At 32.5% G+C, this 144,179-nt stretch overlaps 1 protein-coding gene across 2 annotated transcripts; it reads left to right on the plus strand.

Moving 5' to 3' along the window:
- The first annotated feature begins 264 nt into the window (after nt 1–264).
- On the plus strand, nt 265–62,610 carry STK38L_1 (Serine/threonine-protein kinase 38-like). Of its 2 annotated transcripts, XM_051214999.1 has the most exons (11): nt 265–635; nt 4,551–4,602; nt 9,513–9,635; nt 19,380–19,463; nt 23,103–23,226; nt 29,549–29,703; nt 32,700–32,802; nt 40,309–40,370; nt 52,713–52,830; nt 56,330–56,632; nt 59,809–62,610. In XM_051214999.1, the coding sequence occupies exons 1-11, from the start codon at nt 346–348 to the stop codon at nt 60,018–60,020; spliced, it is 1,626 nt and encodes a 541-aa protein (XP_051068186.1). In that variant the 5' UTR covers nt 265–345; the 3' UTR covers nt 60,021–62,610. The 2 variants fall into 2 exon arrangements, with proteins under 2 accessions (XP_051068186.1, XP_051068187.1); XM_051214998.1 differs by lacking the exons at nt 265–635; nt 4,551–4,602; nt 9,513–9,635 and having other exon boundaries at nt 11,427–23,226.
- Nucleotides 62,611–144,179: the final 81,569 nt, after the last annotated feature.

A 144,179-nucleotide genomic window follows, 5' to 3' on the forward strand; every position in this document is an offset into this window, starting at 1 on the left:
AAGTAACTTATGTTAAAACCAAGTAATTTAAAACAACAAACCACTGATAGTACCCTCCTTTGCCCGGACTTGGGACCTGTAGTAACTCGGGGGTTGTGAGTAGCTGATAAAATTCGAAAGCAGCTATTAATTGCATCAGTGTAAGTTTATGGGATAAATAAATTGTGCACGTAATTTTAAAGTAATGATTTACTATTGTGTTGCATTCAATTATATGTCAGTGGAAATGTTCTGAATAGTAATCGTGATTCTTTTGTTTTTCCTCAGTCAAGTAACTGTCGTCTATCCATGAGGTTCAATGTAATTTTGTTAAAAGTGAAACGGTGAAAATAATTTTAAAAAACCATGTCAACCGCAAGTTCACATCCGTATAGTAATCTCAGTTTAACGACCAATCCCCTTGCTACATTAGTGAAGCCTGATATTATTTCAATGTCAAAAAATAGTCAAGTTATAAACGGTGGCGGTGGTGATTTGACATCATCATCTTCTACCACATCATTAAATCGTACAAATCCCTCCATAAATTCATTGAATGTTAGTAGTCATACATTGGATAAAGTGAAAGTTGCAAAAGTTACATTGGAATATTACTACGACAATTTAATTGTTCAATATCGAGAACGTCAAAATAGGTGAGTTCGTTTTAGGGTAGTATTTGAAAGTAAATTCATACATTGTAACAATCAGTTAAGTAGATTTACTACTCAATGGTCCATTTTTTCATTTTTCATTCACTTGATCAATAGTTTAAACGCCATTCCACATTGTGTTGAAGTGATTATGAAGAATTACAAGCCACCATAGAATAAGTGTAACGTTTAGCCTAAAATATCAACTTACATGTAATTAATAAATTTGATTATGCATCTGCTATGAATCCGGATGTTATGTGTAGATAAATGAGATAATAGAAATGACTATTCCATTACAATAGTTATATGAGTACATGTAATTTTGTTTCTAAGGTATTAATTTTATACATAGGGGTGTTAATATAGTGCCTGTTTAATTCCCTAAATTAGTGAACTTCGAAAAAGTATACTGAATGTTACCATCATTATGCTGTCATAATTAAGCTGGTCTTAGGCTTATCTAGATGAAATGTATGTTCACTTTACAGTTAAGGCTTATGGACTTTAGTTACTGAGTCTAAAACCCTGTAAGATTGATATATTCACACTGATTGATCATAAACTAGTTACTGATATCATGTTCCTAACGATCTGGCCGCAATGCGGCCACCAGTCTTAGTGGCTGGTTGTTGTAATGATATAATGGGATTAAAAAGCGAAACTACATTCTTTTACTCACTGTGATTTTTGTTCAAGATGCGATATTGTTGTATTAAATTAACATGGACTATGCTCAGCATGACACTCAGCATTTGATTTGTTATAACTAAGTATTTTTTTGTGTATGTGATTTCATCCTAATTATTAATGAAAATAAGTGTACAAATCGATATATGAATGAGTATATTTTTGACTACGGTCGTCGTCGTGTTTTAGGGTTAATAAATTTTCACTTGTACCAGTCTTTGTGTTCTTACTTTCTCGTCGTGGGAATTGTACTGGTTCCATGTTTTACAGGCATAAATGACAAGCGATTCCGACGTAATTCGCAACGACTAGATATAACACTTAGTGTACTTTGATGTTATATTGTTATTCATCATTGTACTGACAAACCGTTATCCTAAAGATGTTCACATAAAGCGTTTAAGGTCTAAAAGGAGTAAAATCTTGTTTTGTGTGGAAAATCTACTCTACTGAATCTGTCGGTTGTCTATTGTGTCTGTTGGTCACTAAGATGTAGAAACACTATTGAAGTAATTTCTTGTGGTAAAAAATAAAATGTTGTTACGGTCCAAGATGTTTTATCCTATGAAAATGATCTATGCTTTGTATATCTTTAAAAACCGAATCCCTTTAACCCACCTCTAAAGACTCCAGTCATGTACATATGAATCTTCTGACTGCTATTTAAATTTCAATATGACCAAATTACATAGGCCTGTGTAACTTGTTTACATTTGGATTATATAACGCTCCCTTATGTCTCTAAAATCACTTGGAGAAGGCTGACATTCTTAAACGTTAAATGCTATGGAATATTAAGTGCTTATGTTTAATTAATTAGCTAATATGAAACGAGGAAGAGCATCTGGTTCAGATGGATTGGCTCCAGAGGTCTTTAAGGATGGTGGTCCAGTTTTAGCGATTAGGTTGACTAAAATCTGCGAGTTTGATGTAATCCCATCTTACTGGTTGTCCTTATTTGTAAGAAGGGGTCAAAGTCATCCTCTGATAACCATAGAGGGATTAGTTTGACTAATATAGCATCTAAGGTACTAACTTCAATAATTATTGGACGCCTAACAAAGACTCGTGAACTGCAAACACAAGAAAATCAGGCTGGCCCCACACTTGGTCGTGACTGTATCGACCATATATTCACCATTCGTCAGGTCCTAGAACATAGGCATACTTATCGGCGTCCGACAATGGTGGTCTTTCTTGACTTAAAAGTTGCATTTGAATCTGCAGACCGCGAGATTCTGTGGCAGTGTCTGTCATTGAAAGGCGTACCTCAGAAGTACATAAACCTTGTGAAGGCTCTTTACTCGAACACTACTAGTCGAGTGAGAGCTTATGGCGAACTGTCATCTGCTTTTGCAACCTCAAGTGGTGTCCGTCAAGGCTGTCCACTTTCTCCATTTTTGTTTAACTTCATCATAGACTTATTGATGGAAATAACATTCTCGTCTACTGAATTCTCGGGTATTGATCTACCAGGAGGTCCACTTATCGACTTAGAATACGCAGATGATACAGTCCTGTTTGGTGAAGACGATGATAAAATGCAGAATCTTTTAGTAGCTCTGAGCAACAATGCCAGAATGTTTGGAATGCGCTTCTCTCCCTCTAAATGCAAGTTGTTGCTTCAGGACTGGTCTGCGTCAACACCTGAACTAAGGGTAGGGAGTGAAGTAGTCGAACACGTTGACAACTTCACTTATCTTCAAAGTCTGGTCAACCCTAATGGGTTGGTGTCTGACGAAATCTCAGCACTCATTCGAAATGCTCGCTTGGCTTTTGCCAACTTACGTCACCTATGGCAAAGGCGAGATATTCGTCTATCAATTAAGGGACGAGTATACTGCACGGCAGTTCGTTCTGTCTTAATTTACGGCTGCGAAACATGGCCATTAAGAGTAGAAGGTACTCGTAAGCTACAAGTATTTGACCACAGATGCCTTAGAAATATTGCTGGCGTCTGCTGGGATCACCGGGTAAGTAATAGTGAGGTTAGACACAGGGTATTAGGGAATGATGGTAAATCAGTTGATGAGGTTGTGAATCTTCATCGACTGAGATGGTTGGGTTACGTGTCACGTATGCCTGAACACCGATTACCACGACGTGCAATGCTAACCGGTATTGGAAATGGTTGGGAGAAAGTTAGGGGCGGCCAAACCAAAACGTGGCATCAGTGCTTGAAGTCACTAACTTGTAGTCTGAGCCATGTTGGTAGATGCAGGCTACTTGGTTGGGGTCCGTGTGACTATCGTAACCAATTGTTGGAGACTGGGTGATATGGCTCAGAATCGATCACAGTGGCGGTGTATACACTCTTTGTTTTCTCTTAAGCCGTGAGGTTACAATTAATATATACCTTTCTTTCTACGAACTAATTACTTCTTGTATCATATGTATTCAGTCTGTTTTTATATATTATTACTATTGGAGTAACCACTTCTATGAATTTGGTGTTCGTTTTATTGTGCTAATGAGGTGTGGCAACTTGGACTGATGCATATATGTGCCTGGTCTTACGTTGTAGCTGACTGACTTAATTAACCGACATATCCTCATCAGTACTAAATGTTCCTCTAGTAATTTTGTTACATGTCAGCCAGTGGTCTCTAAATTTGGTTTTGTTTTCTGCTTAAAATCTGGTCATTAAGTGTTTTTATCAACATATCCTTTTGTAAATTTAGAACAACATATATAAGCGAACAATATTGTTTTCGATTATATCCTCATCAGGCTTTACTCTACTATACAGTAATATTTATATGCATATACGAAATTATTAAACCAATCAAGGTAGTTTATAAGTCAATGATCCTTTTGTGATTTTCTATCACTTTAATCATGACAACTATGGATTCAGTTTTTACTTCCGCATAGTGTCCTCATTTCATCCAACACATATTTCTGCCCCTACTCATACTGTTCCAAAGGTTCACTGTCTTAGACAGATACAAATCTGTGTAACAAATGCTAATGATCGATATCACCGTCTCATAAATTAAAGATTCAGATACTTGTCAATTAGCCATAATTTCTTTGTGAACACTAATGATACTGTCCTAATGTCTATTTTCTTTCGTAAGTGAAATGAGATTAGAACTACCAACCCGGTAGGCGGTTAATACAACTGGTTTTCATGTTAGTGTAATATTTATCATGGAAAATGTCATTTTCTGCTCTCAATACAATACTGTTAATATTTCTTTTTTATTCATTATTTCTTACTGACAGGTACAAAATTTTAGAGTCAATGATGGAAAGTGAAGGCTTAACAGAAGAACAAGTAGGCATTTTTTGTTTTATAAAATTCTTATTATATACCAGCATTTACCGATAACAAAGCTTTATTTTTTTAACTGATAAAATATGAGGTTTCATCAAAAGAATAAAATATTCTACCTGCTGCGTTCTATATGGCATTCTATAGTTTGTTTTCAAATACGTATCAACCTGTTCTTGATTTCATTTACAATTTTAGCCCAATACTTTAAATGATCATATTTGTTTCAATACATATATGTGTTGATTGTAGTTTGTTATGATTATAACTTAGTACTATATATAGATCTTCATTTAACAGTCTCGAATGATCACCAGCATAACTTGCATCTGGGATCTTTTAAAAATTCATATATTTGAAGATGATACCTTGTGTGTTGTCCTTCAATTGGTTTTCCCTTCGTTTTTATTTTATCAGACTTGACCAGTTCGCTGATTTTCGATTGTATATGAAATAGCTACTGGTTTAGCAGTCAAACATTTTATCTCTCCAAACAAGATTTCATTTAACTCACGTTAATAATTTTAAATTAAGAAAACAAGAGTTATCATGTTCAATCAAACTGGAATCAATGTTACTTATTTATTAACAATGAATTTCACTTTAAAGATGATAAATCTGTGCACACTTGTAGTTTCTGTCTACGATGAACCTACATAACGCTAGCAGCATATAAATTAAATCTATGACCCTTAATTCTGATTACTGATCGTATAAAAGTTTCAATGGAATAATGGTTTACCAATTTAATTCCTTAAATTTCGACGACTGGTTTGTGGATTGAACTCGAACTCCACCTACAATCTTGTTTAGGAAGCTAGACAGTACTGTTATTAGCACTACTATAAAAAGCGTACCTCAAAAATAAGCTCTAGAAGCTGTGATCGGTTATTGAGTTTCATTAATTCAGTCGAATGTATTTATATTTTTCTAAAATTTCATCGAATCACCTATGGTATCCTGTTCCGGATAAATGTTATATTTCAACAATTGTTTTTATTATCAAATATAGTTGCTTGAAAAATTACCTGGAACCATATATATGCAGTTAAACAACCCAGTATATCTTTATCGTTATTCCTACTTTGTTTTCATACAGAAAAAATTCAAGATATCTATCAAAGAAGAAGTTGTGCTCACATGTTTTTGTATTTGTGTTTATTAGTAAACAACCAAGTGGCCTAACATAATCACAAAATGTAGACATTTTGTGTTCGTCTGAATAAAAATTGATATAACAATCTACACAATTTATATTGATTCATAGTTTAATCCACAGAGTATTTATTAACTAAATCAATGAGAATATTCATTACGGTTGGGTAAATTAGAATGTTGAGCATAGCACATTATTGAATTTTAAACGAAATAAGAGGAATAATATATGAGTTCAGAATAATTATAGACTGAAGATTAATGAAATCCGTCATGTATAAACAGTTTCCAACTGTCATAATCTGTATTATGTGTTTTGAAGTATTAGTTGTAATGTAACCTACAAGTCACTTCGTTTTGATGAACCTGTGAAATCTCGGGCAAGCATTAAACCTGATAGTTAAATCTTGATTTTGTTGGCACTGTAGGAACTCACGAAATTCATATGTTTTAATTCTTTATCTTTTAACTAACTTTTAATCATCATTTTTGTATTCGATACTGAGTAAGTGTGCTCGTTAGTCTTTTGTAATCAAGTATCTTTGTTTCCTTCTGATATCTGTCCATTTAGAACCTGATATATTAAGATGATTGTACCTATTAATTCATTTCAACTAGTTGAAAGTAACTATTTGTTAATTTGCTTCTGTCAGCTTTTCTCGAAGTTCTTAGTTGTTTGTACCTGCAAACATTTCTGTTTAGTTATTTTCTGGGTTGCATAAAGAACATGAAATAATGATAACAAATATGTTACATATCGTATTAACATAGCTCCCAAGTTTGACGGCAAGATGAAGATGTAGGGTAGAGAAACGAAAACTGTGAGGTAGGTTGTTCGAGGTGTATAACCTCCATGCGTCGTTACATTTGTCTGACCGTAAAACCTTTCAATAATCACAACTCTTCCCTGATCCTGGGACATGATCTTTCAAGGCTTAGAATGTTCAACAGTTATCTTTGTTCAAATATTACTGCACTGGACTTAAGATTTGTGTTATTCATGCCATATAAGCTACCATGTGACCTAAAAATTCGAGTAGGATTGATCTAGTCTTTAAACATTAGTTTCCGGTTACTTTGTATGGATGTGCTGATACATTACGACGTAATTTCACGGAATGATGTAACGAGTTTATGTCTGTCAATTTTCCTAAGTGGAATTCGGGAAATCTTGATACTCATATCAATTCGGACATAAATCCTAATTGAAGTCAGTGTTAATCATTCCGTAGTTTTTTTTTCATCGTGAATAATTACTATCAACTAAGATTTAATTCATCTTACATGTCTGACTCCTCATTCATATAGTGGTGTAGGAACGTGAACCGATAGAAATATATACAAAGTTCTACGTTGCAAATAACTGCCTGTCTGTCTTATGTTATTATTTGCCTCGCGCCTCACATTTATTTTCCTAGTATCATTCTATCACTTCCTTGCACATATCTTTTAGTGCTATATGATTAACGTAAAATTGAATGACATATATTTGTCTGTATAAATATTTATTCTTCTGTATTAGACAGTTAAGTTTTATCAATTATTTCCAATTCGAAGAAATTTGTATTATGCTCACTTTAGAGTTACATATGTTGTTTTTTTACTTAACTATATTGGTATCGTTTATGTTGATTGGTTGTCCCCGTCAATAAACTCGGCATTTTTTAGGTTGTTTGTGGATTTTTATTATTTTTTTACCTAGTTCAAAAGTACACCATTATATAGGTTTGTTTTTATAAACACCAGTTCACACTACTTGATATACTACTACTAGCGTATAAAAATGTATGCTTACAACTTCTGTTTACTGTAAAGTGGTGGTTGACGGTAGTCGACAGGGAACCCCAGACATAGGTTTCGTGGAATCTGACCCTCATCAGTAATGTGTACCTGTAATGTTGAAGGAACTGATGTCCCCTGATGTATACAGTCCTACGTAACCCAGCTTCACAATTTGAGATGCTACCACTGAGCTATCTGGGATGCGACTGACCTCCTGTAAGATTATGATGTATTTACAATTGATTGATGTCGAGTCACATAGAAGTGGCCATATTGCATCTTGGTTTATGGAATTCAACCTCCACGAAGAAGGACCTGACACACATGGCATTGGTCACTACCCACCGTTCGACCAATTGTAAATGGTTTCGCTATGCTAGGCTTGACTCTTCATAATTGTATTTGTTACAGCAGAGGCCATAATCTATAGAAATATCATGAAGTCCCAGCAATAATAATGAGCCACTAAAACAAAATAAGATGATCAGAATTTTGTAATTTATATTATCAACCTTATGGGTTTCTCATAAACGTAAACATAAATCTCATTTTTTCTCTCGATTTGGTAATGTCTCTATGTAAATTTGTTATTTCCGTACAAACATGTTTCTCTATCAAATGATTTATATAGATTATAGTAAATCCATTTTTTATTTACTTTGAAAAATATGAAACAAAATAAAAACTAGGTAGGAAAAAGTCATCTTATATTGGTTGTTTGAATCGTCACATCGACGTTCAGGACTTTAATTGATCAATTTCTTATTGGCATATGTGCATCCCGTGTAGATCGTCTCGAAATTGTCTTAAGTCACAAGCATTATAAGTACAGGTTGCACAGGATGCGCATATGACAATAAGAGACCGATCAATTTTAGTTATAAACATCAATGAGAATATTCGAATAACCAATACAAGATTAGTTAAACTTCACCCCATCGCACAAGCCTGTGGCTATGTATATTCCGTAACTAAGTAAATAATGTGATGGCAATATCTGAAGAGTAGTATGCTTTTCATTAAATCTGGCGTGCAGTATTAATTTATGAAACATTATAGTTAGGGAGCATGTGAGTGTATGAAGCTAGTAGAAATGACCGATGTATTTTATTTTAAGGTATTGCTAGATTAATGTAGATTGGTTGTGATCGTTATGATACAACTAGCAATATGAACAACACGTATATCATTTAGTTACCCACATCTGTACTGAATCTAATCATATAAATGGTGAATTGTAGTTTTAATACTGCAGCACCAACGTCCCTCAACCATGTATCGAATAATTGGATAGAAATCATGAATTTCCTATAGTTTTAAAGTTCACTTTGAAATAACACAAATTCTCACTTAAAAAGTTTAGATAGCAATCTACGAAAAGAAAATACTTTGTTCATATTGATATTCTGTATACATCAACAAGTTTTCAGTCATTTATCATGTCGTCGAAATTTTTGTTACAACCCATCTATTTCAACTGAATCTTATAATATTTCAAACCTTTTTTTTAAAAAAAATTGGCTCAAGTTACTTAATATAATCAAATAAAGTCTAAATTTACCGAATACACTAGTCGAATCCTAGAAATTAGAAATCGTTTTTTTGCTAGGTAAGAGATATGTATGTTTGATAATTAAACATTTAAATATAGTTTCTTTTTGATAGTTTCTTATCTTGTACCACAATCGAATAAACAATACAGTGAATAAGTAAGGAAATCAGTTAAATGAAGTAAATAAACAAAACTACAATGTTTATAGAGGAACTATATTTTCTTTGAAATTGTCAAGATAATTTCTTAATTTGTTTTAACAAGCATCAATTATCTGACTCCACTGTTCCAACTCTATCATATCAATAATTAGTAAATAAATAAACGAACTGGATGGAATTTTATCTTTTCTCGCTGTTTAAAATAGTTGTTGCTTCTTGTTTTGCATGTCAATAACATTTGTTGTGTTTACAATGTTTTCTAGAAACAAATCAAACGTACACAACATGCTCTCAAAGAAAGTGAATTTCTCCGACTTAAACGAGCACGACTCACAGTTGATGATTTTCTACCTCTTAAAATAATTGGTAAAGGAGCATTTGGTGAAGTAAGTTTTTTTTGCATGTGATTCCTTCTTTATGTGTGTGTATTTATATGAATATACAAATGCCTTTTATCCAATTGACTAATGATGTGGAAAGCGGTTTGAAATCTTAAAATTCTACTACATTCGGAAGCACTTAATATAACGTTTGATGTAAGAAAAATACATGAGTGGCGTTTATGATAACATATGGTTAAGCTGATGCTACTTTTGCTGATATAAGTAGTAGTTGTTGTATGCTTCCCCTTGAATCCAACATCGTCATTGAACATATAGTTCTTTCTTTGTTAGAATTTATCGCCGACCAAAAATGAAAAAGTTCGTTACTTATTCGACTTTCATCAGTACTTTTTATAATTCATTAGAAAATGAAAACAGGAATTATAATCATTCATTTTTGCATTGATTGTTTGTATTTTCCCATTGACGTTCAGGATTGCAATTGGTCAGTCTCTCATTGGTATATATGCATCCTGCGCGTATTGCCTCGATATTGCTTTAGGTCATAAACGTTATATGCAGAGATAGATGGCGGCTGTCAGTGGAATCCACAACGCGCGTTTCGTCCCGCTCGGGGCTCGTCAGCTGGATATACCTGTACCAGCTTGTGAGTCCCAAATAGGACGAAACGCGCGTTCTGGATTCCACTGCTAGCCACCATTCATATTTTCTTATGATTATTAATAATAATACTCATAATTAATGGATGAGAATTTTTATCAATTGTAGTCTAATGATAAATATATTTCTAAATTATAAAATACTAAACTACAATTTAACATTTTCAGTTGTGTTTACGTAAATGTTTACCTTTTCCTCCTCTTTTTATTTTTCTTGTCTTAATTGTGAATTGATTGATTTTACTGAAATGTTGAGTAGTTAAAAAATCGATTTGTTTATTTTATGTAACCTGTTTTATGACAAGATCGTGTATGTTTGTTGTATGAGTTAATTTGTGTGCGTGTATATGTTTATCAGGTTGGGAAACATATACTGAAAAAAGGGTATAGAATACACAATAGGTTTATGAATTCTTTTAAATGATTAGAAAGGTCATTCACTCATCAAATAATAAATTTCTTTACTTATTTTATACACATAAGATGACAATGATATCATATATTGTTTGTTGCTTTCTAAACTATACATTCTACTTTTCTGTGTGTTTTGGTCAACATTTTTTATGAATAATGATTTATTGATATCAGTATTAAAATTCATGATTCATACTTAGTCTTATTATGTAATCACTAATTGTTAGACTTAACCACATTGGTAGGTACAGAGATCTAGATTAGAACCCCTTTGGAATAATCTTAACTTCTATGTTTTGTAATGTTAAATAATGTGACCTAGAATTAATCAAAATAATACAATTATGTTCATTCCTAATGTTTTAAAACTTGGTATTAGGATCATTCTATATATTTGAATGAATATCAAGAATAGATACATCTTTACCCCGCTGAAGTTTATGGAAATATTGATTGTGTATTGACTATACCATCCGCATTTAAACCATTGAATTCTATGTTTAATTTCCACTCAAGATGACTCTTCGGATTCGTAAATAAATTTTTGCAGCTTAGTCAATTTTTCTGTTCAAATTTGTAACCACTGTTTTGATTATGTAAGACAAGCACCTCAGGTTACCGATTTAGTAGACTCATTGATTAATTGTCCTAGATGTGTTCAATTCAAATCACAATCTCAGTCGACAAAAATAATCCAAAACGTCTTTCATCAATAGTTCATTTTGATTTATAAAGGTTATTTGACTAATATAGACTTAAAATGATAACGTATATTTTCTTATACTTTTCTAACATAAAAGAATGAAACTAGGGAAAAGAAAAGAATGTAAATTTCAAAACCGTTCATTATTTTTATAGATCGAAATTTTCAAATAAACAATTCATTTATTCTAGCACTTTAATTCTGCTTCGAGAAGTGGTCGCATGTTTTTAACCTGGATTTTCGATGTAAAGTATTAATTTCGAGCTAATAACCTTTAGGGAAATGTTGCTTTTACATCTTTGAAAAAAGACTAAATAATACTCATTTATATACTCTATTGTTTTTCGTTGTTGCGTTTAACGTTCTTCATGAGAAGAAATAAAATGTGAAGATTCAACAACTCGTTTTCAGATTTTATGAAAAAATATTCCTTCAATTTTGAAATATCGCAAGATTTCCAGTCAATTTGCTCTTTTTTCAAAAAGAACAATTATTCTCTGGTGATTAAGTCAGTTAGGTAACATAGTATTCTGTCTTGGTAATTCATTTCACCATGGTTTTGCTTTGTTATCACCTCGTCTTTGTCAGCTACAATTAGATTACAAGCCTACGCAAAATCTGGAAGGTTTTTATTTTTAAATAAATATTTTCCACATCCGACCATAATATTAGATTGGATATTGGGTCTACAAACATTTATACCTAAGGAGGTTAATCAATAAAAACTAATTCTGAACAATACAATCCGTTACATATTCAAACAGGTAACACTGGAGTGGATTGTAGTTCCCATCCACTTTTAATAAAGCCACATTGTAATGTTTAGCCGAAAGAGCATATCCTTACTCCCAGTTTAACTTACAATAATGTTAATAATGTATGTACCCCCTTCGTATTACCTTTCCCATATCCACGCGTTATATGGTAAACATTCCAGCTATTTGGTTAAAAGTTATACCTTTGATTGAAACTTCGTGTGTAAAATACCGTTGATATTGCCGAAGCAGATTAGTGGACAAAATTTATAAAGTTTTGATTACTATTGATGATAGTTATAATCTACGACACTTGAATCCATCTAAATCAATCTTAAGTGATGACTAATTTTTTTTTGTTTTTTTTTCTATATTTTGAATTCTCTATCTTTTACCAAGAAATCTAGTTTTTTTTGTATCTCGTATATACATTATAGTATGCGAATACATTATTATATGTATGTGTGCATGTGTACATAGGAAAATACCTATGAGCCTAGATACACTCAGATACTTTTACAAATCTTGATAAATAATTTAATTAGATTTTATAATTCAAAAATAGGATGATTCATCAAACACTTGTTTTATGGACCCTTTGTGTATCTATGTGTTTTAATTTAGTTATTTATTTGTCTGTTTGACAATTCTCTTGAAATAATGTACAAAATATTTGTTGAATACATTTAGACTAAATTTTTGGACGACATTCAAACAAGACGAAAATATTATCGTATTTCTTCATGGTTAATTCTTTACTCGAATGATCATTTTATTTAGGTTAGATATAACTAAATTACACTAAACTGTATACACATGAAAAGATAATGAAATATGTGTTATATTGAATAATCTCAGACTACATAAGCTGTAAATGTCATGTTTACATGTTGATTCATCGGTAGTTTTGTAATTACAATTTTTCGTTTGTTTCTTCATTACAATAAAGTGATTGGGTTGATTTCGATACAAAAATCAATTGCGTATATATTAAAATACTACAATTGAGCTCGGTGATTTAAAAAATGGATAATATTTTTAGCATGTTAAATTCCAGTATCCTTTGGAATACTTAACGTTGTGGAATATAAAAGAGTAAATGAATCGGAAGGATTTTGAGGGAAGTGGTGAACCCTTAAACATATGTTCCGTAAGGAGCTGTTGACATTGGCGAGTAAAAAGTGCGAAATAATATTGTAAATCAAGAGTTACGGACAAGTTTGAATAAAAAATAAATGTGGGATCGGTTCGAAAGTCTTTCACCAACGATCTTTGTGAGAAGTTCCAAAATGTTTCTCGGAAAAGTCCGTAGGGGCTCAGAAGACTTTCATAAACCATTTATCTTTTCAGCGTTAAGTATAAGCTCCTCATTAAACATCCAGAAATTGAAGAGCCACTTGTCACATTTCTAACTTGTTATTTACCTATACTGGTACTCTATTTATTATGATTACAGAAGCTCAAGATTTTGTGTAACTTTATTAACACCCTTGATTTACTGTATATAAACTTTTCACCTTTTTCTCCAGTTTTCAAGATGTGTAGATTTGGTCTAGGTTTATTAGAAGTGGCTAGAAATTTCGATCGAGTGTTCACTTAACAGACATATCAGTGTTTAATCTTCAGCACATCATCACCAGCCTTAACCAAAGTCAGTCAGTAACAACGTAGAACTTCGTACGTACGTACATCAGTTCGAGTTGCCATACCACATTAGCACAGAGATGCAGTTGTCTATTCAAATCCCATAGTTGTAGAGGGGGTAAGCAGAAATCGGCAAGACTAGGGTTTGAAGATGTTATTCAAGGATTATAATACAGTGAAATAAATTTGGAAAGAGGAAAAAAGAAAAATGAAGAATTCAGAAGATTAGAATTTGGGAGAACACAAAGAGTGGATGCACTTGCGCCATTGCAAACGATTTTGAGCCATGTCATTCAGGGTCTTTACCCATCGGTTGCTATCATCTCGCGGTCCCCAACCAGGTAGTCTATAAATCAGAAGGCAATGAGTAGCGGCGACTACAGTCTAGTAGCGGATAGCGCAGGCAAAATTATAAGCACATCTAGCGAATTTGAAGCGGAGTGGCGAACGTGTGTGTTTACGAGCGAATACAGAGACAAATTTATGATCAAACGAAATCAAGGCGCAGTTAGGCAAGGTAAATGCTGATGATGGGATTCTAGCAAATATATGCATTGGGAAGAGAGTGACTCATTGATTCATATTTAAGCGATTAACATTTTAGCTACAGAGAGATATGTACGTAGGCTGTCATCTGATCAACCGTACACATATATACAGATATCATATTGATTATAATAGAACAAAGAATTAGACAAATCCTTACTGCTCGAAAAAGATTGTCTGTTAAGTTAGTTAATAAAAGGGCTTAACAAAAATTAACCGTAATCGAAATTGGTTGTAGGAGTGTTGTCATAAATATAGGTAGTGAAAATAACATGATTTAATAATAAAAAACTTGTTTTGTAGAATTATCATTATTGTCATTTAGATGTAGTTCGTCATTATTAAACATTTAACGTCTTGTCTTTCTTGCTCTACTACCATTAACTGCTAGATGGTTGTGTTAACCAATGTAACTAGCTTCAACCCTATGGAAATCCTATACAACTGATTACATTTGAACCGTGATAAACTGGATTTATGTCATTCTGGTTAAATTCATTGTTCTTGTCCTGTTCGAACTGCTTTATTGTGTTAAACTGATTAGTTTTGTAAAATTCTATGATAAATCTACTTGTTGAGGTTTATTTTTTTTTTTTGGAGCACTTGAGTAGTTCTTTCCAACGGTATGTAGTGTGAAGTCTGTATCTGTTTGTTGAAGAGATGAATCAACCTCTCTGTATTGTCCTTATTAAGTCATATTTGGAGATCTCAGTTGAATACAAGGATGATTATGCCATTTATGTAGTTTACATTTGCGTTGATTATTTCATCTCTATGCTGATCTTATGTGACAGCTTGAAGCGATGCACATAAATATTAGGTTCTGTGTCACTTGTAACTGATTAATTTTACTCTATAAGAGCGGTAAACTGACTGGTAATAGTACTGAGATTATTAAACAAATAATTTTTTTCTAAATTCAGGAATAAGGCAGAATAATCGTAACGTGTTATTCACAATTATGCTAAATGAAATCTGTTATGCAATGAGGTTAATTTTATCTACAGTTGTGTTTTTACTGCTAAGTATATGAGTAGTTTCTTCTACGGAAAGATAATGTACTTTGAAGTATATCTGTGTTTACGAATATATACCAACAAATATCTTTGTTTTTAAGTGATAGGTTTTTAAGAAGAACATCACACTGCACTTATATCCAGGCTTTTAAAGTGGCACAGATATAGAAATACTTATCGTTGTACTTTCCAATTATTCAAAGACCATTGGAAAAACATATTACTTTTCTATAATTTTGATAGACTTTTCTCATCATGAGTAGAATGCTATTTCTAATGACCGGAATGTCAGATATTTCTGTTTTAAACTAAAATATTTGACGGAATCTACTGAAATGTGTAATACAGAGCAGGAATACTCAAATGGTTTACTTTAATTAGATTCCGAATTAACTATTGTGTATGTGTGCATAGATAGAGAATCGCTTTATTTTCATACTTTAAAGTTTATCTATTCGGCGAGTCTATAATTTATGAACGGCCTTTCAGCGACGCCAAAGAGTGACCTTGAGAATGTTCACTTACTAACTAGGACTAAATGAAGTTCATAAACCAGTGTAAGTAATTAAAATTATAATTTACAATTGATGGTTAGGGTTAGGGATTAGATTTAGTGTTTTCATAACAAACTGACGTCAGCTAAAATGCCAACGCGCTATTTAGCCAAATGTATGGATGAATTTCGCGTTAAAATTCAAGACTTGTTATTTTGTCTGATTGGCTGGTCTATAAATTATAGTCTCGCCATTTATTTTTGTTGACTGTGTAGTTCTGTTATTCTTTTCGTCTTTGTATACCTATTTTTAGTAGTTTACTTATTATTTCCTCCACAAATTCTCACCTACTTAACAACGTTAGAAATAAAATTTTGTCTGAATACTGTTCGCATACTCATTGAGGGGAGTCTAAGTGGTTGATTGTTGGTGGTCTTGTCCAGTAAGGTTTTACTTTGCTTCTTTTCTTTGTCTCTGCTGATTTGAGATGTTGCTATTTTTAAAAATATAATGAATAATTCATTTGATTCAATAAGTAAATGGATTTGCATAAATCCATTAATATTTTGTCATTTAACAATAGAACAAGATAGAAAATTGACTTTAATAGATCATTTCTGTAAAGTTTAAGCTGTTCAAACCATTTGTAAAACTCTAGAAATAATGTTTCTTTTTTCTCGTTTTTTTCTGTGAGAGTTAATAAAGGAGATTAACTGAATAACTGTAATCTACGGGAATTCCACTTTTTCAATTTATAATACATCATCTTATATTAATGACTGTTCATAATTTGTTCTTCGTATCAATTATTCAACGTATAACCAATACATTAGTCATCGTGTTTAAACTAATCGAAATATTTGACGGTTCTTCAGACTGTATATAACTTCAAACGACCACATTCCCCTGTAAATTATTCAGGTTACTTTGGTTCTTAATGGTATGCTCCTTAGTTTATTACTGTTATTCAAATCAAATGTGTAATTACGTGTTAAAGGGATACCGAATGTTCTAACAGGGCGAATATTGGAGAATTAAGTTATGGAACTGTTTTACATATCATTAACTTTTGTTGTATGATCATTAAATAAATTGGGTTATCACATTTCCATATTCAGTGTTTTTCCAAGGTTCCTTTGGACAAATTTACTAATGCTACAAGTGTTACCATTCCTTACTTATCACATACTAATTGCTCATTGTTTGCTTCATTTTTTGTCACTTAACGCTTTGTTATATCAAAAGTATGGATTTGATTTAAGGTATGTTGCGGTCTGATTATTCGTTCTCATAAACCTATGAGTGCTTAATTTGTAATGATTAATTTACCTACTTTCTGTATTCTCTTAGTGAATTCAGTACTGGGATAAAAAAAATGCATTCTCTTGATCAAATAGACGTTTATATTACCTTGTGACTGCTCAAAATTATCGTTGTTGTACGAACTGTGTCTGAATTCGAATATAGCATTGATCGTGCTTACGATGGGTCAGACAAGTCAGGTAATGAAGTAGGAGCATTTAAAGGAGGACCCTCAATGTCACTAAGATTATTGGGAGATTACATTATGTGAAAAATAAACTTGCGAGTCGGGTAAAATAAACAATGTTACAAACAGAATAAACTTCGGGTTCACCAGATAATTGTGATGTACCAAAAATTATATTAACTCAAAAGTGATAATAAAGTTATTACGTCCAAAAATTAATGTATTAATATACTAAATATAATTTATAAACACAAGAAAAATTTACTGAACGTTACTTAAATTGTCAGGACTTGGTGTGTTTGAGTTGCTTTTGGTTTAATAATACACAATTATAGGTAATTAATAATTCCAATAAAGATTGTTATAATTCGAGCGGTATATCCAGATGGAGTATATAGTGGAAATATGGCTGTGGTCTATAAATGTAGGTAATAAATATTTTAGAGTTCAGTTATCATAACATCAGACAATTGAGAACGGTAGACATGTGTGTGTAGCAGTGTATTTATGAGCGGTTATCGTGCTATATGTGATTCCAAACGCAAGCGGAAATATTCAATGTCATACAATTTTAAACAACTTTTACAGCTATTTGTAGTAAATGTACAAATTATGAGAACTAACAAAAAACGCAACCAGTATCAAAAAGTAATTACAAAATAAGTTTCTCGTGACCATCTCGGTGTGTAATATATCATAAAGTTCATACAGTGTCATAGAACTTGGGGACAATTATCAACTAACTTGAATACTATAATTCCTTTTGCTAAGCTTTCATTCTCACTTAAACAGCGTAATCAAATGTTATTGAGATCATAAACCAACCTAAATTAGACAACCAATTAAAACCAGGAAACACGCGATAGCTGTTTTATTCAGGTTCAGAACTCCACGGGTATGCCCATCCACATCTTCTCCATGAGTCCAATCCGAACGCCTAACTTTTAAATCTCTGTTTCATCATCCAATAGTTTATATTCCTAACGTCAGTTGGTTCGTAATGTTGTGCAGTCATCTTCCTACATCGTTGCTGATTAACTGCCTCACACTGAATATGGTTGGACTCCACTGGTTCTGGCTTCTCATTAGAACTTCAGGAATTACAATATAGGGATTTTGTGGAGACCATTTAATTTTATGGTCAACAACTGTTGACTTATGCTGAGACAAAACAGCTGTTTAGTTTTTCCTGATTTTCAGTGATCATTTAACTTCGATTGACTTGTGATGCCAATTGCACTCAGTTAATTGTTTGCTTCTTTCGTCTTCGTTTTGGTTGTTTATTAAACAGGCTATGTGGTCAAAATCAAAGGTCACAGAGTTATTTTGAATCCAAATGATAAAAATATAAAACAGTTTAACATGTGACTGCATTTTTTGGAGATTTTTAATGAATCATAATTGTCATAGGACTAAATTGTAAAAATAAGTGAAGTGTATTTACATCAATTGATGATGACGAAGGTTTTCTAAAAGACTTCTTTAATAAACGTCATTAATTTATATAATTTCGCTCTCAATGATCTTAATATCAAACTTTTATTCACTTCATCCTTTTGTTCATTGGTTTTAATGATTTTTTAGGCGTTGAACTACGTTCTTAGCCAGTTATAAACAAAATGAAACCTGATGCATGTGTACATTTGTCCCCTTCTGGAAGAAACTACTTTTGGTTTCTTGAGTTCGACTGTTAGGAATTAAGATGGAAGTACATCAAGTACATCCTATTTATCGTTTATTCATCAATAATTATTAGTAACACAGGATATCAAACAGTTTACAGACGTTTGTAGAAGAAATATCTCTCCGCGTGTGTGCTTTAGCTATTACTAAAAACATTATATCACGTCAGCTATTGAATAATGGTCTCTGTAACTCTTACACTGATAATTCATGTTTTACTGTGACTTATTTAACAAGAAGGAGGAAGTTGTTTTCATTGGCGGTATTGAACTTCATGAGCTTTTTTTCACGATCTATTACCCTTTCACTGTTTTTCTCCTCATGATAAAATTTTTATTATGATTTTTCTATCTCTCACTCTCTTTATACAACATGTTTGATAGGTAAGATTAGTTCAAAAACAAGACAATGGCTATATTTATGCTATGAAGATTTTGCATAAAGCAGATATGCTACAAAAGGATCAAGTAAGCGCTTAATCTTAGTCTTGTCGTAATTAACCATAGTTAATATTATTCGGTATACATTGGAATAATGATTGTTAATTTTGTCTTGTTTAATTTCTAATTTTATTAATGTTGAATTCACTTCTTTAGATTATGACAGTATTTTCTCTTTTTATAAAACATACCCTTATTTGTATTCTTGAAATAAATTACTGTTAAAAATTCTAATGGTCATATAGAACAGATAAATTTTTATAGCTAGTGGCAGAATCTAGGATAGGTGTTCCATTATTTGCACACACCTACATCATCTCAGTATTGATGTTCAAGTTGAGATGTGAACCCTAGTATATATCTCTTCAAACACCAGTTTGTTATTCATTGAGTCAGTGAGTCCAGCTAGCCATTAACCTTTTTGGTCAGAATGATGTTACTGATGTGTGTTCTATTCATCCTGGTATCGATAATCCTGGTTTAAAAATAATCAGTCCTTGTTAGGATATTTTCGTTCTGTGCAAATTGTCTCGATATAATCATAGAACAAAACGCTCGTTCTGTGTGTTACACTGCTGGCTACAATCCATTCATTACATACAATTTCATATAATTCTGTTTTCAAGGTTCCCAAAAATGCTTTTCTTTCAATACGAATATTTTAGGAATAAAGCAAATTACAAACTCAATAAGAAGTGCCAATCTTGATTATATAACTCATAAATAATGACAGTACGTATTTGGAGGTGTCGCGTTCTCTGAACGAAATGAACTGTAAATCTTCCATTGTTGTTCTGAAGATATATACTTTAGATACAGGTGAAAAGGAAATAGCCATGAAACGTTAAACGAATTTGTCAATTAGTCAGTCTTATGCAACCTAGAACCTGGCACACATTTGTATCGACATAGAAGATATGATTCGAGGAGCAACATTTTTGCGTTTACTTAAAGGTTAAAATCCCAAACACCTTTGTATTGTTGCTCATAGTGTTTAGAAGACTGCATTTTGTCATCATATTGATCAAGCAGGATTATGTCATCCATGTATTCTAAGTCAGCAGGTAAATATATACTTAAGGGAGATGAATTGATAAAAATTCAGATGATGAGAGGGCTTTCTCTAATAATATTTTTATGGAAAAGTTAAATAAATTTGGAGGAAGCTGTGACAACCATGACGAATACCACTGTGTTATTGATTCCAGTGACAGTTTGGTACCAGTCATATTGGATTACGTCTAGTCTTGAGACTAGTTAATATCTTGTTATATCCCAGTAACTTTCGAGGACTATTAATGGACAAATATTTTATAAATATTCTTATTGTATAACTATTCAGTCATTAGATTATGTATGTGTATATTCCTCTTATTATAAGCTTTATTTTGACCTATAATTTATTATTGTACGATTTACTGTTCTTAAGTTATGTTCAGTTTATTGACTTACTTACTGCCTCCCACATTCACAGCCACTTTTTGGCTTTATTGTGTACAAATGTTATTTCCTATTTTATGGTGCGTCGCGGTCTGTCTCGTTGATATATAAACCCAGTATGTCTGAAATAAATGATTCGATTCGATTCGCATCGTGGAAGCTGGCATTGGTGTTCTGGACTCAAGTGGACGAGCCAGGCGGACATCGGACCAATAAGGACGCTAGGCTGCTCATACCGGTCGAACGTCATTGGTTTGGCACAGTGCTGATATAGTATAAGTCGTATTTTGATTGGTGGATAGATCACGTGATAAAAAGCCGGACGTAAAGTCATAACAATCTCAGTCAATCTAGCTGTTAAAACTAGACCATCATTCCTAAAGATCTCCGATGTCAGTCCATTAGAACTTGTTTGCCTCCCTCGGTTTGGATAAATGATAGCTTTTCCAACTCGATAAGAATAGAGGGGCCTTATTTTAACACCCTATTCTCGTTGTTTGCTAGCAGTAGGTAGCTTGAACGCCAAAACGTATCGCATTCGGTTGATAAGTTTGGCTGTGGGGGGATAACTAATCAGTAATTAACAATAAATGCTCTGCTTTGTTATAATATTAATTGACCGACCGTTTTTCCGTGCTTATTGTATAAATTTTAAATGTATTAAACTTTATTAACTCTGATTTTCCGACTGAACAGTTTACGAAATAGTTACAAACTGCAATTTCTTCATAAATCTTTGTCAGAAGATATATATGTACTACTGACCACTGTCATGTAGTCCATCGAAGCGTAATGTGTTTGTATAGATTTATTAGCTTCTATATCATTCGTTCTGAAATGTTATTCTACATTTGTAGTCGTAATACATTTTTGTTTTGCCTATAGAGTTACAAAAAAAACTGATTTTACTTACACAGAAAAAACAACTTATTATTGTTACTATCTTTTTCATTACAATACATGTTTTCTTTTTGTTTTCCCATTGTAACTGTTCATGAATATTTGTGTAATTGTAGTTCTATGCATAAATTACTCACTGAAACGCAAAAGAGCTATACATCACAACTATAAAAATGTAATACACATCAATACAATAGTTAAATTGACCATTAATCTTAGTTACAAGTACACACATATGAAGGACATAGATACACTCACCGTTTGTATTGATTTTGTTTTCAGCTACGTTTAAACTATCACGCTTGTAATACTGAGATTGATGTTAATATAATTATTAGTAGTAATAGTAGTGGTCGTATTGTTATTAATATGGGTTTCTACGCTTATTGATCCCGCGTTTTTCATTTGCGTGTCATCATTATAATTATCAACATGTGTGCAAACGTCATTTGTTGAGTTTTTTTTCGCTTGAATTCCTCTCGTTATTTTAGTAATAATGAGATAACATTGTTGTGTTGTTTACTTGAATTACTGTCATTTTTGAAACAAAAATGTGGTTAAGACTGGTTATCGATATCAAGTTTTACGTTGCTCACCCTCTGTCTATTTGTTTATTGTAGATGTAAACAACAAGGATCTAGTCTAAGAATAATGAATTCGCTACAATATCTGGAAGTCTTCGGTTCTTACCGAATCTGAATTCAAATTACTTATAAATTATGTTTATGGTTCAAACAGCGTTCCACAGCTCTCTACTTTCTAACAGTTTTCCGGATGATTAAAGTCCATAAGCTGGAGCATCTAACAAAACCAATCTGCTAATGAATCACCATATACTTGTGGACTAGTGTTGTTGATAAAATAGTAGTAAATAATTTTCTTTCAGAGTTGATTTCTGTCAATCTGATTATGAATTTCCATCGCTAATTAGGGTAAATTATCGGTATAGGTGGTTTCCGAGAGAAATTATAATTAAATTCATAGTTTTAGATCATGAGCTAACTTTAGTTAAAGATAATCACTCGAATTAAGGAAACATTGTACATCTGTTTTTTCCTAGTATCAGACTCCTCAGCAGTGCTCATCCACAATCCCACCAGCTATGAAATAAATTGTTTAATATTTCTAAAGAAATTTGTCAGTGAATTACTTTTAAAAAATATCAAGTCTGTGTAACGCAAAACAAAGATGACACAATTAAGCTTAGATTTCTATCTTCAATTGTAGTTGTTTTAGTCGAGTGTAACGTAATGAATGTCAACCTTTTTAAAACCTGAAAATATATTTTAATGTTTTCGAATACTTCATTTATTTTCTAATCATTAGGTGGCTCATGTAAGAGCTGAACGTGATATTCTAGTCAAAGCTGATAATCCTTGGGTTGTGAAAATGTTTTATTCATTTCAAGATTCGGTCAATCTGTATTTAGTTATGGAATTCCTTCCAGGTGGTAAGTTCATTTAGTGTTTTCTTGATTTAATTTATATCATTGTTGAATTGGTCTTAAAAAATATCTATTTATTTATTTAAGTTTCTTCTTATTGTTAATTTTAACCTTTGCTATCGCTGAATTTTGAAGGGTAGGTTTAGTAAACACATGTTTAGATTTACTTAAGTCTAATATAAAATTAAGATTAATATCAAATATTTAATCTGTGTAACGCAGATTAACCAGTTCACGTGAATCATAATTTCCATAAGGCATCATCATGTCTTTTAACAACATGGTAGTTAATGTCTTATTGTAACTCATTTAGAAATTGTCGGTTTATGTACTCAACTCTGAATCTCACTGTTTGTGTAAAGGCTAATGATGATAGTTTTCGATGGCCAAAATCAAGGTAGATGAAGCTGGGTCTTTATGACTCGCGAACCAAGTACAGACTGATATATGGATTCGTATAAAGAATGTGACTTTCAAGTTTATAAGCTTTTTTACTTTATAATTTCATTACTAATGCAAATTTGACAACTTTTTCAATAAAACTTACATACAAGATCGTCAGTTCTCACTGAGACCACCACACCTTTCAACCATTTTGTTCGAAATCGTAATAATCTAAATTCCTAACTTCAACTAGTTTGTGACATCATGATTTTCGTCTAACGTCAACAGTATGATGCAGTCTCTGTCCTTCTTTATTCTAGTTTATTGCTTTTCATTTCTTTTTCCTTTTTCTGGGAATTATAGAAAGAATTATTTGTGAATATTACTGAACAGCTAATCTATACTTCATTTCCTACTTCTATAATGCCTATTGATATATTATAATGCAATTCTTTCAATAAAATATAACAAAACAGAGTGGGAAACAATAGAATATTTTATGGAAAATAAATTTAATAATCATTATTATAACGATATTGTTACTATGGTAGTAATATATTTTTTGTTTGTTTGCCTACATTAAGCGAATGAGATATGAAAAAAAGTAGAGAGAGAGAGAGCACGATACGATGACAGTTATCAGATGTATTGGGATTGTTTTCTCTCTCATGATGATGTAGACTGGTGTGGATTTATCATAACAATAAAATTTCTATCTGGTCACTTTTCATTACCTTATGAACAATAAATATAGGTGGGGTTTTATAATTTAACAAAATATAATGTACTTGATACTACTATTCATAACAACTATCAATTGGTTGATATCTAAGTCAAAGATTTCAGAATTTTGATTATCTTAAATCGTAAAATTGAAAATCAATTCATTTTCTGAATTTTACAAAAAACGCTTGTACTTAGTCTTCCTGTGTACTATCATTGATTGAATTAATGAACATTTTGTTTTATAATAGTCAACTTCCTTGAATGATGACTTCTGGATAGTGCACTTCTGTTGATTTCTATTGACTGTCATCAGGTTTTTTTATTCACCATAACGTGATATAAATGCGCTTGTTCGTGGTAGATATTTCGTACAAAATAATTACAAAAATGAGTGACATATTCTTCTTTATTAAATGGTTAAACAATTCACAACAGTGATGTAGTGAGATATCCTATTTATTTATTTAAACATATAAAGATTGGTACAAGGAGGCATCAAATACTTATGTGCCATATTTCGTTATTCTATTTATGTGGGGGCTGAAATACTACGCGGGCTCCCAAACCGAAACAGGTGGTTTTGTAGTGGCTGTGCTTCGTTGACTAATAACCCTCGTAAACGTCACCATATAATCCTCAACGGTGTTTGAAAACATAAGACAAAGAGAAGCAGCGACTACAGTTTTATTAGCAGATAACTCAGACCATAAAGCAGTGAGGCGAATGAGTGAGTCAGCGAACCGAGAGTGTAGGGAGTGTTAAACTTACATGTATATATATAGGGAAATGAATGAATCATCGAATCAATTAAGGAGTTAATAATAAAGCTAGCAGAATGAATATATGCGTAGGCGGTAAGCAATGTTCAAGCATACATATTTTGTACAAGCACAACAATAATAAAGGTACAATAAGTTGTTATAGTACGGGTGCTTTGTTCGCTAAATAAGTTAACAAAAGGGCTTAACTAAGTGAGAACAAACTCAATTGCACGTGAGTTGCTATAGTTTTCTTAGAAGAGCACTCCTCGAGCCTTTGATCTAGAAGTCTATTCCTGCTAGGGTTGAAGCTTTCACGAGTTCACTTAATCTGCAAACGAGAAACAAGACTCGGTGATCAAAGACCAGTAAACTAGCTATTGATGCGTCCCAGCCCCGCTAACTAGAGAAAGAAGTCCAAGTTTGGAATGGGGAAGCATATTCTGCAAACAGCCAGAAACGAGCGACAACAACACACTATTCAGAACGTATATATACAGCATAAAACCGTCGTAGGTGAGAGTTACCAAATAGCATACTAAAAGATGCAACGAACCAATAGCATTTAAGATATTTCCCAGTGGGAAATACGATATGAAGGTGACAAGAGCGCCTTTGGCGCGAACACAAAGAAACTCAAATTTTCTGAATAAAATTGCAAAATTAGGGCTTTCCCAAGTGAGTTCTGGGGATCTAACGTCCCCAACAAATTCACAAGTTAGTGAAGCAACATCAGGCGATGCAGTCTCATGGTAGGCGGTGACCAACAATATGTTCATACGCCTTTTGTCCCCTCGGGTTCCTGGAGCACATATGCACCATTGGTTTAGAATCAGAGTTTTCCAACTCCCCTAGATGGGTCATCCATATCCATCAATCCGGTTAAAGTACTAAACATTGGTTTTCTATAAACGTAAACAACAGTAATGTTGCGAGAAGGCAGTGAGTAGGACTTCCCTGTTAGTGGTTGTATAGTCGTGGCCATGTGAGAGCATTTCGAGGGGGAGAGTGGAATCTCCACATCCTCGATCGTACCAAGGCCATATATTAATATCTGTACACAATATATGTAATATTTATGATATAATCAAGACTGTTAATGTGAATCGTTCAATATATATACTTTTATACTTCGCTACACTACAATAAACAGACTTGACAAACGAGTATAAAACGTAGCATCAAACCGTTTTCCAATATCAGTTGTTAAATATATCATAATCAAAGTAGTTCATATGTTGTAACGAGCACTTAACCTTTTGTTTACTTAGACAAAATCTAACGGTTTACATTGTTTAATTTCAATCAATTCGTGATATTGCACAATTATCTTCCATTTCCAATGATGAGTAACTTCCCTACATCCCCGATATAATTGTACACTAATAGTTACTATTTCTAACCAGACCTAAGAGGATCACCACTCTCAGTGGTTGTTTAACTAATATTAATTCTTGATGTGAATTATGACACTAACAAATCACCACGAATCCATCTGTAATCAATTTTTATTGTTGAATAATTTTGATATTGTGATTATTTTCTATCACTTAATCTCAATAAACACCGTAAACTAAAGTATATCAACATTGTTCTGTTATTATTATTATTATTATTATTATCATCTAATATGTGATTTATGTTTTAATGCATGTTGGGCTTTTTTTTGTTCTCTCTTTGTTGCTGTTTTTGTCTAATCACTACTTCTAATCAAATGTAAAGCCATTGAAATGAGTTCTTTTTGAGATTCTCTTTCGTTTTTTTCCCTTCCTCCTCTATTCAATTATACACATATTAAGTGTTCATTTTCTGTATGTAGATTTTTCTAATCTGATTAGACAATATTTATAATACAGAGTATTTACTAAATTTTTCGAAATTCTCACACAGACTACCATTATTCTTTTTTGACTTGGACCTTCATAATAAATAAATTTTATTAGTGTAGATCATGCTTAAAATCTTAATAAACAATTACATAATTTTAAGCGTTATTTTTTATTTATTAATTTGTTTTTGAATAAAATCTTTGTTTACAATCATTACTTGTCTAGAATTACTATGAAATCAGTGGCATAATAAGATAATTTCTATGACAAAATCAATTATTGATATACAGTTTTGTGATTGAAAACTGTAAATGAATTGAAAGCGTAAACTAGTCAAATAACTTAGTTTATTTGACTTCATTTAACTGATTCATACAGTGATAGATGAGTATCATTACAATAAAATACAGTTCGTAATAATATTTCCTACATATATGTCAATTTTATAACCGATAAAAGATATGAGAAGCATATCAATATTTGATTGATATAAATTTAATCTGATCATTAAGATGGTGTTTACCCATCGTACGTCAGATAATTCAATAAGAGAATAAAGGACACAACATAATATTTTCACCTAAAATTTAGGAAAAAATAAATAGTTTCTATGTTATTGTCTATTGTCTAACTTCGATTATTCCCACGAATCTTAACCATATTGAGATAAACGGTCATTTGATTTCATGGGCTGATATCACTTTATGGTATTGTCTTCTATCTTTATTTTATCAATGTACTCGTATGTTATTTAGCTTGGCTTGTCATTGTAGACCGTGGTTAGGCTATATGTGGATAACAAATTTCCCAACTATATAAGTAGATTGATGCTTTCTATCTCACAAACCGATTTGGTGTATATGCTTAGAAATTTACTTCTAGATGCTTAAAAATGTAAAACAGGAACGCCTGCGGAATATCAGTGATCGTATGATAACAGTCTAAAAATGTCCTTGACCTTGAAAAGTTAAGCTTCACAAGCACCCTTATATATGTACGTCTAAGTGTGAGTGATAAGTACTAATGTTTAATCTTTCTTCTACTCCTCTTGAATCCTACCTTTCGAATCGTTTTGTAATCGACTAACATCTTGTAGGTCATGATCCACTTAATTGATTATACGCATACATACACAAGTGTAGTCATCAGTTTGTATTTCTAAACTAGTATACTTGATTTTAATGGATAAATTTCAGGTTACTTCAATTCAAGCAGAATGATCCATCATCTTTATATTATACTAAGTGTATATGCATATTTGTTTGCCCCTGTGACCTGTGTTGTTAATTTTTTTTTTGTTTCTAATACCGTCTTTTATGATTATCCTACTATATCATCAATACTCTGTTTAAACTAAACGAATCCAAAAGTTTAGAACAAATAGTTCCTGCCTAATAATAGAATCTAGAATGTGCGTTTTGTCTTGTTTGAGACTCGCTACCTGGATATACCAGTATGCCTGTTCACAGTCAGGTGATAAATTCTAAAAAGGACGAAATGAGCGTCCTGAATTTCAGTGCTAACCACGATTTATCTATTCTAAATAGATAAATACTGATTCACGTGATAATCCATTATCGTTGTCGATAACTTAGTTTATCGAAGGTATCGATTTTTTTCTTTCGATTCTCAAAGTAGAACAAATAAAATTACAAAGATTTTTTTAGATTTTCAATTACTTCAACTGCAGTTGATCGTTTTCATATCAGTCAGTCGGTGTTCATTCTATCGTTTTTTTCTTAGTTTTACTGTTTATTTATTTATTTATTTATTTAAATACAGTAGAAAATCAAGCTCATTTCAACCCCTGTCTAAGTAATAATAATAATACAATTGAATATATGTTAACACATGGTTGAAAATGAATTCTCAATCTCGCTTGATCAGTTTTAAAATGACAAAGGAGAATCTGTCAATGTTTAAACGAATAGTTTGACAGAAATCGGTTGCCGAGTATATAGAAGACAATATTTGCGAAAATTATTTTTAAAATAATCTGAATGATTAACGTTTCGTTCAGTAAACGTTGGAATTCTTTAAATTTTAATCTCTGAGATAATTTCAAATATAATTTTTACAAATAATATTGAAGTATGCAGTTTGTCAGCGATCAATTATGAATCGTTAATTGTGACTAAGTCTTGTTATATATTTTCAAATTATTCATGATGAGTGTAGCGTAAGTAGCTGTTATGATCGAGAACGCTAGTCCAGGAATTAAAACACTATAAATTACAGGTTCCTGGCTCAATTCAGTCGTTTTAGTTCACGTAACCAAGACTCATTCAGTACTATTATTTCTTTACTAAGATTAAGTTAAAAATACCCACTGATAGTGTCTAAAATGTATCCAACATCTTTCTATCAATATTTATCTTCAAATCTTTTTCAAAAAGAAATTCGTGTTTATACTGAATAATGCTAAAACACGGATGATTATAAACTCCTCCTAGCTCTGTGGTTTATAAATAAATTAGAATAAACTAGTAGCAACAATATTTAATTTCACTGTAACGTCTTTTTTTCACAATATTATTCATAATTTTGATAACAAAATTTTTTTATTTTATCTGGTTCATTTCTATCTATTTTGATGTTGTGATTTTCCTTTTTCGTGTCCTCGTGCTCTAGGTGATATGATGACACTGTTGATGAAACGAGATACATTGACAGAATCTCAAACACAATTTTATATAGCAGAAACCGTTCTAGCAATAGATTCAATACATAAAATGGGTTTTATTCATCGTGATATTAAACCTGACAATTTATTACTGGATGCAAAGGTAGGTGTGCTTTTGTGTGCATGTATGTATATAGGTAATCTTGATTTTGGAATATTGCGTTATTTTTTCTATAATTTTTATATGATACCGTTCGTCATAATTTAATAAGCGAATAAATTACAGTTCATTATACTATCTCGTTGGCTCTAAGCAGTTGTAATGACGACAGATGTATTCGTGTGTAGAACAATTGTAGGTTAACAACAGCTTGATCGATAGGATTGATTCTGTACTAAGGCATATACGTCATATTGATTTTTAATAAGTGATCAGTCTTATAAGAAGTCAGTCGCAGTCAAAATACATCTGTGCATATAACATGAGTTGGTGTAGATTTTAATGCCTCAGAGAAGATCAATTTTTGAGATGTCAAATATTTCTCAATGACAGGTGCTAACTACCACAAAACTTGGTTCCGAAACTTCTTTACAATAGCCTCCAACCGCCTAGTTTCAGTGTAGAGCACAGTATGAATTGCATAGTTTAGAATCGTCTCAAATGCAGAAAATCGATAAAAATGGAAGGAATAAAAAAGAAATATACTAGTTTAAAAGCGAAACTCTCCTAAAGAAAATACATTGTTCAGACCCTTATGAAAGCTAGTGAGTAAATGAACTTGATATTGGTAGATTTTCTTAACTGGGGGATTTAATTACAAAACTTTAACTGTTATTTTGGATAACACCATCAGGTGTCTCATCAAGCAGAGGAGAATTTTTGCAAAATGCATCCATTCTGATTGCCGTGTTAGAAATTTATTCACATTGGATTGTTGTTCTTAGATGACCTTTGATCACGTGATTTATTGACCTGGGTTTCATCAATAAGTGGTTTGAATCTGTCGCTACATGTTTATATGCGGCACAGTGACTTCATTGTCTGACTTTTTCAAACTCATCAATGATTTTACGGTATCTTCGATATATACAATTTTGACCCTTTATCGTTCAAATCTATATTCGTTATTGTCTAGACTCATTGATGTCGTTTAATTATAGTTCTATGTTCTTTAATACTTAAATGAAGAATACTCTCACTTTCTTCAGTACAATATCTGTCTCAATAGGAGCAGGTTGTCATATAACTGATTGTTATTCACTGTTTATTTTTTTCCAATGTATAAATCAGAAGTTATTTTGTTACTTTATTGAGCATTGCTAATTTCCAAGGATTTCAAAATTTTATTTATTTTTTAAAAGATAAACATCTTTCGGTTCTTAATAACGGTTTTACGGTGGTAGGTTATCTTCAGAGACATCTTTTAGAAAGTTTTTATATATATATATATATATATATATATATATATATATATATATATATAGCTATTCCTTGGAATAATAAAAATATGATGATTGTCTCCAAGTTTTGTGAAGTGAGAATGCTTTAGGGTAGTTTTAGCTCTTATTGTACGTACTCAGTCTCATTTGCTTTTTATTGCTCTATCATTGTTGTCTTCAAACAAAAAAATCGACTTGATAAAAATTTTCTTAATCAAAGCCTACCATGATGAGTCCTTTGTTAACTGACGCTGTGATGATTTAATCCTTATTCTCTAATCCTGTTGAGGTCTTTTGTATCATAATCGGTTGTCGTTTATATACTGTGTCGACTAGAAGGCCTAAAAATTTATTTTCATCAGCCTCTAGAAGTCCTTAAAGAAAATTCCACCTAAATTCACAACATAAATAGACAGTCTTTAACTTCATCATTTAGTGTCATGGTATCAATTCGTCAATCCTTGATATTGTTTTACCATAATCCTACTTCAACCAATATCGTACAATAGAGTAGACTGTAGTTTGGAGATGTGTAACTGTTGACTACACTACTTCAGCTGTTGCTTATAAATCAGTTTTTCGAATTAATCGACTGATCAAGTAATATTATTAAAGTCATTACTAGAATTAATGTTGTATTTCGGTATAAATTATTTGATATTTTTGATTTAAATCCGAATGATATGTTGTGTTAATTTAATTTGTTAGTGTACATACTACTAATAAAATGATTATGTTAATGCATATATCTATTATTCTTTTTCTAAGAAAACAAAAAGCATATCCTAATTTCAGTTCAGCTTTTAGTAGAAAACAAGAAAGAAAGCCTTTTCTCTTTGTTCTTCTATTTCTTTACGTATTTTTCATCTTACTCTCTTTTCGTTAAACAATGCTTTGTTCAAATATGCGCCATACACAAAGCTAGTGTTTATAAACAGATGTTTTTCTCTCACTTCTTATTTATTCTCTTGTTTAAATCGTCTCTGAGTTTTCTAAATAACATTTCCATAACTTAGATCACAAACTGATCTCAGCTATACTACTATCGAAAACTTGGAAGTGCTGGACGGACATTTAGTCTTAATATGAGACTCCACAGAACTGCGCACCCACGAACTTGTGTCCGAGAATGGAACCAAGAACCTTCGGTCTCGTACGCAAACCTCTAACCTCTAGACTACTAAGCCGGGATCTATTAGCGTACATTTCAATGCACAATATTGCGCAATCCTCATCAATTGCTTGAGCTCTACTGGTCACTACTTCTCACTCGAACTCAGAGCTAGTTTCTGATGACCACATGATTATCATTAGTACAAAGAGAATTAAGGAGATTGTAGAATTCTCATTGTTTGACTCACGTATTGATCTTATGCAAATCACCATTGACACCTGATTCCATTCCTGGATGCAATTTCGTGAATCTTCACTGTTTAGTAGTCCCATACTACAATTAAACGGCTGTATAGTTCTTTCATGTCATTAATAGTTGTCTAGTTAATATCAATTCATGACTGAAACTACTTTAAAATTCTACAATCTCTACTAATTGCCTCTAGATTAAAACACCATTTATTTAGCATTCTATTAATGTCATAATGATTTTCCTTTTTTTCCTCTCACAACTCAATCATCTAACTCATCGTTCATGCGTTTGCATTTATCAACATAACGTAATCACAACTACAACTATATCATATTCTCTGGAATGGTCCATAGGGTCATATTAAATTGAGTGATTTTGGCTTATGTACAGGTTTGAAAAAAGCTCATCGAACAGATTTCTACAAAGATTTATCTCAAGCTAAACCAAGTGATTTTTGTAAGTATATGTATGTGTTGTTGTTTCGTTTTTTGTTTCTATCAATAATAATTTCACCATAAATTGTTCTTTTTATTGTTATTGCTTTTATAATTATGGTTACCATAAATATCGGTTTTCCGACGAAATTGAGATGAATCAGATACATTTAAGCGCTTTCTTTTAAAAATACTATGTCAAGCGAGCCTTACATATGTACTCACCAAAATAATTTTCATCTGTATATTGACATGCATTATTTGTTAATAAAAGTAGAATTTACTCCATCACTATTATTGAAAGTATCACTTTGTTAATGATAAGAATCAAAATATGAACAGTTATTTATTACACAAGCTGGTGGCTACTTGGACTCAGAAGTTACGTGGATTAAGCTATGACGTTTTAAGCAGTCGATACTTGGTTTGAGTCCTGGAGTGAACATCACCTCAGGGATATAGATAAATCTAGTTGACGAATCTTAAATAGGTCGAAATACACGCCCTAGATCCCAATGCTAACCACCATCCATATCTGTTTATAGTTTTATTTATTATTAGTGTGCTGTAATCATAAATTATTTTGTCCATTTTATTGCATAATATAATGATACCATAGAATAGTATTGTTTTAATTTATTTCCTAATTTCAACTTGATGAAATGTACAGCACTAAGTTGACCTCCAAATGTAAACATTTTTTTATGAAATTCATTTCAGTCACTGAAATTGTATGCCTTACTAATGGTTAAAAAAGTCCAGTTAATGTTATATGTTTAAAATATTCAGACTAAGATTCGAATCAGGTAATATCATAAATCACTTCAAACTCCTCCAGAGCACGTTATTCACATATAAATAACAAGTAATAGCAAGGCACATATTCAATGAACTAATCAACACTGACCCGACCGTTGTTGCTACCTTGACGTGGTGGTCAGGCTTGCCTATCGTGATGAAGCAACCGAGCTATACTGGCTGTAACAACCGTTCCCCAAGGTCCTACCATGTCAGACAGGTCGGTTTAAGAGCGGTAAGACTAAAAGCAACAAACCCAAGGTTCGAAGGCGAAGTCGTACTGCTGACTGTACAGAGGTGTGACAGCAGTAAGGTGTTTCCTTCAGACAACCAGCATCTGCAGCGATGCTGCCTTCCCACAAGGAGGGGTGGGGTTAGAAAAGGTCGACCTTAAAAATGTGCACCTCGCCTTATCCCACGGATATCCGTCTCCGGCGGTAAGGTCTCAACAAGTACGGAGCCAACACAAAAATTACCCATAAAAAGGTCGTGTGTGACCGACCTCAAGCAGTTGTCTCTTGGGCACCGCGGTCACGCTCCCAGGTCACCAAAACCACCTCTAACCCAATTTCCTTTTCAAGTACCTCCACCTTCAGAACAATCAACACTGAATAATTCAAAGTCGGAAAATACATATACACATATATTTACTCATCAGTTCATATAATTAATAGTTTAATTATTATCATTTTATAATATCTATACTTCAATAATTAATTTTTAATTGTTACCCACATATTTTGAGCATATATACAGAAACGATTATATTGGATAGCATAAAAGCATTTATTTGTGTTTTTTTTCACTATCCTTTCTCATTTTGATATATTTCCATGTACGGGTGCGTGTGTCATTAAGATAAATTATTGGTTTGTATATAGTTTATTCAATGGAATCCTTATCATAATTCAATACTTAAGTATGCTATATATATATATATATATATACTCGATATGCGAGTGACATAATTGAATAGATGAATAAATATTAGTTCTGCGCGCGTGTATGTTAATTTAAACAGCTGTTATTTCTTTGTTGGTTTCTTTTTATTTCATGAATGTTATATATGTGTGTGTCCATAAACGAGCTTCGTTAAATTGGTAGACTTTTTTTTTCTTCAAAATATAATCCAATTAATGAAGTGGCTTTATGGTAATCAATTTAATTTGTAGGCGGTGTTCATTGCAGATTTACCTCAATTCGTGTATCATTAACAGCCTAGGAGAATTATAAAGACTGTTGTGTCTTAGTATTTGAGACTCAACAAAGCTCATGCAAGATCTCATTGATGATTCGGCCTATGAACATCAGATCCCGCTGCTAACTTTATACAATTAGACCATTGAGATGACACTTAACTTCAATGAATCCGTACAGTTGTTGAATATAATGTAACATTGGCCGATTTGTTGATGAATCATGTCATTAATTATAATAATATGAAGTATCAAAGATTAAATAATTCAATGGGTAAAACTATATTGTATCATAATATAGAGAAAAAGTCAGATCTAAATTAAACGGAAGGTTTTTAGCATGTTTTAATCCACGTTGTATTGACGGGGTAAATCGATGAAGACTGACCGCTTTCAAAGTTAATCATGTTATCTAACACATTCTATGGTGAACATATTTCATGAGAAATTTGGATAGTATCATGTAATCATCGACTACTAACTGTATTTTGGTAATTTACTAACTACTATGTATCTGAGTAACCTGAAATTTATATGGAATTGTTTTGAAAAATCTACACTATAATCAGCGGTTGACTGGCGACAAAATTATTGATCACCAGTAATAATGAAATAAATTCCTTAAAAAGTCTAGAAAATTTCTATTTGTATGTTGCATGAAAATCTTGAACATGATACTGTGATAAATTATTTTATCTTCAGTTATCAAATAATCACACTATCGATCCAGTTATTTTTCTTATTGATCAGACTAAACTTAATTATCACTTTTGGGTTGTGGAGATCGTTGAACTTTTTACTGACAAGTATCATTTGCTCACTGGTCACAACTCGTGACCAGTGGAATTAAACCGTGTTAGGTGCGAGGCAGTTATCTACCAAAGACAATAGAAGATAGTCGCACAATATCGTGGATTGATAGAAGTTAAAAATCTTACAACGTTGGATTTCGGCTCGGTGTTTTAGAGGTCGAATGTTTTTACGCGATACCTGAAAGTCCTGGGTTCGATTCCTGCTTGTAGGCTAGTGAATACACAATGCTGAGGAGTCCCATATTTAAATAGAACGGCCGTCTTTCGCTTCCATCTCTCAGTGGCAGTCTTATTTAGATCAGTTTATGATTTCAATAAAATAATTATCTTATATAACCTATTTTTCAATATTTATTTTCAATGAATATTTCACTCAATACTATTTCATTTGGAGTTATTTTTACGACCAGAAGTTGAGTGTTTTGTTCATGTTCATTCCGATCTATTTATGATCAGCATCAACTGATTTGTAATTGACCGGAAAATGTTTTTATGTTCGCACGAACCTAACGCTTTTAGATCTTATAATGCAGCATACACTGTCTAAAACCATGGAGTTTTTAAATCGAATGATTCACTTCAATTCCGATCGATTTTCGCGGTAGACAATAAATATATCGTTTAAAAAATAAATAAATAAACTATGATTGAACTTGATTAAATCTCTTACTTACATCTCTCTTTTTTAATATCTGTCAGTTGTAATTAGTTTTGAACAAACAGAAAAAGCTTTTATATGTAATTGTATTATTCCTCATTTCTACTGGTTACTTTTCTTCATTTAATCTGAAGTCATGCTGGGTTCATTTTATAAATAAATATTTGATAAATACGCATATCAATATTGTTATATGGTTGCACTTGTTAGTATTTACAGCATTTCAATACTTATCATAAGTTTACTTAGTTCACTGGGTTGTAAAAATATGTTCAACCTGAAGGAACTGTTTTTTGCTGTAAGGACTGATATGAAATGATGAAAAGTCAGTGAAAGCTAAGAAGCACCGAGTAGTTGTTTTCTTGATAATCCCTTGAAACTCCATCACAAGTGTACAATGGTACAATGGTTGGAGACCGCGAGATGATAGCAACCGATGGTTAGAGACCCTGAATGACATGGCTCAAAATCGTTTGCAATGGCGCAGGTGCATACACTCTTTGTGTTCTCCCAAACTTTGATCTCCTTATTCCTCCTAATCTCTCTTTTTTTCTCTTCCCAAATTTATTTCACTGTATTATACTCCTTAAATAACATCTCCAAACACTAATTTTCCTGATTACTGCTTATACTCTTATTACCTCTACCACTACGGAATTTGAATCGACCACTGCATCTCTGTGCTAATGTGGTGTGGCAACTAGAACTGATGTACGTACGTACGAAGTTCTACGTTGTTACTGACTGACTAACTTTCAACCTGTCTGGTGTTTTTCCTTTCGGTTATGGTCGATAATGTTACATTTATGTTTCAGGTTACTTTGTAGCGGTTTAGTTTTACTTCATTTTAATATTAATATTATTATTATTATTATTATTATTATTATTATTATTATTATTATTATTATTATTATTATTGATTATTAAAGCATTGTTTCCGCTCAGAGGTCTCGATATTTGGTTTTTAATGTTGAAACATTTGCTGATCGCCTCTATCAGGGGTGATCCAGTTGCATCAGTTTTGTATGTTCATATAAATCGTTAGTTTCATCCTCCTCTTTGGTGTTCATCCTGTTGTGCTAATGAGTTGTGGCAACTTGGACCGATGCACAATTGTGCTTGGTCCTACTTTGTAGCTGACTGACTTACTCCGCCTATTTCGAACTACATTTCATGGTTATGGATGTTGACTACACACTAAGATTATTGTTATTTAAATTATTTCGCTCTAATTTATTCTCTTTTGAGGCAGGTTGTTCTCCATTTATAATTGACTGATTGCCTAGTTTCGGAATGCATTTACTAAACTTAGTTGTTATAAGTGTTTTGTAACAATGAATCTGTTTTGTAAACATCGTTTTTATTATGAGAACATAGAATGAAACTTAAAAATAATATATAATGCATTTATAAAACATATTTTCAATGGTCTGGTCACATTTATGTACATGTCAAGGCATTTCTAATATGAAAATTAATGAAGGTCAACTGTATAAAAGTTCAAATAATTACATAATGATATTTGAAATATATAAAAGAAAGAAATTTCATTTTCATAATCCGTATATTAATAAATTATTAAGAAATACATAAAAATAAAGACGCTACTAATAATTTGATTTCTTTCTGAAGGAAAAGTATGAATGATTTGACAATCTCCGTAGTTGGCTTAAATAAGTCGTAGCATCAGTCTTTAAAATCATTGATTGCTGGTCTCAGTAATATAGAGTTAAGTGCAGAATACGTGATTGATGTTTGCACTATTATCGCATTCAGCGTAGCTAGAGATTTCAGATGACAGGGCTTAGAATCACTACCAATGAAACAGATGACTTCACTCTTCCGTTAGATCCTCAGTATCTAGATTATCTTGAAAAATTTTTTATGCCATGAGTTTATGATTTCTCAAATCATGTTTTACGCTTGATCTTTCCTACCATCATCAACACTATTGTGATAAACGAACACTCAGATAGGGGAAGACCAACGTATTGTTTAATGCACAATTACAAAATGTGAAAATCATCACATATCTTCTTTGAATTGTCTCTTACAACCTTCATTGTTCCTTCTCTCTTTTCATTTTAATCTTCTCAACCTTCTGCTCGTAAACATTTCACTTCCAACTTCTTTTACATACTACTTATATCTTCAGTCATAAGTAACATACACCACACTATGATTTAATATTATGGTTTCGATTGTACTAAAAATAATCTTCATTGTTTCCTTTGTACTATTTAAACTTGCACTAATCTTATTTCTGTAATTTGTTTGCTCTGAAAGAGTGGCTTGCATTAAGTCACCAAACGTCAGAAATACAATTTTCTATTCATTGGGATATAAGAAAAGATATATTTTCATTACTATCATTATTACTGTTACTTTTTATAATACTTCGACATTTCACTGTACTGATGCTGTGTAGTAACTGTAATTCGTGGCACATATGTGCCACTTTTACATTGTGCATAACTGATTGAAGAAGTGAATCAAATGAAGAGCTGTTTTGTATATATACTAAATGTTACGATTAGAATGAGTCTACTATGTATATAAATTAGAATGGTTATGTGACTGTTAGTTTTTTAAGTAATCATCGAATACATCTACACAATAAATACTTGATTGATAAAATATCTGATAATATTTAATGTTTTCTCTAATTTCCACTTCCCAAGATTAATGTCGTAAAAATTTCACCAGCATTCACATGACACAATTAAGATATGCTGAAAAATTCCAGTTTTTTTTTCTAAATATTCAGCAATATGATTTACCCCTGTCGAATTTACACTGTAAAATATAAATAGTATATTTCAGTTCTATTTAAAGGTTTTGTTTAAAATTCATTAATCATTTAGAAAAAACAAGTATGACACTTAATAATAAAATAGTTTATTTAATTAATCAATTGGAATTTTATGCATTCAGTATTGATGCTTTACTTATTAGTAACATAGAAATCGATGACACTATCTTTGAGCGACGCTAGACTGACCATGTGAGTGCCTACCTGATAACTAGGACCAAATGAAGATTATAAAGTTGTGTGAGGAATTCGAATTATGATTTACAGTTGATGGTTAAGGTTAGAAATTAGATTTAGTATTTTCATCACGAACTGACATCAGCTATAATACCAAGGCTCTATTTAACCAAATGAGTGAGTGGATTTCGTGGCGAAATCTTATACCTGATTGGTTCGTCTATAAATTATAGTCTTGCTTAAAAATCTAACGATATTTGTAATATACTCAAAATAAATACGATTCCTTTGAATTCGAATGTTCAATGATGAAGTTGTTGATTAGATAACTTACTTTATATGTCAATTAAAATAATTCCATTAATATCAATTCTTCTTACTCATTCTAATCGTTATTTAGAACTAAAATAATTCCTAATTATTGAACTAAATGTAACACATTTTCCTGACAATGAATAAGTAACAATTTACAATTATTATAAAGATCGTACCGCTTCATTATTTTCACAGTTCAGTTGGCGAGTGGATCTATGCTAAACCTGTAAACATTGAACGGCGGTTTCGTCTCACTATGGGACTCCTCAACAGTGCTCATCTACAGTCCCGCACGTGAGACTCGAACTCAGAACCTTCGGTTTTGTACGCGAACGCTTAACCTGTAGACCACTGTGCAGGCATCCAGCGGTATTAATATATAACTTAAACTGATTCATGATGTTTCTCAACCCTTCATAACTTTCTCACACACGACACGGACTGAAGTCCATTTGTCACGGCTCATCACTAGAATTCCAATGAATTAATCCTGAAGCTAGTCACTAGTGAAAACATGATTATCACTACGCGGATTTGTGGAGATGGAGATTACAAATTACTGTTTTATTTCCATAGATGATTCAACAAATATTAATTGCTAATGACATAATTAAATGTAGAAAGAAATTATTCTAATGAATAATTTATTTATCTTATCACATCTACCATGATGTGCTAAAAATATTCCATGTAAATATCACCACTATGCTTTTATTTTTCATTTCGTTATTTTTTTCAATTCATATTTTCATTGTAATAGCCTCTGGTCGTGCAGACTCCAGGAGAAGAGCTGAAGGTTGGAATAAAAAACGACGAAGATTAGTAAGTGTTCATTAAAGGTTTTTTTTTGTCAATTGCTCTATTTAATCAAACTTTTCATCCAATTCATCTAATGATTCCTTTATTCCATAAATTGAACAAGACTTTAGGTTATACTGTTAGATTTCAATGATTATGCAATAATTATACCATTCATATCCTCCATGTAATTATTTAAAGTATTTCTTTTTATTTAAACTCACTCATTTTCTCTTTTTCTCACCTATTTTCAGAGTTCTATATTGATTCCGTTTTTTTAGAATAATAAATCTTTAGCATTCTATGAGATTAAATGGTTTAAATTGTTCTTTTTTACTATAAGTTGTGCACTTGATAGACTCTTTACTCATTTTATTTAACCATTGATTTCGTATTCTTTTATTTGACTTCTGATATTCTAGTGTACAATAGTTCAGTGCAAATCTAAAGTTTAGATTAGAATGATTTAATTTCTTTTGTTACGTAATGTTTACATTTTAAGAAAAACGTACTCGATTAATTGAATGGAATGAATGAGTCGCAGATAGAGGGACTGCATTATTTGATTACTGCTCTTTCACACACAATTGTGATATAATCTCATAAAGTGTTCATAAGTTGTTTTAACTTAAAATAAAGTAGTATACTAATTTTAGTAATACTTATAGCAATCTGGAATAATAATAATGTAACTGACCCAGTACAAGTGTATTTACTGACCTTTGGATTAGATTTCCTTTTTGTTTGGAGATTAATTATACTATCCAACAGATTAACCTGTCCATGGTACAGCTAGGTCCAAGTCTACAAACTTTGGTTTGTTGAAAACCATGTGATTTTAACACTAACTCATTATCTACAGTGAATAACAATCAATCTAATGTTTTAGGTAATGTTAACGTTTAGGGGCGACCTGCTTGATTATCTGGGCTACCTGTTCCTGCCATCTACATATTCACCAAGTTATCTGTTTTTGTTTGTTTTAGCACATTATTATGTCTATTAGTCGCATAAATTATTCAGGTGGGTTTGTAAAAAGTTTACAACCATTCGCCGTACAAGCTACAAAAATGTACAACCGGAGACATCGTGATGGGTGGCAATGTGCATTGATAAGAATGAATATTATTCAGATGTCGATTCGTGAACTGATGACTACTCAATATCTATCATCAGGGTCGATCAAGAAATAAGAAACAAAAACTTTTTAAAACAAATTGTGCTGAGAATTCCATATTGTACCAAAAATATAATTTTTAATAAACCCATTAATAATAATAACAATAATAAGCACAGATGATGTTGTCGTGTAGACTGACAGTGAATTCTCCATAATTAATTCACACAAGATTGCATAATAAAGTGATTCGAGACTCCAATTCTCAAATGGGGTTACGTAATAACCAGGGGGTTAGGGAAGAATATAAGGATGAAAATAATTTACGTATCGAAACTATGAATGATAATTGTTCACTTGACAAATATGAAGAAAAACGAAAAGCATAAAAGTCATAATAATAACTGAGTAATAATCACAAAGTATTGTTAAAAGATAATAACTGATTCTTGTTCAAAATTACAAAACGCTAATCCAAAAAACCCCGAAGATTAGGGCCAAATCATTAATTCAAACAATTTAGACAACACAATATCGTCAAGAAAAAAAGGCAGTTGAGCTAAAAATTGTCTTCACCATTTCAAATACCAGTGATTTTAAGAATTTTTTCGTCATAAATGAATAATGATTTTTAGTTTGAACTGAGTCAAATATACTTTATGCGGTTATTATTTAGTTGATGCTATCTGTTTTTTTTTAATATTATTATCGATATGAAAAACTAGGTCTACTTCTTTCACCTTATCGTACATTCGCTTATTTGTTCTCATATGATTACTTGCGAATAATTTATTTTCTGTTTGGGTATTTGTACAGATTGTAGTATTTTCACAGTTGAATTCGTGAGTCGATCTAAACTAGACAACTATTAAAAACCTGGAAGCATTGGCAGTTACTGTACGAAGACAATGGGAGAGAGTTGGGCAAGATCATAGATCGATTGAAGTTAGACATTAACATCATTTGATGATTACTCAGTGGTCTGTAGGTTAAGGGTTCGTGCACGAGTCTGTAGGTCCTGGGTTTGAGTTCAGTAAGTGGCATCCTGGACGCGCACTTTTGGTGGGTCTCATCCTAGGACGAAATAATCATCTAGTGCCTCCAGGTTTTCAATGTTTATCTAGATTAGATCGACTTGTGATTTCAACTATGAAGATGGATTATTTGTAGACATATATTTTACATTGTTTTCGTCTCTGGAAGGTTTCTTCATGTGTGATTTAACTGGTGGAATTTTTGCCAACTATATTTTGTTCTAATATTATATAAATTCGTTTGTATATATTCACTCCTAGGGTTTTTAAAAAAACAAAAAAAACACTAACCATAGTACACATTATTTTCCGTCCAAGTACATTTGGATTGAACTACCTCATTACATCATAAACTGTAGTTTAACTGTAGCGAATGTAAACTACCACCAGCATTGGAAGATGGTTGCACTTTATCATGAACTAGTTGAATTTAGACATTGGATAATGCCATTGGTTGCCAGCTCAATGATCTCAAAGTTAACCATCCTTAATGAAAAAAAAAAACTGAAGGCTATAGATTCGATTCCCAGTCTAGTTGTGGATGTTCCATTTTCATCTTTCCCTAATGAAATGAACAGTAGTGATGGGAGAAATCAATACAAAATTGTAAATAAATTTACGATAATGAAATTTGGATTTTCCCACAAATATAAACAGATAAGTAAAAGTATTTGATATACTACCAAGTTAACTTTTAAAAATCATCCATTAAATTAATGATTTCTATAAAAATCTAAGTTTCTTAATGTTAATTTATCAAACTTTTAAAAAGCTTGATTTATACAACATTTAACATTGATGAGTTATTGAAATGAATAACAGTCAATTGTATTGAGAAAAAAATTTATACGAAATTGTATTGCTCAATCATATAACTAATCTGAGACATAGTGATTGAAACTCAATAAAATTAATACTTTACCCATTGGTGTTAGTACCTTTTCAAATGTTTACTCATGACATTTAAATAGAACAAAGCATCAGCTGTTCAGAGTCTATCCATGTATTTAAACATTATTTTATTTCCACTATATTACTGTCAATCTGAGAGAATTTTTCAATCAGGTTTTTTTCAAGTCATTAACAAATGTTATTCACTTATTCACTACTGTTATTTATTCAGTAATATTTTCACTTTGGTATTTAATATCGTGTTGTTGTTTTTTTAGAGATCATTGGCGATTATTTTCTAATTAGTTTTGACATATGATCTATTCTAGGTTATATTCAACGCTTAAAATACGCTTATTCTGATTTTTTTTTGCATGGCTAAATTGTCTTCTTTTTCAGTTGAATTACAAGGTGATACTTGACTAGTCAAATTTATTTCTTCCCATTACTGTTATTTCTCAGTTTTTAATAGACACAATTTTGTGGTTTCGAATAGTTTTGTAGTTGTGAATGTATTGTTTGTTAATTACTTACTTATGCCTGTTACCCCTCATTGAACATCATTTGCAGCTCACCATTGTTTTTCAATAATGGACAGTTAAGTAAAATGGTTTTTATTAAGACTAGTGAAACTATATTATAATAAATCATATACTCTGTATGCGAAATTCTTTATCATCATCGTCTGAGAATCATGTAGTTGAACACTGATTTATTGTTTAGAGCCTTTGTTTTACTAAATGCTTGGTAGTAGGTTCGAACCTATCCATCAATAAACAGGAAAAAGTAGTCTTCATCACAGCTTGACATGAATACTAGATAGCTGTCATTACCTTGGCCAAGAATTCTTTGGGCACTGCTCATATTTCATTCTACAGATGTTTGAATTTTGGATTTTTGTGTGCTTACGTCTGAGCTGTTATTGTCCAGTATTTGGTGTTTCGTAAATTTCTATTTTGAATCATATTGTGTTGTTAAGAATGAATAATATTAAATGTGCTATTGTTTATTGTTTAACTTCGTCTGTTGGTCTAATCTTCTTGCATTGTTATATCACGCTTATTCACTAACTCATCTATATTTCATTCAATAAACCTGAATTTCGTTGAAAATACTGCGTTAGATTCTCACGATACAACAATCAATAAAAAGAAAATTCACTCAAATTTTCCTAAACGGAAACCTATGGAAACAAAGATTTAAATAAATGAATTCACTTGGGTCGTAAATAGCTTGAATGTAGCTTTTTCTGGGTGGTAAACATTTTGGATTCTCAATATATCTTTGTTGTTTAATCTAAGTGTGCACTTTATTGATTGCTTTATAGTAATTTTGATAATTGTCACATGTTTTACGTGTGAAAATATAGAGTGGTCCGACTAATGATCACGCTATTTTAGGTCATATATATATACTTTAAAACGGCTTTTCATTTAATGATATAAATAAATTGCAAAATTCTTAATAATTGTACTTATTTACATGACATAGCTAAAGTTAAACGCAACCGACTGTATATGTAGTTTAACTTTTATTGTACATGTTATCAAAAGCTGAATTATATATCTCACAAATTTGGTCAAAATTGAACATGTTGTATTTCTCTTGAAAGTTTGATCTAAGCATCAAGGGAATCTCTCGATTAGCTCTAAACATCATCATCATGTAGTACTGACAGAGTTTCAACTGTTATCAATAGAGGTTATCAAGAATTCGTGAATATCTGTTTTCGGCAAGAATGCATGGATATATCTGCATGTTAACAAAAAGCTTAAATAATGAATAAAAGATCTTAAATAAAATTAATTTTTTAACAGTATAAATTATGTATGACAAAATAAATACTCACCAACGTTGATATAGAATCAAAATCTTTTTGAGATTTTTGCTTCTGAATTTTGATGATAAACTAAGATGATTTGTAAATGCAAATAAGAACACAACACAAGCGATATTGAAAATATAAGTGAATATATTTTGTTGTGTTTGCTAATGGCTTTTTTTTATATCTAGTATCGACACTGAACGTGTTGGCAATAAGAAGAAAGAAAATATAATCACTGTATTACTTCCTAATTTTCCCAAAAAGTGATCATAGGTCAAAAATATACGTGAATGCATAATCTATGGTACTAACTGACTCGTATAGTAACTAATCTACGACATCGAATCTCAATGCATCCACGCCACGAATAGATTCAATTCATGGACCACTGGGTTTTGTTTCAACGGAGCGGTATATATATATATATTAGTACGTTTTCAGTAGTCAGTGAAAAAAAGATTAAATTACACGAGTTTTTATGACCAGTTATATATGGTCTGTCATAGTAATTGTTTTATATTTTAATCTGAGTTTTGTCGAAGCTTATTACTCAATTGACTAGTACATATTTCCACATTCTACCTAGCTACTCATTATTTCAGTCAAATGCCTAAGTCATACTTGTTAACTTAATTTCGTATTACACACATACGTCAATCAATCATTTACAACGTAAGGTTAGGCAAATATATGCATCGATCCAAGTTGCCACACCTCATTAGCACAACAAAACGAACATCAAATTCATAGAAGTAGTTACTGCGATAGTAATAATATATAAAAACAGATTGAACACATATGATACAAGAAGAAAGAATTGGTTCGTAAAAAAGAAATGTATATAATAATTTCAATCTCACTGTTTAAGGGAAGACAAAAAGTATATACACCTACGCCATTGTGATCGATTCTGAGCCATGTCACCCTGCCTCCAACCATTAGTTACAACAGTCGCGCGGACTCCAACCAAGTAGTCTGCATTTACCAAAATAGCTCAGACCAGAAGTTAATGACTTCAAGCACTGATGCCACGTTTTGGTTTGGCCACCCCTAACTTTCAACCATCTGTCTCCAACACTACTAAAATATTTCGTCTATTCTCAATATCATCTATAACTGTGTATGAACAGATGGTTGGCTGATTAATTTCTTAGTTTGTCAGTTACTTTGCGTGTAAATAAATTCATTTGATTACTGAGCTTTTCCACTATTACAGAATTCCGTTATTAGTTTACGTTTCTGTTGTTAAGTTGTTGCAAAATTAATGTCTACTTCTTTTTTTAATATCAAAAATCAATCATAAGGATTTTCCCAGTCCCTTCTTTACTTTTGTCGAAAAATAAAAAACCACACTTATTGTCTACTGTTGTGATCAGTAGAACACAAATTGAAACGTTTTAAATTTATATCTGTAGAAAAATTACAGTATAAAATGAATCAAATATTGAACCAAATTGTAATAGACAACCTGATAACACTTTTAAAAAGTGTTGCTTGTTTTCCAGGTCCTCTGTTTTTAATAATACCGAAGAACTACTTGAAAAAGTTATGTTGACAACTAATTCATACTTAATGGTTAGATCATTTTCTCTATCTAAATGAGTGTATTAAGAAGTCTAGACACAGAGCAATCTGAATTGTTCTGTGCACAACTGAGTCACGCAGTTATTATCTACGTAAATCGTGGTATGTAAATGCGTTCGTCCAAGTTTATCATACTACGTTCTCACAACGTGAACATAACAAGAAATCGAAATGAAGTAAGAGCTATGATAATGGGGAATACTGAATATTGCGAATATATGATTCGAAAAGACTGAATGCAAATGTGTGTATTTGAAAGAATAATGAAACTCAAGATCTGAAATAAAACAAGAAATAACCCCATTTGTTCCATTGCAACCGATTATTAGCCATGTTGTAAGCCAACGTCTCGAGCCAATGACTGCGATTTCCTCGCATACTCTGACTAGGTAGTTTGCAGCTACAAACGCGGAACAGATTAGCTGTCAGTAACTTTATGGACTGAATCTGTGTTTTAGATTGATTACCTCTCACTATCCTTTCAACTTATTCCTGCACTAAATAACATATCTCATCGAGGTAGATTGTGGTTAAATACCCCCAACACACCCTAACCATTTCAATAAATGAAGGTGATGAACTTTTCCTTAGACCATGAATCAAAAATGCTAAACTTAGTATGCTTGATATTTTTCACGGTAATAGAGATTGATGAGCTCGTTACCAATTGGTTTGTATGAAAGTATATATCCTTTACATGAAAATTATATATATATATATATATATATATATATATATAATTTTCCCAATGAATGCAATAAATACCGTCAGCATTATTACTATTTATCACCCCAGTCATTGGGTAAATAACATAAGTTATCGCTTATCTCCTTACACGTAGACTGTCATAAATGTAACTTTGATTGGTCACGGTGGAAGTAGAAAAATGGTTGTGAAAAACGTACAAAAAACCTTCCAGACAAGTCGTAGGAATGTTACACAAATGAAGTGATTTTCAACAGACTGGTGAATATAGGACAAATATACAAATCGTAGGTATCATTACCAAGTTTTGACTTGATAATTTTGAATAAATTGAGCATTGGGTAGACTGTTATAAATAAAGTAATATATTTGTAATATCCTAATGAGTAGAAAAATTAGATTTTCTGATATTTCATAACTCGGTGGAAGCCACTTCTTCAGAGAATAAATACCCAAATTACAATTAATCCAAGTTTAAATAGTACAAAGGTACAACACAAGAATATTATGTGCGATCAACCAAAAAACAGGTCTGAATAAGTCAATATCATGTCATTTCGGTCAAGGTGATTTATAAGCAACATGTATGTAAATTTGTGTGTGCATGTGTGCAAGGTCAGGGATGAAAAATGTGACCTTTTGGTGAAAACGGATGGATTTTAATTTGCATTTACGATAATAGTGTGAAATATGAATAATATCAGACGTAGTAGATTGGATAAATAGTCCAAGTCGGATGTATAGTGAGGCCTTCTTTTCTATTGAGAGCAGTCAGATTAAGCATTATATGGAAAGATTCAGCTACTCTCCTTTGTATGTAGTTTGAAAAACCTTTTTGTAATATTTTGAAATCGATTTAGTGGTTGTTGAAAATGGCATCAACTGCTATTGCCGATTTAATTTTTGAAGTCTATCTAGTTCTGCGGGATTATTAGGTGGTTTCTTTGTGTACCTATTATATTTTTTGGCTCGAGTCAAGATTTCGCGAGATGACTCCAATATAGAAGGCATCATGATCGACACATCCTAATTTGTACTTACAGTTCTGTGTTCACATAAAGGGGAGTTTATTCTTTAAGCGAACTAAAGTATTTCGTAGTTTGTTCGTTGTTTTGTAATATACTTTAATTCTGTTTTGTTTTAAAATTCTTTTGAGTTCTGTTGTACCATGGCGGTATGGTAAAACTGCAGTACCAATCCATGGTATTTCATTCGAGTTATTATTTAGCAGTCAAAAAATCTGATTTTTCTAATCATTGGAATATTACAAATATATTATTTTATTTATAAATATACAAATCATTTAGATACAAAAGAACCGTCACTGAGGATTGGATGATTCATTTAATAAAATACACATACATACAATGGGATAAATTACATATTCGGCTAAAGTTTTATTTGATCACTCATGCAAAACTTGATACTGCTCTACTTCTCTATATGACCAATTAATTGTGAATAAAGTTGTCTGATGTTTCATTAAAACTTTCTGAATCTAACACCAATTAACTTTCATATAACAGTAAATTGTCAGTCTGACAACACCCACGTTTCAATCTTAATTTTGATATAGCTCACCATTAAGAACTGTCAATTCTTAAATAGTCCGGAACTGTTTTTTTTTCTACATCATTTAATCAATTTGTTCGAAAAAAATTAGCATTATATATTCATAATCAATATACTATTGACTTGTTTTATCATTACACTGTAGGCAACTATTACAGCATTCCCATATTTTCATTGACTGTTTAAATGATTTCATATGTGATGAATTTCATCTCCTTGTACAAATTGTAAGGTCGTGTGTTTGTTAACCTTGAAATCAAAAATGACAGTTGAACAGAAACTTTTTTTAAAATTTTTTTATATTTTAGATAACGTGATCAGTTATATTTAAACTTTAAGAGAATGTGTCAACTTATGGTAATATAGTTCTAGAATACATAATTACACCATCAGCCTAATGTTATATGTGTATGCATATATTTAAGTAGTTGATATAGTACCAGTGATGTTCATTAATAAAATAATTTATATTGAATAGACATATACTGCCTTACTACTGATAAACTTAAAGTTCACAATTTTAGACAGTCTTAATTCTTGAGTTCTCTGCAAGTGCTGGTTGCGTTTAATTAAAAGTGTCTGATAGTTATTTGTCGAAGTTTAATAGTCCTCTTTTTTTCGGTTTTCTAGTGTTTAATTTTAGGCTATTGACAATAACCACATTCAAATATGACATTATTATTGTTAACTATCAGTTACAGGTTTTTGTACGTGTTATCAATTCCTACTTTATATATGAACGCTAATATTACTGTGGTGTATGCTAGTTATGTTGACAGATGTAAGTAATGTGTAACACTAATCTGAATACATGCCAGCAGAAGATTGTATTGACAAGAAAAAGAAAGGGAATCATAGAGCAGTTGTAATAAAAACAAAATTAAAAGAACCGTGGATCATGTAAAGGACAACTGAAGGAAGGTGTGCAAGTAATATACTTAATGTATGGTTTTTAATATTTTAGGAAAGCACCGTAATTTTGCACTAAATCAAGTCTTCGTTTACTACAATACTACTCGGTTTTCCAAAGTAAAACAGCTTGGTGCGGGATTCAGACCATTGAGTCACCGCTCCACTCAAAATACGCTAGACATGTTTCATTTTTATCAAGATTCATGAAAATATTAATAAAATGATTATATGTCAATCACTCGTATCATAAACAATTGTGGTCAATTGGTGTAAAAGCGTTAGTTTTTCAATTATCTTGTGATATAATTAAATCCTGTACTGTAAACCTTCTGTATATATCCTAATTGTTGTTCATAAATATTTACTTCAAGTGTATGTACATTGTATGATTTATTGTGTACACTGTTCCATACATACAGTAATATTAATTTTAATATGTAACCAGATAAACTATTGACGTATATTCTATTCAACGGTAATTTTGTTATTTATTTACCTTTAGGGTTTATATTTTGAAAGTTATTCGATCTAACACTTTTTCATTATTAAATAATAGTATTATAATTTTGTATATAAATTCAGATTATGATTGTGTATGGTGATGTAATCGACCTGGATAGTTTGTTGGGATTTGAACAAATTCATCTTTCTGTTCTGTAACTATTTAGTTAGTGCAATGAATTTTTCGTTTGATTTTTTCTTATTCATTCAAATAGAAAAAAAAGTTAATGTACCCTTTCTTTGTGCAAAATTTAAATAATTTTTATTTAGTTTTCTGGTCATTTATATTTTTTTTAAAAACTGATTTCTGGATAATAGTTAAAATCTGTCTTATTTATATGCTTAGTCACTATGACATTCAGCTATTTGATAACAAGGTTCCAAAATCACTTCTATTGTAACATGTTAATATTTGATCATGTACACGGAAAACGTTAATGTGTACCACAACTGTACATGTGCATATTCAGGAACAATTTTATTCAGATTTCATTCTATATAAAAAAATTAATACCACTACTATTAATCTCTGTTTACTTTCTTGATGATCGTGGTAAAACTGATTTCAATATTCTTTTCTTTAATTCGTGGATTATGTAATCGACAGTAATATTGTTGACAGAAAACGGATTCTTATTATCACAACTGTGCATTATTGTGAGGTGTATGTAAAAATTGATAAATACTGAACCATATATGTGTTTTAATCCAAATAAATTTACACATTGAGTGTTTCATATACATATACATATAATTATTATTTTCAACGTCGTTATTTTTTAATTGCATTTTTCAAATACTGCTAAGGCAGTCGCAAGAATAAGTAGATTTTATTAGAAGGGCTAGGATCTTTTCTGAAATGATAACCCCTCGCATACTTTTTACCAACTTGATTTTCTGCATGACTTCTACCTTCTGATTGGTTGTTATTTTTTTTACTAAATTGGTACATGCTCGAAGGTGATATCCTTCTACTATAGTAACAAATTTTCTACCCATTTCGTCTGAGTTACTTGTTCTACCACAAATATCATGTTACCTGCAATTGCGTCTTCTTGTCCCAACCGTCGAGGTCTGGTGTGTTGAGCATAATTGATTGTTGTCAGTTCCGAAGAGAACCGATTGTATTACAAAAGTTCAATCGTTTTCGTTCCTAAATTCGTAACATCGTAAGCCGTACTGAACCCCAATAACAAGACATAACAAATACTGGTTACTCAATATTATTATAGTGTAATAATTTGTATGTCGAATAGTTTTCAACAGAAATGTTGGTTTTATGCTCGATGTTAAACTGAGTTATGTTACTAGTTTCTTCAAAAGATAAATACATTTTACACCTAATTATTTTAATGCATTTACATTCTAGTCATTGTTTTCAATGTAACCTTGGGAAATATAAGGAAAATAATAAATTTCTAATATAAATCTATCTTTCACTCTTTCACTTATAACTGGTTACACATTTTTTCTTTTGGATATTTTTTCGTTGTCATTGTTATGTCGAAACTGTTTGTATCTCTCCGGATTATTTTGACCGATCAATTAATTTGACTAAAGTATTTTACAGTCACTAAATCAGTTAATTTAATTCTGTTCATTCTTTGATTGATTCAATCTTATTGTGTTCGTAATATTCTTCTTTAGCCTAATAATAGTTAATATGATTGTACTATCATCGATGAAGCTTTTCACTGAGGCTAGATTAATTTTCGCATGGTAGTTGTTGAGATAGTTTCAAAAAGCACAACGAAATTTCCAAAGGCTATAAAAGAACTCAAGAGATCCCGTCTAATCAGTACTCAATTGAGCGTTCTATGATATCAATGTTGCATGCTACGATTGGACAATTTCATAATTTGCCTCCTTGCGGATTGGCTTAATTATAGTGATGGTATAGTCAATACTAATGACTATATATACCCATGTTTTTCCGTACATTCTTGTTTCTTACTCGACAGTCATCTACCATATTTTTGCGCCTTTTGATTTGCAACTTTAAGGTTCTACATGTTCGAGTGCCGCTGGTTCTGTGTCGTATTCTGTCGTAGCCCAGTAGAGGACGTAACAGTGGTTGTTGTTATATATGGTCTGGATAAGTAATGTAAATTACTCGATTGAAGCCATTCAATTTAAAAAAAATTAGTTCAGAGTGTTTTTTTCTTACGTGAACTATAGTTGTATCATCTGCTATCTGTTTTTCTTGCTCTATTATTTGACTATAGGCTTATTCTACTGTTGGAACACCGGATTATATTGCACCTGAAGTATTTCAACATCATGGTTATACAAATTCGTGTGATTGGTGGTCACTTGGTGTTATTATGTATGAAATGCTGATAGGTAAATAAATAGTTCCGATTTTTGCTCCAATTATTGTTATATACATTGAAAAGTATTATTTTTATTCACGATACTTTACATAATGTTCCACGTTTTAGGGCGAACTAACGAATTCAAGTTGATGCCATAAGACTCAAAATATCCTAAATTCAATGTATTTCGGGGTCGTGATTGGTCATACTGTTGAAGACGTCTATATTAGATATTTAGTGTTCCTTAACTAATATTGTTCCCTAACGGAATCGATCATCGTACTGGACAGTCTTCGTTAACCTCTCATAAATTACTTACTCCTGCTACTCATCGTGAATGAGCATAGGCTTCCCACCATAATACCGCATTAAAACTCTATCCTTGGCAATCCTTTCCAGTTTTTACCGGTTGCTATTCATTCTTTTGATATCTGCTTCCAATTCCCAACTCAATGTGTTGCTTGGTCTTTTCGTTTTCCCTTCAGGATAGTAACCAAATATTTAGAGAAGTGGCAAGAAGCGACAATAGTATATCAATTATGGGTAGTTTGTTCTGTCAATTATATTTTTTAAAATAGTCAAAATTCTATCGAATCCATTTTTATGGTACGATATATAAGAGTATAGTCAACATTAGGATTTAATTAAAAAATACATTCGTATATATTTGTCTAAATTTAATCCTAATTAAATTTGATGTTACCTTGACAATAATGAATTTTAACAGCATGATTTTCAACTCGAAACAAAAATACACTGACAACAGCTTTAATTAGACATAAAGACAGCGTGTTTGTGTATATATATATGTGTGTGTTTATCTTGATTGACTATTACAAACAGCACTACCATTATGCATTGCTTGATTTGTAAATAACGTCGGCTTTTCGTTTCATGAGCATATTGTATACAGTTGATCTATGAATAATTAATTATCCATTCCATTTGATAATATGTGAATGTTAATTTTCCTTTTATTGATTCTTATTATGCATAAACCTAGTGATTATTAAATAATGTCTGTCTTGATTTTCGTATGTTACTCATCAAAAAAATTTAGTCATGACCTCATCTCCCTACGTAGTCATAACTAATATTAATGTTCACAAAATCACTTAATAATCTATAGGCATATTATTATTATTTGAACACATAAATATTGGTACAAAGGGGCACCCAATACATATGCGCCACACAAGTCACTTGGTTTGTGTGTGGGTTGTGATACTATCCGGGTGCCCAAACCGAAGCATATTAGTTGCTAGCTTGGAAATAGACTTTTAGAAGTGCAAAAAAAACCTATAGAGAGAGTCAGTCACATTAGGGATGTGCGATAGTTGCTTATTGTTCATAAATTGTATTAAAGATCATATTTATTATTTTCTTTTTTATTGGACTGGTCAAAAATACTGAACTTTCAATTCCAATGTAAACTATATTCATAGTTGGTTTTAGCCATTAGATTAAATCATATTACAAAATGTTCTACAAAATTGAATTGATAACAAGATGATTCTATGATAAGAGATAATTATTCAAAAAATACTTCCCACTGAATAACTAATTATCTTACCATATACCATCATATGTGAAACTCCTTTATTAGAGACTCATTTTATGTTGAAATGTATTCAATTTCTTGAAATAATTCATTTATATTACTTCGTAATGTTTAAGTTAATTCACAAGTATAATATGTAGATGATGTAAAACGAAAATACTACTAATTTGGAATACTGACAACTGTATCATTTGTGATAGATCAGTTCAGAATGGTACTTGAATAAACCTCCAATATTTGTTACTTTTATAAACTTATTATTATTATTATCAGCATTATTGTTTGCATTTTGTTATTCTCTTTTCACTTAATTAATAGTTACTTGTCAGTATAGGGTTGTGCCGATTGTTGAGTTTTAATTAAGATCATGAACTGATCAATGCAGATCACCAGTGAAAAGCTTAAAGCACTGAATCTCAACTAAAACTGAACAGTTTTCACAACCCTATACTAATAATCATCATGTGCTCACTAATGACTAGCTTCCAGAGGTAATTCTTGGAGTTCTAGTGAGAAGCTGTGACCAGTGGATTTAAACTGTGTCTGATGTGAGGCAATTACTCATCAAAGACATTGGAGGGTGGTCGCGCAATATCGTGGATTGGTTGAAATTATACATTAACACCGTTGGATGCCGGCTCAGTGGTCTATTTATTTATTTATTTGAACGAATAGACATTGGTACAAAAGGGCATCAAATACATATGCGCCACACAATAACAATGAGGCCAGTAGCAGTTATGACTGTTTTGCTTAAGAGTTTGGATACTTTTTGGGTATCAGACCGAAGCAGGTGGTTTTCTTAGAGGGCCACGCCTAGAGCCTTCGACCTAAAGGTCAGACCCACAAGGCAGTGGAGCAACGTCAGGAGTTGCAGCCCCCACGGTAGCCGGTGACCAACGATTAGTTCATACACCACTTGTTTCTTCAGGATCCTGGAGCCCATGTGCAACATTAGTTTGGAATCATGATTTTCCAACTCCCCTAGATGGATTCTACATATCCACCAACCAGGTTAAGGCGCTGGACATTCGCTTTTCGTCCTCTCAATTCCGTAAACAACAGCAACGCCTCAAGAAGGCAGTGAGTAGGACTTCCCTGTTAGTAGTCGTTCACACGTTGCCATGTGAGAGCATTTCAAGAGGGAGAGTGAACTCTCCCCATCCTCAACAGTACCAAAGCATTTGAGGGCTCAGTGGTTTAGAGATTAAGCGTTCGCGTGCGGTGTCGGATGTCCTGGATTCGAATCTTATGTGTGGGGTTGTGGATGCTCATTGCTGAAGAGTCCCATACTAGGTCGACTTGGCTATCCAGTGCTTGAAGGTTCTCAATGGTGGTCTATCGTAATTCGGTTTATGATCTCAATTAATTGTTATTTTATTCTTTTTAAAATTATCTATTCACTCATCTGTCATTTTGACTAATCGGATTTTTACAATGTATGTAAATTCCTCAAAACTTCTGAGATTATTACATTACCCATCGTATTGATTTCCGGATTCTAGGTAATCAACTGCCCCAATCCCGTTTGAGCAGACCTTACAAATTCCTATATATATATATATATATATATATATATACCAACTGTCGCCATAATATTTTCTTGTATACAGTTTTACAAAAATGAGAATTGACTCTATGAAATTATTATTTATAAGTTGGTATTACTTCCAATCCTAGTCTTTGAAAAAGTATTGAATAAACGATGTTGTAGTGCGAATAATGTAGAGTAAATCTACTTTTTTATAAATGAAATGAAGTACGATTTTGTTACCTGAGTTTCATAAACAATATGACTGACTGATTACTTAGTGCCGCTTCTAATTTTTTTTACAAAAAGTTTGTTTTTGTCAATTCCATATACTTTACTATTATATTTATGCCGAGATAGTTTTTATGGAGACAATCAACAACAGTTATGTCATTCCATTCTTTTCCTTTGAAATTTTCATCTTATCATTCACAGGCTACCCACCGTTTTGTTCAGCTACACCACAAGAAACGTATAAAAAAATTATGAGTTGGAAAGAGGCATTATTTTTTCCACCTGAAATGCCCATTAGTAATCATTCAAGAAACTTAATACAATCTTTATGTTGTGGGGCAGAAACACGTTTATCAAGTATTGAAGATATACGAAAACAACCATTTTTTCATGCAGTTGACTGGGAGCATATACGTGAACGACCTGCAGCGATTCCAGTGAATATACGTTCAATCGATGATACTAGTAATTTCGATGAATTCCCCAATGCTGATTTAAGTTGGCGTAAGTTGCGTGTGTATTTTTTCTTGTTGTTTTGTTAAATCCTAACACACCTATATAAAGAGCCATTTCAAAGTACTCATTGATAACAAAGCGATCGGATTGCCTAAATCTCAGATGCACAGTTATTTCTGTATAATTTTCCTACTATCAGTATTACACCTAATAATCTCTTGATGTCCAGAAATATTAAATGTTTTCATCTGTATTCAATGATCAGAAGATACTAGCGGTATTCGTCAACTTTTTTTGAACAGATATTTTACGAAATTTAGTAATCATGATAGTTCAGTGGTAGTGTATGACTATTTCATCCTCCCTTACTCTTTTGTTTTATATTATGGTAAATTCCCTGATTGTTCTAACTACTAAATAAAGAGTTGGCAATATTATGATTTATGGACAACTCATTGAGCAATGTTGATGTGATCTTGAGAAACTCCAACCACTTAATAGAGTCAAAATAGGTTTATGGTCTCTCGTTAAATGATTTTATATGCGCATAGTTTAATGTAAGTTATAGAACACTAAAAATCTATGCGCATAACATAAAACAATTAAAATTATGGCTGTACGGATTTAATGCATCACGTGGCTCAAATTTTTTACCTTTTCTGTCCACAAAAACCACATGATCAGCTGCAGCATGTGTATATGTTTTTAATGTACTTGTAATGGTGTTGTTGTTCCTAGAACGTAATAAAAAGTGTACAAAATGCACTCTGAATAAAGAAACTGTCAATGTGTTGTATTGTTTATTCTACTGTAACAAAACTTGCTTTTCTGTAAGTGTTTACACTCTATAGCAAACTAATTTTGTCATTCTGTACAAAATATTATGATCTAACGTTACATTTAAATGTATTTAACTTACAATAAAGATAAGTATCGAGTATTGTATAATTGGTTCAAATAGCTATCCTTCTATCAAATTAGACCAAAGTTTAAAATTATCAATCTTACACACAAAAAATATATATTTCTTCCTCTTTCCTTAATGTTAGATGTTAATCCTGGCTGATTTATTTTCTATGCATTAGTTTATAATTTACCTGTGAGTGTGGTTTTTTTTAACAATCTCGATGTATCAATATGGGGTTGTGGAGAGTGTTAAGTTTTTGACTAAGATTATGAATCGATTGGTGTTAGACCACCATTGAAAACCTGGAAGCACTGGACGGCCGTCTCGTCTTAGTATGGGGCTCGTCAACAGTGCGCATCCACGATCTCGCAGTTTCGTGGGTTGGTTGAAGCTAGATACAAACATCATTGGATTACCGGCTTACCGATCTAGAGGTTAAGCATTCGCACACGAAACCAAAGATCTTGGGTTCGAAGCCCTCGGGTGGGATCGTGGATGTACACTGCTAAGGAGTCTTATATTTGGATGAAACGACTATCCAGTGTTTCTTGGTTATCAGTGGCGGTCTAACATCAATCGACTCATGATCACAACTAGAAAATCTCGATGTATTCTGTTTGAATGAATGGTGTCCTTTTTTCTAAAATGTATATACATATAAAACTCTTCAAATAACGATGTATGACTCATCTAAATATCAAGTTTAATGTGAGAGTCTGTTTACTAATATATATATATATATATAATATCGATTAGTTTCCTGTCATCGATGTTATAAAAATAGTGATTATCCTCCTGTGTTTGTATATTTAAGAGAAGGCAATTCCTAGTTTTTTATTATTATTATTATTGTTATGCTTAATATACACGTTAGTTAGTCATCGAAATTTCTACTTTTTCTTTTACAATTAAAATTTTAAGTGTGCTCAAAATATAGTTTCTATGATGGTGAATTTGAACTAACAGTGTTCAATAGTCCTGTGGGTATTATACAATTTATTAGTTATTCCATACATAGGTAGGATAAATTGACAATCAATTAGGGTTATGTAGTGTCATGGATTGATTAAAGTTAGACATTAACATCGTCGAATGACGATTCAGTGGTTTAGAAGTTAAAGGTTTACACACGAGATTAAAGGTCCTAGGTTCGAGTCTCGCATGCAGGATCGTGGATACACATTGCTAAGGAGTCGCATACTAGGACGAGACGACTATCTAGTGCTTTCAGGTTTTCAATGGTAATCTAACTTAGATCGTCTCGCGGTTTCAACTATGAAAGTTCTACAATTTCCACAAATCTCCATACTATTAGTTAAAAGTTAGTGAAATGTAAATTTGTGCAATATTTCTACAGGATTTATTCATTTGTACAAGTTTACAGTTGATATTCTAATTCTACAACGAAAATATTTTCAGTATAGAAATGTGTACTTTTATGATTGTAGATTAGTTTTTCTCTGGATTTACTCCATTATTTATCGTGTTTATTCTCAACGTTTTTAGTCTTGTTCAGCATCATTATTATTACCACTATGTACATTTTACATCTTAAAAACTTCATCTCATCGTATAGTCATTTGATTAGATTTAAACTTGTTCCACTTACTAACTTAATATAAATAATTATGCAAATGCTTCTATCTTCTACTTCTAAAGTATATATTGCTCGTGTTCATGAATACACTTTTTTGATTTAATTAGTCTAATTAATAATATCTAATAAGTTAATATCGTTATGAATTCATTATTATGTTGGTTGTTTGAATCACTCCACTGATGTTTAGGACTGCATTTGATCAATCCCTTATTAGCGTATGTGCATTCTATGTGGATTGCCTCGATATTGCCTTAAGTCACAAGCATTGTAGGCAGAGATGGATGGTGGCTAGCAGTGGAATCCAGAAGGCACGTTTCGTCTTATTTGGGACTCGTCAGAAGGATGTACCTACACCACAGAGTTGATGTCCACTCTGGGACTCAAACCTAATATTTTTCGCTTCAAACGCTACCACGTTATCCACTTAGCTACTGAGTCCAGTCATCCACCAGCTTGTGCAATAGGGTGAAGTTTCAATTCATTTTTAGATTGATTGTTTAGGTTTTCTCATTGATGTTTAGGACTTCAGTCAATCAGTCTCTTATTGGCATATGTGCATGCTGTACGAATTGCATCGACATGACCTTAATCCACAAGCATTACAAGCAGATCTCTGCTTATTATCATTATTATTACTATTATTATATTGAAGTATTTATTATTAATTAAAGTTAATAATCTTCATTCTACTTTTCTCTTTTAAACTCATTTATTTAGCTAATGTTACAGATCCTATGAAAAGCTATCAGAAAAATTTAGCTTTTATAAATTATACTTATAAGGCATTTGATGGTTGGACAAATAACGACCGAATATTAGATCGTCAATTATATCAACAACAAAAATTTCAACGTCATCAAACTGCCTTGTCATCTAGAAGTAGTATACTGTCCGATTTAACTGGAATAAAGAATAAATCTTCAACATAATGAATTAATTCTTTATTGATTACACATTAAATTACCTATTTCCAGCTCCGTTCCCCTCGTCACACACATATATTTATATATAACTAGTGTTTCGTATCTTTACATCTTTGTACCTATCTCATATTTGTCACTGTTTTGTTTCTTTTCTTCTGGTTATTTTTTTGAGAGATCTTTTCTTATAAATAAAACTATCAATGTAGTTTTAAAAAGGTTTGGTTATTATGTATATCACTTGAAAAATTACCTTTTGTCTTTCCATGAACTCTTTACTATATAATCATCATTCTGTTGTATTGTGTTTCATAACATTGGCTCACTTGTATTTGTTTCTTTTGTTACTTCTTTTTCTGCTTCACTTATTCCCTCTGTTTACACGAATATTTGTATTTCTTTTTCTTCTGGATTGAGTGCTTCTTTAAAATGGAGGAAATATTGTTCTTCAGTATGCATAGTGTAATTGAACTGTTGAGATGAAAGCTCTTTACATTTTGCTGTTGATTATTGTTCCATTCGATTCTGTTTGTTATTCGCATGTATTCTGAATTGTCTTTTAGAGTACTAATGATTGTTAATTTGTAACCATTTCAGTGTATACCACATTCCCACGTTTCTCCTAAATTGCATTCCTTGGACAATAACATATAACGTTCCATATTTGTTCAAGTTATAGTTTTTTATTCTGCCATATAAAATGTGCCTTGTTTCATCTTTTTCTTTCTTTTTTAGGTTGCTACTCTCACGTCACTGCTTTCTTTATATTCACTTCATTCTTGTAGATTTTCTCTGTTTCTGTCTAATCTGTTTTGTTCTGCTCAATTCTAATCTGTTTCGTTTACTGTTCAGCTTTTTTGCTTTAATGAACTGCATTATCGTACTGTAATTTTAATTCAGACTTAGTTATTTCAAGACTAAGTTGACTAATGTCTGTTTATATGTTTATCTGATGTTCAGTCCATCTATTGTTTGTAATTACCTACTAGTTTACTATTTCTACAAAGAGATTATTATCATTCATTTAAACCAAAAAGTATATATTTTTGTCTTCTAATATAATTAATAATAATACTTCTGCAACTTTTACCATTGAAGTGAACAAATTAATTTATCTTTACACTTTTTGATAGTTCCATTGTTTTCTTCGAGTTAATAATCACACCAGTCAAACAAGACGACTTTTTTCTCTCTCTCTCTAAACTTCTATTTCATTCATGTTCTATAAATAATGCTGAGAAACAGAGATTTTCGTTTTATTTACATACAAAATCAGATTCGAAATCTGTGCGCATCGATGGTATTTTTATTGAAGTATACAACCGGTTTTAGTTGTGTTGATGATGATCTATTTATTGTAAAAGAATAAAAGCTTGGATGGTAAAACCATAGAAAAAAATCATAGAAATCATTTTGACTACTATCTAATTTTCGGTTAATAATTATTCAACCAAATCTCGCAGAATAATGGATATATCTGTCCAATTGATATTTCAGTCATTCACACACAATAAGGATGATGATAACGTGGTCACTTTTTTGTTGATTATGACGAATCTTGGAACAAACTACTACATTGTCTCGGATAGAGTTTCTTCTTATTCTTCTTTCTGCTTATTTTTGTTTATTCACAAAGAAGTGATATTGTTTTGTTCCTCTAATCTATCTTCTCGGTCTTCTCTGTCAATTTACTTGGAATCTGTGTTATTATTGATTCTCGTTACTATTATTATCGTTATTATTCCATCTTACTATAGACATTACTATTTATCATCATTTTTAGTGTTCTGTGTACAATAGATGATGAATAAAAGAATTGTAGCTCTTGTAATAATGATGATATTTTTACATCCATTATTTTTCATATCAGGATGAAATTTAATAGAAGAACATATTTTATTGTTATCTGTTTAGTGAATCTAAATCATTATATATTATGATCAAATGTACGAGCATATTTTTCTCCGTACTTAGACCAATAATCGATAAAATGCTACTAGCAAAAATTACTACTGTCAATCAGTTTCTTTCTCATTGGTATAAGAAATCAAAGCGAGCGAAATTTATTGAAAAGAAAAGTGAACTTGTGCTAGAACAAAACAAAATGACGCGCAGGGGAGATGACTGGTAAACCAACTCCATTTTTAGCCAGGCGTTACTCAATATTTATAGTCAGACAAAAATAAACTACAGACATGTGATGAGACATGGGATATGAAGTGTACACACATATACGCTCATATAAAAACAGTCAAGACTGATAGGCGAATAATTGACAAGGTCAAAATATGACTCAAGTAGAATGAATAGATTGGTTTGTTCAAAAACTAGAATAAGATATATTATGGGCTTAAAATAATGACTGACATTACAAACTTCTCACTGAGAAGAAATAATCCTGCATAAAATTATAAATTCTTCGGTTTCTCAGTAGTTTGCATCACAGAATCACATGCCGAGTAACTAATCAAAACTATGAACTAATATGGAACTTGTCTTAAATTCACAAACGGAATCCTGCTGCTAGTTTTCACTGGGATTGTAGTTAAAGTTATGTAGTGGAGTAATGGCGTACTGGTTAACAGGTTCAACTTCTGACCATTAGATTACAAGTCCCAGTCTCCCTCCATCCACTTTGATTTAGACAACCGGGTGGTATCACTAGCATTGACTGAAAAACTTCATCAATCATGAGAATCACAAACATTTTGTGCTATCTATTTTAAATTATTAGCTCCTCGTATTATTCCTTATATCGCTATGATTGAAATAACAATCAATCACCCGTCATAGTGTATCGTTTTTCCCATGAGTACAATGTGATTGTCATATTGTTGATTAACATTTGATTATCAAATTCCTCAGAGTAATGAGTTTTTACAGAAACAAAATCAACTGCCACGTGCGATAGCTGCTTTTTGTCTTAACTCAAGTCTACACTACCGTGTATTAGCGATAACTTCATTTCACAAAACAATCGATAGTTTTTGAGAGGTAATGAGATAACACATGGTTTATTAAGTTAAAACCTGGCCTGTCATGTGGATCTCTTCGTCCGATTAGGCCAATAACTCAGGCGGAAAAATGCGTATCTTTATTCATTTTAGAATAGAGAGTTTAAGTGTTTGCTTGCGAAACTGAAGGTTCTAGGTCCGAGTCACGCGTGCACGGTCATGGATGTGCACAGCTGAGAAGTCCCATACTAGGACGAAACGGCTGTACAGTGCTTCCAGGTTTTCAATGGTGATCTAGCTTATATTGGCTCATAAATTCAACTGTTAAAATTATATGGAACTTAATGAATGTTAAAAATAAACAACATTTCTGTCAAATGTCAACAAAGACTTAAATAAAATATGTACTTCAACAACATATTCTACTTATTCACTTTCAATATCAGCTGTATACTAGAGGGTTGGGACAGACAAAACAATGCAAGTGATATTGTCAATTCATATCTTCATTCTATCATGTAAAATCTTAGAATGTGAATAATTCAATTGACCAATTCATTATTATCTCTAGTCTGAACTGATCGTCACCATTTTACGTTTTGTGCTTATAATTTCTCAACAACAACAAAAATAGATTGTGCCAATCATTGTGTTTTTATGTTTTGTAATTTAACATCGATATTATACACCGACTTGTTTTTCATAAACTTATGCACAATACAACTCATTAGTATCTTAGTTATACAGTTTGATTTTCGATTTATCAAATATCTTACACATAAAGTAAAATTTTCATTTATTGATTTCATTTAAAAAGAATTCCGAAATGATAGTTCAGTTAAACAAGTGTCAATGTGAATATGCTTTTAATAGTAAATTTGTGCCTGTTATAGATACCTTTCTTACTCTTAGATCAATTAAGACTAGTAGATTAGAACTAGAACGTACAGAGCCATAGCATAATCAAAACCACATTACATAATAAGCTATTTTTGTTATTCATTGGATACAGAACAGTAAATGCATATCTGTATACTGAAAAGTTTGCCATGATAAAGTTCGAAAATAACGTTATGTATAAATAGATCTTTAATTCATAAATATGGGATTATTTTAAATACATAAGAAAATCATGTAGACTCTAAGTTTGGTCAATTCAAGATGGAGTTTCCAAAAGAAAACTTTGTGAACACTGTTAAGCCTCTTAGTTTACATAGTTACGAAACAGATAGTAGTTTTTACATTCCAACTTGAAATTTAAATCTATAAATTTACCAATGTTCAGTTTTAGTCAAATGCTTTTCAACAATAACATTTAACGTGTGTAGATGTTTCTGAATGTGTTTATTTTAAACTTACATTTGTTTCACCAGTTAAAATATGAATGATGAAGTTCAGTAGATTTAACACATCAGATCTATTACGAAATTAGTTAAGTATGTTAATATACACACATACGAACGCACAAGTATGTATTACTTACATAACTGCAATGAAACTTGGATTGTTGTGTTTTTCTTGTTGAAAAAAAGAAACAATTCATAAGAAAAATTACAACGAACCTGTCAGTTGGGTCAACAGTAAAAAGTACGACTTCCTGTAGAGTAGTTGTAATGTTTCTTTTTTTTCAAAATGCACATTTGACATTGGAATAAGTTTATCTTTAATTAATTCACGATATTGCCCAACTGTGTTCAAAGGTCATTGGTGTAAAACTGTCTAACATTGGACACGGTTTGACTTCACTGGTCACCAAATCTCACTAGAACATCGGGAATCACCTCATGAAAAGACTTCTCTGAATCTTTGTTCCATAGTTGTAGTAGTTATACTTAGAATTCCCTATGGAAGGCTACTGACTTCTCCTGTAGTCCTAGGGTTACTGCCGGTCCCAAGCCCACACAAAGGATGAGGTTTGGGCAAGTAGTCGACAACACTAACCAGAATAAACAATTTAAATCACTTAAAATCTGCCCTCCAAATACAAGGAAGAATTATGACGCTTCATGATGAAAGCCGCGAAACGACCTGACCGTCGTGGTGGGAGATCTAAACGTCAGAGTCGGAATACACAACACCGGATATGAAGATATCATGGGACGACATGGACTGGGAGAGAGAAACGAAAATGGGGTGAGACTTGCAAATCTACGTGCATTCAACAAATTGGTTATGGGCGGCACAATATTCCCACACAAAGGCATACACAAAGATACATAAGTTTCACTGGATCACACCACACAGAACCAGATTGATCATATTTGCATCAGTAAAATGTTCAGAAGGACATTGGAAGACGTGAGATTCAGGAGAGGAGTTGACATAGCTTCAGATCAAAACCTGGAGATTGCGAAGATGAGACTAAAGCTAAAGAAATACTGGACAACTAGAGAAACAACACTACAAATGTTCAATGCAGCCTTCCTTCGAGATACTAACGAATTCAGAATAGTTCTCAACAACAGGCTCCAAGACTTTCAAGATCTACTGAAAAAAGAAACTACTATAGAGAACAACTGGAAAGTGGTCAAAGAAGCATCAACTTCAAAGTGTTAGGAGGTGCTGGACCGTAAGAAGCATTATCAATCATAAGGAATGGATCTCTATGGAAAACCTGAATAAGATTCAAGAAATGAAGAACATGAAGACAACAATTAACAACAGTCAAACAAGAGCAGAGAAAGTCGAGGCACAAGCTGAATATATTGAAGCAAACACGAAAGTGAAGAAGGGAACTAGAGTCGACAAGCAGAAATAAATGAAAGACCTAGTAACGACAATGGAAAAAGCTTCAAGAGAAAGGGATATCAGCCAACTATGTGATATAATGAGGAAACTGACAGGGAAATATTGTAAGCCAGAGACCACTCAAGGACAAAGAAGGCAAGACAATTACCGAGATTCAAGAAAAGAGGAACAGATGAGTGAAACATCTTGAGGAACTCTTAAATAGGTCAGCTTTATTAAGCCTATCGGACATCAAAGCAGCACACACAAACCATCCTACAGATGTCATTCCACTAACGATCTAAAGAATCAGGATGGAAAACTTCTAAAACTATCATCGAAAATGTACAAGTATTTATAAACAATCGTCTACGTAAGATACTGAGTATCTGTTGGCCGGATACCATCAGCAAAAGCCTACTATGAGAGAGAACAAACCAACTTCCAATTGAAAAGGAAATTAGGAAAAATTGTGTAGTTAAGTAAGTAATGAGACGCTGTCAGATAGCTGAATTTTTTTAAATATGGGCTTGCTATTTTTTAACCACCGTGCTATAATTCAATTTTATTTTATGATATTTAACTACAGTCTCAGTTTAGGAAAGAAAGGAGACTAGATCGCTTGTGTTAGTCTTGGCAGTGTTTGTCTCACAGTTGATCCAACCTTCTTTCTAGTGCGTCAAAAGATGGAGCTTCAATTCACGTGTTGAGCTAATGAGTTCCATTCGTTGATGATTCGATGGAAAATGTGATAGTCAGCTGACAAGTAATATTTTCTGGGTTTGTGAACGTGTACGACTGTTCAGTGTGCATCACTTCCGCGTGGTACAATAAGGTTAAATGAACATAGTAGAATAAAATCAGATGAAAAAAAACATTTAAAGAAACGAAGAGATCATCAAAGAACAAAGAATATGAAAGTTCACTTGTTCAGAATTGTAAAGTAACGTTACATTTGAATCGTTGATGGAACTTTGGATGTTTTGGCTTATAATATCGCAGAAAATAGAGTTCTGAATGCATCTTAGATTTTATATTGCAATAACTTGATGAAATACTAATTTATTTAAAACAAGTAGTTCATTTGATGCAATGAGAAGACGAAGTTTATCAGAATTATGTGATATATTTGCGCAATACATTTCGAACAATCTGATGAGATGCCATTTTTTTACTTTTATTCTTTTCCAGACAAACAGTGAAGATCTATATATGTTCAGAGAGGCTCAGTAATGTTCTTCAATCAGATGCGTGACAGTTGTGTAAAAGTTACACTTTGTATTTAATTTTTACTGACGTTTTACTGTAATTCACTTGAAAATAGAAGTAATAATATTAATCATTATCGTTACTTCTAATTCCTTGAATCATTGCTGTTATGATGTTGTGGAAGTCATTGGCTATCCGGACTCATTGTGTCAATCGTCCACACGTAGGACGCTTGAGGTGAAAGGTACTGGATTCGAGTCCTGGCGTGAGCATCAACATCGGTGTGCAACTACTTCCAGCTGATGAATCCCAAATGCGGAGAAACGCGCATCCTAGATTTCGTTGTTAGTCACTAATAAAACCTTTCTTAATTATTATATTTACTGAAAACTGTCTGCATCGATTGGCAAACACATAAAAAATAAAATTCAATTTCTCTTTCCTCGTTGTATTTATACAAATGTCTGTGTTTTCTCTATCATAATCTAAACTATAGATTGATTGATTCTAGTAAAATGTTGAGCATTGGAAAATCAGTCAATCTATTTTTTGCAACCTGTTTGATAATGAAATAGTGGGTGTTTGTAATTTAGGTTTTTGTATATATATCCGTTTGTTAGATGGAATACACATATATTACGAAGACGGGATTCATAATAGATTTTTTTTATAGATTGTTTTATCTAGAGCTTAGATTCTTGATATACCACATACAATGTGAGCATTCGAACGCTAGAACCCTCCAAGTAGGCAATGAGAAGATAGGAAACAAGTGAACGGAATGCTATCCCAAACAGTGTCAAATATGGTACAAAACTCTCAGGTATTTATAATAAAAGTCATCCAATCCGCATACATGGGTTTATAGCATTTGTCCAATAGGGAAGCTAAATGTAGAGATTCTGAAATATTCTTCCAAAAGATTATTGGGTGGAATATTTTCGGTTCCTTCTGAGCTTCTTAGAGCTTCCTCGAGATCGCCCTTGGGCCGCCCTCACATAGATGAGTACTTAGGTTAAATTGTAGTTACATGTTGACTTTCTTTTAACATAAAAATAATATTATTAGAATCAAATTAAGATGTTTTAACACTTCATTGTGGTGTACATCATTGGCTGTTATCTTGGTTGAATGATAATTTACGTGGCGGAAAACAATATTTTTGTTTCATTTCATCATAAAACCACATAATAATAAAAAGTTCTTGAAATAATTACAAACTGTACACCATTTTACATGAACGATCAGTTTAATAAAAGGTGATTGTAAAATTCTAAAAACTAATTCTGTCATTTTAAAGGACTGGCTTCAGGAATTATTTCAACCAAACGTTACAAAGATGTTGAAAAATCAAAACACTTGATACATGTGAAATATATCATCAACGATAACATTAGAGTACAGCACTGTTATCGGAGTATACATCGTAACAGCGCTCAGGGCATCAAGCACAGATTTGTCTTTAGTAAGCAAAATACGAACCTAATGAAAACACTGTTAGCGTTTTAGAATGTTACAGACCAATTTTCCTAGATAGAGAAGAGGCGAGATAACTACAATCTTATTACACCGTACTTATAACCATCTACAATTGAAAAATGGCAAACAAAAACACTAAGCACAAAATAACAACAAACACAACTATGACATATCTATGTGTGTTTGATTGTTTCTCAACATACTGATTTGAATAGATTTTATTTAGACTAATCAATCTCGATATATCATTAAAATAATAAATTAGGGTATATTTTGAGATTAAACAGATAGTAATTCATAAGGTAAGGTAAGCTTATAAAACCATAAAGCATAAATTATCAGTATTAAGGGAAGTTTAACGTTACAAGAGGCGATAACAGTTTACTCCTAAAAATACTTCGTACATCTTAGCTTTAAAGGTGGCGAAGTCGAGAGAGAAATCAGTCATGGAATTAATGTTATCTTTAATATTCCCATCCATTGACAGTGCTAACCGCCTCACATGAAACGAATTGCTCTCTAAACCAACCAAAAATGAACCATTCCTGTTTTTCATACATTCATATATATCACACAAACGTGGAAAACAGTACATATCCGTATTCATGAGTTTATTTGAAATTGAAAGAAAGTTGAAGAAAACCAATCACACAGAAGTTTAGTAAAACGCGAAAATCGTACATCAAAGACATCATTTGTACATCTGATTTGAATTGTCTTTTACAGACTTGATTATTCGTGCATTCGTGATGAAACGATTCTTACTAGTACAGGATGATATAAATGATTGAAAAGAAGAGATCTGCTTTATTTGAAATATTTCAAATACTCTGTAGTTCAGAGTCCCAAACCGCATTATCAACTCAACTATACATCACTTGGTGAATATGAAATATACACGATATTTAATAATGTCACTGATTACCTTCGGCAAGGAGAAGAAACTACGATACTGAATTACTTGTAAGAGCTATGGCTCTATTCAACTACAAAATCTGGGATTAGGTACTTTTATTTTAAATTGATTTTTTAGGTTTGGCTTTCTAAAATTATTTATTAATTAATCTTTCATTAGGAATTAAAGTATATGGTGTTGAATTGATTCCATGAAATATAAACAATTCATATTATTCTGCCTTTTTCATTGTCTCTTCCTTATTGAAATCCATAACTGAGAATTAATCATATACAATTCATTTGGTCAACACCAAGATTGTAAACAATGAATTTGATTTATTCATTTGTGTAAAACAAAAACTGGCATCAATTCTCACATTATCCCCTTATATGTATGAATTAATTTATTTTTTTTTTCTTTTTAGTATTCAGTTAAGAAATGAGAATTGGGTGATTGTATCACTCATCATAAATTTTTTTTTTAAAATTCACTATTCAACAATTAATATGGAATTGTTTATTGAAATGGAACTTTAACATTGAACGAGAAAACAATCTCATGTTGTAGTATCATTTATAAAAGGTTAAAGATTTGATTTATTTTTGTACATACATGTTTACATGATAAACATTTTTTTTTCCAAAAAATAGAAAATAAAACCAACTGTTTAAATGAAAGAAATGAATTCTCAGGGTTTATGTAAGTGTTATTCATATTTTATATTATCGTATAGTATGAGATATTCTCATGCTTTTGTAGTCTGATACCCATGCTTTCAGACACTAAAGTGATGAAGATTAGTCTAGATTGTTAAGGATTTTTGGAGCTACGGATATTAATTTGGTGATTTTGAAGTCTCTTACTCCTCAGACAACAAAACAGTAGTTTGGTAACGTCGGTTTTCATGGATTCTTCAATTTTTGTCTGTTCATAACTATATCTGTCTTTATATTTATAATTTAATCACTTTTCATTAGTAATAGTTTCAGTATGTGCCATATTAAGTCTACGAGGAAGAGGAAGTAACAATAATAATGACTGGATTCCAGAAAAAAACACTAAATTTACCTATGAACCAATAGCATTTATTTTCATTTATTAAATATATATAAAACTCATCATATTTAGAAACTGTTTTAATAGTTCTGATAAGTTTTTGTATTCAGTAATTCTTGGCAATTTGAATTCAAAACCACTTTGTTTTCACCTTAAACGTACCCTAATAATATCAGATTATAATTCAAAGTGGTCGGTTTTATATTACTTTTTACATTATTTCCCTTATTATCTTTATTTCCTCTTACCCTCCATTTGTCTAATTGAACTTTTTATTATTAATACATAAATGCTCTTAACAATTATATGTATGATCAAATTGCTTGAAATGTATTACATTAATATATCATATAGTTCTGATAATCTTCGTCTTCTCATTACACTATCCAAATTTATCAAAGGAACTAATTGCTTTCAATATGAATTCGTTTATTCTGTTGTCAATAATGATTGTAGTCGCACTAAACTATTTATTCTCTTCGATCTAACATCATGGTATGTTCAAGTAGATTAGAATTAACGTATTCTGATTTACAGTAAACACATATCGAGTATTACTGCTCTTAATTAATATATAGATATATATGTTCTTATGTAGGTACCAATGCAAAGGTTGGGTAGTTCCAAATAAACTGGGCATTAAATAAAAAGTTAATAATTAATACATTTTTTGTTATACCTCAATGAGTAGAAAAATTGTATTTTTGACGTTTCATGACTTAATGCATATATGGTTATTTACCAGTATCAAATTAGATAAACATATCAACACTATCATTGTATTTCAATCTTGTATAGTAATGTTGTAGTGAACAATAACACTAGTGGGGACAATCGAATGTATATAACACAAAATTACAAGACTTGTTTGTAAAATCTAACAATCATAATGTAAATGCATAATTTGCAAAATGTCCACCAATTGTCTCAAAATGACTCGGGCTTCATTATCCTCGCATTTTCATACAAATTGCATCCTGTTTCCATTCTTTACTGTCCGATCCTCTTGTCTCTCTGCTGCCAGACCTTCTGTTCACGACTAACATCATCTACTACTTATGTCAATATAAGTAGCACACACCACAATATGAATATGATTTGAATATCGAACAATAGAAATTACACTGCATTAACATGTTACCATTCTTTTAGATGATTGTAAAATTTTGTTTGAAAATTTTTACTGAAATAAACTATTCATTGTTTCATATCCTAAGAAATAGTTAAACTAATACAAATAGTGAAATTATACTATTTCACAGGTTAGCACAATTGTCTATTTATACTATGTAATTATGGAACACAATTATGTATCTAATAACTGATAGACACATATTTTACAATTTAACAAATATTTTTTAATATGTAACAAAAATTTCTTTGGCGATCAATGTCATGCGTGTCTAGTCCTTATTAGTGCAGATCGAATGCTATCGATCATGTTGCAATGTGGCCACCAGTCTACGTGACTAGACACTGCGGGCACTATATATTGAGATTAGATGGTGGTTGAAGGTAGTCGACAGGAAACCCTGAACCCGGGTTTCGTGCTACTTGGTACTTGTCAGCAAGGTGTACCTGTAATCTTGAGGGGACTGGTGCTCTCTAACGGATTCGATCTCGTGTCACCCAGCTTCACAGTCAGAGACGTTACCACTGAGCTATCCGAGCCGCGACCGACCTCATGTAGGACTGAGATGGTACATTAATACTCCATAAAGTATTTTGTTGTAATTTGTATTAAGATATCAAAGTGGGAACTCCCAAGACTGAAGAAGTAGATATACGTATATTAGGCATTATTAGTTCGTGTAACTATTGGTGATTTCGATGATTAGTTGGTCAGCGAAACTGTCGGTTATTCATTTTAACACAATACAGGTTCGTTCAGATATCTAATTTCTTAGAATTTTATAGCTATGAGGAAATGAACAAATGGAAACTGTCAATCAAGTGGTTATGAAACCCTACGTAAGTTTTTTTAAACATGATTTTCTAACATTTACTGTGAGACCATACTAATGCATTACATCAAATATTATTCCACTATCAAAGTCTACAGGGAAATGAACAGTCAAATAAATCAAGCCTTATCCGTTCAGATAAAAGGTTGTAGATTGTTTTGAAATAATTTATAGTCATGACTTGGTTCCTTCCAAGGCTAAAAAACGACTCATAACCAGAATGTTATATGAAAAAAAATAAAAGGCCGCTTTATGCAGATGTTTTAAAACAAGGTCTTGTTGTTGAAACATAATACATTCTTTCATAACCTTTGGAATAATACTATTAATTTGACAGAGGTGAGAATGAAGTCAATGAATTATCCGTTTAACAAGTTAAACTTTATTACGTCTGATTACTTTACAAATTTGGGAAAGTTTAACGGTGAGCCATCTTTTGATTGGTCAGGATGTAATTATATCAATAAAGCCGTATTTCAACGATCAGAAACCAGAATGCTCAAAGACGCTTACAAAAAAACCAATAATTCCGGAAATTCAGGTACATTTGGTAGATTGCTAGTATCACTGCACACGTTTATTATTTTTTTTGATCCACTATAAAATTTTCAGCATCATATCCCATACTCGTAACGTGAGACACTGTAATTTTGCATTAAACAACAAATTAGTTATCTACACCTGAGCTCTCGTTCACTAAAATATAACTATGTTTGTTTATCACTACTCCATTAGTGTGTATCAAGTATATGAAATTTATAAGTACCAAACAGAATAAATTATAAATCCTGTACTTCATCATTAATTTTTCTTTAAAATCAAAATTACAACATCTTTTTTCCTGATTCTTTGCACTAATATTGTTTAAAAATTGAGTAGAACACTGAATATCTAAATGAAAAATCCATTTGAAAATAAGAAAGTAAATACTTTTGAAACACACTTCATAATTTCTTCGTTGATCACGTCTGTTAAATATGTTTTCCCATATTTATAAGTAGCCCTGAGTTGTGTGCTACATATGTTGACAGACATAAGTAGTATGTAAACCAACCAAAAGTGGAATGGCGGGCAACAGAAGTCTGAGAAGATTTTTTATTATTTTTTTATTTGAACACATAGATATTGGTACAAGGGGGCACCAGATACATATGCGCCACACAAATCTCATTTGATTTGTGTGAGGGCTGTGATACTGGCCGGGTGCCCAAACCAAAGCGGGTGGGATTGAATCAAAGAAAAGAAAAAGAGAAATAGAAAGGAATTGTAAATTGGAAGAACCATACAAAATGTAAAGGACAATTAATAGAAGATTTGCAAATGAAGCATTTAATGTATGGTCTTCATATTTTGCTAAGATATTCTTTAATTTTGTACTGAATAATAAATTGGTCTTACTCACATGAGTGTTCGTTCAGTGAAGTCCGATTTACTGCTTTTTGCATAAATCATAATCTATTCACTTTTTCTTCCAAAATAAAGAAAATACGAAGAGGAATTGGTTTTGTACTATAAAATCTTTGGTTTGGTTTTTTGACCGATTATTCAATGAAATTCCACATCAGTAAATAAAACTGAAAATTAGTTATATAATGATGAGCATCTTTCGGTGTAGTCATCTAGGGACTTATTTTAGATAATGATCTTTTGAATAACAGTTGAAAATCTATAACACAACATGAAAATAGATTCAAGATTAACAGTGAATCTTGATGATAAATTTGAAAGAAGAACTGGTTTACATTGCTAACTATTGAGCTGATCTATCAATTAGAAGCTATTGTGTTACTCTAAGGATTTATAACACTTCCATTTATTAGTGACTCAATTTGTCTAATGAACTCCTAAACCAAATTTACTGAAGTTACTCCATAGAATACAGTGAAAAATTTCTGTACTTATTTAATTTAAGAAAATGGTCCTTGACTCTGGTCTTTTTTAGATGGAGTTTCGTTCTCTGAATGGAATGGCTTATTCGTATTGTTGCCCTTGATTTTCTGAGCAACATTATCAACACAAACTTCATGTAGAAATAAGGCACTAGTAGTTGTCTACAATAAGAAAAAGAGAATTCAGCGAAGATTTTCTTTTCGACGAAATCGTTTACTTAAACTGTCTATAAACTGAATAACAGTTTGTCCTGTCGGCTCTGATCTTTATTGGTTATCGCTGACCTTTGGTCTACCATTGTCTACATGTTTTGATAGTTGTCCCCTTTGACTTGATTCTTGTTCCTATATTTATCCATGACCTTATTACTTGATAAATTAGGTGAATTTCAATATTTATTGATTATTGATTAATCTGAATTTCAAGCCCCTAAACATTCTCTGTTGTTTTTTGTATTTTCACCATCTAAAATCTCGATACTTTTTCATTCTAACCAGTGTTCACACTTACCCCTATGCATTGATATAAGCATTTGATGGCTATTTGGTGTTTATGTAAACGACGATGGAGAAGGTGCACACTTTCTCTGATATAGTACAATTAAAAAGACAAATAATAAAATGAAAAATGTTAGAAATTGAACTCTAATTTTTAATCCAATGATAACATTGTTTGCTCATGAAATTTCAGAGTGTTCCCATCCATAGAGGAAGTGATAATTAAACTGTTAGTTCTACTGAAGAGAAATTAACTGAAGCCAAACACAGTTTCAGTGAGGCATAAGTCTTTTCATCAACTTTTTAACTGATATATAATTAATTGGTGAAAAAACTTCATCTGATATTTGTAATTCTAAAAAGAGAGAATGAATCATTTACTTAAAAAGGTAATAGACTAACGGATTATATTTACCCATAAATATAAGTAATACTAATTTTAGTGACTGATAGCTCTGGTCTATATACCATCACAACATTCGTTTTGTTCACAATGAAATGAGTCATTAACTATGCATTATTGATCTGAGTATACAAGTATACCCTAAATGTATTTATACATGATCTTGATGAGTAATAATGGTTACGAATTGTACATTCAATAGGGATGTCATTCGGTTAAACAAAGGTTTGTCATTTTAACAACAATATACTATACTATTGTAAAAGTCATATCTAGTTTTGATTTCCCTGTTTTTAGGCTAAGTGAAACCATAATTTGCCAGTTCAAAAAAGCTGATTTGTTCGAAATCTAAAACTCATCGACGCAACACACTTTAAGAGTTAATTTCATTTTAAAAAATATCAAAATCTTAAACTGAAGGTATTTAACATAGATTTAACAGTGGCTTATTGATGAATGCAATCCCTTTAGATCTATTGTGTTGTAGGGTCATACCTTCTTCTACTTACTACTGACTTAGACACCAACATAACATCACTAACTTTCAGATCAGATCAATGTTCATTGATTATGTGGAACAACAAGTTATGGAGAACTAAATTCAGAAATATTGATTAAATAGGCACTGAGATAATGGTATTTCCAGTAACAGTCTTAGATAAAAGGGTTCGAAAGGTGAACATGAAATTTTTATAAAGTTAGTCCCATGAACATAAAAAATCACTTAACACAATATTTGAGATTCATCTCTAAAAATTGAAATGAATTTATAGTACATTGGAAATATATTGTAGTGAACGAGAACACATGTGGGGACAATCCAATGTATTTGAATACAAAATTATAGAATCATTTAGTAAAATTTGAGAACTATACCGTAAGTACTTCATTTTCAAAATGCAAATCAATTGTCTCAGACCTTGTTTATCCTTCGTTCCCACACTAATTATTCTTTGTTGTCGTTCTCTTTTCTTCGATTTTCTTAACCTTTTGCCTCCAAGCATTTCACTTTCGATTGATGATACATACTACTTATATTTGACGACATCTGTAGCACACACCACAATATTAACCGTTATACTATAGTGGCTAGTGATATGTCAAACCCACATAAATTATTCTAGCTTCTGGACAGATCAATTTATTCATTCTTCTCAAGTTACATTTTGACCTTGTTTTTTATTCGCATATTAACCCTGACTTTTTGTATGAATGTGTGTGCCTGCGTTGCATACCATATTCATCACATGTTTGTAACTTATTTCTCTCTCATTATAAATATTGAGTAACAGTCGATTAAATTGAATCGGCTCATATTGCCTTTGTCGATCCGTTTCGTTTCGCTGTCTACTCTTCGCTTTCCTCTTTTCGTGTCTTTGATCGTTTGTCTAAATCAACGATTGTATGAAATAGACATATTCAAAATCCATTCTCGTTTTCGACTTATTTAATTCCATAATCCACTAACTCTAGTTAAATCGATAATTATATACGAGGGTAGTTGAGATGTATAGTTCGTTAGCAATCATTATGCGATCTAAATGGTGTTTAAAAAAGGGCCGAACAAAAGTGGTTAGTCCGTCGATAACATCATAGTCCGATCTAATTGATGTCAAAATCAAGGTCCACACTAAAACGTCTTTAATTTATAACGATATTATCAACAAGATTATTAGCTTATGTGACATTTCATTTTTGATTGCTATGACTTTTCTTTAGTAAATACGTTCAATAAGCAATTATGTTTTATGAATATTGAGTTGAAGACCGATCGTACAGCGAATTAATAGACTTGTAAATTTGTGTTGTTAGAGAACTAAAACCACTACTAATACAATTCACTTATTTATGTTTGTTTCATTTGAACTCATGAAATTATTCTTTCCATTAAAATACATGAGTATATAACTTTTTTTCAACATTATTACACTATTAATAATACGACGTAAGATAGTTGACAACAGAATGGATAAGTTAATGGAAATTATAATATGCTAAGATTATCTTTAGTCTTAATTAGTATATGAGATTCTATTTTAGTTGTGTGAGATATTTTATAATTAATATCGTATATGTAAATTTCTCTTTTTGTTTATAACTGCTACACATACAACCTATATATATATAATCTGAATATTTCCAACACTCAATTTACAATAATTCTCATCATAAACTGACATTAGACAAATAATTATGCAAATTAGATTAATAATAAGGAGCTGTTCTATTGTAGTTATAAATGTTTGAAGCAAATTGCATCAATTGTCATAGTGTCACAATGAACTTGAACTGTTCAGAGTATTAACTTAACAGTTGATAGTATTCTAATTTCATGATAACATGTAAAAAAATCTGTGTGGTATTTGACTATTTGTAAACTAGAATAAGTCAGATTTCGTTTTAATTATATGCACTTGATTGTCATCTTCTTTTAGATGAGAACAACTTTTTAGTTGAAGGATTTTCTTAAACTAAGGACTATATTGAGGTGCTTCTAAAATTTCAATGATGAAATTATGTGTAAGGATAACCATCCTTCTTTCATTGTTCAGTAAACATCCAGTATCTAACATTTCCAAACTTATTTTCTTTTAGTGGTGAGTGTTGTATATGAGAGCATAACTTTTTACAGTGGTCTTCACTTTACCGTGTCCCTTCATTGAAGATGTCATTGTAGCCCACCCCAACTTGTTTGATAATAAAATCAAACGAACTGAAATTTAGATCCTGAAATGAGATCTCAGTGAAAACTATGTTCCTAAATGCAGCATTTGCTTAATAAATGGATGAAGAAATGCTAGATACTACATACATACTGAACATTGTAAAGTGGATGAGACACAAATTCACGGACACATATCTTATCCCGTAATTTTCATGAAATTATTCTGTCAAAAATCTGTTTTAAACAAACTAAACTAAAAACAAATAAATAATGAATTTTGATTAATGAATAAATTAATCTTAATTACATAATTGAAGAGTGTTCAACTACTTGTGCAAAGTGTACATTTCCGCTTAGAAACAATACATTAACGTATACTAGAGTATTACACTGAAGATCTCTTTTACATGTATTCGCTTTATTTGCATACATATTTATTTGTTTACTCTTTTGTTATTGTAATAATCACTTGTACAAGTTATTAAAGTTTTCTGAGTATGTAATCATAAATGGAATAAAATGAAAATAGGTATTATTTACTGAAATGACGCCATGTAATATTATATTGTTTAAGTTACTCTCTATTTAACGGAACCAAACGATTGGAAATAAACTGAGTAAATGAATTCACTTGAAGAATAATCATAATCCAATACATCTGGAAATTCTAACATTAGTTTTGATTGACATCATGAATCGATCAATGCTAGACATACCATTGAAAACCTAATACCACTGGACACTCGTTTTGCCCTAGTGTGGGGTTTATTAGCTGTGCGCGTCCACAATCTCAAGACCTTTTAATTTCTCTTGCAAATGCTTAAGCTCTAGACCAGTGAGTCGGGACCCAACAGTGTCAATTTCTAATTTCAATCAATATGCGATATTGCGCTACCATCTTCGACTGACCTTGGCAACTGCCTCACACTCGAGACGGATTAGCTCCACTGGTCATGGCTTCTTACTAGAAATCCGAGAATTACCTTTCAAAGCTAGTCACTAGTGAGCATATGATAACTATCAGTAGAGTGTTGTGGAGATTGTTGTCTGATTATAATTCACTAGCATATTATATTTCATGTGATTGTAATCAATCAGTAGATTGCCCTGGATTTTATTTTCTTGAAAGATTGTATTTGTCAACATGGCTTATCGGGATTCTTAACGCTGTACTTCCACCAGTCTAATCAAATGTTATAGCCAAAGTTATTTGAACAGTCACGATCGTTTTTATGACCGAAATATCTGCAACGCAACATCACCTATTTGTAGCCAAAATCATTAATTGAATCGGCTTGAAGAAATAACCGACGATGTATGGATTACTATTAATTGATCAATTCATAACATGTTACACTTCATAAATAACGTTTTACATTATTCACTGTATCCAGTCAACCCTTGACCTGACAGCCATCAAGAATTTCAGATATTTAACAGAAGTTTAGAACAAAATTTGAATCGAAAATGGAACTTAAGGGTATTGTTTTAATCCTTATTAAATGAATGCAATTATTGATTATGAATAAAATAACCTCTTAAGTTTAATTTTTTTATAGATCCGACTTAATCGGATTTATTCTAAGCAATAAAATCATAAATACGTTTCTTACGGTAAACACATTAGGGAATTCGTGAAAAAACTCATCAAATTTTCTATGTGCCCACACTTAATTAATATTGATTGAGTAATGGCTGGATCATATTCCTCGGAATGATATCTTGTTCAATAAGCTGTAAATATTTAAACGGAATTTTGAAGTTAGCTCCATCACAAACTGATAACATTTGGAATATTATGGAAATTCGTAGAGCAATTGGTAGTTTATTGGTCTTAGTTTGGGATTTCTCAGTACTGTACATCAGCGATTTTACACAATTTAAAGCTTACAACATATAGGAATCATAGTATCATCATACATTTGAATAATTGGGTTAACATATAACTATCCGAATTCGGAATTTCAGTTAATTTATAATTTGCATTATAATCACTTGACCCTATCAGTTTATCTTTTCACTCCCTGTATGTGTAGTTTTATAAGACACCAATATGATTGTGAAAATTTAAATGAAACTAATCGTGTTTCAGACTCTCTCTCTCTCTCTCTCTCTCTATATATATATATATATATATATGATTATTGTTAATAGAAGCTTTGATTTTCTAAAACATATTTCAAGTTCAGTAGCTAATTAGCATCAATCTTGGGCTCGGATCACTATCGACACAAGTATCATGGTCAACCCTTTCTGTCCTATCTTCTTTCGCACATTCTTTTCCATTTCATCACGTTTATACAACTGATAGCCTAGGATATTTAGGTAATTTACCCTATCACTATCATCTCAAAACAGACTTTCATACAATACTTGGTGTTTCCACAGTCATTTAAGTGTGATCGTGTATTTTATTTCTAAATGACTGAATACACGAATGAATTATATACGTGTTCATATGATTACTTTTTCTAGTATTTTGCCATTCTACTTTCACTAAACATTTCACTCATACGTACTTGACACAATAATTGGTAAGATTAAGTTTCATTGAAGATGAACACTTATTAAGATATAGGTTGAACTGAAAGATCATTTGTAGTACTTAATAATCAATAGTTATCACTATTTCCCAAATGTTTTGTAAAGTTAATCTTTCGTCATTTTTTATAGGATTATGCTCAGGATAGGGGTTTGTGGAGATTGCAGTAATTTTAATGGTTTAATTCATGAATCAATCTAAGCTAGATCAACACTGAAAATATGGAAGAACTGGATGTTCGTTTCGTTCTAGAATGGGACTCCTCAGCAGTGAGCACCCACAATCCTGCATGCGAGATTTGAACCCAGGACCTTGGGTTTCGCGCGCGAATGCTTAACCTCTAAACCACTGAACCTTCATCCAACGGTTTTATTGTCTAACTTCAGTCGATTCATGATTTCGCAGGACGAAACGGCTATCCAGTTCTTCCAGATTTTCAATCGCGGTCTAGCTTAGATCGACTCACGAACTCAACTATTGAAAATCTTTTCATATGTCTCAATTGGATAATCATCTCTCAAACTTCTTATCTATATTTAGTATGTTTAATCATCCTTTGAAATATTATGTAACTTTCTTTTGCTACTTGAAATTTCCGAACATTTACTGAGACAATCTCACTTTATTTTCTAATAGACTTTAATATATATTAAGTAGTGTTAAATATGATTTTACAGCTACAATAAATGATACCATGAAGGTAAATATTTTCTTTTAGTTAAATGTCCTAATTTTCTAATTCATTAACATAGTCCTATTGACGAATACCCAGTAACTTGATTGAATTACCTACTTTAAAGTATAATTTCCACATATTGATTTATTTAAATTGATCAAAACATGTTACTGTTGTCAAAAGTCCTTGTTAATACAATTCATTTCAGACTTTATATAATACAGTACTTTGCATTCAATCGAAAATTGGTTATCCTTCTAAGCACTACTGAGAAGTCCAACCATACAACGAAACGACCGTCCGGTGCCTTAAGGTTTTCCATGGTGATCTAGCTTCAATTGACTCATGATCTCAATTATTGAAGTTACTACAATCTCCACAAAAAACCCTTTCTGATACAGAACAGATATTAGTTTGATGTGTTTTTCTATTCCCGCTATTTATTGGAATAGAACTATGATTTATTTATTTATTCTATCGACACTTCTTTATATAATCTAACATTAATTTGTTTACCTAAAAGTTTATTAAAGGTGATATTTTCCTTTGTTTTCTATTTATTCCTGAACATAAATTCATTTATTTGATGGCAGCAAATAGACATAAACATACGGACTTCCTGAGAAGATTGTCAACATTATCCGGAACTCATACGACGGACTACAGTGCAAGGTCGTGCATGGAGGACAGCTGACAGATGCATTCCAAGTAAGGACCGGAGTCAGACAGGACAGTTTACTCTCTCCCTTCCTCTTTCTTCTGGTGGTCGACTGGATTATGAAGACCTCAACATCTGAGGGAAAATACAGCATACAATGGACAGCTCAGAACCAATTAGACGATGTGGACTTCGCAGATGACCCGGCCCTCCTACCGCATACACACGAACAAATGCAGATAAAGATAGCCAGTGTAGCAGCAGTCTCTGCATCAGTAGGCCTCAACATACACAAGGGAAAAACCAAGGTCCTAAAATACAACAAGGAGAACACCAAACAAACCAATCACACTTGGTGGCGAAACTCTGGAAGATGTAGAATCCTTCACATACCTGGGAAGCATCATCTATGAACAAGGTGGATCAGATGCTGACGTAAAGGCGAGGATTGGCAAAGAAAGGACAGCATTCCATCAAATGAAGAACATATGGAACTCAAAACAACTTTCAACCAATATCAAAGTGAGAATCTTCAATACAAACGTCAAGGCAGTTCTACTGTACGGAGCTGAAACTTGGAGGACTACAACAACCACCATCAAGACAGTACAAGTAATTATAAATAGTTGTCTACGCAAGATACTCAACATCCATTCACCGGATACCATCAGCAACAGCCTTCTGTGGGAGAGAACAAACCAGCTTCGAGTTGAAGAGGAAATTAGGAAAAGATGATGGAAATGGATAGGACATACATTACGCAAATCATCAAACTGCATCACGAGGCTAGCCCTGACTTGAAATCCTGAAGGCAAAAGGAATAGAGGAAGACCAAAGAACACATTACGTCGGGAAACCGAAGCAGATATGAAAAGGATGAATAACAACTGGAAGGAGCTGGAAAGGATTGCCCAGGACAGGGTTGGATGGAGAATGCTAGTGAGTGGTCAATGCTCCTTCACGAATAGTAACAGGTGTAAGTAAGTAAGTAAGTAAGTAAAACTTTATATTAAGAGTTGTTTAAGTTATGTATTATTTCATTTTGGAACTCACATTCATTTATAGTAAGGAATTCAGAAAGGATAACTGGTTGTGAGATTTTAGTCCCAAAACCATAATAACTAAACGATCATCAACGTAAGGGTAAATTAGGGTAACTGGTTGCCGAAATTATCGTTATATTATAATTTAACTTATGCAAAATTGGAAAAAAATGGTTGGCTATATGCTGGTACGGCTCAACAATGTATAACGAAACCTTCAGAAGCTTCGAAGTAGCTGAGCAGATTATGTCAAATCAGAACCTGTTGCAACCTTCAAAAATATCAGCGTTCTATGCTATGGTTGGGCAATTTTATGTATCTCCTAATTGCTAATCGGTTAAACTGAAATATTATTGGCAATACTAAATGTTCTGTCCGTTATTGAAGCACCATTGAGTGATCCACTTGTAACGTATGACACCAAATAACAAATAAACCAAATTTTAATTCAGGTAAAGTTTATTTGCAAATCACGATTAATCGTCCTAAATGTATCGTTCTTCAACATTTAGGTCTCCTGTGAAAAGCTTTCGAAATGCTGAACCAAAAGCAAAGTGAAACCAAAATGTCCAAGGTCAGAGATATTGAAGATACCACAGGTATTTGGAGTTTGACAACGCTTTAAACAAAAACACCTTTTACAATGAATCGTATCCACCAAGTGAAGCCAAAAGACAAAAGCGAAGAGGTTCGAAGATATATTTCATAGGCTATCAGTATATCGAGAATCGACTGATCTAGACTCGCTAGCGATTGCAGGAGATGTGGAGCACTGCGTTTCCACTCGTGATCTGGTTCGGATGCATGACGAGCGCCTTCAGCTGGGTGAGTTCATCAAAACTAATGTGGTCAACATCCAATGTCGACCTCTGCTCCTTCACGAAGAGTAACATGCGTAAGTAACTGAGTATGGTAGTCGTTGATTACCCCCTGTGGTGGGTAACACCTGACATCTACATCTACACTGATCTACATACATGTCCATCCGAATGATTTATGCAAAAAAATTCACTTCACAACTTGATCCAATGGACAAAATTGAATGATCAATGACAGTTTTGTGTACTTCACTTTAATTAATTAGTCAATTAATTAATCATCCGTTATCTTATATAGAAATAACTTAATCATAATTTTTTATTTGAATATTTTATACATAATCAATAAATCGATTTTATAGTTTTTATTAAATATTTATTGGATATTTTACTTTGTCATTGATTTTATCGACTTATCTTTTTATTACAGTTCTATTTTAATAAAGTACACATCAAAACTCCAATAGACATTTGCTCTGAGTAATTCATGTGAATGATAGACAGTTTTAAGTTAGTCTTATTGAACTTAAACCTGAAACAAGTAAGTCAGCTAATTGCAGTGAAGAATTCGACTTATGCATTTGATTATTTTTGTTAAACATTGATCAAAATAAAATCTCCACCTAACAGCTGAATCCTGGAACCCTAAATGACTATTTGAATTTCGTAATTTCATTTATTTATTCAGAGGAAAAAGAGAGTCACTTCACGTTAATGCTGAAGAAATATTTTTCATTGGGATTTGTTATTATTCATGATTGAATACTATGTAAATAATTCCCTATTGAGATAATACTCTTCCAAACAGTAATAAAATAAAATACTTTTATTTGTAAAGTGTAACTTTCTGGAATTAGAGATAAGTGTAATAAAGAGAACGCGATAGGAAACCAATAAATCAGATTTATTGATTTATTGGAACAACATTCAGTCTTTCAAAGTATTCTGTCTGCTAAACTTTGAATAGAAATCTAATGGAGTAACCATTTTTATAGAAGCCGAATCAAATACAGTTACCTATACATAATCTAGACAATCCTGATAGATAGTTTGCCCTATAAATACATCACTCAATGACCTAATGAAATGATATTCCACCTTATCTCGATTAATTTGGCGTTAGCTCTGTGCTAGTTCTACTTCTGATAACCAAGAACTTGGCAGCTGGTAGCATGTAAACATATGTGACACACTTTGTTGTTATATTACTCAATGAGTAATCTCAAACTTATCAAGCAATTTTCATCTTTCATCATAACTTTACACTTAGCTCAATCTCTCCTCAACTTAAAGTATTGTTACCAATTACATATCATTCCTTTTAAGAAATTTAAAGTATCAGAATGGGTTTTGTGGAGAGTTTTAGAAATTTCACAGGTTGAAATCATGAGTCAGTTGAAGCTAGACCACCATTGAAAACCTGGAAGCACTGGACGGCCGTTTCGTCCTGGTATGGGATTCCTCAGCAGTGCGCATCCACGGTGGCGCAACTTCGTGGATTGGTTGAAGTTAGACATTAACACCGTTGGATGCCGGCTCAGTGGTCTAGTGGTTAAGTGCTCGCGCGCGAAGCCAGTAGGTCCTGGGTTCGAGCCCCGCGTGGTGCGGGATCGTGGATGCGCACTGCTGAGGAGTCCCATACCAGGACGAAACGGCCGTCCAGTGCTTCCAGATTTTCAATGGTGGTCTAGCTTCAACTGACTCATGATTTCAACCTGTGAAATTTAAAGTAATTAGTCCCTTTGATAAATTTCGATAATGTAATAAGAAGACGAAGATTATCAGAATTATGTGATACATTAGCGCAATACATTTCGAACAATCTGATCACACGTAAACTTGTTAAGAGCATTTATATATAAAAATAAAAGGTCAACTAGACAGGTAATGGGGTAAGAGGAGATAAGGATAATAATAAGAGTAATAATAATGTGAACACAATTTGAAACCTAATCACTTTGGATAATAAGTCAATATTACCAGGATAGGTTTAAGGTAAGAACAAACTGTTTTTGAACACATAAAGGGGGTTTGAATTTTCGTATGGCTAAGGCTTCAATAAACCTTAGTATACACCCTTTTACACTTTTATACAACACAACAAAAGTCGAGTTAAGATCAATCTTATGTGTTTGGCAATACAGGATGATGGATGTTTATCCTCTACTCTTATTGGGTCACTTGATTCTATTTGTTTAGGTACATGTTCACACACCCTAACTTTGAGATCACGTTACTCCTCCCTATGTATGTGTGACCACATACATTTAAATTGGTAAACACAGTGGGATGTGACACAATTGTTTTCTTGTCTTATAAGTTTTCGATGAAACATGAACCTCGTTGCTTCCTTGATAATGATCGCTACACAGTACGTCTTGTTAATGACTGATTTAAGCCTTTGTTTCAATAAAAGGCTATTTGAATCACCTCTGAATGGTAAGGTGATGTAGACAGGCTTTTTTTCCTCTAAGGCTACAGTAGGCCTCATTGTACCATGGACTTTCCATCTATTTATGAATTTCAGAGGATAGCCATTTTCTATTAATGTTTTATTTAGCAACTTAACATACGATCAAGCCTGTTGAAAAGGCACCTTATCAAACCACGTTTGTATTGCACAGGGCAACAACTAAAAATGGATCGCTTGACTGAGCCATCTCGTCTACTCAGAAGTATATCTACGAAGGGGAGCTGATCGTTCTTCTCCTCTTCACATGAGAGACTGATATGGTTTTGGAAAGTGTTAAATTTATTCAATAAACAGTACATATCCTCTTTTCTTTCACAAACAACTAAGATATCGTCCGCATATCTCTTATAAAGTGACATGTTTTCAATTAGGCCACCAGCCAGATTTTCAACATGTGCCATGAACACATCTGCTAATAATGGTCCTAGCGGACTACCCATAGCAACCCCATCAATCTGACGAAAGTATTCACCTTCAAAAGTGAACTGAATTTTGTCAGTACATAATAATAGTAAATCTTTCAGAGTTTTTACAGGGACACGTGATTGAAGATTGTTTAAAGATATGTAATCACATAATATATCAATAGTTTTTTTCAAAGGTACATTTGTAAACAAGGAATTCACATCAAATGAACACATTGTCTTCTCCTTGATATTAATATCGCCTAAATGATCTACCAGTTCAAAAGAATCCTTTAGAGAATATTTAGATGGTGGTTGGAGGTAGTCAACAGGAAACCCTGGACCCGGGTTTCGTGCTACTTGGCACTCGTCAGCAAGGTGTACCTGTAATCTTGAGGGAACTGGTGCTCCCTGGCGGATTCGATCTCGTGTCACCCAGCTCCACAGTCAGAGACGTTACCACTGAGCTATCCGAGCCGTGACTAACCTCCTGTAGGTCTGAGATGTAATCACAATTGATATTTACATAGATGTATTCGGATAGGGTCCAACAATTTTGTTAGTCATTTAGCCAGGTTATGTGTAGGTGATTTGCACATTGATAAAATTGGACGTAAAAGAATGTTTTGTTTGTGAATTTTAGGTAGTCCATATAAATGAGGGTAGTCGGAACTCATAGGTTTTAGAAAATTAAATTCCTCTTTATGAATAATAATCATGGGTACCAATTTTTCTAGGTTTGAATTTACTCTTCCCTCTAGTTTGCCAACACCTCTTTATGAATAATATTAGTATTTTTAGAAAAGTCAAGATTTCAATTAGATTTTTTTTAATGTATAAAAATAAATCAATTTTATCTACTCATTTGAAGGTAATACTAATCTGATAAATTTTACCAAAACTTTTCATTTATCAACATGTGTTAAAATGATTAGTGCTTTTTTAGTTTCCATAACTAAACTTACTTCAGCTAATAAAATTTATGTATCATGTCAAACTATGAAATTTCTGTTCATTTCAAGGGGTTGTACAATAATTAATTCTGCTATCTCTTATGCTTAGAGCAGCTTACGTGCAATTGAGTTTGTTCACATTTTATTTGGTTAAGCCTTTTGCTAGCTTATTTAAGGAACAGTGACATTCGTACAATAACTTATCTATACTATTGTACCTTTATTATTGTTGGGCTTGTATGAATATGTACGCTTGAGCAGTGCTTACCGCCTACGCATATATTCTTCTGGTAGCTTTAATGTTAGTCGCTTAACTGATCCGATGATTTATTAATTTCCCTATATACATATATGTACATTTTAATCCTGTTCATTGACTAGTTCATTCGACTCGCGAACTCGCACGCTCGTCCGCTTGCTTGATTGCTTTTCGTCACTACTCTTTCATGCTTCCTTAGTGTACCTGTAATTTTGGTTATATGTGCGTGGTACAATAATAAGCTTAATCAACACTTCGTATTTGCCTTCTGATTAATGCACCGTTGAGGCGTTATCTAGTGACGGTTATCAGGACGAACTGTTTACGAATTTTAGGAATTATATATTAAATACCGACCACCACATGCTATTCAATAGTGAAATATCATTGATAAATGGGAAACAGAATGAATTTTTGTTAATGATTATCGTTTCTATCCGAGATTTATATCAGCGAGGTCAGCTGAATCAAGTATATAATAATCATAAAAGGGATGATATGACAATGTCTATGCATTTCAAAGCAATGATAGGTTTTCACTAATCCTGGTGATTAATTTACGTTCATTTTAAATCATAAGATAGAGAGGGAATGTAAAAAGTCTTGAAACTCGTTGACTTCATTACGTCGAGGTGTATTATTAGTTTCAATAGACCCTATACTATCTAGTTTAGGATACAGAAAATCACCGTGTGGAAGTATATGATAAGTTTTCTATTCATTGGACAGTTGCTTCGGATTTTTTTAAATCTTATTTTCTATTCCATTCTTCTAAATAATTTATACTTTCATATGCTTTATTTTTAGCCTTTTTTTATAAAAATATACCAGAATTTAATCTGTAGTAATGGTAAAACACAAGGTTTTAATCCTATATTATACAAGTTTCAATATCATTGAGTTATTGAATAACAATAGCATGGTTAACAAAAGGAATTAATTATAAATTTTAAGTAAGAGCGTTATTTTACTAAACAGTAAATCTTATTCAGAATTGCTAAAGGATCACTGTTTCTTGAGTTATGATAGTTTTGAAGCGATAGGATATGATCAACAAAAACTACAACTCCTAACAATTATACAATAATGATTATTTATCAGTATGATACTTATAAGTCCTTGAATTCATTAATGATATACTTTGATCAAATTGGCAGATTTGTATGAACAGCTACAGTTCACATTTCACGCTAGACCAACAGAACTGAACCATTAAAGGTCAAAAATCAAATACTCATTTTTATCAGTTCTTTGAAATTAATAAATAGATAAACCTTAATTGATTGTAATCATTGTCAAGAGATCGTGTACCTAACTCAGACCAAACAACATGATTGACTGATATATAAATATGCTTAAAGATATTTGTCATCATTTGTGGACACTCCCTATGTGATTCATAAGGAGCATTAACTAGTTTTTATAGTACGAAAATATTTTACCTGATTTACACAAACTTAATGTTAAAATGTTGTTGTTAAGATTATTTGGAATGTGTTTTTGTTTGCCTACATCAACTAATCAACATTTATTCGACAGATTGAAAATATAATGTGATGGAAAAAATGTTGAAAATACTTGTATTCAGTTAAATATCAACATTAGTTATCTAACTAAACTTACACATAAATATAAACTTATCAGTCAGGGATATAAGTTATTCAAAGATTGTATTCATAACTGGAATTGTTTACGATGATAAATTAAAGATATCATTGTGATATTTCAATTAGTAGAAATGCGAGTTTCTGATGTTTCATGACTGTAACATAAGCCATTTTTTCAGAGTAAATAACTAAATACCTGTACAAATTTAAATAGTCTGAAGGGACAGAGAGAATATGAAGTTTGATCAATATCAAAATAGATATGATTAATAACTTATGATTCACTGTATGAAATGACGTATTATACCTTTGGAAACTGTAATCAAATTGAATTATATATATACCGTATTATAATTATTTTAGATTGAACTGTATTGAATTTCCAATGGTTCAAACAACATTGAAGTATGTGGAAGTTGATCATTCTAGGTAATCTCATTAGTGTAGATCTAGGTAGATACTTACTTACTTACTTACTTACGCCTGTTACTCCTCGTGAAGGAGCATAGGCTGCTCACCAGCATTCCCCATCCAACCCTGCCTTGGGCAATCCTTTCCAGCTCCTTCTACTTCCTATTGATCCTTTTCATATCTGATTCTATTTCCCGACGTAATGTGTTCTTTGGTCTTCCTCTATTCCTTTTGCCTTCAGGATTTCAAGTCAGGGCTAGCCTCGTGATGCAGTTTGATGATTTGCGTAATGTATGTCCTATCCATTTCCATCATCTTTTCCTAATTTCCTCTTCAACTCGAAGCTGGTTTGTTCTCTCCCACAGAAGGCTGTTGCTGATGGTATCCGGTGAATGGATGTTGAGTATCTTGCGTAGACAACTATTTATAATTACTTGTACTGTCTTGATGGTGGTTGTTGTAGTCCTCCAAGTTTCAGCTTCGTACTAGATACTAGAAATCATAAAACTAGATAATATTAAGTCTTTACTTTGTGTTTATATCATTCAAAATTAAATCATTTATAATTGAAAATTGAACTAACTTTATATGACCTTATTTGTTTGTTTATTTATGACCTATTTGTATAGTAAAAACTGTTATTTCTTTAAACACATCAAAATAATACAGACAAAATCTCAAGTTATTCTGTATCTAGTCTTAGACTAAATAAAAGTAATCAATAGGATAATCAACTTTCATATTAAATTTTCTTTGTATAAATGTTGATTGTTTCTTTATCTTTAAATTATGCATGAATTTGCATAAGCAGTCAAAACGTTCGAAAAAAAATTTGTACTTTCGAACATTTTGTTTACTATATTGTATGATAATTATATTCATTAGCATTTTTAACTTGTACATATCAAACATCCTATTACTATTTATGTATTATACATTGGTCCTTCATCGAATGCAAATAAAGATTGATCAATGATTAACAAAGTTAAGAAGAACTTTTTCATTTGAATTACATTTGAGACAAACAATTGAAATCTCACGAAGTGGGATTATGGATGCGCTCTGCTGAGGAGTCCTACAATAAGGCGAAACGACCGTCCAATGCTTCTAGCTTCAATTGACTCATGATCTCAATTATTAAAATTCTCTTTTTCTTGGTAATTCATGTACTTTGAATAGGTTTATTAACAGTCAGAAAAGGATCATAGGATATTTTTGACTTTAAGACTATTTCATATTTATTATTAGGCTCAATCAAAAAAAAATTTATAATTTCCAGTTCATTTAATGGAAAATCTGAAATCCATTGGAGGTTAGCGTTTTCTTTTTCTGAGAAATCTGTTTTTAATCATTTATCAATAGTCTAGCTGACTTTAAAGTTCTCTACAAGATAGTAAAGATTCTCACAATTGATTGATCACTGGGTGGTGATCAATCTCATGCTGTCTAGTCCTTATTAGTGCAGATCGAATGCTATCGATCATGTTGCAATGTGGCCACCAGTCTAGGTGACTCGACACTGCAACATGATCGATAGCATTCGATCTGCACTAATAAGGACTAGACAAGCATGAGATTGATCACCACCCAGTGATCAATCAATTGTGATTACATCTCAGTCCTACAGGAGGTTAGTCACGGCTCGGATAGCTCAGTGGTAACGTCTCTGACTGTGAAGCTGGGTGACACGAGATCGAATCCGCCAGGGAGCACCAGTTCCCTCAAGATTACAGGTACACCTTGCTGACGAGTGCCAAGTAGCACGAAACCCGGGTCCAGGGTTTCCTGTTGACTACCTCCAACCACCATCTAATAGTAAAGATTCTGTTATCGAAATAACAGAATTGATAATGTCTACTCTTATCCTTAGTCATAACATTCAATTATTCAGATTCATAATTTTATCCCTGTTTCTGAGATATAATTCTAATATTTCATATTTAACATCCTACTCTGTAATAATCAATATCTGAAAATTATGTTCTCAAGGGTTTCATAAATAAAATAAAAATGTTATTAATTCCACTGCTTATTTACCCTTACTTAGATTATAAAATTGATAGAAATTCTAAAATAAACTGCTTTATAAAAATTTTCATTACTAATAGTCTTGGCTGAAGTTATAAAATATTTAAAAATTTATTACACAGACTATTGACTAATGTGAGTTGCAGTGGGTCATTGACATTTCAACAAGTAGTATAAAACTCATAGATTTTAAGCTAATCTTCTTAGTGGAAATAATATTCACAAACAAATTATAATTTTATTGAAAACATGAATCGATCACTGCCAGACCATCTTTAAAAACTTGGTACCACTGGACGCCCGTTTCGTTTTAGTATAGGACTCTTTAGATATGCGCATACACAATCGAACTCAGTCTCTCTTTCAAACATTTAACTTCTAAACCAGTGAATCGGGATCCAACGGTGTTAATTTTTAACCTCGATCAATCCACGAAATTGAGTGATCGTTTGCCCTTTCCCTCGATGAGTAACTGTCTCCACTGGTCATGGCTTCTTACAGGAACTTCGGAAATTCCCTTTCGAAGCTAATTGCTAGTGACCACGTGATAATTTTCACAAAGGAGTTCATAACTTTAATCAAATTCAACAACCTCCATAAACCCTCACTGAAAATCACAATTGGTATGTTAAATGTTTTACTTTTAAAATAGTCGTATTTTACAGTTGAATAGAATCTAGTTCAGTCATTTTCATCTAGGACTGTGTATCATTGAAAATGTTTTCTTTAGAAATTCTTGAAACATAATTTTTGATTTTCTCAAGCCATTATAGAATCTTTTTGAAACTAAAATGTCTGTTTATAATTTTTAAGGAGGTATATTTTCCAGTTACTCATATTTATGATTAACCACTGTTGGAATAAGTGTATTCTGAACAGATCTATAAACGCTGTCTGAGTGTTTGATTCCACTGCTAGCAATAATCCGAAAATATATTTAAATCTCTAAGTACAGACAAATCTTAAAGCATATACTCATAGTGCACAAATATTAGTAGAGGCTGGTCAGAAAATAATTTTGAGTATCAGCAACGTGCAAATATATAAAAACAGATGTTATAACTCTTGAATAATTAATTAACTTTTGGGACTAAGGACGTTGAAGGATAATGCGTTATTATGTGAATCGTAAGGCACTGAAAACCTAATCGCTGTGAATTTTAGCCATATAAGCAACATACTTGTGTTAACTAATATTTATACAACTGTGCAGAAGCAACACTAAGTCATTGTAATACGTGGCATTAAATTCTAGAAAAAACTGACAGAAAAAAGTCAACTACACCCAGCTGACGAATCTGAAATAAGTCGAAACGTGCCTCCTGGATTCCACTGCCAGCCACCATCTATCTCTGTTTATAATATTCGTAATTTACGGCAATATCGAGGCAATCCACACAGTAGCACATATGCCAGTGAAAAACTGATCAACTGCATTCCTGAACATCAATGGGATGATTCAAAAAACCAATACCAACATTGAATTTAACTAATACTTATGGTTTATAATTATCGAGTTTTAATAATTCCGACAGGTAAATTTTTAGATAATAATAATATTGAAGTTTAACTTACTTACTTACTTACTTACTTACACCTGTAACTTCTCGTTCAGGAGCATAGGTCACCCGCCAGCGTTCTCAATACAACTGTGTTCTGGACAATTCTTTCCAGTCGCTATTCTTCCTATTCATATCTGCTTCCAATTCTCGGTACAGCGTGTTCTTTGGCCTTCATCTTTCCCGTTCCAAGTCAGCACTTTCCTCGTGGTTCAGTTTGATGGTTTTCGAAATTTGTGACTTATCTACCTCCAGCAACTTTTCCCAATTGCCTTGTCAGATGGGAACTGGTTGTTCTCTCCAATAGTAGGCTGTTGCTGATGATATCCGGTCAACGGACACTCACTACCTTATGTAGACAATTGTTTATAAATACTCATACCTTCTTTGTGATGGTTGTGGTAGTTCAGTTCAGTACAATAGAATTGTCTTAACGTTTCTATTGAAGATTGTGAATTTGATATTGGTTGACAGACAGTTGTTTTGAATTCCACATGTTCTTCAATTGTAGGAATGCTGTCTTTGCTTTTTCAATCCTCGCCTTTACGTTAGCATCGGATCCTGTTTATTCATCAATGATGCTACCCAGATACGTGAATGTTTCCACCTCTTATTATGGTTTAAGGATAACTATTATTTCCAAACCAACAATAAATCTAACTCGTAAATACAAACTACACTTTATTTCTTGACATACAATTTTCTTCTCAGTCATACATTGAAATAAATATATTATTCATATTACTAACAGTCTATTCAATGTTTAATTTACTTAAAACGATCAAGTCAAACCTTGATAAATAATACCTACAAACTAAAATAAACAACATTTCTTCTATAACATTAGTTTAATAAACATTGATGATAAAAAAGTACCTCAAAAGGTAACAAATTCAATCTTTATTGATTAAAGAATCATTTAAGTTGCCTAGTTCTATACAGTGTTATGTATTTTAATTAGGTCTCATGTTGAAATAAAACCACAGGAACACATGATAAACATCAATAAATAAGTTTTTTTTAAAATTTTTTTTCAAAAAAATAAAAACAATTAGGAAAGAAGAAATCAGACAAATCCCTAATTATTTTCATTGTTTTATTTGGAGAGAAAAATATGAAATTTTCAATTCACAATAACACTTGTTTATTCAAATTGAATTATGTTTAGTTGATTGGTTGTATCATTTGAAATTTTTTAATATCACATGTTTCTGAGTAGAAAATGATTTGCTTAAAAATCATACCATTTCAGAAGGCTATTTATTTTTATACTATAAGTAAACTAATATCTACTTTCAGAATACCTTTTATTTAAATACATGAATTAATGAATAGTTGATTTCACTGGTTGAAATCATGAATCAATTGAAGCTAGACGGCTCAGTGGTCTAGTTGATTAAGCGCCTGACGCGAGACTGATTAGTCCTGAGTTCGAATCTCGCCGGGTGCGCGATCGAAGATGTGCACTGCTGAGGAGTCCCATACTAGGACGAAACGGCCGTCCAGTGCTTCCAGGTTTTCGTATGGTGGTTTAGCTTCAATTAACTCATGATTTCAACCAGTGAAATTTCTAAAATCTCCACAAAACCCCTTCTGAGAATAATTAATTATTAATGTACTGAGATTTGTTGAGATTATAGGAATTTCATAGTTTAAATCATGAATTGATCATAGCTAGGGAACGATTGAAAACTCAAAAACACTTGGCAGTCATTTTGTAGTGAACGAGAACACAAGTGGAGACAATCGAATGCAACTGAATACAAACTTATAGAATCCCTTAGTAAAATCTGAGAATCATACAATAAATACTTCATTTTCAAAATCCAAATCAATTGTCTCAGACCTTGTTTTTCCTTCATTCCCACACCAATCATTCTTTGTTCTCCTTCTCTATTCTTTGATCTTCTTAACTTTCTATCTCTAGGAATTTCACTTTCGATTGATGATACATACTACTTATATCTGTCGACATCAGTAGCACACACCACAATTTAGTCACGTTATGGAACTCCTGATCAACTCAAAATTACGACTTCCCATCTGCAGTCACTCATTTATACGACTAAATAAAAACTAATTTAAATGTTGGATCTTTATACTTCAATTGAAAAAGCTCTGTATTTACAGATTGAGACTTGTTATCAATTACTAAAGTAATAATAAGAAGTAACTCCTGAAAATGGTAATTCATGTCTCGTCTATGACATTGACTTTATCTTCCTAATCCCAGTAAGTGTTCCAATATATATCACTTCTATTCACTTATTAGATTTTATTAGTAAAATAAAAGTAGAAATTTAACATTTAACATTAAATGATATACACTGGTCACTTGTAATTGTTTTTCAATACACAGTAGCATTCATTTTTATCCTTTTTACTGTGTTATTGTTAATCTCTAATTGCTAGAAGTCTACTTTATTAAGTTCGTCCAGTAACTACCCCTCACTGTCTATTAGTAGATATTGTTTTTAATGGATAATTTAGAAAAAGAAGTATTAAAAAGAGACAATAAAATTATGTTCTTTCTATCTGATTTTATCCTACTTATATCGCATACACGCTTGAAATATTTTGCTTTATGTAGTTTAATGAGTAGGATATTTATGTTATGTAAATAGTTTGAATGGATTTACTTCTTCCATTTATCAGATGACTGAATGATAGACAACTGCATATCTAAAGCCGAGCTTTTCCTCAGTTCTTATCAATGAGAATCTAATACAATGAAGAATTTGTTGATCAGTAATTAAAGTGTTTGAGATACAATTAATTATTATTACAACTTGTTCCAAGTTGAGTAAAAACGCGTTGTAGTTTACTTTGTCTTCTTTTCCATTTTGAGATATTAGCTCAACGTACTAGCATTATTGATATTTTATCAGTTATTTAACATTAAATGATATCAGACTTATATTAAAACGTAATAGTAGGCCGTAGACATTTTTCAATTACAGTTTATTCAAAATGCAATTAGTATACTTACTAATTAGAAAGAAAAAAGTCTACATGCTATTCACCTGGTAATTATTTATCATTGACTACTAGAATCGAATATTTTTTATTTACACAATCTAAGTATTTCCCCTCTAAACAAAATTGTTTTAGCATACTAACACTCATTCAAGTATAAATTACACTAAATTATGCAGAAGAAAAAAAGAATCATGCGTATGATTATTGTAATAAAATAGAAATAATTTACTTATTGCTCTACATTGTTCAATCTTGAAGAACAAATAATCATCAAAATTATCAGCAATAATACCAATTGAGAAATGATGATAAATATTATGTTATTGGATTATTTGCCTGCATTAACCTAACGCCGCGAGAAGGCAGCGAGTAGGACTTTCCTGGCAGTGGTCGTATACGCATGGCTATATGAGAGCATTTCGAGAGGGAGAGTAAACTTTCCCTATCCTCAACAGTACCAGAGCATTTGAGTGCCATACTAGTTACAATCATTCTACTTCCGTATCAATTCCTCTAAATATATTATTCTAGGCATTTGATTAAACTTCATCTAAAAATTCTAAAGAATAATTTTACCTTACTTCTTACTTAATTTATAGTAGACGTTTTACTTTACGATACAGTACATTGGATTTAAAACAAAACCTTTTTTGTGAAAAAAAAATTATATGGCGTATTGTTTTGTAAATAAAAAGAACCGAAATATACGAATCGATAATCAGCTTCGAGTTTACGATACACTGGATTAATTTGATTAAAATAGACAGGTATATAGTATTTTTTTAATTTACGTTTGACATGTCAGGGATAGGATTATTGTTATTGGAAATAAAGTCAATTTCCTGGTCCTTATTCTTGCATTTTGGGGTACAGTATTTCCTAATGAAAAGGTTTTCTTTTTCATTTAAATACGTTTATCGAAACTGTTGTGAAGAACATCGTTTATATTCACTCTAGTATCAGATATACATCTGAAATTCTCATCCTATTCATGAATACATGATAAAATATTACCTAAAGCAATGTTGATCCAAATAGGTCTATTATATAACCACACTGAAGCCTTTTATGTTGATATTAAGGCAATTATCAGCCTACTATTTACATTGTACAATCGAAAACAACAATTTATTAATATAAATATGTTTATATACCTCCAAACATATACTTAAAGAATTTGAGGAGCTCATGAGAATTCATTCTTTCCTCATTCAATAAAGTAGAAGCAAATAAGAAAAAAATCACTAAAAGATTATTTCTATCCCAAACTGATATCATTCCAAGAATTTTATATTTTGTTTCAAGAACTGACAGTGATTAGACAACTAGTAAAAAATAAGAAACACTGAACAGCTGTTTTGTTCCAGTACGAGATTTCCAATCAGTGGATATAGACTACCTGACAAGTTCCGAATCCAAGACTTCCATAATTGCCGCAAGCATTTAACCATCATATCATTGAATCTTCAATCAATAGTTTACATTTCTAACTTCAGTAATTTTTTTTAACATAAAGTTATCCTTAAATAATCACCAAACTGATTTCCTTAGAAACAATATAATCAATAATAAACGTATGTAGGCTGATGACTGGTTACCAATAGACTTAATAAGTGTCTAGTTAGAAGCTGTAACTATCGAAATCAACCCAGTCAGAAATGAAACAACTTTTTATCTACACCTTTCATATATCTTCTTACATATTAACGTGGTTTCTTGTTAAAAAGACTATTGTTTCAGTGTTAATGTCTTCTTATGTCACTGAATATGAAACACCTGATTTTGTAAACCACCTGTTGAATATACAATGTGTTTCACTACGATCATAAAAATAATCTATTTATAGGTTAAAGACGAATGGATTACTGTATACAGTAAATTGATTCGCTCAAGTCCCGCAATGGCTTTTTTCTATCTCCAGTAAATAAATTCAGATTGAAGTATTTAATATGTATACTTGTATAAGTGACTTTCAGGAAGACAATTTTCGTGGTTATTCATTAACAGGCTCATGAAAAATAAACTAAGTTTTTGGAAACACCACACTTGTCTTCTACAAGTTGTACAGGCTGATGAGTGTAGGCAGTACAAAACGTGGACCAAGAGTTTTTACCATGGTTGTTTCCAACTCAAATTACGAGAATTAATCCTCAGAATGGTACTAAGCTTAGCGCGAAAACTTACCTTTCTCGGTTGTCTACTTGAAATTACGACAACAATTTTTTGTAATCTTAAAGGAAAACAATTCGCTGAATAGATTTATTGAGTTCATGTGTATGTAATGTTATCAAAAGTAAATAATTCAATCCCCAGCAGAAATAAAACCAAATGTAAAAACCCAATCATTCAATAAAATGCTTTTGATGTGATGTCTCGGATACATTTTAACCTTTTGTTACTTTGACTAATAATATAATTTCAAATACTTAATAATTTAGTGCTAACCACTGGGCTTCCAATTATATTAAGTGATGCATGTTTGAGTCTGTTCATCAGTTGATTACATGATGGCAACTAATATCATAAAGTGACCCTAGCTAGGTAGATTGAATAATTTCCGGGAGATTTGGCGGTTACAAGTTCGATCCTTATATGACCGTTAATGAGCACTGCTGATAAGTTGTATGCTCTGACAGAATATCAACCAATCCTCTCTGTTTTCCAATTTTAGTTCGTCATGTATACTTTAAACACTAAACACCCCTCATATTAACATTATTGTTTGCTTTTTAAATATTACCAAACTTAATAAACCAGTTACCTTCTGATTTTCACCAAGTTTAGTAAAGATGGATAGTGTCGAGCAATGGGATCCAGGGCGCGCGTTTCGTTCTATTTAGTACTTGACATCTGGATGTACCTGCATCCCAGAGTTGATGTTCACTCTGGAACTTGAGCTCATCCATTTTTGCTTATAATGCTTGTGACTTGTTACAATATCCAGACATTTCATACAGGATCCACATATATCAATAATAGATTGATCAATGAGAAGATTCAAACAAACGATTACAAAAATATATTAAGAAGTTTAGATTTGTAGCAAATCATTTTGATTATTTTTTATTATAAAAGAATTGTTCAACCACATGGTGAATAGTTACCATCTTAGTTACACAAAAATGGCGATAGGTTAAGAAGAATTTAAGCTTTGCTAGATAAAACATTTAAAAAGGTCTTAATTTTTTTTCAAATGAGAAGTATTTGTTAAGTGAATTTTCTTGTTAAATATTTCAAGTTAACATGAATGCAAAACTTAATAAATTATTATCATTAATTATACCATTATCTAAGTTTTGATGTATTTCTAGCATCTGTTTGAGTATATCTATATGTGTATGTGAATTTCTGTGGCCATTTTTGGTTTTTATTTGATCTACAACCTTAGTCAATCAATTACAACATTGGATCAGGCACATATATAAATTGGTTTAAGTTACCAAACCTTATTAGCTCAAGAAAATGAGCACCAATTTGATAGAAGCAGTTACTTCAGTGGTAGTAATATATAAAAAGAAGACAATTTATAAGGATCTGATACATGGATAAAGAACTAGTTTTTAGAAAGAAAGATATAAAGTAGTTTTAATTTCACGATTTAAAGGAAGAAAAAGAGTATGTACACCCACGCCATTGTGATCGATTTTGAGTTATGTCACCCAAAGTCTCCAACCACTGGTTGCGATGGTCGCGTAAACCCCAACCAACATGGCTCATATTAGAATTCAATAACTTCAAGAATTGATGCTACGTTTTGGTTTGGCCGTCCCTAACCTTCTTGCATTCATCTTCAACTTTGCTGAATTTGTTGACGTTAATTCACTGTTTTTGTTTCCTTTTTTTATGTTCACTGACTACTTCATTTTTGTTTTTGTCTTTAAGGGCAAGAAAAAGAAAAAAACACTTAATGTTAATTGTTTGCTGTTTTTTAAAAAAAAGGTTTTGTAATGATCTTAAAGAAAAGAATAAATAGAGAAAAAGGTGAAATTCTTAATGATTCGCATGAATTTTTACATTCATTAGAAGTAGCATAAAGGAAAATCAGGTTAAAATAAAATGATTTTAATATCAACCATCGATTTACTCATGTGGCTATTAATGAGCATTACAATGATCATAAATAGAGTTCTTTTCATCAATCAACTAGCAATTCTGTCTTCTAGAATTAACTGTATTTTGTATTTTACATTTGAATTATATCGAATATTTATTTCAATTGTCATTTATTCCACAGAACAGATAGATTGTGGCTAACATTGAAATCGAAAATAAGTATTTCGTTTCATTCAGGACTCTTCAGTTGGATATATCTACCTTCATATTTTCAGGTTTGTATTAGAACTTGAATCGGGTAATTGAAAATGAAATCAATTACCACACATGTTCATTTATATTTTATACTTTGATCTCTCACTACAAAACAAATGTCACATGAAAATTTCATAAAGTTTACTTTCATGTGTTAATTCACTACAAATATTCTTTAGGAATCATCATTTCGATCTGCTTCAGTATTGAAGAAACATAAATATTATAATTTAAGATATCAGCCTATATGGTTTATGTTCAGTGAGTCACCAACTGAAGCATACAATTTTTTAGTCAATGGTGTAGTCTGCAATATGTAAAAGAGAAAAAAAGTCACCATACGTCAAATCCTTGTATAAATATCACAAATTAATTTAACATGGTGTTCGACTGAGTTAAATATAAACTACATATGGAAAGAAAGAACATATTCCACTGACAAAGCAATGAAATAGCTCACGGTTAACTAGGTCGTGATCCAACTTTACTTATCTAGTGGTTTGCTGTATGATTAAAACAATAATATAAATTCATTACACAGATGGTATTTAAATTGTATTAAATAAAATAAATAAAGCATGATATTACTATTAGATTTATTAATGGAGTTGAGGGTGTTGAAAAAGCTTCAATAACTTAATGCCAGATTTTTGATGTTTGATTTCAAACGTTAATTTTAATTGAGCAAAAAACGAAAATAACGAGTACTGACTATTTTTCTTATTATATATTGGATATTATTTTATTACAAAACTTTTTTCAATTACCATAACTGTCTAACTCGTTTTCTTTGATCGGTATAATATCATTCTAAGTGGATTAAAATACATGAAATGATTCACTTATCATTTATGGTAAAATTATAGTTTTAATAGTATATCGATGGGATAAGATGGTGGTTGGAGGTAGTCAACAGGAATCCTTGGACCTAGGTTTCGTGCCACTTGGCACTTGTCAGGAGGTTGTACCTGTAATATTGAAGGAACCGATGCGCTGTGACGGATTCGATCCCATGTCACTCAGCTTCACAGTCAGAGACGTTATCACTAAGCTATCCGGGCCGCGACTGACCTCCTGTAGGACTGAGATGTATTTACAATTGTTTGATCACTGGATGGTGATCAATGTCATGTATATCAGGTCCTTCTTGATTCAGATCGAATCCTATCGACCAAGCTGCAATGTGACCAACCACCATCTTATCTCAACATAGTACACGCAATGTCGTGTCACCTAGACTGGTGGCCACATTGCAACCTGGTTGACAGGATTCGACCTGAATTAAGAAGGACCTAACATACATGACATTGATCACCGCCCAGTGACCAGTCATTTGTAAGTATATCGATGGATCTCATGTCAGTTCGATGACAATATGTACGTCAAATCACTTTGTTCCCGAATACTGGAATTAAACAATTTCATATTATCTTCGTTTAATGTCAAGAAAGAAGTAAACCTGTGATAAATTCTAGGTATTTGAACGTTAACAATATACATAATAAAGAAATTTATTAATGTAATTTATTCCCAGTGAATGACTAACTGTAACAATTATTTCCAACTACTATACATGTAGTCATTTTTATAATGAATAAGTTTATTTGATTAATTTGTAGCCTATTTTACAAGTAACCATAAAACCATTAATACGAAGAATTTTGTTATATACATTGAACTATCTGTCACCAATAAAGAATATCAGTAAATTGCTAAAACTCTGCTAGTCTTAAATGTCATTATAATTTAAAAGAATTTAACTAAATTAAGTTATTAAACTGAACTAGTAGTAGTAGTAGTAGTAGTAGCAGTAGTAGTAGTAGTAGTAGTAGTAGTAGTAGTAGTAGTAGTAGTAGTAGTAGTAGTAGTAGTAGTAGTAGAGTAGTAGTAGTAGTAGTAGTAGTAGTAGTAGTAGTAGTAGTAGTAGGAGTAGAGTAGAGCAGTAGTAGTAGTAGTAGTAGTAGTAGTAGTAGTAGTAGTAGTAGTAGTAGCAGTAGTAGTAGTAGTAGTAGTAGTAGTAGTAGTAGTAGTAGTAGTAGTAGTAGTAGTAGTAGTAGTAGTAGAGTTGAAATAACTAAATTTTTCATGATAAATGTAGTTTGAAACAACATTTTAACAAATATTATTTTAGTCTAGTCATACGAATTACGTAACAACTACTTCAGATTATTTATGCAGAATTAATTTTCATATTAGAGACTGTTCTATATTGTGCTCGTATGATTTTATCAAATTCTATATACAATAGTTGTGACTTAAATGTATGGATTACGCAGAATGAGTAATATATATGCAACGTCATTAGTATATTTCCATATACTTTCACTTCAATTACATATTTCAGATAAAACATGATATTTCTTAGGTTAGAGATAATTGTTATTGTCCTTCACCCGATTGAATGATTCATTCATCTTACCTTCCGATACTTCTGTTAAACGTTTTAATAATTTTTCAGTAGTTCAACTCGTCTCTTACATTATTCTTTATTGATTTAAATTAGATATTAACACCGTTGGATGACGGCTCAATGGTCTAGAGGTTAAAGGTCTGTGTATGAGACAGAAGGTCCTGGATTGTGGTGTGCACTGCTGAAGAGTCTTATACTAGGACGAAACGGCCCACCAGTGCTTCCATGTTTTCAATGGTGGTCTAACATTGGTCCATTCATGATCTCAATTAAGATACGAATGTTTAGAAAATAATAATCAGCATAAGATCAAGTATTCAGAATGATTTAGTAAAAGGAGTTGACCAATGCTCATATTACTTTTATTAGGTTATCTATTTCAACTGATTTGTGATACTAATATATAACCGTTGACTCATTACTGAATAAAATACAACTTCAATACTACTTATCTTGATACCGTCAGAGTAAATGACCTAGATGAAACTAATGTTGCCTAGAATCATGGATTTTCAAATGAAACCATCCTGAGACAATCAACAACATGTTTCATTTTCTGTTGAATCATTCACAAACTGAGCAATTTTATGTAAATCTCACAGATTTAAGGTACGAATTAACCCTAATTTATACATAACAGTTCTGATTGTAGTTCACGAAAATGATAATGTCTACACAACATTGAAGATGTGTGTTTTTGGATGTACTCACATTAAGACCTATCAACAAATGGACTAAAATATTAATCATGATGACCTCCACAATTTTTGAAGGTTTTAGGCATACTGGGATTATTCTTGGACCTCAATGAGTATTAGGGAAACACCGAATATTTCATAGTGAAATTCCCAAGTGATTTTTGTTACTTCTAAATAAAAAAGCATTTATGTACTCAGAAATCTATCAGGTTGAAAAGAATTTTTGAAATTTTATATATCGTCATAAAATTTCCTATCATTTCATCTTGCATTACAGTATTTTTGGGAATACTTAGTTCATCTTCTGTTCAATTACCAAGATTTATTTAATAAGCCAGTCTAATTAGATTTTCCTTCATACTGTAGTGTTACAACTTGGAAGTGAATAGGACACGTATTGAGGAATGCACTCTACTGCGTCACAAGGCAAGCCCTCATTTGGAATCCTCATGGCCAAAAGAGAAAAGGAAGACCAAAGAACACATTTCGCTGAGAAATGGAGACAGACATGAGAAGAGTGAACAACAATTGGATCGAACTAGGAAGGAAGGCCCAGAACAGAGTGGGTTGGAGAATGCTGGTCGGCGACCTATGCTTCATTGGGGGTAACAGGAGTAAGTAAAAATTACAACTTGTATAATATACAGTCTATTTATATGGTGTCTCAAAAAAAAATGATAATAACGAATTTGATAAACCTGTGATGTAAAATAGATAACGAAACATTTGTTATTTGATTTCCAAACTTTTAAGCAGTCAGTCAGTATTTTTTGACAGAGCACATTAAAATAACATACCAAAACGAAACAGTTCTCTTTATGATTCATCTATACAATCATTTAATCATTCACAAAGTTCCTTAACTGTTTAATATGCACACTAGTTAGTCGATGTCATATATTTTACTTCGTTTTTATTGATAAACTTGTGACAACAAGTGAGAAAGGCTGATTAATACAGTCCTAGTTGTTCTGTAAATATTGGTAGTACCCTTCAAGTTGGTCGGGAAGATTCTCATACTATAATTATAAGTTGAATTAATACTGATTTTTGGATTTGTTATAAAATTTAAAGTTTAGAGACAGTTCATCTGCATGTTGTTTCGGTTGGCTTATTCTTGCTTGTTTTTTTTAGAGGGAAAAATAAACAACGACAAAGAGATTAATGAGTGATTGTGTTGTGTGTTGTTCAGACTTGTTTTTTGTTTTGTGATGGCCTTCGATCAATACATATCATCTTACAAAATGAGGATAGATTTTTACATATTACTCACGAACCATTTTACATCAGTATGGATTCCTCTATTCTTATATAGAGATAGCTTTGATCTCATAAAATCTTTCACTCACTGAATGAACATCATTTTTTAAGGTTTGACACGTTTTTCTAACTTATGCATGACAACAGTCCTAAGACCTTTTTTACGCGTTCACAAATACATATATAGGTGACATTTGATTGTATTTCACTGTATGAAGTTTGGTATTTTGGGTACTTATTTGAATGCAACCTAAGTCAAGTAACCTAGACTTGAGCTAAGGTTATTTTTATCGGTCTAATCATTCAGAAAACAAATCTTTATTCTTGCTTAACAAAGGAAAACATAAATTCATTCGTAGCCACTACGTTAGAGATTTATTTAATTGTATTATTCTTCCAATGGACAATAGATTTCACAAATAAATGCATCCACATTGAAATAACCTGTTAAAATATAACGATTCAATAAAACAGTAATGCTTTATAGGCAAATCTTCTTAAGAATAATTCATTATTTCGTTGGGTTCAGCATTCATGATTAACGGAAATATTAAAGTAGATAGTAAACAGTCTATTATAGACAGTACAAGTCAGTTTATACATAAGTTTAATACTTTAAACCCTAGTGTTGTTTAGAGGATAATAACAAATAAAATATCTATTAAAATCTGGTTGGGTTCAGATTTGCACATCAAAGTATTGGTGGAATATCGACTTACATAAAAAGGTGCTGTATAAAAACAAAGTACTTTGAGTGAACAATGATAGTAGGAGATCAGTGATACTAATACAAAGCATCAGAACTGTACAAAACAAGGCTTATTTCTGAACCTCAGTGTCATACGTGAGTATTAGACCATGAAAAGTTTCTGATGCATTAATGTTATATGAATAGAAGAAACTGTTAAATAACATTAGTGCTTACTTACTTATATTTCATGCCAAACCAACCAATATCACGGAAAGTTTTTCTAATGATGGTATTGTAGTATGCACCTCGTAAGTGGATAGATATAAGTAGTATGTGGAAGCAACAAGAAGTAGAATGCTTACCGGCAAAAGATTGAAATGAAAAGAACAGGAAGGAAATCGGAGAGCAATCAAAATAACAACAGAACTAGAAGAATAATGGAGAATGTAAAAGAAAACACAAAAAGATAATACAAATGATGTACTTAATGTATGATTTTTATATTTTAAAGAGACACTGTGCAAGTATGCATAAAACATTAAATTAGTTTACTCTACTTGAGTTATCGTCCACTACAGTATTCTTAAAAAAACATTTCTAGTGATGCGTAAGTTACAACTGCCAGAAGAAATTCAATTTGATCACATAATCGTGGAACAATGTGAAACTAATAATAATAAATAGGAAATTAGATAGTTGGTGCCTTAATAATAATAATAAATGTGAATTATTCAATATAGTTCTTATACCAGAAAGTAGTTTTCTGACATTCAAATATAACATGAATCGCGTATGAATTTGTTAAACGGAAGTTAGTTCACTAATGACTTATCAAATATATGCAATAAACCGAATAAAATAAAAGATTCAGTCATAATGTTTGTTTTTTTTCAAAACAAAAGAACTTTGGAAATTTTCAATGTAAACAACGTATGCACTTAGAATTTGTAATTGTTTTGTAGTTAGAAACAATCATTGACTATCGAATGTGTACTGGTAAATTACTTAAGTTAGTGCTTAATTATTACGCTGTTAAAGTATATAAATGTATAAAAAATATTTTTTACTTTATTTAAACCGTAAGGAAACTAAAATTTCAAATAAACCCCATCAATGTCCAATAGCGTAGTAGTAGTAGTATTAAAAAGATACAAAAAAACAAAGTAGAACGAATTACAGTACAAAATAGAAATAATTGAAAATTCAGATGGTATGTTTTCCTTTTTATTGTTGTTCCTACTGCCTGTGTGAATAGAACTACTAGCTACTATAGAATGAAAGACGTTTTCTTTTTTATTAAAAGGGATATCTGATAGCCATATATGTCAGTAAAATGTATGATTTAAGGCTATCAAAAAAGTTATTTTATGATATACTGGTTGACTGGTTTATGAAGACCTTCACATCTGAGGGAAAGCATGGAATACAGTGGACAGTTCGGAATCAGTTAGAAGATTTAGACTTCGCAGATAACCTGGCCCTTTCTATCCCGTGCACACGAATAAATGAAGATCATGACAAACAGGGTGGCAGAAGCCTCTGCATCAGTGAACATCAACATACTCAAATACAACACGGAAAACACCAACTCAATCACGCTTGATGAAGAAATTCTGGAAGATTTGGAAATATTGACGTATCTGGGGTGCATCATCGATGAACAAGGAGGATCAGATGCAGATGTAAAGGCGAGGATTGGCAAAGCAAAAACAACATTCTTACAATCGGAGGACATATGGAACTCAAAACAAATGTCTGTCAACTAATATCAAAGTCATAATCTTCAATACGAACATCAAGACAGCTCTACTGTATGAAGTTGAAACATGGAGAACTACCACAACCATCATCATACACGTACAAGTATTTATAAAACACTGTCTACGTAAGATACTCAATATCCGTTGACCGGATACCATCAGCAATAGCCTACTGTGGGAGAGGACAAAGCCGCTTCCAGTTGAGGAGGAAATCACGAAAAGATGTTGGAAGTGGATAGGTCATACATTTCGGAAATCAACAAACTGCATCACGAGGCAAGTCCTAACTCAGAATCCTGAAGGGAAGCGGAAAAGAAGAAGGCCGAATAACACACTGCATCGGGAATTGGGAGCAGATATGAAAAGGATGAATAGTAACTGGAAACAACTGTGAAGGACTGCCCAGTACAGGGTTGAATGGAGAATGCTGGTGGTTTGTCTATGTTCCTCCGTGAGAGGTAACAGGCGTAAGTAAGTAAAGTTATTATCAAATCAATAATTCTATTATGTTTATTCTCTAACCTCATGTAGATAGGAAATAATTCACGCTTTGGCGATTGACTTTTTGAAGTATCCAGAACTAAATCTACTATCAGAATATTGTATTTTCTTTTTGGTGTCAAGTTGTAAAAACAATGAAAAATCTTGAGATAAATATGTCCAATATTTAGGCTGAACAAATTCCAATTTTGTATAATCACTTAACGATAACCAACATCTCTAACCCTTATCAGAGTCACGTGCATTGTTATAATTTATCTATCCTTTGAATAATATATATGTTGAACAGGATATAAAGGAAATATAAAGGAAAGAATTTCAATGCCTTTTTATGAGGTAAGTGACGTATATTAAATGTTTACATAAATCAATGTGAAACTATGCTGCAAATTAGTGTAGATAATGACTTATTTATCTAAAATTTTTATCAAATATTTACCAATATAAGATGATTAATTTTGTAAATTTACTTCATTGATGAGATTTATATATATATATGAAGATTTTAAACTAAATTAAAACAATTAATTAAAATATATACTGTGACTCGAACCCAGGGCTTTCCTAACCCTTAACCTTCAGACTACTAAGTCATCATTTAACGGTTCTAATGTCTAACTTCAATCAATCCACGACGTTTTGTAACTATCTTCCATTGTCTCCTGTAGGTAACTGCTTAATATCTAGTCCAGCGCTTTCAAGTTTCCAATGATGGTTTAAGTTGAATCATCTCATAGTTTCAATAAAATTCAACAATCTCCACAACCCCTTAAGGACAATTACGTAATGTTGTTGAATCTCACTGGGAGTATTTTTTCTACCCTAATTCAAAATCTGATATTCTATATCTTGATAAACTGCTGATAAACCACTAGTCATACTGCAAATTAAATGACTGATTTGAAGGAAATATGACTTCCTTTTCGGATACCTAAATTAGTGTCTCACCATTAATTTTATATCTCTATTCATTTACTGAATGTGCTGGCAAATTATTAGGCGACATCATTATAAAAAATCCATAAAGACAGTAAAGTTCATAATGATCAAGGATATTGGTTAAAAAGAAGTACGATAATGGATTAAATACGAAATAGGAAAGTTTAGAATAAACAAATATTTTGGTAGTATTGTTATTTAACTATATTTTTGTGATCGATTTTGATTCTGCATTATAATATTTTTTGTCTTTCCGAAATACCAGTCGGTAATACTTGGTTTCATAGCTTAGTTCTTTGTATACTTATAATATATTATATGGTGTCTGGAAATAGAGGTATATAGAAACAAAAATATCTTAAAGTAATTCAACACTAGATTGTTCACAACCCTCCTTTTGAACTTAGCTGCTATTAACTTATTAGTTTCAAGGGAATAGCTTCAAGCTGGATTCCTTAGAGTTCTAGTGAGAAGTCGAAACCAGGAGAGCCCAGTCCGTGTTAAGTGGACAAAGTTATCCACTCCAGACAATGAATGAAAGGTTGCGCAAGATCATGGATTGATTAAAGTTAGAAATTAACACCGCTGGATCACGCGTCACTGGTCTGGATGTTAGGGGTTGGCTTATGAGACTAAAGGTTCTGTGTTTGAGTCCCGCGTGCGAGATCATGTATGCGCACTGCTAAGGAGTCGCATACTGGGACGAAACGGCCATCCAGTGCTTTCGGGTTTTCAATGTTGGTCTGGTTTAAATTGACTTGTGAATTCAATCGTTTAAAAAGATCATATATTCAACAAAAAACATCATAGTGCATTTTTATCTTCAATTTTCAACTGATATTGATTCAAAACACAGATAAAATATGCTAACAATTATTTTTCACAGATCTCAATCATATCAGTAGCCAATTATTATCTAAGTATTTTAACACTTTCATTCAATCTGAAGACAATAATAAATCACATGTCGTTTCGGTTAATTTCAAATCACCAGTAAATTTACATAAAATGTTTTGCTCGACAGATAGAACTTATGATACTGGTGGCTACATAGGCATATAACTCTTACATACTCAAAAGACGGATATAAAAAACATATACTTTAAACTCATTCGAAATTCCTAAACAGAACTCGTACATCTAAAATTTATAAAAACCTAATTCTGATCAGGTGAAGTTAAGATATACTAATGAGAAGTTCCATTTCAAAATGGCGTCTTGTTATCTTATTGATCACTTAGAGTTTATTATGTATCCGAGTAATAATGAGTATAAAAAATTTTATCGGTGATTTTCGACATTTCTAGTAAGTATGTTGATAAAAGCAGTTTTCAGTCCCAGTCATGATTCGAAACACATCTAAAGAACTAAATTTCATGGCAAATGGAAGTAAGAAGTTTACGAAAGCTCATTTCCAGGTTACGGTTAGTTCAATTTTCTTCAAGTGATCTACTACACTGAGTGATATGGGGAAACCTGTCCATTATGGTAATTCACCCAGTAAAAAATTCATTTTGGACATACTGTAAGAAGGCTTAAGAATAATTAGATAATATCAGAAGCATTTTTGGCTCTAAATCACTGAAATCAGTTGTAAACACTAAAGAAACTAATGACCTATACAGTTCACCTCTTGATGATAGCAAATATTTCAAGACAGTTTCATAAAACATACTTTAGTAAATACCATTAGATGATAAAGCAAAATCTCTTCTGAAAACTACTTCATGGTCATGATTTTCTCATTATATTTTCTAGTCTTCTATTCTCAGTAGCTCAACTGGTAAGTTGCTAAAAACGATATCTCAGGACAACTTTAAGGTAATAAAGATTATCATCATGGTAATACATTAGTTGATAAGAACACTCATCAAAAAGATAATCGATTACTCGAATCTTTCAAATCTATGTTGTATATGAGTTAACGGGTTATCACAAATAATATTAACAGTGACCGAAAAAAGTACATTGATCTGATTTCAAGTTTTTAAGGGGTTTCAAGGCTCCTAATCTAGATGATCGTGAATAAAACTACTACAACTAGTATTCTATCGTTATTAAAGTTTATAATCTTTGACAAACCAAAGCAATATTTATCCTAAGCTGGAAATTAATTTAAACCCCTTTTGATTTGACCAAGTGATTTATAAAAGATATGAATCATATGTTTAGTACGTGGTATATCAAACGTCGATTAGGTTCAAGAGTTTCATTTAGTGATACCAAATATTTTGATAAACAGGCTGTATACGTATATATGAAATTTGAAGTGACTTCTACCGCCTATGATTTTCATCATGTGATTCGGATAAAATAACTAATTAACACTGATTCTGAGGAAGGAAATGAACTATTGTTATGTTACCTTTTGCTCATCTTTTAATTACTGTTTAATTGACAAAAATTTGTCATGAAAAAGAAATCTTTAAATTAAGAATACTGTGCGTGTTTGGTTAGAAAGAAAGAAAAAACGGAGAAAATTCGTGATTATTTAATAACCAGATAAATCAAGGGAAGTTTAACCGATTGTTCTAAGCAAACACAAAAACAAAAGACGATGATAATAATAATAATAATAATATAACTGATTATATACACGATATGATTGATTTTCATAAATTATGAGGTGACGTATCACAAATACTCATAACACCAATTGTACCCTTCCAACTCTGCAATTTTCTCCTCCTGATAATATTTTTATTAATATTCTTGAGTAATTTATATCGCATAGTTCATGAATTATTATTACCATATATTTACCTGAATAACAAGGATCCACTGGAAATGGTAGGGAACATTTTTAACTCAAGAAAATGATTTTGTTAAAATAGAAAACTATGACCTGAACGGTTTAATTTTGAAGCTTCCATTGTAACCTTATCAGTCAGTTAGGTAAGTTATTAACTGTTAAGTTAATAATCGGGTAAAAGGAAAAGGTGGTTAAAATATGTATATGAACTACGATATCACAAGTGTTGACATCAGCTGACTAAATTTAACGTTCACGAAACAATACATAACAAGTGATGGAGTAACTATAATTTTCATTTGCTAACAAGTATTATCAAATGCTTAGTGATAGGATTCAATTTTGAATATTATATTAATAACATGTCTGATAAATTTCACATGAATGTTGAATTTTAACTTCACCATGTCCAAACAAATAGCTCATATTCTTTTGTTGGTTAAAACAAATAAATAATTTTGACAATTAGTCTATTCCACGAACAAGTTTAAGTCACCAAGGTTAAAGGTATATTTATAAGTAAACTTAATTGGTTTAAATGCAATATCATTGTTTTTACTAAAAACGATGATAAAGTATTAGTACTACCAGTAGCATTACAGGTAGTAGTAGTAGTAGTAGTATCGGTAGTAATGGTAGTAGTTGTTCTAGTAGTATTGGTAGTAATAATAGTAGTAGTCATAGTAGTAGTAATAGTAGTATTAATAGTAGTACCTATAATATCGTTCTATTTTAATTAACGTCTCACATGACTCGTGGCATACATTTATTTACCTGGAGAATAAGTCATACAAGTTGCAAACTATTTTTCATATTCATAAAGTATTTACAAGTGGTTTTGTTTTATAGTGTGTCAATATATTTCCTTATTATTTTTGTTGTCTATGTTAAATTGTTCATAGAATAAACCAATCAGTTTACAAGGTCTAATCACGTAAATTATTACGTAAATCTGATAGACTTTCTTTGTTTATCCTAAATAGTAATAATATAAATAATAATAATTCATTTATAATTTTATACATAATTAAGGTTTGTTTGATATGTATTGCTCAAGGTTTTAGCAAAAACTGTTTTTCAACAATCAAAAGAAGGGAGTTGCGTTTTGGTGCGTGCGACTGATATCAACAGATAAAAGTAGTATGCATCATCAATCAAAAGTGAAATACCTGGCGGCAGAAGGTTAAGAAGATAGAAGAGAAGAAAGCGAGGACTGAAAGTGATTAGTATAGGGACGAAGAAACAACAAAGTCTGAGACAATCGATTTATACTTTCCAAATGAAGTGTTTATTAGATGGTTCTCAGATTTTACTAAGAAATTCTATTCTTGTTTACAACAGCGTTAACACGATTTTCATGGTTATGTATATGTCAAGATTACATAATTATAATCCTAATATTACTATGTTTTAAATAATCTTACAAAATTAAAAACAACCTAAACTCAATAAAGCGAGTATAAGATTTTTAGGAAGATATGTGATCATCCTTTTTTCATACTAAAACTAACTCATTTGACAAATGTTTGTTAGTATTTCTTCTTAAGAGAACTAGAACAACTTCTGTTTGTTTGTTATAAAACTTTAAATACACATTTATCATGGTCATTAATCATAGTTTAATATTGGATAACATTTATAACCAGTAAACAAAATTGATATTCTTAACTGTATAGTTTATTTTAGATCAATTTGATAGCTGACAGTTTGAACATTATGTTATCATAAAACTGATTGTTATCATTCTCAATGAATTTGACTAATAATCTCTTGGAAAGATGTGATTATTTATTTATATGAAACTCTATCAAACTTATAATTAACTGAACACTTATATGATATTGTTATGGCTTTAAGTTGCTGTCGATTTTTACCCTGTGCTAATTGTTATGTCCTTGACTGAAGAGATTAGAGAACAGCGTATTTATCGATCGATCCAATGACACGTAAACACGTACGGATGGCCTAGAGTCTCGATTGATCCCACTTCCCTGTCTAGCCCAGTCAGTTGAGTCCAGAACACAAGCCACAGCCTCGGAGATATGAATCATTATATTTCAAACATACTTTGTTTATATACCAATCAAGCACACCACATCGTACCATAAAATAGAAAACAACATTTTGTACAATATTCAACAAGTGAACAGATATCGACCAATAGGAAATGTCCATTTAAAGTCCAAGGACACCACTGGACTTAACATGATAATTATTGGTCTATTCCTCTGCATCCACAACAGATATAATCAAATGTTTTACTAAATGTAATATTTTTCTTAGATAAACATTTCCTAAGAGACTTACGCCTGTTACCTCTCACGGAGGAACATAGACAGACCACTAGCACTCTTCACCCAACACTGTCCTGAGCAATTCTTCCCAGTTGCTTCCAGTTACTATTCATCCTTTTCATATCTACTCCCAATTCCCGATGCAGTGTGTTATTCGGCCTTCTTCTTTTCCGCTTCCCTTCAGGATTCTGAGTTAGGACTTGCCTCGTGATGCAGTTTGATAATTTCCGAAATGTATGACCTATCCACTTCCAACATCTTTTCGTGATTTCCTCCTTAACTGGAAGCTGGTTTGCTCGCTCCCACAGTAGGTTGTTTGACAGTTGTTTTGAGTTCCATATGTTTTCCAATTGTAAGAATGTTGTTCTTGCTTTGCCAATCCTCGCCTTTACATCTTCATCTGATCCTCCTTGCTCATCGATGATGCTTCCTAAGTAAGTGGAAGATTCCACATCTTCCTAAAAGAGCCATCATTGCTAAATATTTTTAAATAATTTTTTTCTTTCAAAAAAGCAGATTTACATAAGTGTCATAGAGTTATAAAATAAATGATAAACTTTAAGTCTTCATCCCACTTTACATCTCCCTTTTTACTCTACAAAATTTACTTATGAAATATTCATTTTATTCACTTAGTTTTGGATTTATCTCTAAGAATTTGAAACTGCAAACTTTTGAAATTTTTTTATTCTTATTATACATTCATCATAATATTTGACAAGAATAACTCTGATGTTAGAAATGAAGACGTGCAAATTCTGACCAAGTGGCTTGAAAATAAAATAGTAACTAGGATATCTAAAGACTTAAAGTTTGATTTAATATAGATTGTAGTTTCAGTGTGGGTTGTGAAGACTAGAGAACGTCATTTAAATCATTACACCCATACTATAAATTTTCATGGGCTAACTAGTGATTGGCTTTGAGAGGAAATACCCACAGTTCTAGTGAGCAGCCGTGACCAGTGAAACTAATCACTATTTAATCTGTGGTAATTGCCTATCGAAGACAATAGGGATTATCGTGCAATTTCGTGGGTTGATTAAAGGTAAAAGTCAGTACCACATGATCCTGACTCAGTGATCTAAAGGTTAAGCGAGACTGAAAGGTCCTGGGTTCGATTTCCGCATGCGGGATCGCAAATTCACAGTACTGAAGAGTCCCATACCAGGACAAAACAACAGCTAAATGAATTGAGGTTTTCAACAATCATCTAACATAGCTTAGATGTATAGAATATTAACAAGTTCTGAAAGACAATCAAATAGGTGTACAATCTTTGCTGATTTTTAGTGATTTATTAAAAGATATCCGTTTATCATAACAATTACTTTCAAATTATATCAAACCTTTACTGACTAATGTCAACGATTGTTAAACTTTGATTCAAAGTTCACAGTCTACTATTTTCCATATCATTAAGTAAACTTTATGTCCATTGTATTTTAGCCCTTAATAATTAATTTCTATGATAACATTTTTTTAAATTGAATAATCTAAATTAGTGTTCTATATAACAACAGTATTATTATCCTTGGAATGAAACCTAACTCAATACTTAGGTATAAGTTCATCTGTTCAACTATGATTTGCATGTTCTTTATTTAAGGGCATAATAATATTATCCTACTGTATAAACTGAAATTGATAACTAATAGTTTAAAAGTGTGACCCAATTGTTGAAAATACCAGGTAAATATACAATCAACTAATTATTTATATCAGAATAAAAAGTAATTTCTTTAGATATGTACATTGTGTTCAGTGTCACTTGTATTTCATATTCAAATCTAAATTTATTTTTCCCTATAATCTTTAATTAAAAACAGAGATTTTCCGATACAAGAACTTACTAAAAGGAAAATAAAATGAAAGATCGCTAATTTCTTTTTGGATATTATAGTAATTTAATAGTTGAATTCATGAGTCACTTCAAGCCAAACAACCATAGAGAACCTGGAAGCACTGGACAGCCGTATCGTCCTATTGTGGGGCTCCTCAACAGTGTGCACCCACGATTCCGCCCGCGGGATCCGAATCCAGGACCTACCGGCCTTGCGCGCGAACGCTTAACCTCTAGACCACTGAGCCGGTGTTGATGTCTAATTTCAACCAATTCACGAAATTGCTCCACCGTCCACGATTGGTCACGGCTCCTCACTAGAACTTCAGGAAATATATCTTGAAGACCTTCATCAGTGAGTATATGATTATTATTATTATGAGAAAGGGGGGTTTTGTGGAGATTTTAGTAATTTAATAGTTCAATTCATGAGTCAATCGAATAGGGATAGTAACTCACTGAAGACAGTGGTGGACGGTATCGCAATTTCCCTAATTGGCTGTAATTAGACATTAACACCGTTGGATACCAGCTCAGTAGTTTAGAGGTTACGCGTTCACGACTGAAACAGAAGGTCCTGGGTTCGAATCTCGCTAGGCGGAGTCGTGGGTGTGCTCTGTTGGGGAGTCCCATACTAGGATAAAATGACCATTCAGTGTTTTCAGGCTTTTTATTGTGGTTTAGTTTCAATTGACTCATGAATTCGACTATTAAATTACTATAATATTTGTGTTTTTCTGATTTTTTTAATCAACATCTAATTAAAAACTGAAATAATACAGGGTTATACTCACTCTCTTGCTCGCTCTCTTTTTATATCCTATTTATTCGAACATACATTTTTTTGATGAAATGAATTTATGAGAGTTATGCATTTTAAAGAAATCAACATATATAGTTAGCTTGAACGATATAATCAATCACTTACAAGATAAATCTACCGTTAAATAGATACATATACATGTATAATTTGACATTTTGACATTTCTTATATATTGACCACAGTAATGATCTCATATGTTTAAGAAGTTTTCCCGTAGCTAAACTTCAGCAAAACAAGAATAAGATGAATTTATTTATTTCATGGATTCTCGTCATCCACTTATAACCTAGATACAATAGTAATAACTATTTATAACTAACGTATATACTTTATGTCATATCAATAAAGATTATTGAAATAACAAAAACAGTTATGGAAGAACTATTGAGTGATAAGGTAGATGAATGTTTATATGTTAATGATTTTGACAATTCTGTAAGCAAACTTTAAAACACATGAGGATTAATTTCTAGAGAATGTTATAGTTATGTAATAACAGTCATATAATTTGATAGAATGACAGAATTACATGAATAAGGCTCAATAAAACCTAGGAATGAAAAAAAGAAATTTGTTATTAAACATATGAAATAATAATATATCCATTTGTAAGGGTTTGTAGGTTAATGACTACGACTAACTGGTGTCTTTTGTTATATGTGTAACCTGTCTCGAGATTGCTATTTAATCATGAGTTTGTAGTAAAGTTGGATAGTGGTTAGCTATGGAATCCAAAATCAAAGCTAGTGGCTATCTGGACTCAGTAGTTCAGTGGATAATACACTGTGCGCTTGAATTTGAAGTTACTTATTTTCAGTCTTGATATTTACATCAATATTGAGATGTAAGTACATCCAGCTGTGACATATCCCCAATAAGACGAAACCCGCATCTTAGATTCCATTACTACCACAATCCAACTAATTCACTGAACATTCAGAGGTGTGTTATGCAAAAAGACTTCCATAGACAAATTCCTTTTTGCAACAGTTTCTTCCAGTAAAGGAATACCGGATATTATGTTTATTAAGTAATACCAGTTAACCTGACGTTTAAGATACAGGGAATAAATTTCAAATCCTTGCCTAAAACTTGGTAAATAAATTCACTAAATGTATCCACACGTTACAACATTGGCAGTAGAAATAATATCCCAACTAGTGTCATTCGTTTAAACACAAAGACATTAACACCACTTTTGTGTGAGTGACTCCTTTTTGAGTATAACTGCCATAGATAGCAGTTCTAGTAATAAAAGTAATGACCTCCTTAAATTCATTGTATTTCTTTTTTTTCATTATGCTTTTGTGCATATTCAAGTTTTTTATTTTTAATTATTTCTAAACAGTAACCGATAACTATTATAACTTGTGGCCTGAGTGCCCTGTTAATGTATAACGCAACGGTACCGCCAATTAGAGAACAGTGAATTATCGATCGGACCAATGACGCATAAAACCCACACGAGCAGTCGAGATTACTTATCGGTCCTGCTTCCTGTCTAGCCTAGTCAGCTAAGTACAGAACACCAATCTCAGCCTCTGAGATATGAATCATTTGTTTCAAACATGCTGGGTTTATATGCCAACCAAACAGACCACATCGTACCATGAAATGAAAAATAACATTTGTACCAGATTTAGCCAAATGTGGCTGTGAATGTGGGAGATAGTAATTGATAGACTGGGTATAACTCATGAATGAGAAATCATATAATAATAGTTCATAGGTCAAAATAAAGCTCATAATAATAAGAGGGACATGAATATGAGTAGTTTAGTTATTTAACAATTATACAATAAAAATATACGCATATTATTGGTCCATAAATGGATCCCAAAAGTTACTATTTATTATGCTTATCGGGACATAACAGAAACACAGTTTGAAGCTTATAAGCTTTTATTTTCACTGCCAGTAAATTCCACATTTTTTCTTAAATATGAATTTATAAGAATCGTATAAAGTATAATTGACTTTCTCATATTGTTCAAATCATTAGCTATTATTTCTTTATCAGCGTAGTGTTCGGTAGATTACTGAATTTTAATTGAACTAACCAATGTTAGACAACCATTGAAAACCTGAAAGTATTGCACAGCCGTTCCGTCCTAGCACGGAACTCTTCAATAGTGCGCATCCACGATCCTGTGCGCGGGACTCGAACCCAAAATCTTCGATCTCGTGTTCAAACCCCTAGCCTCTAGAATAGTGGTAGAATAGTGATTTCATGGTGTTAATTCTTCAACATCATAATACATACCTCAGATTTATTAAACTCGACTACCGTAGTTAGTGTACCAACAGATTAAATAACTGATACGAAATGTCATCAAATTGATGTATGTACTTTAAACTTCTAATTCTAATTCAAGTATTCTAGATGCCGTGTTTTTAATGTTCTTTTACATAACTTAAAATGAAAACAATTGAATAAATAGGCAAAAAATGAAATAAGCATAGAGGGAATTAAATTGATCAAGATGAATGTCAGCTGATCAATTAATTAATCACTTGATTATATATATAATTAAATTATAGTTATGTTGATTGAAATAAAACTGACAGAATGATAGATGAATGATTATTATTGAACGAATCCTATTTTAGATAGAATAAGAATAAACCATTTTCAAAAAAATATATTAAAGTATTGAAGAAAATTTCAGTCACTTAGATTAAACTGTTGAATATTTTCTATTACAATAGTTGAGATCATGAGTCAAGTGAAGCTAGACCACTATGGGAAACCTGGAAGCACTGGACAGCCGTTTTGTCCTATTGTAGGACAAAACGGCTGTTTAGTGCTTCTTGATTTTCTACAGTTGGTTGTAAATTGTAGAACATTGGTCACGAGATGTCTGGAACAATTTCTAAGGCTTCTTCTGATGAGGAATAAGCAGAAAAATGGTGTAGTTTTTGTATTGATCCACATCATGAATGTTATTTAGAACTATATTTGTTTTAATAGAAGTTGAAAATGAATAGGGTAATGGGATTACACGTTCGAAACATTTCGATCTGACAAATGAGTGTAATTTTAAATCAAATGACCATTGTATGGTAATCAATTTCATATTCTGTATTACCATGTTAGGCATAATTTGTAGGACATTTATTATTAAAAGTTTGAACTATACAGTCATTGATATCATTCATTGAAGTTCGGCCAGCATTAGTCGCCAATACTCATTTGAAACATGGTCGCAAATCTTGGTGAATTAAAATTCGGTCAAGAATATTAACAATAGGATAATTCAAACTCTTAATTATGTAAACATCTACATGTTTTCTATTCGATACGACTACAACGTCCAACCGAAATTCAGAAATCAATCATCCGTTACACCTATATTTGGCCTTGAGGCATGTTAATGAAGACCAACTATTGATTAGCTCATTTAAACATCTATCATATGACCTGATTAAATTCTTTTGAATTGAGGTTTTCCTTCTTCTTGTTACATGTTTTTAATTAATTCACTTTTACATATTCAAAGAACAGTATGAAGATTAGAACATAGCGATGTGATAATAGGTCATTTTGGGTTTACTATATTGAATAGCCTTTGTAATTTGCGGTAGGAAGACTTTTTACATTTACAAGTTAGATTTTCAAAAAACGAAAACTTTATTGAACTTTAATTCAACTATTTTATCTTTTCAGATAATTAAGTAATTTCGGGTTTTAAAAAATGAATTATTTTGCTCAAGGACGAAACATTAGGAAGATTAAAAACTTTCTTTATCTCTGCTAAACAATTCGGATCCTACCTGTTTATATCGATTTAGCATGTATGTTGCATTTTTGAAATGAGAAGTTGCATCTCTAGTACACTTCATGTACAATTAAAAGACATCTCCCAGGTACTCCTTAGAAACCTTTTAGATCATCCGTATAACATGGTCCTGCAACAAGTTATTGATACAATATCATGCTGTACAATAGATCTGACTTAATTAAACAATAAATTTAAATCAGTAATAATGATTTTAACTGGCCCTTTTTTCGCTGTACTATTCCACTGGCTACAAGTCCAGCCAAGGGATAAATACAAAGAAGTCTACTTTAGTATTTATGCCTAATATATTTATGAGAACGGTGAGACTATAATTTATGGACGAGTTAATCAGAAGCGTTTGAGGTATTTCAAGGTCACGGAGCCTATTTCAGTACCTGGTGCTCACTTACGATCGGTTCACAGCGAACTTTAGAGACAACGTGATAACTGAGCGACTACAACAAATGGGACTACTAAGAAGTTCCTTTATTTTTGATTGTAATAATCAAATGACTTGTGGACCGTGGTAATGTTGTCCTTCGATGTAATATGTGTTGGAGGAAGAAGCCTGCTAGAATAGGATTTTTTCGCTCGGTTCAGATCGAGACTAATGCAGACAACTGTTTGAACTGGATAATAAAACACCAGTAACACTGGCTGAGGCCGGGTACTACATTATATACGGATGATTGGAGAGTACACAGATGCCTACATAGACTTGGTTATGTGCATCATGTTGTTACCCACAAGCGGCATTTTGTGGACCCAACAACCGGAGTGCACACAAAAAATATCGAAGCTGAAAGGTTTTGCAACCTTATTACAGCTCCAGAGGCAGACTATTATGGAGCCATATGGATGAGTTCCTCTACCGCATGCATTACGATTTTAAACTTCTAAACCTCTTTCTAACCTTGAAAAGTTTTCGAACCATGTAAAAGAAATGTATCCACTTTAACTCTTTAGCTTTGTAAATTATATTTTTACTCTATACTAACTGTTTTTTTGATCGGTTAATATTTCTCAAGGCCAGTCAAGGTTTGTTCAAAGGTCGTCCACAAATTATAGTTCCGCCCTTAATCTTAGCACACTACTCCTTGCTGATCTCTTCCTGATCAAAACTTTGCCAACATTATGATTAATCTTATTCATAACTTAAGCCTAAATTCAGAAGCTCTATAACTAGTCTAAAAGCCTGGACTACATTACTCTTCAAAAAACATAGACTATTTGGACGAGCAATTCTTAACAGAGCTCAAATGTATCAATTCACCCAAAAATAACCAATCTAATAACATCCCAGTCGAAATGAACTAGCTATTTGTGAATAAGTGATACAACTTTAAAACTAATAAGTATTCATACAAGTTTTTTTCTCATGATAATCATTTCCTATTTATTGGTAAGTCTTGCTAAATGAAAGCTATATTCGGTCCCTAAGCTATTCTCTTAACCACCAAGCTAGAACTACACAGCGACCTGAACATGAGATAAAATGCTCAAAATACGCCAAAATCACTTCACTCCAAAGGTTCATTTTAGCACAGAAAATATAGGGTTTTTATAGTATTTTAGATTTCCTTGGGTTTCCCGAAAATTCCGGAATGTTACTAAACATAGTATCAGTATAGTAATCAGCCAATCAAAAACTTTACATGTGACTTTTCACTTTCTTGATGTTTTTGGCTAAACTTCTACTGGACGCTGATTGGATAAAATGCTTCTTAGTGTTTCCTGAGCTTTTCTTGTCTTTTGCGATAAGTTTTCTGGATCATTCCAACATTTATATCATCAAGAGCAATAAATCAGAAACAGATAGTTAGTTGTCTTTCTAGTGAGATAGTCCTTCTCTATATTTCTAATTGATGTTATTTTGAAACAGAATTAACTCAACTAAATTTCAATCTCTTAATTTCATGCAAAAATGTATCTATTTATATTTCAAAAATTTATAATCTCACTTTTCCATCTTATATTTTATTTCAAGTGAAAAGACTAACCAACATTGATGAGTATGTTTAATGTTTTTTAAAATTATTTTCAAGAAACTTTCAAAAAACTAACTCCGCCTGTAGCTCTTCTAGAGTTACTGCCGGTCTCAACCCCGGGTAAAGGAGGAGTGTTGGGCATGGGGTTAGCGTCCCCACCCCGTAGAAAACTAACTCGCTAAAAAACGCTAACCAGAAAAAATTATTCAAACCATTCTAACTCTGCTCTGGGAGTTAGAAGGTCCTCATTTAGAAGAACTATGACGCCTCATGATGAAATCCGAGTTCCTTCAGAAGTCACAAGGCCGATGCTCCTTCTAACAACCACAGCAACAATTTTTATAGGTACATGGAACGTCCGGACAATGTGGGAGACCGGGAAGATCAGTCAAATAGCAACAGAAATGAGGAGATACAACTTGGCAGTACTGGGAATCAGCGAAACCCATCAAACACTAGCTGAACAACAAAGGTCAGTTACGGTAGAGATGCTACTGTACTCTGATCACGAAGAGAAAAATGCTCCACACACTCAGGTAGTCGCTCTAATGCTATCCAAAGTAGCACGAAATGCACTTGTAGGATGGGAATGTCACGGATCCAGAATCATCAAAGCATCATTCAAAACAAAGAAGGAGGGGATCACAATGAATATTATCCAATGTTATGCACCCACCAATGATAGCAACGACGACATTAAAGACCACTTGTACGAGCAGCTGCAATCAATCAGAGAAGTGTCGATGAAAGGAACTCACCATTCTGATGAGAGATCTAAACACCAAAGTCGGAACAGACAACACCGGATATGAAGATGTCATAGGACGACATGGACTGGGAGAGAGAAACGAAAATGGAGAAAGGTTTGCAAATCTGTATGCATTCAACAAATTGGTCATAGGAGGCACAATATTTCCACACAAACGTATACACAAAGCTACATGGATCTTACCGGACCACACCACAGAGAACCAGATAGATCATATCTGCATCAATAAAAAATTCCGAAAGACAATGGAAGATGTGAGAACCAGGAGAGGAGATGACAGAGCTTCAGATCACCACCTAGTTGTGGCCAATTTAAAACTGAAGCTTCTATTCAAAAAGATTTGGGAGGAGGAATAAGTGCCGATGGACTGGAAAGAAGGACACCTCATCAAGATTCCAAAGAAAGGAGATCTGAGCAATTGTGAAAACTACAGAGGCACCACGCTACTGTCACTACCAGGGAAAGTCTTTAACAGAGTGTTGCTAAACCGGATGAAAGACGCAGTAGACGCCCAACTTCGAGATCAACAAGCTGGATTCCGTAAGGATCTGTCGTGCACAGACCAAATTGCAACACTACGGATCATCGTCGAACAATCAGTTGAGTGGAACTCGTCACTATACATCAACTTCATTGATTATGAAAAGGCTTTTGACAGTGTAGATAGGAGAACGTTATGGAAACTTCTTCGACACTACGGAGTTCCTGAGATGATTGTCAACATTATCCGGAACTCATACGACGGACTACAGTGCAAGGTCGTGCATGGAGGACAGCTGATAGATGCATTCCAAGTAAGGACCGGAGTCAGACAAGGCTGTCTACTCTCTCCCTTCCTCTTTCTTCTGGTGGTCGACTGGATTATGAAGACCTCGACATCTGAGGGAAAACACGGAATAGAATGGACAGCTCAGAATCAACTAGACGATTTGAACTTCGCAGATGACCTAGCCCTCCTATCGCATACACACGAACAAATGCAGATAAAGACAGCCAGTATAGCAGCAGTCTCGGCATCAGTAGGCCTCAGCATATACAAGCGGAAAACCATGGTCCTAAAATACAACAAAAAGAATACCAAACAAAACAATAACACTTGACGGCGAAACTCTGGAAGATGTAGAATCCTTCACATACCTGGGAAGCGTCATCGATGAAAAAGGAGGATATAATTTAGACGTAAGGGCGAGGATTGGCAAAGCAAGGGCCGCATTCCTACAATTGAAGAACATATGGAACTCAAAACAACTTTCAACCAATATCAAAGTCAGAATCTTCAATACGAACATCAAGGCAGTTCTACTGTACGGAGCTGAAACTTGGAGAACTACAACAACCACAATCAAGAAGGTAAAAGTATTTATAAACATCTGTCTACGCAAGATACTCAACATACATTGGCCGGATACCATCAGCAATAGCCTTCTGTGGGAGAGAAGAAACCACCTTCCAGTTGAAGAGGAAATTAGGAAAAGACGATGGAAATGGATAGGACATACATTGCGCAAATCATCAAACCGCATCACGAGGCAAGCCCTAACTTGGAGTCCTGAAGGGAAACGGAAAAGAGGTGGGCCAAAGAACACATTACGTCGGGAAACCGAAGCAGATATGAAAAGGATGAATAACAACTGGAAGGAGCTGGAAAGGATTGCCTAAGGCAGGGTTGAATAGAGAATGCTGGTGAGCGGCCTTTTCTCCTTCACGAGGAGTAACAGGTGTTAGTAAGTAAGTAAGTAAGTTGAAAAGACTCTTATCGTTTGCCAATTATGATTTATCGAAGCTGATTGTCCTTAATGTAAAACAAGGCTGGTAATGCGAAAATCAAATAGATTTATGACGATATGTTTCACAAATCTTTATGAATCTTGTGATTCTTTGATTTATCAGATGTCTCGGTTGTAAATAAGCATAATTTACATGGAACATTATTTTTCTTCAAAGCAAAAAATAGCAAAAATCTGCTTTTTAATATGGTTACAAACATTGTATATTATCTTACTTGTAATTAAATAATTATCAAGCAAATAAACAATTGATTGTCTATAGTCTAGAATTATTTCGAGAGTCGAGAAGTGAAATTTCAGAATTTTATAGATTTATTGAAATGACTGCCAAGATTTCTATCCGAGTATTACTGATCGCACTGGATAATAAAAATAATAATTTTTATTGTCATTTTAAGGCAGTACAACAGATATGAAAATCTGTAGGTTGTATTCGTTATCGACTGAGTAGCATTATTCGAACTAGGATATACTGAATAACTAATATGTTCTAGCATAAAATTCTACAATAGTGTACATTCGAAATTCCTTCAAAATCGAATAGACAACCTTAAGGCCCCATAGTGAGCCCCTAAACAATTAGACCACTGGGTTGACATACAGTGGTGTAAACTACTAACCTTTGTTAACTCATGAAAATAGCATGATAATCCTTCAATGCTGTTGATGATTATTTTGCTCTCATCATGGTTGGACATCAGTCACAAAATTTGAAAATTGTTAGAAATGTATATTATGTAGTGTTGCAACCACTCTACATGGAAACATAGTTTTGAAGATGGACTAATCAATATCAACTTGAAAGTCAATAAATTTCATGGGATGGTTTTATCTTCCTAATTAAATGCTAGTCATATACTTATCACTAAATAACTTTGAAATAATTTTTTAAACATTATAGTTAACATTCATTTTGTTTCGTTTATTTAAATCATCCCATTGATGTTTAACACTGCAATTGACCAGCCTCCTGTTGGTATATGTGCATCCTGTACGAATTGCCTCGATATTACCTTAAGTCACAAGCATTATAAGCAAAGATGAATAATGGCTAGCAGTTGATAACGCGATGGGGTAGTGGGTTCAAGTCCGTAAATGAACATCAACTATGGGATACAGGTACATCCATCTGACGAGTCTCAAATAAGACAAAACTCACGTCTTGGATTCCACTGCTGACCACCATCCATCTTTGCTTATAATTATAGCGAACAGTCATGATGCGTAGAGTAAAACTAATCAACGATGAGAAAGCAACACGCCAGTAAAAATAGATGAGGACTGGGTTATGTGATAAAGTGATCGAAGTTTGAACATAACGTATACATTATGCGAATTGAAAATGGTAGGTTTGGTACTGTGTTAAGTGGATTATGCTCACAGCTAAGACTTCCCATATGATGACAGAGTAAGTTTTAAATGATTCTCCAACTGATATCAGTCCATGACTGATAAGTCGTCTAATTGAACGCTCGATTCTATTTCCTAGCCGCTTCTAATGATCCAAGGTTGAATATACACGGCAACTTGAATACAAGAAAGGTGTGAATAATTTATTTGAATCCCAAAATAAATCGAGATAATTTAGGAATACATCACATTTTATATCATTTATTTACAGTTAGAGTGGCAGTCAGATTGTATAAATTGAACTCAATTGTATTTAGTAATAATAGTTCAATAACTTACTGTATGAACACACTATTAACCATTCTTAAGATGTGAGTGCACGTCACACACACTTAGAAAACCTCAATTTCGTATGCCATTAGCATTCCAGTTGATTAAGCCATTAATTCCCATATCAATGACATTGTCTTGAATTTAGATGTACTGTATATCTCACACATAATTGAAAAAAGTCAATTCCATAATTTACCGTTTAAATAGTAGCTTATCAAAAGTTATCAGTATCTAATCCTTCAGATTTGAAAGAAATGACCTTTGAAATTCTAAACGATATTTTTACATGTAAATGAATCTTATTCAACCTTCTTTCCTATCCTGGCCTCATTCAAGTGAAATGAGTCAATACTAAAATCTACTGTATGATGATCAGAAGACCCTAGTATACATTTCCCTGCATAATATTGTCACATAAAGGTATCTGATTTAATTACTTTTACTCCGAAATACTTTTAAAACGTTTTGAATATAATTGGCATGGGGCTAACAATGGAACCAAGGATGTTCATTTCGTTACATTCGTGAATTATGAGCTCAATTTACCTAGCTTCTAGTGTTGATGTTCCCGTCAAGAATCATTCCTAGGATATTTTTCTGCATTTCTGAATATCAACCACCGGAAAATATATTTATTTACTTACTCACTTACTTACTTACTTACTTACTTACTTACTTACTTACTTACTTACTTACTTACTTACTTACTTACTTACTTACTTACTTACTTACTTACTTACTTACTTACGCCTGTTACTCCCAATGGAGCATAGGCCGTTGACCAGCATTCTCCAACTCACTCTGTCCTAGGCTTTCGTTTCTAGTTTCATCCAATTCTTGTTCATTTTTTTCATGTCTATCTCCATTTCTCGGCGAAATGTGTTCTTTTGTCTTCCTCTTCACCCCCATTGGCCTTGAGAATTCCATGTGAGGGCTTGTCTTGTGATACAGTTCGGTGCTTTCCTCAATATGTGTCCTATCCACTTCCAGTGCTTCTTCCTGATTTCTTCCTCCGCTGGGATCTAACACGTTCTCTCCCACAGTTGGTTGTTGCTAGTAGTGTCCGGCCAACAGATCCGAAGTATTTTGTGTAGACAACTGTTAATAAACACCTGTATCTTCTGGATGATGGCTTTCGTAGTTCTCCAGGTTTCTGCCCCATACAGTAAAATTGTCTTGACATTTGTATTGAAAATCCTGACCTTGGTGTTGGTTGACAGTTGCTTTGAGTTCCAGATGTTCCTCAGTTGTAAATATGCTGCTCTTGCTCTGTCGATCCGCGCCTTCACATCTGCATCAGATCCACCGTGTTCATCAATGATGCTGCCCAAATACGTAAAGGTTTTTACATCTTCCAAATCTTCTCCGTCAATTGTGATTGGATTGGTGCATTCTGTGTTGTATCGGAGAATCCTGCTTTTCCCTTTGTGTATATTGAGACCTACTGTTGCTGAGGCTGCTGCCACACTGTTCGTCTTCTCCTGCATTCATTGTTGCGTTCGGGATAGAAGGGCCAGATCATCTGCGAAGTCTAGATCGTCCAGCTGCACCCTAGATGTCCATTGTATCCCACGTTTCCCTTCAGATGTTGACGTCTTCATGATCCAGTCGATCACCAGGAGAAAGAGAAAGGGTGAGAGTAAGCAACCTTGCCTAACACCGGTCTTCACTTCGAACGACTTTGTCAACTGTCCTCCATGCACAATTTTGCAGTGTAATCCATCATATGAACTCTGTATGATATTGACTATCATCTGAGGCACGCCGTAGTGTCGAAGAAGTTTCCATAGTGTTGTTCTGTCCACGCTGTCAAATGCTTTTTCGTAGTCAATGAAGTTGATGTAGAGTGAGGAATTCCGTTCAATTGATTGTTCCACAATGATCCGTAGAGTTGCGATTTGTTCCGTACACGATCTATTTGTACAGAATGCGGCCTGTTGGTCTCGAAGTTGGGCGTCCACTGAGTCCTTCATCCTGTTTAACAATACCCTGTTGAAGACTTTTCCCGGTATTGAGAGAAGAGTGATGCCTCTGTAGTTATCACACTTGCTGAGATCGCCTTTCTACGGTATTTTGATCAGGAGTCCTTCTTTCCAGTCTGTTGGTACTTGTTCCTCATCCCAAATCTTATTGAAAAGAATGTGGAGTATCCTTGCAGTTGTCGCTACGTCTGCCTTTAGTGCCGCTGCTGGGATGTTGTCCGGTCCTGCTGCTTTGCCACTCTTGATTTGTCTGATGGCCATGCTGATTTCTTCAATTGTTGGTGGGCCAACATTGATTGGGAGGTCCGTGGGTGCTGCTTCGATGTTGGGTGGGTTCAGTGGAGCTGGTCGATTCAAGAGTTCTTTGAAGTGTTCTACCCACCTGTTTTGTTGCTCTTCAATGTTGATGATTACCTCGCCTTCCTTGCTTTTCACTGGTCGTTCTGGTTTGCGGCGATTTCCAGAGAGTTTCTTTGTCGTGTCATACAATTGTCTCATGTTTCCTTCTCTTGCAGCCTTTTCCGCCGTCGTTGCTAAATCTTCCACATATTTACGTTTGTCGGTTCTGATGCTCCTCTTCACTTGTTTGTTTACTTCTGTGTATTCAGCTTGTGCCTTGGCTTTTTCTGCTCTTGTTCGACTGGTATTGATTGCTGCCTTCTTATTCCTCCTTTCTTGAATCTTATCCAGTGTATCAACAGTGATCCATTCCTTGTGATGGTGCTTCTTGTGACCCAGGACCTCATGACATGTTGAAGTGATTGCCTCTTTGATCCCCTTCCAGTTGCTCTCCACAGTAGTTCCTTCTCCATTGAGTAGATCATGAAAGGCCTGGAACTTGTTGCTGAGGTCTATCTTGAATTTGTTGAGCTTGTTAGTATCCTGAAGAAAGGCCGTATTGAACTTTTGTGATATTGTCCGCCCCATTGTCCAGTGCTTCTTGAGTTTCAATTTCATCTTGACGACCAGCAAGTGATGATCTGATGCTATATCAGCTCCTCTCTTGGTTCTCACGTCCTCTATAGTCCTCCTGAACGTTTTGTTGATGCAAATATGGTCGATTTGGTTTTGTGTAGAGTGATCCGGTGAAGTCCATGTGGTTTTGTGTATGCGTTTATGTGGGAATATGGTGCCGCCTATGACCAGTTTATTGAAGGCACATAGATTTGCAAATCTCTCACCATTTTCGTTCCTTTCTCACAGTCCGTGTCGTCCCATGATGTCTTCATATCCAGTGTTGTCCGTTCCAACCTTGGCGTTGAAATCTCCCATCAAAATGGTCAGGTCCTTTGTTGGGCACTTCTCGACGATTGACTGCAGCCTATTGTAGAATTGATCTTTAGCGTCTTCATTGTAATCGTTGATAGGCGCATAGCATTGGATGATGTTCATTGAAATGCCCTCTTTCTTTGTTTTGAACGAGGCTTTGATGATCCTTGGTCCATGAGATTCCCATCCTATAAGCGCATTTTGCGCTTGTTTGGACAGCATCAATGCAAGTCCTTGTGTATGTGGGGCATTTTCTTCTTCATGGCCGGAGTATAACAGGAGCTCTCCTGAAATTAATCGTTGTTGTCCAACTTGTGTCCAATGTGTTTCACAGATCCCAAGTACCTCTAGGTTGTATCTTCTCATTTCTGCAGCAATTTGGAAGACTCTCCCTGTGTCCCACATTGTACGAACATTCCATGTACCTAAATAAATGGTCGCTCTGGTTGTCATTTCTTATCCATTACATTTTGAATATTCCATTTAGTTATTACTTGTATTTATATGCTTCTATTACCCTATATTATGTAACAATCATTCCGATTATGGATCTTACGAACTTCACTCAACTTTATACTACATAATAGTTATTTCAAAATCAATAAATATTAACTAATATTACTTACAAAACCATGTTCATAAACTATATTTGTTTTTAAATGTTTTGCCTTTCAAATCGGCTATCCTTTCCTCATTAATAATTTGTGGTTGTAATGTTAAAATCTAATCAGAATTTATTGAAGCGAATACACCGATATATATATATATATATATATATATATATATATATATATATATATATATATATATATATATATATATATATATATATATATTGGATTACTGTGTGTATAATAACGATTTCAGTAGTAAGTATAACATGTTTCCTTTTTTATTGTATTAAGTAAACAGTTTTATTTTATTATATGAATTGAAGACATTAGCAACCATAAAATCGAGTGCGTTTTTTTCTGTGGTTGAAATACAAAAAACTAAACAAATTATAACATTGTATGGGGGAAATTTAAAAAAGATGAATAAAGGTTAAATAAAGAATTTCTTAATATCAGTATAGGGTTGTGGAAATTATTACGTTTTTGATTGATATCATGAACCGATTGATGTTAGACCACCATTCAATACCTGGAAATACTGAACGGCCGTTTCGTCCTATTGCAGGACTCCTCAGTAATGAGCATCCACGATCCCGCTCGCTGGATTCAAACCCAGGACCTTCAGTCTTATTAATAAACTAATTTAGAACTGCAATATGTCGATGAATGTTTACAATATATTAGATGAATATAGTCCAATGAAAAGTGAATTGTAAATAAGTCTTAGATTAAAGTTAATAAAACTGCAATAAGAATGAATAAGTTTTGTCATTGTTCAAATGGTAGATATTGGGATGGAAAAAATTTGATAAGAAGTAAAGTAGTATGGATCGTTCGGTAAGTAAAGTTAGTTTATAAATCACGTTTTTGTATATTGGGAAGTGATGACAATATAATTTCCATAATTCTATGGGTTAAATCAAAATAATAACATATTCACTACGAAGCACCCACTGAATAATATCATGCTTTTCTAGTCCTATTAGGGTTGATTGAATTCTACCGATCAAATTTAATGTGGTCATTAATCTAAATGGCTTGAAATTGAGTGTTAGGTAGTTGAATTCACCAAAAGATGTCTTTACATCAACTATAAAACATTATAGGAAATTTTTTTGAATATCCACGTTAGTTGTAAACATGTAAAAACCACTAATTTATTTTTGTATTGGTTGTTTGAATCTTCTCATTGATTTTTAGGACTGCAATAAATTAGTCTCTTATTGACATATACACATTCTGTGCAGATTGCTTTGATATTGACTTAAATCAACTTTACGATGCAGGTAAATCCAGTTGACGAGTCGAAAAGAGCAACCATCCATATCTGCTTATAATGTAAAAATCATATTTAATATTTGAAAATAATATATTTACAACAATGACTAACAACTATTCATTGTTCGATTTCAGTAACAACCGACCGTATTAGTAACTTTCCATAACACAGAAACGTATCTCTCAAATTCAATAAAAATCAAAAGATAGTGATGCTGGTCAACCAATTAAATACATTAATATATTAGTGAATTAAAGTTGTCAGTTTGTACTAAGTATTTGATCATAATAATTGCTTGTTGGTTGATGATTGATTAACGAACGAAAAATTGAATGATATTAGTTGGCCAGTTATCTTTTCCATTTATCTATTGTAACGGTAAGTTCACTAAAAGAATTCATAAATAAATAAGATAGCCAAACAATATAAAGTTTATCAAAACCGAAAACTAGTTGCTGTACTTGATTTAAGCAGAGTGCATAGGGCTCTGAATTAAAAACTTTTAAAGAAACCTGCAAATATTAACTTCTTTCGGAAAAACTGAAATTTTGAAAGTTGGTTTTCATCAAAGTCTAAACACGAATTTACAGGACAGTATACAACAACAATAAAACTGATTTTACACAGTGAAATGATATTATCTCATGGACCAGTGAGAACCAGAGAACACTATATAACTGTTTCATACTAGTCTGTAGCCAATTCAGCACTTCACTCCCATGACTACTTTTACAACTAAACTCATGTTCATCAGGCCTTATGATAAATTGGTCATATTTAAACAACTGAGTTAGGACCTTATGCTTTACATTTCGTGAAAAAGTGTTCTGTAAATCTAATTAATCTGAACAACCTAGTTAGACAAATCATAATCGTGTACTCACTGGTGATAAACTTTGTGATAAATTACTGAATTTCGAGTGACTTGTGACTAGTAGAGTTCAACCACATCAAGAGTGAAACGATTATACTTAATAATATTTGATAGCGAACGTGCTCTATCCCAAGTTGACTGAAATTTCAAATGTTGGCAATTGCATTTCAACCCACTAGTTAAAAGCTGATTGATCTGAACATTCTAAATTCCATCTCAGAATAGGTCGTTGGTGTACAGTAATAAATAGTCACAAAATAAAATGGAACAGATATTAAGTACATCCTAGTATTCCACTATACTCTAGCTAACATCAATCTGCGATGATAATCTTCTATTATAGGTTCCTTTCAAATACCGTCAAATGTTTGTAAATGAACAATCAGTGTATTTAATCTTACAACGCATTTTTGGAAATATAAATAAACAATTACCAGTATAGAGTTGTGGAAGTGGTTGAGCTATTATTGAGATCATGAACTGATCAATGTTAGATCACCATTGAAAACATGGATGCACTGGACGGCTTTGACTAGTGGATGTGAGGCAGCTATCCACCAAAAACAATGGAGGATGGTCGCCTAATATCGTGAATTGTTTGAGTTCAGACATTAACATCTCCTGGTCTCGGCTCAGTGGTCTCAAGATTAAGTGTTCACACCAGACAGAAGGTCCTAGGTTCGATCCCCGGGTGCGGGGTCGTGTATTTCCATTTTTGAAGAGTCCCATACTAGAAAGAAACGGCCATTCAATACTTTCAGGTTTTCAATGATTGTCTAACATTGATTGTTTCATGATTTCAATAAACAAATACATTGACCTAGCATTTTATTTAAAGCTGCCTAGTTTAAATAAAAAGCCTTCACAAGACTACAAGTAGAGATTTACTTTATCTGACTTTATCTTTTCTTCTTTATGCACGAAACGCAATATTGCTATGTATCTAAAGTACTATCTAAATTTTTCATTAAATGTGTTGTATTCTCATAAATATTTCAATGTTTTATGACAACACAAGTTTCAAAAAAGAAAACAAAAAAGGAAAACAGAGTAAATGTTGTGTTATGTATTTTCTCGTATGTACTTGCACATATTCACTCAGCTGATTAAATTGTTTATTTTACTTATCTCACATACATAAACTAAATTACGAAAAGTAATTTTCTCTCAATAATTTAATTATGTTTCCTTTATTTAATTTATTTCCATTTGTTTTCTTCTTTTTATTTTCTTCTCTTATGTAGGCAAATTTATATAGTCTGTTACATCATTTTATATTTCATATTAGGAAAATATAAAACTGGTATAAACAGTTACTTTTCTGTATTGATTTTAATAGGTTTTAATAACTGTTAATGATAATTTGATGTCTTAAATTATTAAAGCTTTTATTCTAATGGGTACACAGCTAAGATACTCATATTAGCGGTGTGTAGTGAAATATAATCCAATGATACATCAATCGACACTCAGTAAATTGAATAGAATTGAAAAGGTGAACAAATCCTTTATATGACAGGGTTTTTTTTATAATTTAGAATGATTATACAACATATCAATCTGATTAAACTACTGATAACTAAGTTTAAATAGTCAAAGATGAAATAACATTCAAAGAAAATGTATCTAATACAATCCGATAATTAAAAAAAGTCTAAGGAATACGCTTTACCAGTTTACTAGGAGAAACTGATTTCAAGAACTTCCAATAATAGATTAGAATAATTTCAGAGAAGTAGTTCCATAGTGAAGGAGACACAGGTGAGGACAACCGAACTATATGTAGCACAAAATTACAGAGTTACTTGGTGAGATAGAAAAACCATACTATAATACCTAATGTGCAAAATGTTCAATAATTGTCTCGAACTTCGTTGTTCTTGCATTTCCATACTAATTGTTTTCTATTCCCGCTCTTCCTTTCTTGATTTTCCCCATCTTCTGCTGCCAGACACTACATTCCTGACTCGCGTCATATACTACTTCTACCAATATAAGTAGCACGCACCACAATTCATCTATAAAGGAGTTAACAGGAGTGTATAATTAACATTTTCGTATTTTTTTAATACTACATTTATAAATTTCGTTTTGGTTTCAATCTCATGTACCTCTGAAAATCATTTCTAGCATTGAATGTGTTAAATTTACATGAATGTTGTATGAAATATTCTTATTATGTCATTTTTGAAATTAAACAAGCTTTACATTTACATTTACAAATACTCATTATCGTTGAGTACCATGTTTCATGATTATTAGCTTATTCATAATGGACAATCCTTTAAATTCAATTATCTCAACACTAACTAATCGTTTCCCATTCAAAGTATTTGTTTCAATTCTACATTTTTCAAGTGTACATGATTAGAACTATATCGGTATTATTATGCCATTTACCGTTGTTCAGTTATACCCAGTCTCCCACATTCACAACCGCTTTTGACTAGATATTGTACAAATATTGTTTTCTTTTTTATGATACGATGTGGACTGTTTGATTTGTATGTAAACCAAGTATGTTTGGAATACATGATTCATATCGCTAAGGCTGATATTGGTATTTTGGACTCAACAGGCAGGGCTAAGCAGGGAGAAGATCCGATAAAGACTAGACTGCTCGTACGGGTTTTGTGCGTCATTAGTCCGGTCGATAATTCACTGTTCTCTAATTAGTGGTATCATTATGTTACACATTAATAGGGCACAAGGCCACAAGTTATAAAAGTTGGCATATCTACTTTAAACAGTAAAATAAACTCTCTCATTACTTTATTCACTATTAGTAAGTAAACAATGTTTAACGGTTGAATTCATGAGTCACTTGAAGCTAGACCACCATGGGGAACCTGGAAATAATAAATGGTCGTTTCGTCCTATCGTAGGAGTCCTTAGAAGTGCGCATCCACAGTCCTGCCCAGTGGGATTCGAACCTAGGGCCTGCCGGTCTAGCGCGCAAACGCTTAACTTCTAACGGTGTTGATGTCTAACTCCAACCAACTCCCGAAGTCGCACCACCATCCACCATTGTCTCCAATGACTTACTAGCTCAATTCGATTGGCTCATGAATCCAACTATTAAGTTACTAAATAACTAAAACCCTCTTCTGATAATAAAAAAATAATGTTTATACAGTAAAAATCATAAATTCATTTGTCTACTGTTTGAGTTCGTTATAATTCGTTGTAAAACTATTATGATGGTTATAGTTATTTTGGTTAATGACATAAGTAATGATTGTACTCATTATACCTTGGTATTAAGTTTATATGTATATATTTGATCAGAAAGTAAAAGGAGTTATCCACTTACTATCATTTTACCTTTCTTCAAATAATTAATCATGCTAAATGAGTAACTGTGACTAAATTTTATCAGAAAGAAAAAATTATAGTTTCATATCATTCCTCTTCTATAATGATCCAATATATCGCAATATCGCGATCTGATTTCAGTTAGATAGAAGCATCATTGGATGCCGATCCAATGGCTTAAAGGTTAAGCGCTCTCGCTTAGAACTGAAGGTCTTGGGTTTAGTTTCCTGTGGTACATAGATAAGCAGTTCTAAGAAGTCCTATACTAGAAAGAAACAACTCTCCAGTGCTCCTAGGTTTTCAACGGATGTCAAACTTCGGTCAGTTTATGATATTAATAACGTTCTATTGGGATCGTTTATCTCTAGTAATTTGCTATCTTTCGTTTTGGCTCTTTGATTTACCAAATCTATTGTACTGTATGGTTAATTTAGGTAAACTAATTGGCTACCCCATCCCTTATGTTCATTTTGTTTGCAGTAAATTCAGTATTTTGTTTTATTCTAACTTCGAGATCCCTGTTAAATTGTAGATTCTACATTTAACTACTTTTTAAAATATAAGTAAGCTGATAAGTTTGTTTGAAAAAAGTTATGCCTGTCATTCTCCAAAGAATAACTACCCAATTTTCATACATTCATTTACTTACTTCTTCCACATTAGTAAATGTGTGTAATCATTTTGCTCTACCAATATTATCGTATGACAACACAAATAGCATAATCCTATTGATTTTCAAGTTATCTGCAACCTAGAGATTTTCGGAAAAACTTCACATTATATTAAGAAGGAACGAATTGAGCGAAGAAATTTCTTTTCAATTAGTTTTTCATCATGGCTCTACACTAATATATATACGTTTTACAATAATCATATAATACTCATCGAGTGGATACGTTACGTAATAATTACATAATGACCTTTAAATTAACATTCAGTAATTGGAAGAGAGAGGATTATTAATATTCAAAGTAATCAAGAAGTTGCTATGTTGCGTAATATAAGAAACAAAGAAGGAATAGAATTTTACCGGATGGTCAATAGGATAGTAGTTACGTAAGAATCAAGAGATGAATGTTGAGAAGTTATAAGGCTCAAAAGCGATAGAAACAAAATTACAAAAATTTTAAAATAAAAATAAAAATGGAAGAAGTATGAAAAATAGTTCTTCTGACGGAAATGTTATACTGAAGGCCAGGGTAGAGAAAGTGGTTGTACGAATTTCTTTTGGATGCAAAGGTCAGGTTTGTGAACATGGATTGCGATGGCTTCCGCAATGTGCAAAAGGCGCACTCGTAAACCATGTAGTAGATTTGATGGAATATTGTAGATAACCTTAAAAGCTTTATTCACTTCGACTTGATGACCTGTGTCAACCAAGTGAGAGAGAATAGAACTTTTAATCACTTTCACCTGTCCTTTGCTTAGCCATGTTGGATGATGTTCTGTAATGCGCTGACGGACCTGTCGAATTGTACGCCCAATATAACTGGCTCCACAGGAGCAGTTGAAACGATAGATACACATAGATTTGGCGAATTCTGGCAGTCTGTCTTTAATGGATGTTCTTATTTTTGGGTGGTTGTAGATGATGACATTTAATTTGGCAGCTTTTAAGGTTATCTACAATATTCCATCAAATCTACCTCATGGTTTACGAGTGCGCCTTTTGCATATTGCGGAAGCCATCGCAATCCATGTTCACAAACCTGACCTTTGCATCCAAAAGAAATTCGTACAACCACTTTCTCTACCCTGGCCTTCAGTATAACATTTCCGTCAGAAGAACTATTTTTCATACTTCTTCCATTTTTATTTTTATTTTAAAATTTTTGTAATTTTGTTTCTATCGCTTTTGAGCCTTATAACTTCTCAACATTCATCTCTTGATTCTTACGTAACTACTATCCTATTGACCATCCGGTAAAATTCTATTCCTTCTTTGTTTCTTATATTACGCAACATAGCAACTTCTTGATTACTTTGAATATTAATAATCCTCTCTCTTCCAATTACTGAATGTTAATTTAAAGGTCATTATGTAATTATTACGTAACGTATCCACTCGATGAGTATTATATGATTATTGTAAAACGTATATATATTAGTGTAGAGCCATGATGAAAAACTAATTGAAAAGAAATTTCTTCGCTCAATTCGTTCCTTCTTAATTTACCAAATGGCAAAATGGGAATTTTCACTATATTCACATTATATGCCGATATCAACTGGAGAATCACTGAAAAGTAGTGATCACTTGAACTTCGTTTAGTTCTAGTTTGAAAAATCTTAGCAATTGACACTCATTTCGGAATTTTGTACCCCGTGGTGATCATGTTGTCTGTAACCCACTTGATCGAATTTTCTATAAGATACAGTCAAATAAAATTTCATGTCAGAAATGTATTCCTTTTGAAAAAATATTATATTTTCTAGTTAGTGTTGGTATAGTGTTGCATGTGTGATTAACAGCAAGTCGGTAACAATATTTAGTATTGAAATATGCTATTGACATAGTCTGACGTAAGTTGAATAGTCGGAAATCTTGTTTTTGGTTGTTGTGTATACATACAGAAATATATAAAATTTTATGTTGGTATCAGTAACGTGATCTCCATTTTTAATATTTTGTTACGAGAAGCAATATTCATATAAAATTAAAGCTTTTTTTAAAGATAAATGAAATAAGAAAATAATAAAGAATGATTTGTAAACTTTCAGTCGGTAGTATCATGAATCTTGAAAGATGTTGTATGTTTGTTTTCAAAAGAAGCAGTTGTAATGGTCCGGTGAAGCAAACTCTGTAAACTGTAGAACACTATGAAGATGTGGTATTATATATATTCCAAATGAATATCTATTGAAATGATATATACTACTTTATAATGCGATCAATTAAATAAACCAGTTACTCTTAACCAACAGTGTTTGTTCGGCATACTGATGAGAAATGTACAATAACGTGCATTTTTCTGTTTTAGACATTACTTATCAGTTGTAAATCAATAAAGGACTTCCAGTGTGGATGATCAAATTCAATTATTCACATTTAGACATGAAATCTTATTACAAAAATTATACATCTACCACATCCAGACTGTTAACCTTACAAAAATAACCAGATAAGTTCTTCACTGAGTCCTAACATTTTGTTTTCCAGGTCTACATATGCAGTCAGGTTCTAACTGATTGTTTATACTTTTATCTAACGAATCTTGCAGATTTACACAAGTCTCCAACTACAAATATCATTTCTTACTACACGAACATATTATGTAGTGAACGAGAACACACTAGGGACAATCGAAGGTATTTCAGCACAAAATTACAGAAAATCGTAGTAAAATCTGAGAATCATACAGTAAATAGTTCATTAGCAAAATGTCAATCATTTGCTTCAAACTTGACTGTTCTTTCTGCATATGTCACTCAAGCGTTTCAGACTTCACTGTTCCTCAATTTCCACAGGAATCATTCACTGTTCTCGTTCTCTTTTCTTCGACCACCAGATATTTCACTATCGAATGATAATACATACTGTTATATCCGGTGAAGATTAAATTACAGATATTCTTATTGTATAACTACTCAACAATTACACTATGTATATTTATATTCCTTTTATGATAAGCTTTATTTTGACCTATAATTTATTATTGTACGATTTACGGTTCTTAAGTTATGTTCAGTTTATTAACTACTGCCTCCCTCATTCACAGCCACTTTTTGGGCTTATTTGTGTACAAATATTATTTCCTATTTTATGGTACGTTGCGGTCTGTCTGATTGATATATAAACCAAGTATGCCTGAAATAAACGATTCGATTCATATCACAGAAGCTGGTATCTTGTTCTGGACTCAAGTGGAAGGGCTCGGAGGACATAGGACCAATAAGCACGCTAAACTGCCCACACCGGTTGAACGTCATTGGTTGGCCTAGTGTGAAGATTCGTATAAGTAGTATTCGGATTGGTAGATAAATCGTGTGATAGAAAAACCAGACATCCAAGGTCATAACACATACTACTTATATCTGTCGACATCAATAGCACACAAGACAACTAGGAATATCTCTTTTTCTTCATCGTAGTGAAGATGAATTTCAGTTATATATATATATATATATATATATATATATATATATATATATATATATATGCAACAAACACTCAACATTAGGTGCAGATAAGAAGGATAAGACTGAGGAGTCCTATACTAGGACGAAACGGCCGTCCAGTGCTTCAAAGTTTTCAATGCTGGTCTAACATTTATTCATTCATGATATCAATTAAAACGCAACAATCTCCACAACTGTGTACTGAGAATAAAGGTCAAATTTAATTAGTCTGGATAAATAACCAACTGAAAAGAGATCTAACCTTTAATAATTTTTTAATACCATTAAGATTATGCATTAAAACAGATTATTTATTAATAGCATGTGTTTACTAGTGACTGGCTTCAAGAGGTATATCTTGGATGTCTAGTGAGAAGTAGTGACCAGTGGAGTTCAACCAGGTCTGTTGTGAGATAGTAACTCGCTATTGCTCAATTTCGTGGATTACTTGAAGTTAGATATCAACACCACTGGATGCCGGCTCAGTGGTCTAGAGGTTAGGCACTCGCGTGCGAGACCGATAGATCCTGGGTTCGAGTCTCGCGAGATGGAGTGGTGTACGTGCACTGCTGAGGAGTCTCACAATAGGACGAAACAGTCGTCCAGTGATTCCAGGTTTTCCATGGTGATCTGGCTTCAATTGACTCATGATCTCAACTATTGAAATTATTGATAGAAAATTATATACATTTAGTATAAATCTTACATTCATTGGACTCCTGACCAAAACACCGTAGAAAGGCGATCTCAGCAAGTGTGATAACTACAGAGGCATCACTCTTCTCTCAATACCGGGAAAAGTCTTCAACAGGGTATTGTTAAACAGGATGAAGGACTCAGTGGACGCCCAACTTCGAGACCAACAGGCCGCATTCTGTACAAATAGATCGTGTACGGAACAAATCGCAACTCTACGGATCATTGTGGAACAATCAATTGAACGGAATTCCTCACTCTACATCAACTTCATTGACTACGAAAAGGCATTTAATAGCGTGGACAGAACAACACTATGGAAACTTCTTCGACACTACGGCGTGCCTCAGATGATAGTCAATATCATACAGAGTTCATATGATGGATTACACTGCAAAATTGTGCATGGAGGACAGTTGACAAAGTCGTTCGAAGTGAAGACCGGTGTTAGGCAAGGTTGCTTACTCTCACCCTTTCTCTTTCTCCTGGTGATCGACTGGATCATGAAGACGTCAACATCTGAAGGGAAACGTGGGATACAATGGACATCTAGGATGCAGCTGGACGATCTAGACTTCGCAGATGATCTGGCCCTTCTATCCCGAACGCAACAATGAATGCAGGAGAAGACGAACAGTGTGGCAGCAGCCTCAGCAACAGTAGGTCTCAATATACACAAAGGGAAAAGCAGGATTCTCCGATACAACACAGAATGCACCAATCCAATCACAATTGACGGAGAAGATTTGGAAGATGTAAAAACCTTTACGTATTTGGGCAGCATCATTGATGAACACGGTGGATCTGATGCAGATGTGAAGGCGCGGATCGACAGAGCAAGAGCAGCATATTTACAACTGAGGAACATCTGGAACTCAAAGCAACTGTCAACCAACACCAAGGTCAGGATTTTCAATACAAATGTCAAGACAATTTTACTGTATGGGGCAGAAACCTGGAGAACTACGAAAGCCATCATCCAGAAGATACAGGTGTTTATTAACAGTTGTCTACACAAAATACTTCGGATCTGTTGGCCGGACACAATTAGCAACAACCTACTATGGGAGAGAACGAGTTAGATCCCAGCGGAGGAAGAAACCAGGAAGAAGCACTGGAAGTGGATAGGACACACATTGAGGAAAGCACCGAACTGTATCACAAGACAAGCCCTCACATGGAATTCTCAAGGCCAATGGGGGTGAAGAGGAAGACAAAAGAACACATTACTCCGAGAAATGGAGATAGACATGAAAAAAATGAACAAGAATTGGATGAAACTAGAAACGAAAGCCTAGGACAGAGTGAGTTGGAGAATGCTGATCGGTGGCCTATGCTCCATTGGGGGTAACAAGGCTAAGTAAGTAAATAAGTTACATTCATTGGTTAGTTGACTTAAAATTTATTGATTTTCGTTACAAATCATCTATGGAAAAAAGCATAGCTTATAGGTGTGGTTCTGATTACCATGGCTCTCACCTTATTTTTCACGAAACATTATAGTTACTAATTTTTTTAAACTAATTATTAGAAAATGTTTCAAGACAAAGAAATATGTCTAGACAAAAATTAACCTATTGTTTATTGTTTCAAATTAAGTAATAAATTACTCAGCCACTATTCATCTTTGCTTATACGGCTTGTGAATTAAGACAATATCGAGGCAATACGCACAGTTTGTACATATACCAATAAGAGATTGATCAATTTCAGTCTTAAATATCAATGGGAAGATTCAAGTTAAAAATACCGAGTGAATTTAAGCTTCACCCCATTGCACAAGCAAGTGGCTATCTGGATTCAGTAGCTAAGTGGACAACGCTATGTCGTTTGAAGTGAACGGTACTGTGTTCGAGCTCTAAATTATTCAGCTTTTTATGGATAACATTATAGTGTTCCTTTTGTTCAAATATGAATTACATTGATTTAGACTTTCTAATTAATATATTTCGTCTATTTTTTTTACAAACAAGTTTATATTTAGCGAATATTTGGAAGAATTTTCCCAGGAAATAGAAAAATATATATCACTCAGTAATTTAGTTATATTTTGTAAGTTGAAGCAACCGGTCTACTGAATTTTGTAAATTCCATACAAACATTCAGTGGTTAAATAATTAATATTAAGTACTGTCAGCTCAATACATTCGAATATAACTAGTGAGCGGATATTTAAAATGTTATGTGTATATAATATTGTGCATTCTGACAATGTTTTGATCAGCTGTGGTTCAGTGTTGAAATCAGTGTTTCCTGCATTATGATATATCTTCATTTATAGTCTTCTAATCTTTCTTGTATCAAATCATGTCCGTTTTGTTCAGTTCAACAAGTAGTAAATATTAGTATAATTCTTAGCCATAATAACATCCATACTATCAGAAATGATCAGTATTTTTACAAGAGATTACGGCAGATATCAATCAACTTTTTTATTTCTATCCAATGGTTAATCTTAATTAGATTAATTAGATGATTATTTCGTACAATTTGGAAGTTATTTCCATCATAAATCAAAATCTGTCGGAGAAGCAATATAATCGATGGAGGACTAGACAGTTGTTCTGTTCTGGTTTTAAGTTCTCCAAATAATGAGAACTTAACACTTTTCGAATTCATAACAAACACAAGACATGATCTGATAACCGAGTAAGAATCCATTAGCTAAACTGGGTCACGACATACCAATATAACACAATAATATCAATCAGTTATATTTTTTTACGTTCAGGATGATTAATGTCCACTAATCAACTTTAGGAGACCCATTTTTGAACTATTCATAAATAATCACACAATTATTATCATATCGGGTAATTTAACAACGACTTTCAATACTTTAAAGGTATTTTCACAATATCATAAAGTTAATACTGAATAATCATTGAAACATGCAAAATATTTAATAACTAATCCATCTATTTCAAATGTAAAATGGCTTTCAATGTAAGCAAACAAGCATATATAATCAGAAATGAAAGTTTGTGTCAAGTAGTTAGAATGATATTTTCAGTTGTTTGTAATCAAATCAAACTAAATGTCTTTTTAATGTAATCAATCACTAATCAAAGAAATCTTCCTAATTTGTAGTGACTTTTTTATAATTTAGTTATCTTCTATTCAAGATCTATAGAATTTTATGAATTCAGTGAAAAGTCAAGTACAGAAAATATTTTTTATTGAGATTCAATAATCCTTTCTAGAAAATATTTTTAACTAACAAATTGCCCCAGCGTTAGACTGATAAAATGCTATTTATAACATTTAATGCCATAGTACAGCTGAGGGTGGGGTAAGTCCGCTATCCCTCTCAAAATGCTTTCACATGACCATGCATATACAGCCATTTTCAGGGAAGTCCTACTCACTGCTTTCTCGCAGTATTACTGTCGATTACGAAATTGAGAGAATGAAGAGTGAATATCCGTCGCCGTAAATGGGTTGGTGGATATGGAGGGTTCACATAGAAGAGTTGGAAAACCCTAATTCCAAACCATTGGTGCGCATGAGTTCAGGATCCTGAGGGAAAAAGTGGCGTATGAGCCCTTTCTGGTCATCAGCTACCATGGGACTGCATCTC

Source organism: Schistosoma haematobium, chromosome 2 (assembly GCF_000699445.3).
Source record: "Schistosoma haematobium chromosome 2, whole genome shotgun sequence".
NCBI lineage: Eukaryota > Metazoa > Platyhelminthes > Trematoda > Strigeidida > Schistosomatidae > Schistosoma > Schistosoma haematobium.

What these genes read in the sequence shown, in the direction of transcription:
- STK38L_1 (XM_051214999.1), top strand. Translation starts at nt 346, where the DNA reads ATGTCAACCGCAAGTTCACATCCGTATAGTAATCTCAGTTTAACGACC. An exon ending in ATATGCTACAAAAGGATCAA is followed by an intron (nt 19,464 to 23,102) that starts GTAAGCGCTTAA and finishes TCTAATCATTAG; the next exon opens with GTGGCTCATGTAAGAGCTGA. An exon ending in CAATGCTGATTTAAGTTGGC is followed by an intron (nt 56,633 to 59,808) that starts GTAAGTTGCGTG and finishes TCATTTATTTAG; the next exon opens with CTAATGTTACAGATCCTATG.